The sequence below is a fragment of the Corvus moneduloides genome, chromosome 5 (genome assembly GCF_009650955.1).
Source record: "Corvus moneduloides isolate bCorMon1 chromosome 5, bCorMon1.pri, whole genome shotgun sequence".
NCBI classification, from domain to species: domain Eukaryota; kingdom Metazoa; phylum Chordata; class Aves; order Passeriformes; family Corvidae; genus Corvus; species Corvus moneduloides.
In genome coordinates, this window is record NC_045480.1 from 31,874,109 (window position 1) to 32,018,287 (window position 144,179).

The following is a 144,179-nucleotide window of genomic DNA, read 5'->3' on the forward strand; positions in this document are numbered from 1 at the left end:
AAAGGAGACAGGACCAAAACCGAGACTACAACATCAGTTCAAGATCAGCCAGGAAACTTGGCTGGAGACAGAATGGGCAACAGGCACACCCAAAACATAACTCAAGCAAAAACAAATAAGGACTCTTTTGTGACAGATCAGACAAGTTCTGTGTTTCTGCATGTAATAAAAGCTCTGCCAACTTTGTTCATTACAGTCAACCCTGATTTAAATTATTATAATATGGGGTGACTGGGACAAGTGATGTTCTTGTGCCTTGATCTTATCTTACGCTGCTTTAATGTAAAGCATCGTTTAACACTCAGTTGTACTTTAAAAATGCATATGTAGAAAAAGTGTAGAAAATGTGAGGGGAGAGAGACCAGCCTCAGAGGATGTAACAAACAGTACCAAACAGCCTCTAAGACTGTCTGACTGACTGAATGTTGATCAGTGTGAAGTAACTGATGTTGTTAGATCTGCTCCTCTGCAGTTTTCACAGCTTGCTTGTTTTGGGTGGCATCTAAGAGTCTAACTCTCCAGAATGTGAGTAAACACATGCAAAACCTTAAAGAGCAGCATTTTCTAGTATGAGGTGTCTCTGTCAAGGTGAGAGGGAGGAAAGAGAAGGTTGTCCCACTCCCTGGTAGGGAATGGGAAGGTGGTTCTTGCTGGAGCCTGACCCACATCCTGATGCTCATCTCTCACTCTGCATGAAACAAAGCCAACACATGGAGCAGCAGCACAAGGGCTTCTCAATGTATCATGGTGCTTGCTGCTGCTTGGGTCACCCTTAGCTCTCATGTAGGGTTTTCTAGTAGGACATCTACAGTCCCCTTTTCAGGAAGAGTTCCCTTCCCTAAGCATTGCTCTCACCAGCACAAGCAGCCTTGGTCCAAGATACACTCTTGTCATTAGACTAAAATGGGATGGATTGAATGATATCTCCATTCCCCTGTGGGTCTAAATTGTAAATATGTCACTGAACATCCCAGGAATGAGGCAATTAACAGCAGTTCCTGCACGGACCAGATTCCCTTTCTTTGAAACAAAATCATGGGCTGATCCTCATCATCAATCTACCTTCTGGTTAAAAATACCTGACCTTGTGAAACTTCACAGCTCTCTCTGGGCAGCCAGCCCCTCCCTGTCCAGTGAAACACCCGTGGAGGTCTACTGAGGACCAGGCAGTTCTGCCTGTATCCACGTGTGCCTGTCCTTGATCTAGTATCCCCCTGACACTGGCTCCTCCTATATTTAATCTTCTCCCACAGCTTGCTAACCTACTTGTTATGCACCTACACGGACACATGCACTGAGCTAGCTGCAAGGGGGGATGGAGAGCGGGGGCTGGTGGTGGGTGGATGTGGATGTCAGGGCGTGCTCACCACCACCCTCTGCCCAGGAGCTGCGGCGCCGCTCTGAGGGGTTCCTCCGGCAACCTCCTCTGTAGTGCGGGCTGCTGCTCTCCATCTCCAGTGATGGATGGGCTTTGCTCTCCTGGGAAGCAGTTGGAAGGAATGCTCTGTAGCGCCGACACTTCTCCCCGGGTCTGCCGTTTATCGGGACGGCGGGGAAACACGCTGCCGGAATATTGAGCGTTTAATAAGTCAGTAGGTGATCAAATAAATCAGCGCTTCCCCCACGAAACAAAAGCGGTCTCATTCACCAGCGGGAGGCTGAGCGGCGGTGCTCATCGCTCCGCTGCCCGCGGTGGTGAAAGAAAACCGTGGGTGAATGGGAAGCTCGGGGTTTCCCCGGCACTCAGTCGTGCAGGCTGGGACTGCGGCGCCTGCCGGGGCGGGGGTGCCGCTGCTGCCGCCGCCGCCCTGCCTGTCCGCGCCCCTCCGCGGCTGCGGGCTGGCCGCTCCCGCGTTCTCCTGTCACACCCGCCGCGTTAGGCAGCAGCTGGTCACAGCGGTGGCTTTGGTTATCCCTCACCTTGGGCTGCCACCGTGAGCCCGGGCGGCTGAGCGCAGGCTGCGGCCGCATGAGCCCCTCCCGCCCCGCGTAGAGCCGCGCAGAGACACCGCCTGCGCTCCGCAGCGCCCGGCGGAGGCTGCGCCGCCCAGGAGCAGCCCCGCGCTCCCTCTGCGGACTCCCCGCTTGCTCCCAGTCGCAGCACCCCCATGAGCGCTCCGGCCGGGATGGCCGTGGGTGCGCGGGGCCGTCCCTGGCCGCCAGCACCGCGCCCAGTCCTGAGCACAGCGGAGAGCAGCGCGCACTGCCATCCGCGCTGGCAGCCCGTTACCCTGAATGGGAGACTGATCCCCCAAGCCCAGTTTGCTCAGAGATTTTCAACAGCTCTATATCATGCAAGCGAGAAGACTCAGTCAGAAGAAAGTGCCTTTTTTTGTTTTTTCTTTTTAAAATTTATTTAGCAGAGCGCCCACCGCACGAGGGGGTGAGGGGATAGCCTGTTTAGTCAGCTGGGTCCTCCTTACGGCTGGGCTATGGCTCCCTGTTCCTTCCTTTCTTTGAAGCAAGTGCTGCTTTTGGGGAAGAGGGGAGCCAGACTTCACCGGGCTCATAGGGGTGGCACAGGGCATCCCCGCTACTTTTCTCTCTGTCTTCCCTGTGCAGATCGTCCCCGCTGCCGAGGGTGCGGGGGAGGAAGAAGGGCTGCAGGGGAGGAAGGGGGGGGTGCCGAGGTGGTGCGTGTCCCCCCCGCCGCCCCCTCGCTGCGGCGGCACGTGGTGCTCCCGGGACGCGGGTCCTCAGACGCCCCCCGCCGTCCCCCCCGCCCAGACAGCCAGCCTCCTTCGCGAGGAGCTTTTTATAGCAGCCCCGACCCGCTCCCCAATGGGAGGTTTCTCGCCGCGCTCACGTTACCGTGCGGGTGCGATGTTAAATAAAGGAGGGGGAGGAGGGGAAGGGAGTTCGGCGCGCTCCTAATTAAGAGCCGGCGTTAACCAGGAGAACTAAAAATAGCGCCGAGCGCTGCAAACCACCCAACCGCAGACAGCAACCCCCGTCGATCCCTGCCGCGCCTCCGCCGGTGAATGGAGCGGCCGGCGCTGAATGAGCGGCCGGGAGCATGAATGGGGAAGCGGAGCGCGGCGTGAATGGGGCGGCGGGGGCCCGCGGGGGGGCGCTGTGGCGCCGCGCGGCAGCAGCTGGAGCCCGGGCCGCGCACGTGCCGGCGCGGGGGCGGTCGGTGTCACCTGGCGGCAGCGGTGGCGGCGGGCGGGGCGGCGGCGCGGGCGGGCTATAAAAGTGTCCCGCTCGGCACATGCACGCTTCGGGGAAACTTCCTGCCTGCAGTGGCGGCGGCGGCCGCCATGGGAGGTGCGCCCGCTCCCGCCAGCCCCGCTCCGCCCTAGGGCGGGCAGCCCACCGGCACAGGGCGGCCGCGACCCGCGTCCCGACCTGCCCTGCCCTGCCCCCGCGGGAGGCAGCGCTGGCGGGCGCACCCCCTCCGCCGGTACCCGGTTGTGCCCTGGGAGGCGGCGGCAGGATGAGAGTGAACGAGAGCGAGCTGAACAGCTCCGTCCTCCCGCGGGACCCGCCGGCCGAGGGCGCCCCTCGCCGCCAGCCCTGGGTGACCTCCGCTTTGGCCGCCATCCTCATCTTCACCATCGTGGTGGACCTGCTGGGCAACCTCCTGGTCATCCTCTCCGTCTACCGCAACAAGAAGCTGCGAAACGCGGGTAAGGGGCGGCGGGGAGGCCCGGGGGCGCCGCCCGGGCTGGGGTGGGTGGGGGTCCCGTGGCCCCGGGATGCAGCCCCGTGGCCTCCTCGTCTGCCCGTAAAACTTTCCCCGGGCGCGCAACTCCGGGGTTGGGCTCTTTGCCTCCATCCCCAGCTGGCGGTTATAGACTGTGACAGATGCCAAGAGCTCCGTCTTTCCTGCCGAGTCGGTAATCGAGCGGGAAAGGGTATTTTTAGCTCCCGCCACCAAATCCTGGTGTTATTTTTAGCGCTCGGCAGTTCCCACCTAGCAAAAGAGAATGGCAAGTAAGTCGTATTTAAGAATGAAATTTAGACACGGTACCGGGAATGCTGCCTTGGCATACAGTGTGTGTCTGTGCATGCTGGATGCTCTTCTTCTGATTGATTTTCTTTAAGTTACAGAAATGTCTCCAGTAACATATTCTATGGTTGGAGCTTCAAATCAAGCGAATACGAAGTTATAAACATTGCAGGATTCAGACAATTCCCTCCCCCCCACCTTTGTTCACCTCCTACTTGCTGTCTAGGTGTTTGGGGAATGGAAAATATCTAACAGAAAACGGCTTTAGGCACTTTTAAAAAAAAAAAAAATCTCTAATTTTGACAGGATGGAATCTGTGCTGGTCTATTGAGTAAATCCCTCTTAGTTCATGGATTATTGGTCAGACAGGCAGGAACTTCTTCAGATTCATTCTGCTTTATCATGTCAGACCAGCTGCTGTGCACGTGTACCAAATCTGTGCACTCCAAACCCTATGCATCTTTCATTGAAAAAAATACAAGAGCATGTGAAGAGAGCTGCACTGGTAATGAAAGCAGAATTTCACTCCCATGACAACTGAGAAGCTTGTTTTTTTCACAATGGAGCTGTCGGGGTTCTCATTGTTACTGCACTAAGTTCATTAGTTAGTGGTTTAAAATTCATCTGAGGGGGAACTTGAGCCTGGGCTTTGCTCTGAGCTAGACTAAGAAAGGTATCTAGTATTGGACTCTGGCAAACAGTGGCATGCTTATCTTTCTAAGGTTAATTCAGGTAATTCAAGTTTCAGGTTTTTTTCAGCCATAGTGGAATGCCTCACACAAGATCAAAATGAAGAGTAACAGATTTTAATTTTTTCCTCCCTATGATTGCCACTCATGTAAATTCTAAAGGCAGTATTATCTTCCTGCTTTCATTGGCAGAAACTTCATTCACTGGAGCTGGCATTGTAACACGTGCAGTAGCATATAATTGAGAGGAGATTCCAACTCCAGAAGTCCACGTCAGGACTTGACTACCCTTCTTCCCCGGAAGATTTTTAGATGGAGGGAGAAAGGGTTAAGACAAGCATATTACTGGAGTTACTCTAGGGAAATGGGTGATATTCTCCTCCTCCTTAATTAGTAATTCTGTACTTTAGCACTTCTGTGGGGAATTTGCAATATAGACAAGTCTGGTGAAGTCCGAAATAAACGTGGTATCTGTTTTCTGGAGATGTAACTGAATCCTTGGGCTCCGTGTGTGTGCATACTCTCTGCTGTAGATATCGTGTAATCCCTCCTGAATCTCAACACGTGCTCACTTGCTCACTCTTACTGCATTTCTTGTTCTTGCCTTTTCTGTCATAGTGACTGTTAAGAACTGCAATACGCTGGCAACAGCTAGGAGAATAGAGCATTCTTCTGAACATAAAGTCTTTGAGACTGGAACATGAACTAGATACTGATTGACCCTCTGAAATTAAGGATTAATTAAAACAAGTAGATACTTGGTACAAGATCGTAAATAGTTTATAGTCTCAATTTAGGGAAAAAATAGGAGCAAGCTTTTAAAGTTCTTAAGTTTGGGGTTTTTTTCTTTAAAATATAGGGGCGTTTGGTACATGGATTAAAGGAATCTTTGGAAATAACACAAGTTTTAAAAAGGTCTTCTAAGTGTTCTTGACCAATCCTGCAAAAACCTAAGCCTGGGCATAACTTTACTTATGTGAGCACTACTGTTAAATTGGGCCTTCAATTAGGAAGGGGTTACCCAGGCAAATAAATTTATAACAGAGCATACATATTTAGAAGAACCTGGCCTAATACATGTAAGTTTGAAGACTGAAGTCTCCCAAGTCTTGTTTATCCTAATTTGGATTATTCAGGAAGAGATCACATTGAAAACAATATGATTTATACATACAACTAATTTGTAACATGGTAATGCCAAAGGCAGTTATGACTTTTTACAGAAATGTAATAAGAAAGAAACTTCTGCTTTTGCAACAACTTACGTTAATTAAGTCTTGCTGGCACATTTATTGAGGAAAAAGGACACAGGATGAAAATTCCACTGGAAAAAGGTCAGGGAGGAACAGAAGATGCCTCCTGAAGAAAATGTATCTCACTGAAGATTTTCTTCCCTCTTGGCAAGAGAGGACTAACAGAAATAAGGAGTATATAACCCTTTCACAAAAAGGTGGATTTGGTGGGGGAAAACATCTTGCATCTCTGTCCTACTCTCTATTATATACATATTTATTGGAAGATACTACAAATTGAACCTGTGGACTTATGATTTAAAAAGTGCATTGGGGAATAGTAGGAAGGCCTAGAAAAACCTTCTCAACAAGTGGTGTAACCTTCCTGACAGTCAGAAGGTTAGTAAAAGACACTGATCAAAGCAGAGGAGTCAGTAACTCGAAGTTTGTCTCAGCAAGCGAGGAGTGTCTGATACTACAGACTCCTTCATAGGCACAAGCATGGCTTCAATAGATGCTCTTCTAGACACAGAAGCTGATGATGCAACTGGTAGGATCCTCTTTTATTTAATGTACTTGACTTGTAATAAGTTTCATAGTTCTGGTCTGTTATTTCTTTTATGGTGGCTTTGTAATCCAAGAGGTGCCTGACACCAATTCAGTCCTGATGGGAGCAGCTGCAATTGAAAGCTGACCTACACAAAGACTGAATTTGGTTTATGATATCTGTAATCTTTTGACTTTGAAACAAAATTCAAGGGAAACATTCAAGGCATAAGGATTTTAATGACCATATCTTGATAGCATATTCATGCAGCTTGAACTTAAACTGATGTGCCGCCTTTAATAACTGATTTTTAAAAGGAATGAGAATAGAACACTTTAAAAAGAAGTTTTGTGTAAATCCTTGTCTCATTTACAATTACTGATATTCATAGATCAGAAATAAGGTCATTCAACAGGTCCACCCTGGGAAGATGCAGTAACTAGCCTTAGGGAATGTGTATTTAAAAACTGTTGGTACTTTTAGCAACAAGTGGAATTTTTACTTGAAACTGTCAACATCAAATCAGAACATCTCAGAAAACCGAGGAGATCATTCAAGTGATTTACGTAATACTGCACACAAATTTGGTGATTGGTGGTATCCTTATGCCTTTGATGTTACCCACACCAAGAAAAACAATGCATCAAGAACAAGGTGAGGAAGCAGTTCTAAGTCTTTGACTATGGAGAGTAGTTTTCTGGTAGTGACATCAAAATGTCAGCTTACACCTGTTCTTTTGGTGAAGGTGGATTTGGGTACTCAGTAATTGCAGGACTGGACCATTCTTAAGGTCAATGAAGAAAGTTTTCTTGAATGGTAGTACACCTCTTGCTCTTCTTTCTCTTCCTTTTGAAACTGTTCCCTTGGCCTGGTGGGTTGCTTTTTTTCTGGGTGCTTTGTGTGCTGAGGTCAAAGGTTCCCTGACTCCCCCTCCAACAGAGTCCTGTGTGGGAAGGGAAGCCTCCAGCAGGCAAGAAGGGAGGCTCAGCAGTCTCACCCTAACTCCTGTGTGCCTGTCCTGTCTGCTAACACCTGATATGGGTTGGGATAATCCAGGGAGTGGTGCCAAGCTGGTAACTAGCACCTACAAAATCAGGGCAGAAAGCTGCATTAACCCTTTTCTCACCAATCTCTGTTCTGTGTTAGGTGTATTTGGGTTTTTGTACTTTTTTTCTAGTTTTCCATGTCCTTGGCCCAAATGTTTTGTTGCTAAAACTTTGTTTTGTTACTGGTGAAGAAGGCAGAGAGGAAGTTTGACATAGCTGAGGCCCCAGGGCCCTGAGCAGCAAGATCCAGTTAACTTCACTAGGACTGCACACATGCTTAAACTTACCTATGTGTGGTAACTACTTTTCAGAATGGGATGGCAATGAAAAAGGGAAAAAACCCCAATGTTTGTATGCTCAATCTGCCTCACATGTTTTAGATCCCCAGAGTTCTGTGAAGACAGCACTGTGAGTGCTCAAAAGAATAAAATGAACTTGAGGGTAAACGCTTTAAAATCTCTAAGATCAGTGAAGTTGCTTTTGAAAGAACTAAGGAACACAGCTACTTCATGTTCCTCAGCCATGTGTTGCAATAGGGATGTTGCAACACTTCAGATTTTTTTTTTTTCTTTGCTAAATAGTACAGCCATTGCAGAATTAGGGATGGGAATCTATCAGTAAGAATTTAACTTTGGAGGCTTTTCAAGCTGGCCCTGGGTTTTGATTTGAGCGGTGTAAGAATCTAGTTCAAGAGTGCTCCTCTCTTAATGCATTCTCTAGAATAAAAATTTTAAAAATAAGGATGGAGCTATCTTTTGATAATCAGATTGGAGATATCATCAGCCTTTTCAGAAAAATATTGTTCTTGATGATGTTTTGTTTTTTAGTTTTAAAATTATGATGTTAAATGCTCTAGTAAAGATTGTTTTATCTAATAAATGAAACTCTTGTTGTGAATTGAGACTAATGAAATCATTCTTTTTGTCACAGGTGATCCTTGGACTTCGTTTTGTGCCCTGAGAGACATGGTAGCCCAAGAAATACTTGACTCAAGGAAGAGAATTTAGAAGATCAAGTTATAGCACAAATTCAGGGTTCTGATAAAAACTGAGATGTTGATGGCAATGAACATTATTTCAGAAATTAATAACTTCCAGTATTAAAAATGGTAAGCTGTTTGGGAGAAGGGAAAATGTCTAGAGGAGATGCTGAACTTTGCAAATTGTTGAGCAGAACTGAGCATAAAAAAATACAGTTTCAATAAAGTTGTTCCTCAGACTGGTTTTGATTGAATATTTTACTGAATCAGAGGTTTGCTTCAAAGACTTGTTTAAATAGGGCTGTGCTGCTAGTGACCAAAAGTAGAGGTGAGTATTTCAAATAATTAATAACTTATTCTTACTAATGAATTTGTCAAGCTCGGGTATTTATTCTTTTTGCAAGATTCTGCATTTTGAAGTTTTTAGAGACATTGCTTTTTCTAGTTAGCTGCCAGTGGGCAATGGTACTTATATGCTCTACTATTTGCTGTCTCATTTAGGTTATTTTTGAGGGGTTTTCTCTTTATGCAAAAAGTTTCTTTGCATCTTTAATTTTCTCATTAACAATTTCTGATTTGCTTCTATTCTTATCTCTTTCCTATTTCTTTTTATGCTATCTACTTTTCTTTCATAACATAGATAATTGATGTCTTTCCAGCATTCAGACATCATCAGCAAGTTTAGGTTAGTGACAGAAAATGCTACCAAGAGTAGGCATCCACTGCTGATGTGACAGTGTCTGTTCTGTTTCTCTGGTGAGGCTTGCTTTCCTAGGGCAGTAAAAACTTTGCAGTGTCAATTCAATGCTATACATCAGTTTAGTTTTGCAACATCAATAAGAACTTGTCCCCCTTGCTGTTAGCAGTTTTTCTTCTAGTCACATCTGTGTGCTGCCTTAAATACCATATTTCCACTCCTGAGAAAAAAATTACAGACCTCTGTTTCAGGAGGACAGGTCTTACTTAGAATTCCACAGGATAACAGAACACAAATTGTTAACAAAGTAAAACGTGTTTGCTTATTGAATGAACAAATAAACATGTATTTAATGTGTGTAGTTAAGTAATGCTTGTAGTTAAGTAATGCTTGGGACTATAATACAAATTCTACTACTAAACAAGTGTTCTTTCCAATCTAGCCCTCCTGAAGTCACCGGTGGGATAATCAAGGTTTCTACTTTAAATGACAGAATAAAGGTCTGATTAACTTCTTACTTATTTTTTAGGAATGGATAAAATATGCAATTGAATTTTACCAGTGCCCTTTAATTCAGATGAGAAGCATGCTGCAAGCTTCTTGATAATTTTTTTTGTTTCAACTAGAGTGGCAACTGAAAGTAATCAGCAAAGCTATTTATAGTGTTTAGATAGAAGCTGCAGAAGTCACTAAGTAGCTTTGTGGTGATAACTGACCAGTATGTGTAAAAAGTTTCATGTTCTATAGTTTTTTTTAATGAGGAGGCAACTTTTTACCCCTTCCTTGACGAAACACCTAACACCAGAAGTAAAAGATTTTGAGCTCATTCTTTTCATTTCATAAATTTCCTAATAGACTACCAGGTCATATAGTTATATGTTTTTATATATATTCTTCAAAAATATCAGTTTTTGACGAATAGGTATTAGACTACTGGTCTTTGTAAAAACTCAGTTCTTGATTACATCAGAGAATCCATGCTTGAGTTGGGGACTTAAATTTGGTTGTTTTAGTTTTGGGCAGGGTGGTGGGTTGGGTTTTCTTGATGGTGGAGAACTCATCTTTTCCATTGATAGAATTTCAAAATAGTCCTTCAGTGTTTCATTTGGACTCTCTACCCTATCATAAGAACCCCTGTTCTCTAAAATGAGAGAAAATAGAAGCAGCTGATTTTAAACACGTGTGACCAAGCACTGAAAATAAAATTTGTCTCTAGACAAATACATACTAATCAGCTGGAAGGGTTTATGGTTAGTTTCAGATTAATTATATTTTTCAGTTTACACCTTTAAACTGACTGTTCAGCTACCTTTATTGTGTAAGTTGGACTGGGTATGTACTTTTTTCATTTAGGCCTACAGAAACCCCATTCAGAATGATGTGTACATGATATTCTACATGTGGTGCTGAAATATAAGGTCTATTGATATCATATCACCTTGGGGTCGTTGGTTTGTTTGTGGGGTTTTTTTGGCTGCAGATGCAAGGTTAGCAAAACTAATTTGTCTTCAGGGAGAGGTTACCAAGCAGAGGTGGTTTGCCCCTGTGCTGACAGAGGTCAGCTCCATGCTTGGTATTGAGGTCAATCAGTAATGTGACTTCTTTTTTAGTCAAGTATAAGCCTATTGTGGTTATGGTGCAGCTGCCAGAACTTTGTTGTTTAGCCAAAGTGCCCAGCTCTGTAGAGATGAACCAAAGTGGTGAATGGGCATGGGTGCAGGGATCAGCTTTGAAAATTGGTATCCAGTCACACCATGCAGAGGTTTCTCCACATCTTCACATTCTGCAAAAAATCATGAGTTTTTTTTTTCTCAGTAGTGACTACAGGTTTCATTTTATGTTTCTGTTTTCCAGAATGACTGATGAAGAGTTTTCTACTCTTTAGTCTAACTTGACTTTTAAGGACACATTCATCTCCCTGTGTGTATTTGGGAGAAGAAAGTGTTTTCATTTTCACAGGTAAAAGAGCCCAATAAAGTTAGGGTGTGACATTTTTGTTAGGAATACTTTTAAAATATGAGACTTGCATATTATGAAGAACCAAAGTTTGCATAAATGCAAATGAATCATTTACCTCAGTTGCATTTTGGTTCATTTTGGATGAAGAATTAATGGTCTCTAAATAAGTTTGTGTATTTTCATTAATATGCTCTGTCTTAGTTATAGTAATTATTTACATTAAAGATGTCTCCAGATTATCTCTGACTGTGTAATGCTGAGATCTGCCTTCTGTAATTGGAGTACTGCAACGGGCTGCAACTATCATGCAGGTTCACATAATTTTAATCTACTTTTTAAAACCAGGTTCTTCCCCACATTCCCATTATTCTGTATTGCAACTCTGAACCTTCCCTGAATCTGTTACCGAATTAGTTCTTACTTAGAGCACAGGATTGAATGGGACATTTTTCAATCATCAAATACAGCTTTCAGGTGTTGTAGGTGTTCATAGAAGTCCTTTTGGAATCACCTATTTCCTTACTCCAACTGAAGAAGATTGTTGAGACACTGGAAGGTGGCTCAGTGAGGTCGTGGATGTCACATTCCTTGTTCAAGTGTTCAAGGCCAAGTTGGATGATGGTTTGAGCAATCTGGTGTAGTGGAGGCTGTTCCTGCCCATAGCAGGGGATTGGAACTAGATGGTCTTTAAGGTCCCTTCCAACCCAACCCATTCTATGATTCTCACTGCCTAAAAATATTTCCTGTCAGTTTATATGCTTTTGCTGTTGTGCTAATATTACATAGCATTACTTAGCACCTCTCTATTCCTGTAATGAGAATAAAAGTATCACCTCTTGGCTGTTGTTTTGTTAGTCAAAGACAGGTTGGTATCAAATTCTGTTAGTCTTTCTACAAAATAACCTTTGCCCTTTGCAAGAGAGCACCACCTCTAGGAGTATGCCTGATCTCTGGAAATAACTTCCCTAAAAGTGGTTTTACTGAAATCAATAGCAAATCTCTTATCAAGGTCAGTGCCTGTCTTGCTTCCATTTTTATGTCTGCAATACTTGCCAGGGAGTAAGAAGGCTGCTGCTCACAGCCTTAAACCCAAAGTGTGGTAAGCAGAGAAATCTTCTGTAACTGGACTGAGAATAGGATTTTTGTTGGTTTGTGGATAGTCTTGTAAGAAAGCTGAGTACAGGTAAGGTCATAAGTGCCTGACCTATATATCCTGGGGTGGGTGCACTGTAGGAAGCCACTTACAATTTCATGTGGAGTATGTATGCAAGCTATTAAGTCTGAAAATTGATGCTTCAAGAACACACTTGGGAATAAAGAAAACACAAGAGACCACCAAGGATTGCTACTGCAGTGCTGTCCTTTGTAGGGTTACAAATGGGAATTGTTACTTGGGTCAAGGACAGTTAGCTTGTACTAGAGTTTTCTGCTCCAATCACATATGTTCTTGATTTATTTGTCTTCTTCTACTTTCTAGGAACTCATTATTCTTTATTATGTTCATTAATCAGAGTAAATTGGGGTTTTGCTGCCTCACTCTACAGATGGGTGGTTCTGTTGTGAATTATATTGTCTTATATGTGTATGATGTTCCTTTGGAAATTTCTCAGTCTGACTGTCTGTGACCACTAATTTTTCAGTTCTCCTTTGTTGGGTTTTTTTTTTTTCCTTGTCTGAAGAACTGTACTGTTGAGAATCTCTGCAGAGCTTATAAACCCATCTTACTCTCTGTTCCTGATGAGGTAACACATTCCAACACCTGTCACTAAGGATTTTCATAGCATTGGCTGTGTCTTTTCTTGGGTGTGTACAGAACCACATTTATATTAAAGCGTATGTAAATCTTACTGGTTTTTACCATGTTGCAGAAGTCATTCAAACCAAAGGTTGCTTAGTTTTGTGTAGTTTGGGTTCTTGAATTTACAGATATAGATACATCCAGAAACATTTGCTCTGATTTGGTGGTTTTTGCAGAAAGGACCTTTTCATTTAACCTTTTTTTTTTTTTTCTGTAATGCAGCATCTGCTGCCACATCGTAACTCATATTTTTGTGTATTGTTTTTGAACTTCAGAAATTACAATCTCTCATACACAGGAGAAGAATATTCAGCATTCCTGGTGGAAGGGAGGACAGTGATCTTTCCTTACTTTCCTCCACCTAGACACAGGTGCTGGCTTTAGTTCTTAGGATAAATTAGAAGAATTTCGCTGTTCTTGTAATTTGTGCTTATTGAGACAGCTTCCACAGGAATTTTTGTATTGGTGAGTGTTGAGTACACATAACCTTCATTGGCCAAGCTCATTCTAACTATTCTGGATGCAAACTTTCAGGGCTACAGAGTTAACAACGTAGTCCTCATCAAGCTCAGTAAAAGTGCTTTTCATCTCCTCTTTATACTAGTAAGTATGGAGAAGACAGCAATTTGTGTCTTAGCATATATTAAATATCTAATGTAGAGCTCAAAATGCAGTCAGATTTTCTTGCTCTTGCAGCAAAGGTTTTTGAACAATTTTTTTGGCAAATAATTGGCGTTTCTTTTGTGTCCTCACTTACAAATTTGTGTACATACTACCATTTTTTTGCAGCTCTTCTGATTCCTTTTTCTCTTGCCCATCCAGTGCATCCCACTACTGCAGTGCCTTATGATATTCTCAACTACGAACATTTTGTTGGTTGGTGGGAAATTGCCTTGATTTTCATAATTTTTGTGGCACAATACTTGTCTTGCTTGTAGGCAATCCCCAAAAATATTTTGTATTTACCTAATATGCCCACTTTTCTTCATTTACTTCTGCACGTTCCTATGAATTTGTGCTTCTGCTCATCATACATTTGTACTTTTTCTTTGGATGATCCATACCCATTGGGTATTATGCTGAGGATGGCATATCTCCTGTATTGAAGAAAAATTTTGCACTTTTCTTTCTAAATTATTTGCTGCTGAATTTTTTGTTTTGTTTTTCTTTGGCTTGTTTTTTCCCTATGTTTTGAGTGTGGATGTCGGGTTTTTTCTGAAAGGCTCTTGTTTTAGAGTTATTGACTTGGGTCTCTCTCATGGGATCCTTTACACATATTCTGTCAAAACTGGTATGTATACACTCTGTAAAAACAGAATTCTAAGATGCTGCCCTATTCTTAGGGGCATTATGAATACTAGTATTTTAAACAAAGCGCTGCTTTTGTTATTATTCCTGGTAAGAATTTCTTATGCATAATTTGTGACAATCTAGGGAAGATTATACAGTTGTGCAAAGCTCGCACTTGTGCCTTGTTAATACCTCTTGCAGCTATTGTTACCTGCAACGTGACCTAAAGATGTGGCTGAATCTGACAAACATGGGCGTGCAGAAGTATGAATGGAAAAAAAAATGAAGTGTACACGCTAAGTTTAAGTAACCTAGTGGGTGTAGAATTTGCAATCTGCTTGTTATTGGTGCTTGTTTTGTACTGGGATATCCCATCTGTCACAAGAGTGATACATCTCATTGCAAGCTTTTCTAGTGGGTGTTTTCTTTTACTTTTCTCAAGCTATTACTTTGCTGCCAGAATGCTTCCTGGGGTAAAGCTGCCTGAGCACGTCTTTCTAGTGCAGCCATAACTATCACCAAAGCAGTGAATTGTTTTCAAAGTCTTTTTGCTTATATTTAGATATTCATATTATTTCCTGTCCCCATATTTAGTCAGAAAAATTTCTTGATCATATTCAAATTTCACAGAGATTTCACCTCTTTCTGTGTTTTGGATTGCTGATTGTTCTCTGTGATGACTGGACAGAATGTTTGCTTACTTTACTCAAAAACAAGAAATTGCTTGTCTTGCAAATAAATCTCCAAAACATGGATTTGCTTGTGTTGTTCTTTGGTCTGCTTTCTTATACAGGTATTTCAATGAAGTTAATGAAATTTTCAGTAGTAACACTGTGAAGCAGCTCCAGTATGTTTCATGTAAGCTAATACCCATTCTGAAGAAATATTTACCAGCATTATTTTAAGAATTTATTTTGTTGGAACAATTCTGCATATTCATTTGATAAGTGCAAATCCAGTATGTGATCAAATACTTTCTATAAAAACACAGAATGTTGACTCTTTAGTACACTGGAAATAAAGCGACTGTCTAATGATCATGTGTAAAGTAAAATTCTTTTGTGTCTTCTATATTCAGAAGTGCTGAGCCTATACTGAGGTAAGAAAAGAGTCATGTAATCTGGCAAATTAGGAATGCAGTGTAACTGGAAAAATTAGATTACTATGTCAGCTATAGTAGGGCACTTATTACTCTGTAATCCTAAACCTTCTTCTCACAGGCGTAATTATGGAGTTGGTTACTAGAAGTAAGGTACTACCCTCTGCCTGTGCACCTGTATGACTTCTTGGGGCTGGAGTCTCTCTGTCTTAACAGAGAGCTCTCAGGATTAGAAGCCCCACCCCACACCCAGTGATTACCGTAATGCAGTAATTGCCGTGCTCATGATGAACAGAAGGGGACTCACTGCAAACTGATTCATTCGAGGTGATTTCAGTCCACAGGGTGTCATTCAGCTAGCAGCCTCAAAATGGTGCTGTTCTTTCTTGCTTTCTTTAATTCCTCTTGCTTCTGGAAAAGAAATCAGCGTACAGAATATTTCAGGACAAGTTTTTTGCTGCTAGTGTCACTTGATAAGTATAGCTGACAAGTATTGATATAGTTAAGTACCCTGACTTATTTGCCCTGAACTTAATTAATCAACTTAGTTTTTAGCTCCAACTTGAAATTATTCTCAGCCACCATGCAGAACAGTACATCTGCTCAAGGATACCTCTGCATCATCTGTGAAATGGGTGCGCATGGAACTAGATGCCAATCATAAACCTTGTTACAAAGAGGCTTTCCAGAAGGGATTTCTCTCTTGTTCACAACATCTTGCTTCCACCAGGTTTCTGATCATCTTAGATTGCACTATTAAGGGAACCCATTTGATTCAATTCTTGTACCTGATAATTGTCTGACGGGGATATGAAACATTTTGTTGCTCATAACTAAAACAAAACAGTACGTTATCCAGCGTGCCCTAAAGTTCTATATAATATGTACGAGTTGACATAGTTAATTTTGTCATTTTCTCTTCCCCTTTATTTGTCTAGTGTTAAGCAGCTTTAAGTTGTTTTTCCAGCTCTTCAACAACAAATGGCAGCAGTCTCTCCAATGCTGTTATTTTTATTCCTTTGGAAGAGCAGACTTAAAACACCTTCTATTGAAATTCTAATAAAAGGGCATCAGTTGCCCTTTTCCCTACTGTCCTCCAGAACCATCTTCCCAGTCCTCTGTAGACTTCATTGACTCCATATCCATACTCAAAGTTCAGATGTGACCTTTATCTTTCAATCTCTGTCCATATGTTGAATGCTAAATTTCTGAGCACTTGCATATGTGTGACCCCTCTCTTGTTCTCCCTCAGATTTTTGCTTTTAGGACTGTCCTTCCTTTTGTACTTCTATCTGTCATGAATGTTTTTCCATATTTGTTCCCAGCCAAAGCTTATAATTAATTACATTTCATTTGATCCTCTCATAGATCTTGCTTTTTGGAGTCTCTAGACAATTTTTTTCCTACATGTGTTTTCTATATCAAACCCTGTTTCATTTTAAACTGTGATTACATTTAGGAAACGATGACTTTAAAAATTACACTTTATCACCTCATATATTCTGCATCTACATCAAATCAGTTTACAAATCATTGTGAAACACCAGAAATGTTCAGCTGTGAAGTCTTTTCTACATGTACAGATAGGCTTGATAGCATTCCAGTTAATGACTACTACTGGTAGTATCTGGAAGAAAATACAGCAGCAATGCAACTTCAGTCAAAACAATTTTGAAAGATTGGAATTTTACGGTAAGTAGGGGGGAAAAAATTGAACAATCTGAAATGTAGCATTTAGCTTTTACTGACAAGTGTTGATTCTTGCTGTTCAGCTTTTCATTTGGATTATGGCCACTGGACAATACAGTCTGCTTGGAGTTAAGCTGTTTAAACTAGTACCTACTGCTTTGTTAATTGTCCAGACAGATGGCTTATTTTAGTGAATCAGCATTGCCTTCAAAATTTCATGGTGTACTCTCACTCTTCAGAGAGGAGGGGCTGTGGAGAAAGGAATTAACAGGAATTTTGAAATTAATCTCAGTGAAGTGAAGCAAATGGTAGAATAATTCTGAACCTGAAATTCCCATTTGCTAGTTTTGGGAATCCAGAAAAAAAATTCACTGCATGTTCTTTTCTGTCACTAGTGACTTTTACTGATGCAGTTAATTATTGTGTGGGTCTAAACTGATTTCCCTGATACACCGTAAAGTCCTTCAAGCAGTAGCAGTGTATGCATTGTGCAAACTACTGACACCAAAAAAAAGGTGACAGAAGTATGTAATGAAATAATAGGAGTAAGGCCTTTCTAAGTGTGGAACAAAATATTCCAACCATATGATTTTTTTTCAGAATTCTTGTATTAGAAAATCTGGACTCAGCAGTAGTTAAAAGTAGTGACTCTCATTTAAGGTCCTGTGTATTCCCTAGAGTCTATTCTGTCCAAGCCTAATTGGACTTTATGCCTTTGGCTCTAGAACTGAAGATGCCACCAATGCCAAAGGATCTTACGCTTGCTTAGTTTTCAGAGCCTCTAAAGTTCTGTACGAGTCTGTTATACTTTTTCAATGCGACTTGAACAGTGTAAAATATTAGTCCAGAAAATGAAAGATATTAGATTACATGCTGATTTAAGATAAACAGGCAGTTATGTATAGGAAAGTCGTAGGCAGAGTTAGTCGTGTATTTGAAGAAGAAAAAGGACTAGAATGACCTCCTAATTTCCTTCTATACAAACTGAAATAAGAATATGACTTTATGAGCAATTTTTGGCTGAAGTAATGCTCAACATAGCTTGGGAAGCATTTTCCAGGAAAATTAAATACCACCTGGAATTGACATAAGTCTGTTTTATTTGGACCCATATTGTTTATATGTTTGTTGACTTTGTTTTTGAGGCATATGAAATGCTAAGTAATTTCTCATCAGCTGAAAATCAGTTTCATTCTTATTTTACAACTGTCTGTCTCCTGTTACATCTACTGTTGTAATATTGTAAAATCCCAGTTTCTAAGCCATTTTTGGTCTTCATTGTTTGGGTGATACTGGCTTGTATGTAGCATTATAGTTCTGCTACTGAATTCTACTTGTTCCAGTACTTTATGTTCTCATGAACATTTCCCAGCTGCATTCTGGGACAGTCTTTTGTCTCAGTATGACAACCAAAGATACTTTCTGCAGTTATTTAAGATAAAGAATCATTGACAGCACCTCTGTGCCATAAAGAAGCCTTGTATTAGACTATAACGGCAGCTTTTCTTCCAACTTGGTTTTTCATAGAAAGAACATCTAGGTAGTGCTTTTAATTTCTTTTATTAAATCCCCAATGTTATCTGATCCATCTTTCTACTTTCTGTCATTTGCTTTCTTCAGTGTCTCCTCATATTCTCTCTGAATTTGTGTCATGTCTTTAGCTATTGCATGGATGCCTGTAATGTCCCTGAATTAGTCTCTTTAGTTCTTTTGTCAGTGTGTTGCACTAATTCACTGTTTATTTTATCCCCAAAAAGAATAAGAAAAAAATTTTAATTCTGTCTAGCATGCACTGTTTAGCAGTGTCTTTTTTTTGTAAATATCCTTTTTTCAGAACAGTTAATTTGTTTTCATCACGTTTGATTATCTGATCTTAAATGTTGCTTAAGTTATGTGTATAGACTCTTCTTATTTCTTAATAGTTGTGTTAGGATTTTCAGGATCAATACGAGTTGTAGTTGGAAGGGTTCCTTAGGGCTGTCCTATTAACCTTTGTCATGTCAAATTCACACTAATTATGGTTCTTCCATTTCTAGGTGTATTTGTGAATTTATTGGCCAAAATCCATTTTCCTAAAACTTCTATGTTATTCATATGCTCCTTTAAAATATAATTATACGATACTCAGGAATGCCCACAGCCCCTCAAAGAATTTCAGGTTCTGCATAATGAGCTTTATTTGAGTGATGGATGCATATTCTGACCATGCCTAGTTTAGCATATTTAGGTATAGCAAAGATTTTCAACTTTAGTGGCACTGTAAAACTTTTTGAGAGAAACTATTAAGATGTATCCTTAATCTGGACTGTTGCTTCCACCGAGGTCATCTCACCTCAAGCTTTCTGGATCCTTTCACATCTTAAAGCACAGTGTCAGACTATCTTACCTGTGTGAGACCTATTATCTCTGTGAGTATCCATAATAATGCAGTGTGTTAACTTCAGTCACTTTAAAAAGCTTGAGAGAATCTCTAAGTACTGTGAAGGATACTAAGTGTCTCTGAATTCCAAGGTTTCTGTGTTATTATTCTGTAGTACTTTAGAGCTGAGGTAGAGATTTCTGAATTTGTGTTTGGGGTAAGTCACCTGTTCTGAATATGACAAACTGTGATTTTATTTCCTACATTTGTGACCCTTTACTTCAAAACCTGAGGCTTTACATAGAGTTGTGCAGACTGTTGTCCTGTGCGGGGCCAGGAGTTGGACTCAATGATCATTGTGGGTCCCTTCCAGCTCAGTATATTCTGTGATGTATCATTGCACATATTAATTTCTGATTTTCAAGTTTTGTACTCTCCCTGCTCTTTCGTTAGTGTTTTATGAGTCTGTCAGTATGCAAATTGGTCTTTATTGTCCCATATGTTTTTAAACAATTTTTGTGCAGCTTGTGAGATTCTGTAAATGCACCTTGTACGATGTATGAATAACTTTGAAACACTTGAGTTTTTCCTCAAATATCCTTTTTTATAAAAACAGAAGTGTTTTACTCAATGAATATGTCTAATACACCTTCAAAAAATGGAGTTATCTATGTAATTAAATGTTTTTTCATGATCATGTACTGACACAGTTTCCTACTTAAGTTGCACAGCTCTTTCTGGGTGAGGTGATAGAATGAAGATAAACATTTGGGGGTGTTTGCTTAATTTTTTTTCTGGGATTATTCCAAAATGTATCATTTTGAGAAGCATCAATTAGATGGCAACAATAGGGGACTTCACGAGACTGTGATTCAGCTGATCCTTGGTTCAACTACAGCACAGTCTTTTCAGTAAAACTGTAGCTAAATATTTGTTACTGGGTTACAGGTATTGGATATTCTGACCTTCCTTTAAAATGTCTTAATTTCCAGCATTTTCATATATTACCATTTAAAACTCTTATGTCCATTTGTCTCTCTTGATCTAGGTACATCATGAAGATCATTCACTAGTGATACAAGTTCCAAAGGTCATGCAAATTCTTTTAGCTTTTTGTCAGCCCCTTTAGCCATGCTGCTTAATTGACTTTTCTGACTCAGATTTCCTATCTTTAATGAAAATAGAGCTTTTAGACATTTTTACTCAAATGACAATTCAAGTAATGTCTAAGATGTCCCAGGATGTATTTCCTGTCACTTTTTGCATCAGTACCTAAAGCTTGTGATATTCTTCACAGAGCTGGTCCTGAAGTCTTAATTTTACTAGGTGGAGTAAATTTCCTCTCTTCCACCACACTTCCATAGCTTTCCATACTGTTGAAGTCAGAAACTTCACAAGAGATACTGTACTCTGCCACAAGCAGGAGATGGGCTTGAGGTGCAAATCACTCCTTGCTACATTGCTCCCATCAATGAAGTTAGCATCGTTTTAAATTGTCCAAAAAAACCAGTCTTCTGTACTTGCTGGGAAAGCTACAATGCTGCTTATTTACAGGCAGTTTTGTCTTTTTTCTCTTAAGACCAGCATGTCCAATGATCGTGTTCAGAAGACTGCAGGATATCGGTGAATAGATTTACAGTAAATTTTACAGGTCTCCTTTAGCTTGTGAATTTTTAAACTTCTAATAAAATTGTTTATGTCCTTGTCAACAAGGTGAAATACCAGTCAATGGTGACTATGCATGTGTGAAAATTCTACTGACAGCCATAAAGTAGTCATAGAATATAGGCTTGGCATAGCTTTAAAATCACTACAAGAAAAGCTAATACTGTTTGCTACTATAGCTATGGTCTTTGCCACTTAAATTGCAGATATCAGAACTTTCTAGAAAGTTTCTGTTCTGCTGACACTGATGTTTATCACGTTGATGTTAAGGGCTAATGAGTGACTTTGACTTAGAAGTATTATCATCAGAGAATTAACAAGATTTTTACATTAAAACATTAGTCTGGTACTAGCAGCCAAATGTTCTCTCTCATAAAAGCTAAGTTAATCAGAGAAGACTCCTGAAAAATCTTGTCCCTGAAGAAAATAAGTAGGAAAACTGAGGTCACTGAGTAAACCACAAATCAAGCCACCAGCATGACTCAAAGATTTTTTTAGTACAGCTGTAAACTGTAAACAGAAATTTTCTAAAAAGCATTGCAATGGTCCCTCTGTTTATAATGAGCAATTAAGAATTGAAACCATTGTGACCATTTTAAGGGGAAAATACAAATATGAAAACAGTCTTTTTTTCATTTCCACAAGCCTTATCTACCACTTTGAGAAGTATTTTCCTAACCATAGGAAAAAGATGAAAGACTTATGTTTACGACAACAGAAATTAAATTACACAGCGGTAGGAATAATATTACCAATTTCATGCTTTTATGTATACTGCTCATCATGGATTGAGCTTCTACTTAGTAAACATTGCAAAAGCACCAAAAAAAGAGTTCCCTCTTAAAATGGTTACAATTAAGCCATTATGAACTTGGTTTGTGCAATTGTTTATTATTTGAAGTCTGATCAAAGCAGTATTCCAGAATTCTCTTCTGAGCATTCATTCCAGATGTGTGTCAGAGCTATAACTTTTATTATGGTTGGGCAAGACATGTGACAGTGAAAGACTGTTTAGTGTTTATATACTGTGTATACCATATACTAAGGGAGATACATCCCTGTTACGTGATATCTTCTGTATTGCCCAGAGCAGCACCCCTTACAATAATAATTTAGTTTTTAATTAACTTCTGCATAGCTTTGGCTGCAGATTTTCTGCCCTCTCTGTATGTAAGAATACACCTACTGATGTATTTATCTTCCAGCCTAATTTCAGATGGACTGAGTATTTCAAACTGTTCTTTTCAGTTTATATTTCATCTACTGAATGAAAATCCAGAGCCATCTGCTCCCTTGAATTCAGCTACTTTGGGTTTTTTACCTTGAGCTGAGATTCTCACAGTAGATTTTAATAGCAGTGGTATTGCCCACATTTTGTTGTGTGAAAGTAGGGTGTCTGTGCCACTAGGGAGTTTGGTAGTTTCCTCCTTAATCTGCTTTAAATGAAAAAACCACATCCTTAACTCCTGTTAGTGTCCTCAGCTTTAGGTACTGGAAGGCTGCTCTAAGGTTTCCCCAGACCCTTCTCTTCTCCAGGCTGAACAGCTCCAGCTCTTTCAGCCTGACTGCATAGGAGAGGTGCTCCAGTCCTCTGATCAGCTTTGTGGCCCTCCTTTGGACCTGCTCCAACAGGTCCATATTGTTCTTATGTTGGGTATCCCAGAGCTGGGTGCAGCACTGCAGGTAGGGTCTCACCAGAGCAGAGTGACAGAATCCCTGCCCTTGCCCTGCTGGCCACGCTGCTTTGGATGCAGCCCAGGACACGACTGGCTTTTTGGGTTGCAGGTGCTCATTTCTGGGTCATGTTGAGCTTTGTGCCAACCAACACCCTCAAGTAATTCTCCCCAGTTCAAAGTTATTGACACACCAAGACTGAAGTTCAGAAAAACTGAGAGGTGGAAAGCAAGTACCAGCTTCTCTACCCCAACTTTGGAGTAGAGAAAACAACAGGAAAGTTGGACTCAGAGAAGCATTCTTGAGATAAAACTTTCCAGCTGAAGAGTGTACAGTGTACAACCCTCCTGTACTGTTATGGGCAAGCATAGAGTTGTGAAGATCTGTAACGATTATCGATTTTCTTTTTCTCTCCTTGAGATAAAAGATTTGTGTTTTGGGAGCTACTGACTGGGAAACAGTTCATTCTGTCCTCTTCAGAAAAACCTGGATAGGTAGGCAAGGCTTTGCAGTTTACAGTCCTTACAGCTGTAAGGACCTTTTTAGAAATTCAGTTCCTGCTGTCTTTCGAATATAGTCACCTCACAGAGGACTCACATGAAGTTTCTGGGTTTTGTTTTCTTTTTACACATTTTTTGTACAAGTGAAGAAGGAGGAAGGTGGTCACTGACGCATCATTGTGGTTTGGGGTTTTTTTCAAACAGCATTATTTTTCAGGGCGGTTCCATTTAAACCCATAAGCATCTTAAGGATATGAATGCCCCAGTCAAACAATGCTTATCCCTGAAGCTAACATATGTTGAAATACTTTTGCAGCACTTAGCTATGTATGTCACTACTGAAGTGTCTGGAACTGAAAGGCATTATGAAGATTTGGGGTTTTTTTTTCTTTTTTTCTTTCTTGTCTAAACTGAACTTAAGATTCAAATGTAAACAAACACAGTGCTGACACTAAATTTGCAACAAGTCCCAAGAATATTTCAGTTACTTCAGATAGTTCTGTCTTCATCTTATTGCAGCACCTATACAAAAGGAGATCATGATTGATGTATTAAACATCTAGGGAGAAAAAATAGCTTCAGTGCCAGTTATACTTGAGAAGAAGAGGCAGAAGTATTTTGTTTTCCATCCAGATACTCAAGGCACTTTCTGCTCAAATGACTCGACTCTTCTTCTGGTAAACAAAGTATTCAAAATGAAGTTCCTAAGACATGTTTTCTAGCAATAGTAACTGAAAGATTTCTTATGTCACTGTATCTACATGCCTCCTCTGCCCATGCTCCAGTCACTCAAATCCATGGATTTATCTAAAATCAAAATTTATTCCAACACACTGCATTCCCCTTTGGCTTATCCTTAGCTGCTTGAATTGTCACAAAAGTCATATTAATAAAGGCAGCTGCTTTTCATCAAAATAAAGTTTGTGATGCTGTTTCTTGAATACTGAAAGGCCAAAGCTGTGCACATCAATTGCAGTCCAAAGTTCAGAAAGAAATTTCAGCTGAATTTTCTGGTATATGTTTTTGTTGTTTTTAAGCTATTTCTTAGGTGATTTTACATTTTACCTTATCTTTCAAATATTTTTCATATGAAAAAGTTCTTATGAATGTGATGAAGCAGCCAGGGTTTTTCTGGTTTCTAAAGGCAAATGGATGGTTCACAAATGACGTATTTGACCATTTCCAGCAAGAAAATAAGTTGACCGTTTTGTGTCAGTGATTCCTTTCCCTAATCATATCTTTTAAGCTAAATGACACATTCTGCAGAATTTTTTTCTCCCAAAATTTCAAAGAGCTTGACTGGCATAAGGGAACATCATTTCTCTTTAGAAACAAGATGAGGTTGCTACCTCAAGGACTGTCAAGCCAATCTGCCTGATGTATATGCTTTGTGAATAATATCATTAACAACTGCATGAAGCAGAAAGTCTCTTTAGACTCCATCTGCATTTTGGTTATCCAGAATGGAAAAATGTCTCACAGCAGTATTTTCAACAGTTTAGGAATTATATAGCCACAGTGATTGCTGTCTGATTTCTGCCTGGCAGATAGCAGTGGCTGAGAAATGATCTATGACATTACAATGGCTTTTGAATACTGAATGCAATGTATAAACATGACCTTAAAAAGATATTTTAAGACATTTGGGTACCTAAAATACATATGTATTAACAATTTTCTTTTGTAGTTTGAAATTTTGATTCGTTCCACTCTGTCTCTCTTCAACTGTTTAGTCTTTGGGGAATGTAGAAAGTAGCATTAGTAGCTGCCAAAATACTGGATATGTCAAATTCTGTAGGGATGAGAGAAAACAGCTGTTGTAAAAATTTCAAGGAGTCAGTCTGCCTCTTATCCTACCTAACACAGGATCAGCTCTACTAACATGACCCTGAAAAAGCATCTCCTCAGTCAATTCATTACTGGATTTTAGAATCTTCCTGCTTAATTCTGTGCTGCAAAGTTATGGAGTAAAAACGGAGTTTACATCTATGCATACAGGAACTACTTTCTAATTCTCTTCAGAGTCGTTTCTCTTCCTGCTTCTAATGACATATGAAATTGATGAAGAGAACTCAAAAGTATCACCATCAATCTCTATCTTTTTCACATGTCTGTGAGGCATACAGAGATTAAAAATACATAATCATTTTTCCAATAACATGAGAAATATTCACTTGCCCTTTATCCTTCACCCAAGGCTTTATGAAGAAAATTCTCGAAAGATTTTGACCAATTAGGAATCTTGGACTTTGGGTCCTGTGAATCATCTTATTGAGGTTTATGACAAAAAAATGCTGTACATGTTGAAGTGTTTAAAGTTTTTGAAGGCAAAGTCTTTAATTTCAAATTATATTATGTTTTTGTGCTTCAATATAGATTATAATTTCATGATTATAAAAAAGAAAAAATACTTTTAATATTATTACTTTTTTTTTAAATTAAAATAATAAGGGTTTTTTTCTATAGCTTGAAAGCAGGAACATATGGTTTAACAATGAAGTTTCCATACTTATGTGTTGAAAACAATCTTTATCTTCTTGCTGAAGTTTAGTTTGGTTTTTTTTCCCCTGAAAGTTGTTTCCAGCACCCTACCGATGTTAATGATCCGTTACTCCTTCAGTTTTCTCAGAGCCTAATTATGAAGGCTTAGTAAGCTTGATATGTTGCCAAATTCACTTTCAGATTCTGTTTCCTTTTTCCTGGTTTAGGTTTGTAGAATTTATTTAGTCTTTGTAATAACGTCCAAGAAAAGCACCTTGGTCTGTTGTTACTTGAGAAAGATAAGAGGATCCAACCTTGGATGATTACACAAGTCACTGTCTAGAACAGTTCAGTGTGCTTTTTGCAGGCAACATCTAAAAAAATTACAGAAGAGGAGAAAAAAACCCATATTTTTGATTGCTTTTCATTCTGCTGAGGATAGAAAGGGCTGTTTCTTCTGTTGCTGATTTCTGAGAGATTAGTTAATGTTTTTGGCATAAGGTAAGCAAATTAATATCTGTAGAATCAGAACTTTTTTTTAACCTAACAAGTACTACATATTTTTTTACTGATTATAGGCTTGAAAAAAGTCTTCCAACCTTTTCACATATATCTTGCCCCCTTTCTTACATAAAGTACTCATTTTTTCAGCCATGATTTTAATGACAGTTCTTCTGGAAGAAAAACTGTGTAACAATTCCTTGGTAGATATTTCTAACATTATTTAATTTTGTTTCATCTTCTGAAATATAATTTCAGGTATTCTCTTTTGAAAAACTCTCCCATTAAATTATGAAATAATAACTCTCTATATCTAATTGAATCTGAATTTATTTCAAGGGCAGTATTAAGATGATGAAGTAAGTGCTGGTTGACCCTTCATATTTGGAAAGGAAGAGTGAATGGCAATATTAAAACAATCATGAATTACGCAGCAAGTCAGGACACCGGTGTAAAACTTCAGATGCTTGAATTTGACTAACACATCAATCATTAATAGACAAAATTAACCCCTGCAGCTCAGCCCCTAACTCAAATTGTTGCTTTTGATCCATTTTTTGGGGGGTATTTTCCTGAAGTCTTAACCTTAATCAGCTTCTGCTTTACAGTCAGTAGACAGCTCAGCCCATTATCTTTGCACCATTCAGCCTGTCAGAATTCATTAGCATGCCATCTACAGAGAACTCCCTCTGCAACCAACCGTTTGTTAATTCATCTACAGTAAACTCTGAGGAATTTTGTTAAAGAGCCATTTTAGGCAAAATATTTGATTTATACTTCCTTTGGCACCATTTAGCCAAAGGTTCAACAAATGTCAGATTTTTACAGCTCACCCACACTTGGTAAGAATTTTTTCTTCTCAAGATTTTGGAAGTAAAGTACTTTGTTAGCAGTGATTCTGGCAGTGGGTAGATACTACAATAAAAATCACGCAATATTATTCCATCAAGCTGTTTAGAACTCTCTTTCCCCTGTAGGGAATTTATCATCAATTAAGTACGCTAAAAATAATAAGTTACAGTATCTTTCAATTTGGAAGTCCCGTAAGAGACATTAATTACTTCATGTACCAATTGCATATTTTTCTGAGATTGCTACAGGGCGTTGAAACTTTCTTCTTTTGGAATGCAATTTTTTCATTTTTGTTAAGCCTGACTTACTTTTGTAAGAATGTCTCCATGAGGATGACCAGCATCTTCTTTAACTGAAATGAGCTATTTGATTTCATTCTTATGTTGGAATGCTAAATACTTTAAACAATAATGGACTTCAGTATTGTATTTAAGTTTATAAATAAAATTCCTATAAAAATTTTTCACCTTTTCTTGTAGACTTCATAGGAGTGTCAGAATAAAATGATCTGTCATATGCAGGAGCTCTTTCTCCTCCATGAATATTTCCTAGGCAAAAAATGCTTAGTTTCCTGAACAGGGGATATATTCCCTGTGTTGCATCAAAGAACTAGACACCAAAATGTCTACAGATTAAAGTACCAACCAAATTTGCTGTAAAGAATCAATCAAAGTACCTCAGTTACGAGAACAGTATCAGAGACATCTATAAAATCAATGGAAATGCCTCAAGAAAGCTGGTCAGCTGAGACAGAATGTCCCATCAAGTTTTTTCACAAAGTCTCAACTCTTCATAAGAGTGCCATACAGAAGGTTGATAATAATGAGCACTATTATGAATTTTCTGAGAGCCGTAATTTTCTCATTAATCAAACATCTGGTTGCTGTTTGCTCCCTTCCCCTAGTAACTATTTCTGGGTTTCAGTTTGGTTACTGGGATAACTACTCATTCTTATAAACATACAGTGTATGTGAATCACTGAGAGGAAGAGGGAGGCCTATTAATTATAACGGAGAAGGAACAACGTGAGAGGTTTCATTGAAAGGTATGAAGTTCCATTTTTCTCAGTTAATACACAGCAATATGGAACATCATTATGAAGACACCAGAAGCCAAAACAATGAATACATGTCTATGCAAGTTGGAGCAGAGGTACAGAGGGACAAAGACAAGAAAGACACAACTTCTTACTTCTCTTTGCCTCTTTTTTTTTTTTCAACTTGATTAGAAAACAAAATAATTGAAGCTGTCCTTCTTATTTTTCACCTCTGGAATCTGGGTATGCGGGAGTTAGCTGTCTCTCTTTGACAGTCAGCAGATCTTTAGGAAAAAAAATAATAAACCAACACAGAAATAAACAAAGGAACAAAAATCTCAAAACCCAACTCCAAAAACCCAGTAAGAGAAACAATGTTCAAAATCTGCCATTAACACCCATTTGAAAAAGTTACAGAAATTTAGTTATCTGAGTTAAATTTTGTCCAGAGGGATAAATTTCACTAAAATAATGCCTGTAGAAAACAGACAGACTTCCAAATGTAGACTCCTCTAATGAGAGCTGAGAAAAAGCAGCAAAGTCCATATAAGTCCCATGTACACACAAAGGCTTTTATCTTAATTGTACAATAGTTTGTAAACCCTGTAGGAATGTACACTCAGTGCAGAAAATTAGAAACATTCCATTGCTTAGTCTGAATTAATAATATTTGCCACTTGCTGGGTGCATTCAGAGAATGGACTCTCAGGCCTGTGAGAAAGTCTGGTCACTACAGTGACACTGCAAGTAGCAGTTAATGTTTTTCTCTGCTCCCCAAAGCACACGACACAGACAGGAAAAGGCCACATGTAAAACATCTGCTTTAAGTCCCTAGACCATGTGCCTGTTTTTCTCTGTTGACTCTATAGGGCTCCCAGGTGATGGGTACAGATGGCAGTCACCTTGAATTGCTCTTCTCAATTTCTTGAATTTGGCTGCTCTAGTAAGTGCCAGGATAAATCTACGACTTCACTGTGTTAAATATATAAAACCTATAGAGGCAAACTTGGATGGGGCAGATCAGGCTCTGACTGAAAGTTAAAAGATGCTAGCTATTCCCAGAAACTATTACTTTGTAGTGAAGATTATGATGATACATCTGAAGATTTAGAGCTTTTCCAAAAGTTAAAGATCCACATTATCAATATAAGTTCCAATGAACATCTGTTGAATTGCTTTTAACTCAGTACTATGGTGTGACTTTAATCTGAAGTTTCTGAAGATATATCTTTTCCCCACTTTCTTATTTTAATACGGAATTAAAAGCCCTTTGACATCAAAAATAAAACTTTCTTTAGTAAAAAATTCAGTATGAGTTGGGTCTGATATTAATTCTTCATTAGAAAATAATTTCAAAATAATGCATTAGCTTAGACTTTAACATGGTCATATTTAAAAAAGAAAAAGGTATAAGTTAAAAAATATACCTTTTTTTAAATTAAAAAATGCATTCAACCCGTTGTCATTTCCACTACCAGACACTAGAGGGGAAAAATGTTTCATGTTTTAAGACCATTAAGATGGAAACTAAACTGTAATGTATTCCATTTTATGCATCACTTCTCAGAATAAGAATGCAGTCTAATACATTTCTTATAGATTTCCTAGCTGTATCAGGAAATGATTAATTATACTGTATTCATATTGTTATTGATTCACTGAATTAGCATTCAGACATGAAATTCATAACAGTATTCTTTACTAAATAGTCAGCTGGTATCAAGATGTGATTCCATGTGATTATTTAATCCTTACAGAGTATGAAAATCCATAAATATACAATGTATTTTAATTACGACGTAACAACTTTGTCCAGGTGATGGTAGCTGGTTCATTTAATTCCTATCTACTCATAAGTTCTTGTGAACATGTTCATTCGCAGAAACTGCATTTTTTTTTCTTTTCTATGAAATATATCCTAATTTTCACGAGTTTGTTTGTGATTGTGTTTCTTAAAGCAAGTATGACAGGTTTTTTTTCTTGAACTCCACACTATGTTCTGCTTTACTACAAAAAAAAAAAAAAAAAGGAAATTTGGAATACTTAGACCTTTGCAAAATCCAAATACTTTGAATATTTATATCCAAATATATATAAAAACACATTTCAATGGAAATAATCAGGAGATTTTAGAAAATTCAGTGGTGTTTTCCCCCAGACAGGCACAGGAAAGCAGAAATATTAAACAAGTGATGGGTAACAGGGAGAACAACAGATGTGTGCAAGTGTGCTCCACAAACTAAGCCAAAAAGTATTCTAACCTAGATGCTGGAATATCTTTAGTACTACAGGGCATATGGCATTATAGGACAGTATTAAAACCAGTGGGTTGTTACCTGCTTTCTTTCTCTATGGTTGTTTCTGTTACAACTCCTTAATACAGCCTGCTGTTTGTACTGCTGACGAATGCAATTGAGATTCTCAAAGAAGCCCAGAGATAGTAGATTTCTGGTTCCCCCTGAACCTGAGTGAGGTCTGGGCATCCAAGTCCCTGAGGTCCATTTTAGAAGCTCAGACCAGGAGCTTTTATGGAACTATGAAGACATCTCTTACCTTACTTCCCTTGCTGACTACAAGCAGGTTAGTTTCAGCAGAAGGTCTAGGGCAGAGATGCCCACATAGGGCACAGATGCATGTTGTTCTGTTTCATATGACAGATGCAAGAAACAGAGTAAAAGGGAGGAAGGATAAATAGAATAGTCAGCCAGGAGAATTACTCAATGTAATTGGTTACCCCTTGTCTGAGTGCTACAGTACAGTGAGAAATGATGCTGTGCTTGTTCTACTAGGTGACAAAAGATGAATTGACAAGTAAAGAATGATATGAACTTCTGTTTGATACTCATTTGCCAGGTGAGAAAACAAGGCTGCAAGTACCTTTGGGGGTCACGAAGGTAGAAAAAGGTGATCATAACAAGCAAAAGACTGACACCTTTCTCCAAAATTATTCGGGTTGTTTGTTGTTTATCAGGAGTCCCCAAATTTGTGATGAGATTATATTCTAAAGTCTAAATACATCTGAACATGAAGGAAAAGAGCTCCTAAAACCAGGCTTGTGGTTTAGTCATCTGGAAGCAGATAATTTTATAGAGAGACAGCCAAATACAGAGTTTAGAGAGGATACCATATAGCTAATTTAAATAACTGGGAAGATTTAATACTTTTATTCTTTTACAAATGTAAATTTAGAGAGATTTTTCTGAAAATTCTGTTAGCAATTTTTCAAAATTCCAGTGCCTCTCTCAAATTAAGTGTTTTATTTTTAATCAAAATGTGCAATTAATTAGATAAACCAAAGCAACACATACAGAAAAGTAAAACATCCCTAATGGAATGATATATAAAAGGGAGCACTTCACATGTTTTGAACAGCTTCATTCACAATGTATAGCAAATGTGACTACTTAACAAGGCTGAAACAATTTCCAGATGCAAGTGTGATTTCCAAAATGAGTAATTAGATTATCTGAACACATATCCATTGCTGATGTAGTTATTGAATGTCATCTTCAGTTTTAAACAAGCTTAAATCACTCCTGCTAGTATCAATGAGACTGATGTATGTTCAACAAGGAGAAAATATATCCCTAAAGAATGAGAGTTGTCACTGAGATTTCTGATTATGTCAAATAGCTTAATTTTCTACTATCCTATCGCATTGTTTTCTACCATTATTAGTCAACAACTTCGGCTATACTATGAGTCTTGATCAAGAAAATGCACCTAAAAAAATCAACTTGGTTTGTAACAGAGTCAGGCTTCTGCCATAAACTAACTTGATATAAACTTAAACTTCTCTGATACTCCTAGAGGCATCTATCACAGCTACCTCCATTTTATTTCTTGTTCTATATTTATACCAGTGACAATTTGGCATCATGTACCTGTCTATAATACAATATATGTGTATATAAGCATGATTTTTACATGTATATAAAGACAAGATTTTTCTCCTATAGTTGCAAAACTATACATAGAAGTTTTTAAATTATCCTAGAAGGGAATAAAGAGAGCTCCCTATTGAAAAGACTGTATATATTCAGTAAAAATTTCATTTTGTTCTGCGACACCTAATTTTTTGTCTCCGCCTATTTTGTAGAGACTCTGTCAATTGCAAATGCAGTGTTTTTCCAGTATTGAAATCATAACCAATAAAGCTTTTGGTACTGGGCTCTAAGCTATGCCAGTTCTTAATCACTAGAAACATTTATGTGTAATCTAGAAGAAACAGGACAATATATTTTGTTAATCTACTATCAAAGATTATGTGCAATCTAAAATGGATTAGCCTGCTGTACTCAGTGTCAGTCCTCCTGTTTCGTAGTGCTACAGGTAATCCTTAGTGGCACAAAATGTTACTGAGAGAATTAGCAGCACAGTAGCTGAGAATTAGTACAAAAAGCCAAAATGAAAGATCTGGCATAGTCGTAGTTTCTTCATGTTGCCTCAACAGTGTTCTTTTCTTTCCTGTTGCAGCAGTGTGAAATATATACATAGTCCTCAAATATCAGCCAGCTCTCCTGGACCATTCTGCTGCCCAGGGCCATATCCTCTGAAAAGGTTGAAATGTAGGGCTGTGATCCTGCTTTTGTTTTGCTAACTTTTTCTCTTAGCATCCTGAACTCCATCATTTCATGTTCACTGCAGCCAAGGCTGTCTCTGACTTTCAAGTTCCTCGCAAGTTCTTCCTTGTTCATAAGTACCAGGTCCAGTGTAGCACCTTACTTGTTGGCTCCTCAATTACCTGTGCCAGGATGTTGTCTTCAGTGCTCTCCATAAACCAAGGTTGCTTAAATCCTTCTGTATTATCCTTCTGGCAGGTAACAGGGTGGCTGAAGACGTGCTTGAGAACTAGGGCCTTGTAGAAACTTTGCATAAATGTCTTAGAGACCCTCTTTCAAATTTGATTGAAAAGTTTCAAACATGAGAAAAGGGAACGTCCAGACAGGAATGACTTTAAAGCTTTTTTTTTTTTGAGGTTTTATAATATTTAAAGATTTTACCTAAAAAAGGATTTCCTAATATTTAGAATACAAGATTGATCTTTCTGCTAGGAAATGTATTTGTCAATGAATTTTTCCTCCTCCTGTTTTTTCATCATAATGAAAGATTTTCAGTAGGTATAAAATATGAAAAAAAATCCAGAAATGTTCTATTTTTCTGTCTTCATGTAGATGGAAAATATTTTCTCCTCTATTTTCTCTTGTATTGTCATTTTAGTTCTAACCCAACAGCTCCAGGATTGTGCCTAGTTTAACAACTAAGACATTTTAGCACAAGCTGCTGATAGAGTAGAATAGTAATTGGTGGGTAATATTTGTAAAGCCACCTCAAGCTGCTAGATGGCCAATTCCAGTTAAAATTGGTAAAAAATGTGCATCTAAAGATTAAATGCAGCTTTCAAAATCTGAACTAAAGTTATTAAAAAAGGCTATGATTGAATCTGCTGCAGCTTCTTATCCCTGTTGTCTCTACTGTCAAATCATTACTAAACCCACTCTTCAAATGGTATGTGTTGGCTGTGTAACCAGCCTACACAAACAGTTCTGTATGAACAAAATTAAAGTCTACATTATGCATATTCCTAGTGCAGCTGCATGGTCCTTTCTGAGGTCTGTGTTGTATATTAGGGCCATTTCAGATGCAGCTAAACTGACTGCAGACTCTGTTCTAGCCTGTTCCCCACAGAGTAGTAAGAATCAAACTCATATCTGCATCTTGACTAGCAAGTAGGTTGGAAAGTACTTCTTTTATATGTGTAGAGCTATCTTTCCACTGCAGCTCACAGTGCAGAAAGCATATTTGTTTGCTCCTTAGAATAGACCACTGTCAAATATTACAGACAGCTTTCATAATATCCTAGTTTAAAAAGTGGCAGTAGAGATGCAGTACTGCCATGTGTTGGGTTGCTAGCCTGTATACTTATTTGATCAGTTTTGGAATATTACTAAAGAGCTTTCCATAGTAATTTTTTTTTCTTAAAAAAAGCAGTTTGTACATAAGTTAAATTTTTGTTTTGAAAGGGAAGACTGCTTGATCAGCTGATTACTTATCCAGTAATCATTTCTCTTATAAAAAAATCAGAAACGTCCAGTTACTTACTTCTGCATATTCTCCTAACTGAGATATTTTCATAGAATCATAGAATAGTAGGTTGGAAAGGACCTCAAGGGGGATTAAACTTTATTGGCAAGAGCATGGTAAAAACACAGTCTCAGCAAGATGTCTCAGCACCATATGCAGCTGAATCTTAAAAATGTCCAGTGTTGGGGAATCCCACACTTCCCTGGGGAGATTATTCCAAGGCAGATCGTTCTTATTGTGAAAACTCTTGGAATCTTCCCAGGAGTAACTTGTACCCATCACCCCTCATATTTTCCATGTGACTCCTTGTAAAAAGGGAGTTATCTTTAGCCTTTAAATACAGGGACATAGTGATAAGGTCTTTCCAAGCCTTCTTCTCTGAAGGCTGAACAAACCCAATCCCCTCAGGCTTTCCTCACAGCCTTCCAGTCATTTGGTCATCTTTGTGGCCCTTCTGTGGACTCTCTCCAGCCTGTACACACCTTTTTTGTAAAGTGGGGACCAAACTGAACAGATTTTGTCAGGTGTGGCCTGACAAGCACTGAGCAGAGTGGCATAATGACTTCTCTCTCCCTGCTGATGATAGTCTCATTGGTGCTACCCAGCATCCTTTTGGCTTTCTCTGGTGCAGCAGCAAACTGTTCACTCATGCTGAGCTTGCTGTCCACCAGACTTCAAATCAACAGAAGTGAAGCAGCCATTGTAGTCATCAATCCAGTACTGATTAACTTTTGAAGATGGACTGCATTTAGATTACAGATGCAAGCATTATGAGAGAGCTGCCCTGTGTTCAAGTCATTAAGTTACTACTTTACTAAAATATTTTTGTGGACTAATTCACGGATGCAGTTGTGAAATGCTAAATTTAGATTATTGGCTCAGAAAAGATTCTTGACTTCAACTTGGACACCCATCTCTTTTTCCAAAAAAAAATTTTTAAAGATGTCATTACTAATTTATACTTGACTTTTCTTTGAGTATTGAATTTTGAGAGCAGACTGGTTTTTAATCTCATTTGAAATGAGTGGAGCTTGACAGGCATGTAAATACCATGTGTAGTTTATTGCATGAAAAAAGTACCTAGGATATGATTCTCCCATTATATTTTAATCCACACTTGAAAGCTATCTAAAATATTTTTTAAAACATATTTCAAATGTAAATTTAAACTTCATGAAGCAACAGAAATCTTCTCTATGGAAACATTATTCACTGGATTAATGGCATCCTTTAATTAAACAAACATATTCCGAGCGATGGCTTTGGCTGGGTCTTTGCAGAGTTTTTCACATAGTCGTATGATCATAGCTCTCAAAAAGTCAGTGGGTGGAATTATGGTGCCCAATATGCAAATTCAGATTGATTTGATAATTTTGTCTCAGAAAAACTGAGGATCTTGAGAAGCTAGTCTGCTTGGATGTGACTGATTCCAGAGTCTTCTGTTGCATACAGATATCATCTGGACCTGAGCCAAAGCTTTTATCTGTATACTTTCTAGCTTAATGGAGAAGGAAAGTGTTTAGAAGCTTAGGTAAATTTCCTCCAAGTCTGATCCCTGTCTGTATCAAATATTTAGGCATATTGGTTCATAGACATGCATTCAGGGCTCTGAAGAACTTACCTTTTCCTTCTATGCAGATCTTCTTACACTGAGTGATTCTGATTTAGCTGACTATAAGGGCTGTTTGTTATTTTCAGTGTATAACTCTGTTCAAGTTCACAGTCATCTACCAAGAAAAATATTAAGGATTAGCAATAATAGCTAAGAAAATAAAGATTTTTCCCAAAATTATAAACTATTGCTTTTGCAAAATTATTTTAATTTAAATGTACAGAGTGAGATCTGAACCAAAATAAAATGTTGCTAATGAACAGAATTCCAATGGGTGACAATTGCAATATCCCCTGAAATACTATAGTATTTTTATACGTGTAGGGAATTATTAAAAATTATTATTTCCCAAACCTGTAGCTCAAACAACTGCCCAGAAATTTCATATATGCTGAGCTGCTATGTCTCCCACTAGCATGGGATTTGTGAATATCATAAATAAATACACCTCTAAAAGCCCAATGTTTCATAAAATGTATATCTGTTCAGGTTATAGAACAGAAAGTTGTTCCTGTGGTAAACATTGTAACTTCTGAGGTTATACTTATTACAGTAGATAGCATATGTCATTATGAATTTAGAATTACACATACTTCATTTTTTAGTCCTTTTTTCGTTTGTGCATGTTGTTCCTAAATGACCAAAAAGCCAGAAATGTGGATATCCTGCATCATGATGGATGAGGTGATTTAAAGAACATTCTCACCCTGTCTGCACATACAAAGAGCAGTACAGATGAGAAACAGGCCATAGAACCAGTGGATTATTTATATTCTCTCAGCTTTCTGAAAAGGTGACATGCACAGATCTAAAAATGCTCCTGCTATTTGATGTTAAAACTGAGGTTTTTTATTAAACAAAAGTTAGAAACAAAACTTGTTAAGGATATGAACATCACTTTTAGTAAGAGTTTCTATTTTTACCAAGGCATTATGCTGAAATAATTGGATAGATTTTAATATAATAAAATTGGGGTTTTTTTGAAATCCTATATGAGAATAGTAATGATTGATTTTAGGCCTGATAAGGACACATTGTCAAAGGTATATGATTTTAAATTTGAGAAACCACTAAATAGATTTATTCTAAGTGCCTGTAACCCTGCACGGTTTCCTCAAAGTTGCTGTGATTATGTCAATTAACTTGAGCAAACATATTCAGACCTGAAATACAATACAATCACAAGAAAATACAGAGAAATGGTGCGTAACAGTCACTGCACTTTGTCTTCCATTTACCAGAAGGTGAACACATACCCAGTTGCAGTACTTTTCTTACAATGATCATTGCAGTTACCCTTTTTAGAGATGGTAGGATGAATGCATATTAGCACAAACACTGGCTCTTTCACTTTTTATGTTCTTTTATAGCTGGCCTTTGCCAAAGGAATACAGGGTTATAACTGGAAGATTCATTCAGGCTACTAAATCTAATGTGTAACTTGCATTCATTCTTAAACACAACACAACTGAGAGCAAATAAGAAAATTCTATTCCCAGAACAGTTAACTTTGCAAGAGAAAATGCCAGACTTGACAGATTTGTTAACTTCAGTGACTGCACCAACATTTAATGACAAAAAAAGTATTTGCCAGGTAGAATAAAAAATTACCTGAAAGATTGAAAGTAAGCTTAGTGGTAAAGTTTTGATAAAGGACATTAGCATTTTTTTTTCATTCTTTCAAATATTTAATGGTTCTGATATTTTTTAAGAGACATTCTAGTACAACCTCCATGAGACATTGCCATGTGTTTGTAATGTCAAGATCACCAGGCTAGGGTACTTAAATTATAATTTCTGAAGTTTTCCAGCAGCTATATAAGAAAAAAATTCAAATTCACTTCAGTTTACACTTGCCTCTGGCAAAGGCACCAATTTTTTATTCACTTAGTGACATAAAAATTCTGGACAAAAAGCTGTCCATCACTAAGTGTGATATTCTTTCATATATCTCCTAGACTAGGGAATATGAAACATTTTTCTTCAGAGGCTGTCTTTCCCCATATGCCATCCAACATCGATATATCTTTATGAGAAAGAAAAGAAGCAAAAGGGTTGGTCCTAATTTGATTAAATTATCTCCAAATGCCTCATTCCTTTTGTTTTTGGAGCATCCATGCACTGAAAGCAGTGCTTGTCATTTAGAGTTAGCATAACCTCCACTATTTGTGCTTCAAACTGTGGGAAAAAGAAGGGGACAAAAAAACCAAAGAACAGAGATGTAAGCAGAATAATAATAATAATAATAATAATAATAAAAGCCAGTATAATTTTGGAAGTGATCCATCAATTTACTGTCAGTAGAAGTGACATATGTTCAATATCTTCTGCTGGCTCAGGTCAGGCTGGACATGACCACACTGTAGCTCTCTTAAGATTACTGGAAGCCCAGAATTAGTTACAGCCCTGTCCTAATGAATGCAGCCATTCTTTTGAAAATAGAAATTTTGCTTTTCTGACCTTTTAGCAAAATCTATAACACACAAAGTTGTCTGTACTAAGTGCTAGGGTTTTTAAAATTAAACTCTTGATCCAGCCTCATAAACATGAGATTTTTAAAAAATAATCCCTTTGCGCGGAAAACGAAGGTAAGGCTATACAGCAAACACTGATCCTATAGTAAAGCAAGGCAAAGCATCACCCATCAGCCTAAAAGACACTTAAAATAAGAACATAATTAACAATTTTTCTCTGAAAAATCTTGCAGACTGAGGGACATGTCTCCATAATTCATTTCTCTGGTATTCTGTATGAGTGTTTTTCACACAAAATTTTAATTTATTTCTGCATACAAAGTTCAGCCCAGATAGTGAAATATTTCTGCTTTCTATAAAAAGCATTATTTTCTTTTCTATAATCTTTGTCATGAAAATCAAAGCATTGAGATATCTGGTTTTTTACCCTTGAATTTACTTCAAAAGATTATTCAGAGCCTTATATGAATGAATCTATTGGGGCACTTTTATTCATTCTCAAACACACTTGAGTGCAAAGAAATGAATTCAATCTTCAGAATAGTTAACTTTACAAGGAAATAGGTTATGCCTGTTTTTCTTATTTTGGAAACTGAATCATAATGAATTAGTACATAGAAACACAAAAGGTACTATGTTAAAATAAAAACCCAGTCTACTAAGCCCCCATTAAACATTTTATATTGATGCTACTTTTTATGGATTTGATTTAAAAAAAAAATTATTTTTATTGCTTCTCAGGACTTTCTTCTAGGAAATAATTGCTTTGATATCACTACACTCTAGTTATTTTTTTTTTGGGGGGGGGGGAATGAAAAGACTAAAATAATAACATGCAGTAATAGCTGCTAATGGAAATTTCCACGTGTGTTCCTTGAAGGGCTTGACTGTGTGCAATAACAGTAAGCATGAGTAGTATACAATACAGGACGTATTCATGGTGGTTTGATAATTCTGCTAGATTTCTGTCATTGGTTCTTTTTGGGATTCGGATTTCTTCTCATTTCCATGAAATTCAATAATCTCAGTGAGCAAGGTTCTGTAGGGAGCCCTAAAAGATCACTATATAATAATGTGTGCTCAGTAAATCATTTTATGCATGAACAATATGCTTATAAATTATAAAATACTAATGCACTCATTTAATACTTTAAACCCAATACTCTATATTTGTACAATTAACTGAAATGGATGTGAGGGTGATTTGTAGTTTGAAGCCATGTATCACATATTTTTAAACCTTAAATCTTGAATGGACTGTAGTCAAATTTACATCAACATCTAAATTTTTATTATGAACTAGAGGCAACAGTGATTTCAAATAATCTTCCCTATTTATAGAGACACAAATGCATTGCAGTCCCTACTTTTTTCCCACCATATAGTTAAGATTGTTTCTAGCCTTGTATAGCCTGTATTTGTTTTACTTATATCTTTTGGGGGACTTCAACTTGCCAGATGGAAATGCAGCTGGAAATGCAGCACAGCAGAGAGGAGGCAATCTAGAAGGCTCCTGGAGAGTGTAGAACTGCCTGACACAGCTGGTAAGTGACCCTACCAGTGGAGGTGCCCCATTAGTGGGTGCTGAATATGAGCCAGCTGAACATGAGCTAGCTGTGTGTCCAGGTGGCCATGGCCAATGGTATCCTGGCCTCTATCAGCAACAGTGTGGCCAGCAGGACTAGGAAAGGGATTGTCCCCCTGTACTCAGCACTGGTGAGGCTGCACCTTGAATCTTGCATTTCGTTTTGGGCCACACACTGCAAGAAACACATGGAGGTGCTGGAGCCAGTCCAGAGAAGGGCAACAGAGCTGTGGAAGGGCTGAGGTACAAGTCTTATAGGAGAGGCTGAAGGAACTGGGATTGTTTAGTCTGGAGAAAAGAAGGCTCAGGAACAACTTCACTGCTCTCTACAACTACTGAAAAGAGTGAAGTGGGGGTTGATCAGTTCTGATTTGTCTCAAGTGAAAGGATGAGAGGAATTGGCATTAAGCCATGCAGGGTAGGTTCAGATTACATATTAGAAAAAAAACCAAACCACTGATAGAGAGGTTGGGTATTGGAGTAAATTACCCAGGGAGGTGGTGGAGTCACCATCTCTGGAAGTATTCAAAAGACATCTGGATGTGGCACTTGGGGATACAGTTTAGGGGTGCTGGGTTGATGATTGGAGTAGTTGATTTTGAAGGTCTCTTCCAGCCTTGATGATTCTGTGATTCTGTGATCTGAGTGAGAAAAAATAGGCTAAAATGCACAGGATATTAATTACTCAAAAATAATAAAATTTTGTAATTATTAAAGGACATAGAAATTATATTTCTGCAGTTTATGGTAAAAATCACAATTGCAATACTAACTAATTGCAGGAACACTTGTTTAACAACCATTTTACTGTTGAGATATGCTAGAATCCAAGCATGAGAGGCTGCATTTCACAGTCAACCTGGCTGCTCTTGTACTTCAGCTGTGGAGGGACTTTCCAAAATGCAGTTCCCTGGAGCAGAAGGGAAGTGGAGCAAGTCTCTCCCCATCATCCTATCAAAAATACATCCATTTCTCTGCCCATCTCTCCAAGCTGTCAAGGTCCTTCTGAAGGGCTGCACAGCACTCTGGGTTATCAGCCACTCCTCCCAGCTTTGTGTTCACTGAACTTGCTGAGGAGGCATCTGCCCCTTCATTCAAAGCATTGATGGATAAGCTAAACAATACTTGGTTTGCTCCTTTCATACTGGTCCTGCTTTTCCCATCTTCTCACTTTTATACCTCTACCGAAAATCTTGTGTAACTAAGTACTTTTCTCATGCTGGAAGAATGGATGTGTTGGATGTGTTTGTTCATTTGTTTGATTTAGTAGTTTGGCATAGATTTTTAATTCCTTGCAGCCTTGCAGGAGACATTTTCAGGGACTGTCTTTAGAATGAAAAGTTTAACTACTGTTCTTCTCTCCCTTAAGTCTGAATAAGGTCATTTGTTACCTTTTTCCTCACTCTGCTTGCAACATTTTGTTCGTAAAGGCTTATGTGAGTGAGGTTTATCTCCCAGAAGAAAGGGGAAGTGACTCCTCCTCAGAAGCAGCTGAGCAGGGTCAATAAAAGCAAACACCAGCCAACAGGAGGATCAGGCACAGGAAGGCATCAAGAAGAGAGCTTCCAGCTACAGCAGGAACTGAGACGGCTGAGAAGAACGGAAAACACATCAGGCCTAAGAAATGAGAAGAGGACCACAGGAGACCATTAAAGTACAGAACTGATGGAAATCAATCCTGGAAGAAAGGAGGTGCTTAGAAATGCAAAAAAAAATGCAGGGAGAAACTGGTTTGTTTTTACTGTTCTTGGACTTACATGGTTTTCTTCCTTGAGTTCACTGTAAGAAGGTTGATTGATCTGTTTTAAAGCTCTGATGAGATCAACACCCTTCCACACAAACTTACAGGAAGCAAGCTTGTTAATAAAATATATCTAAAAATACTGTAAAGAACTGACACAGTCCTATTCCAGATACTGGAATTTATAAACAAAAAATCCACTTTGACTTTCCTAAAATATGAATTCAAGTCTATCAGGAAGTGACTATAATGCCAATAAATTCTATTATTGCCCAACAGTGGTTTCAACTGACACACACGATTTCAATAAAGTATTTAGAAGGAGATTTTTTGCCTGTTACCAAAATAATTAACTTCTGATTTATGAACTGACCAGTTTTACACAACACGAATGAATGCTGTTCGTCTTGAGTGAAGACTTTTCAGAACTTTAGGGGAAGCCCTTCTGCTATTAGTTTAAAAAATACATTAATGTGCTAAAGCAGACATTTTTTGTGCTCGTACATGGAAACAGCTAAAGTGGTTCTCTGAGGAGCTCGAGCTGTCTTTCAAAAATTTTGAACAAATCTTCACCTACAAAGCTAAATACCAATCTTTCTGAAACTAAAGAAAATCTAGGAGGTTTTAGACGAGATGTGAAAGACGCTTTCCCCTCTCCACCATTTTTTTTAGCATGCGGTCACCTGTAGAACGTTTTACAAAGATATTATTTAAAAAATGAGATGATTATTCCCTAATAGAACAAAGAAAAGAAATGCATGAAATAAAGAACTACTGTTCAGTGCTGTCTGAAGCTAAGGCTTCCTTACCATTCTTCTTCACAATAAACTTCAGGTCAGGTTTTGTAACACAAGAAAAGTAGATGGCATCTTTGACATACACTTATTATACAGAACCTCTACTTTTTGGCATCCTTTCAACATAGAAATACTTTTTATTAATATTCATTGAGATAGTTATCCTACATTTCTTTAAGTTTCTTATTTTTAGTTTCATAAGTAGTAGTGTTGACTTCTGGTTTGCTAAATTTTGTTAAATAATGAAGTATGTTGGCACATAAAAAGCTTGTGCCTAAAAAAAGATGAAGAACTGAACAGTAAGGTTCAGAGGGAGAACTGGAAACGTTTTTACTGAATATTTAAAAGGATACTATCTTTAGCTGTCTATATATAGCTTTTCAGCTTGCTTAAAAGCTTTTTTTTTATTTAAGATTCTTGCTAACATTTAAACAAAGATAGAAAGGAGTATAAGACAAAAAAAGAGGCATTAAAAAAGGAAAGGAGCTCCACAGCCAAGATATTATATACATAAAATTATGAGATTAACATTATAATGGTGGTATAGTTTTCTAGATTTATTTTATTTTCACACAGTGAAAGGATTCACATTTTTACACTGGAGGCATTGAACTTAATTTTACAAATTGTGTTTTGTTTCTCAAAGTGCAGTTAGGATATTTCTGAGTCATAACAAAAATCAATAGGTACACATAGCTCAGATGAGCTATCATAACACAGCTTTTAAATGCACCCACACTGAAATTACTATAATTCAAAATCCAATACTTTTGACTGCAAGTGTAGGTTTCAGCAGTTTTGTGTCATTGGACTGGACCGTCTTGTGCAACACGTTAAGTCAGAACACTGAGTGATAAGTTCTGAAGACATATGTAGGTTCTGAAAGTCAACGCCATTTATATATTTCTTTCGTATTAGCTAGTGCCATCGACTCATAGTTTTTTGACTACATTCACTGATAAACAAGCAGTTTAATCTTAAGCAATTTAAAAAAATGCTTTCTGAGAAATTCTACACCACTCTTCATGAAAGTAAACCCCAGAGAACAGGCAAATAACTAAAACAACATGGAGAGGAATAACAATTCAATTATATAATTATGAGAAATATTCAATACAATGACCCACTTGCCTGCTCACTTACACTACTTCAACTTGTCAGTGGAGTTAGCTGAATCATTATTTTAGCCATTTTTTTCCTTTTCAAAAGCCTTCTTCTAAGGATTCAGTGGTTTGGCAAATTCATCTGTATGCTGAATTATGTGTCTCCATGTAAGGGACCTCTCAATAAAGAACTTCATTCAATACTCTTAAGATAAAAGGCAGAAATCCAAACCCCATTTCATTTCTAATAAGCATTAAATGTAAAAGTAATGTATTTTCTAATTAAATAATCAAAAGGATATTGAAAAATTTGGGACTTCTATGCCAGTAGTTGCTAAAGAGAAGAAAAATCCTTCAAGTTCACCTCACTTATGTAAGGTACAGGTTGGAAACACATGAAATCCTCTGTGATGTCAAAGGGCAATCATACCTCACTATTTCTCTAACTAGTTTTCTCTGAAATAATTACTGCTTGAATAGAAAATTTTATTCTGTGCTGTATGAGAAAACCCATCATGCAGGGAAAAAATAACCAAAACCAAAGAAAAAAGCAATAGATGAGGTCTCCTTATTATGACTTCTAGAGACCTGGTCAACACAGTGCCAACTTCCATGGAAGTTTTATCATTCAGACCAATAGCAAAAAATAGATCATTCAGTTAAAATTTAAGTGGAGATATATTAATTGCCTGCAAGTATAATAGTGCATCCAGTTGCAAAATAACTAGGTGATGTACATGAGCATCAGTACTTTTTGCATCATTGTATACTGTAAAGGCATTGGCATGAATTTAGGATAGCTTCGTCTTTTTGCCTGCAGTGAAGTCACAGTGTCTAACTTAGGCTGTCTAGAAGAAATACTGAAAAAACGTTCACATCTTTATTTGTTTGAAGAATTACAGGAGAAATTACTTAAGATTATTTTTTAAAGTTCTTTAAAATCTATGGTCAGCTTGTCCCTGCTGTTTAGTCTGTTCTGACAGTTGCTTTTGTAATGAAGAAACTAAATTGTACAAAGATAAGAATCCCAGGGAGCCTTAGAATAAATGAAAATATTTTCATGTTCGTTCAAATGTCGTAAGTGTTAAACTTTATCTTAAATTCTTTATAGACTGTTGCTACTAGCAATGAAGATGACATTAGAATACTGAGAATTTTATTTTTTCATATCTATTTTAGTTGCATTAGTGGACTAGAAGTTAGATCTTTAGGTAAAAAAAAAAACAAAAAACAAAAACAAGGGGGTTTAGGTGCAGATAAAGTGTATGTTTCCTGCAACTTTTTTGATATAAATTTTACTTAAGGTAGTGTTTCATTCTTTCTCCTCTAATACAAAGTTTCTACTGTAGGTTTAACGAGCAACATATTTTAAAGTACACATATAAGCAAACGAACATTTTTTCTGAGTCAATTATACTGTACAGGAGCTAAAAAATTATGATTAATGAATCAGGGCAATAATGAATAACCTTCCTTAATTTCTTATAAATCTATCCTATATCTAAATCCATTTTATTTTGAATAATACAAGGGACAAAAATATACTCCTCTAAGCTTTTGACAGATTTGAATTGCCAGGGCTATAATTTTATTTGCTTGCTGCAACAATCCAGAATATCTGCTCTAAGAAAGTTGTCTGAAACCTAAATTGTTGTTTTGTCATATTTTGAATTTGCCTGACACTCAGTGTGACCAGTTTATATTTAAGTTGTATTTCTTACCTTATTTTTATCCCATTGTGGATGGTGCAGAACCCTGCAGTTGGTGTGGGTACCCATCAAATAACAAAAGAATATGTTAAGTAAAGGATTCTCCTGGCAGGCTGTGGACATATACAAACAATAGAAAAAGGAGGAAAATGTAGGTGTCTAGCATTGGGCTGGAAGAGTTTATTTTGGTCCAATAGCTGGAGCAAATGTCACAAGGTTTTTAAATCTTTTTACAGAAGGAAGGAACTACACATCTTGGGGTCTTCACTCTATTTCAATCTAGAGTTTTTTCCCATACCCTGTTTCCTTGATTCAATTGTCCATCATAAAGAGAAAAAGACAAACAGTAGAGGAGATGGGTATTAAGATCCTTCACCTTGCTGCCATGCATATGGAAGTTCCACTTGTTTGCCCATCCTTCAGTTTCCAGTGGTAATGCATTTCTGATCATGTAGAAGAGTAAGAATTCCTGATACCATCGGTTACTTTCATAAACAAACCCCACTAATATTGCAATTAAAATAGCATTTATTCTGGTGAATTCCCCATGATACTTGATACCATTTCACTTGCCTCACCCTTATGGGGGTCCATTCAACTTGACTTTTGCTGTAGCACAATAGAGAAAATGAAGAACTGAAAGAAAGGGAGGATGAATTGAAGTCATCTGGGTCTGTAATAATGACACAGTGGAAATACACTCTAAAAATCATCAAACTGATAAGGTGGGAATGAATATGATAATCATCTGTGTCTTCTCACCTTTTCTAAGGAACTTGGGGCAACGAAAAAGAAGGGAAAAGAGGGGAAAACATGGAGGAAAAAGGCTTCTGTCAGAAACAAAATATTTTGGGTTGTAAGTCAGTGAGCAGAGAAAAAACATGGTGATGGAATAAATATGAAAAGGGAAAAAAGGAAGAATAGAGAAATAGAGAATGGATAGAGGAGGGGAGAGTAAACACATGTGTGTAACTACATATAATTGATTTTTTCTATAATGCTATTTTCCGCTTTCTTGGCAGGTGTCTTACCACAGCTGATTTTAAGCAAAAGAACTGGGAAGACTATTTTACGAACTCATTTAACTAGCTTTGCTGTCTACTGAGAACTCTAGTTAACTATGGGATTGGCTGAATGACCAGCTACACAGTTATTAGTCATAACAGAAAGAAAATGAAATCTTTTGTCCTCTTGAGAGTTTTTTAACTTCTTTTTCATCCCATGAATAATTCTGGACAAATTCAGCCACAAAATCCTGTTACATAAAAGTGTGACTTTCAAAGAGATTCAGGAAAGTGATTTTGTGTTTGCAATGTTTTATCCAGTATAGAAGCCTTTCCTGTCAGGCTCTCCTGTCAGTTATGTGGTTGCAATTTCACTCTCCTGTTTTCTCCTACTTGTTTTCTCAAAATACACATTAGAATTTGTAAGGGAATTGACTGCATCTTCACATTTTCTAGCATCAGTCCTGACAGATCTGTGAGATTTTGTACAGACACAAAACATAATTATATCTCATAAGCATCCATCTCTGCCTTTTCCAACTTTCAAACTGTATTACTAGTTTTATTTATCTGAGCTCTGATATTACTGTAAACAGTATAGGTTTTGCCTTTCCATATATTTCCAGTCTATAGTGCAAATACAGTTGAAGGAGAGAGAGAATACTTACACTGATTTTACTGTGATGCAGTTCAGTAGCATGATCCTCTGACATCAGCAGTATTGTTATTCTAATCGGTTTCATACAGCTTGCTGAACCTCAGTGTTCTGTAACATCTAGGCAATACCTTGTTGGAGAACAGGCTGTCCACAGGATTTTTTTCCTCCCAAATGAATCATAGAAATTAGAGATAGAAAAGATCAAGTCAGAAGTGGTAATATAATTCCCTTCTGTAAAAGTGGATAAGTTATTCAGGCAAATCTATTTGATCCCTGAAATATTGTCATCATGATCGAAGAAGCTGATATTCAAAGGGGATAGATGTTCTGACCTTGAAAACACACCCACCCAGTGAACTGTAGAAAGAACAGGCCAGGCAGATACCAGAGCCAAAACCAGGGTCACAGAACTTAAGACATCCACCATCTGCCTGCCTTGCTCTCTAACTTTCACCTGCAAGACAACAGGATTTGTTGATTCACTTCAATGTCTGTACAAGCCTTCTTGATATTTTATGTTATGTCTTAGTTCACTCTTGGCTGGGCAACAAGAGTCACTTTTATCTTTTATTTCTATATTTTAAAACTATAAAGCCTCGTGACAGTGCCAGTTTAATACAATCTTGTTACCAAAGTAAATATGTATTAGCTGCAATAAAATTTTAGACATTTCTGTAAAAGAACAGAAGTCTTGTTCATTTTGCTGCTGCTTCTAAAGCAAAATATCCTGGACATGAACCTACTATGTAAAATCTCAAAGCAAAATATTTCATGCCACTGCATAATGTAACAGAAAGATGAGAGTATCCTGAGGTGCACTGTAGCTCTGAGAGCTATTTAAAGTACTTTTTAAAATGGCACTTCCTAAAAGTTGTTAAAAAAGACCCAAACCCTGACCACTTTTAGATTTTTTTAAGTTCAGTTTCACAAAAGATCTTCAGTCAATGTCAACTCCTGTCTAGTCCTGTTAGGTGCCTAAATGAGCAATGGTTGTCTAGGCCTTTTCCTTAGTGCTGCTTTCCTCGGGTGCTTTATATTTCATGTCAGGTAAATTCATCCAGTAGATAGTGCTACTCTTCTTGGCATACCCAGACATACCTCAGTCTTTTCAGTACTGAGATACTCAATATCCCATGCACCTCCTAAATCTGCTGCATAGTACAAACTAAGTATGCCTCTCATGTGAGAGGTCCAATATAAGAGATATTTTCAAAGCAGCCCTGGCATGTCATACAAAACTGCCAGAGGCAAGGAACATCCCCAAGTCTGTAGCACTTATCCAGCATATGGATTCAATTCCCTTCTGTGCTTGACAGTAAACTCCACTTTCCTCTCAGGACTGAATAGCCAAAAATAGCACCAACAAATATTTTTAGACTGTAAGAAGGAGAGCAGTAGCTTTCTCACTCACATAGGAATGCAGAAAAAGATGGTAGGTGATAAAACCACAGAAAATGGTATGTTGTTTGGGATATCTGAAAACTACTCAATCTTATCTTCATACTCTTTGGCAACAGTCAACTTGGACCTGATACCCAACCATTCCTTTGTTCTGAATACTACATAATTTGCCACTGCCATTTTCTGCCAATTACTCTTTCATGCATCTGATTTTCTTGGCCAGAAGATGGCATAGGCATTTCAAATTTATTTGTTGCTGCAGCTTCACTGGGAGATTCTCTGTGATGATTAATCTAAATACAGTATAGCATTTTCTTTTCTGAATGCACCAGTAATCTTTCATTTATGCTGTGCTGATTATGTAAATTTTTCTTCAACTTTCAGCACAGTGAAACAAAACATTACAATATGCATTATTCTGATAGCTCTTTAACAAATCTATTCTTCAATATCTCTCTAATATACTGTGATGTAGTTCTCCAGCTGTCCAGACCTGTAAGATTCAGGACCCTGAATTTCCATTAACTGGAGTTAAATGTTGAGGTTACATAGGTCATTTTGGTATCTGAAGTTACCTGACACTAAGTATTTCTATTTTAGTAAGATTGTAAATGATTTTAAACCTCAAATATTTAATACTCTCCTCAGTGTTAACAAGCTACCTGCCTATCATCATTAATTCTATAGGCAGTGGCAATGTCTTTAATTGCCCTGTTGGTTTCATTAGTGTCCCAACTAGATGATAGAAGGTCTGAAAGTCCCTTTTATGATGTGACAGAAGTGTACATTTGAATGAGGTTTTATGAAAATGACGAAGTAATACAAGGTCTTTTCTCAGCTTAAAAGGAAAGAGAAAGGTTTTCTTACGTATGCTTAAAGCTAAAAGGTTGACTATGGGCTTTAAACCATTCACATTTCCCTGCATCACCACCGGCAACATCAGGGTTAACTTGCTAGTGAGAGCCAAAACCCAGAGCCCCATCATGGTATTCAAATTTAATGTGCACGTGGACTTCTTGAGTCAGGACAGGTTTATAAATAGTGCCTTTAGTTTAAAAATAGACTTTTCAGATCTAGAGGAGTTGATACTATGATCTGTAAAGTGAATGAAGCTCCCAGGAGTAACTAGAGCTTATGTAATATTTATTCCTACATTTTTGCTCAGCTGTTTTGGGCCATTTTGATGCTGAGCTGCAAGGACTGTTAGTTTCTTAGACATTTCAAATCTTTCTTCAGTGAAGCTGGGGCTGCCTGCATGCTAGGTAACCTTACTTGACTTTGGGATTTTGCCTAAGAAGCCATGGTTATTGTCCCCAGTTACAACTATTTTAATTTAGCAATTTTTGTTGTGCATGACCTCCAGGGAAACCCAAACTGCGCTGCTACGTACAGCAACTTTCCAATATTAATTTAATGCTAGAAAAATTATGAAATTATCTTTTTCTTGAAACATTGTTAATCTCCCAGGTAGAAGAAACACTGAGTAGAGCTAAGATCTGTCTCTGGATACACGTACAAGAAAATTTTATTAAATTTGTATTAGGTACTCACAAAAACAGCTTTCACTCCTTGATTTTGTAGTTGTTTATGATGTTTTACAAGTGAAATATTGGTGCTAATGGAGCAACATTCAGAGCAAAAATGTTCATGGAATATGAAACAAATCTAGCTTTAGTATTTGTCATTGGGACACCATTTTATGCATAGAAACATCATTAAATAAGCAGAGGCCTGACAAAATGCCTTTCTAAGGAAGAAGTTCATCTCTCTGATGCTGTACCCAGTTATGAGGTATCACATTTAAAGTTTCTGATGCTGAAGGCATTCACTGGTGAGCACCTGTCATACTCTTGTTTTCAGCTAGGAGCATAAACTCTCAAATTAACATCCTTATCAAGGGCTAGATTAATCAGAAAGATTTCATAATGCCAAAAAATTCTGTAAGCTATCCTTGAGGAAAATCAGTAGAAAAATTAGAATGATCAGAAACCAGTGCTTAAAAGAGTAAATAAATTTTTTTGTTCCATTAGATGTATAAAATCTGTGTACATAACAAACTTGGCAGTATGATATTTAAATACCGCTTGATGTCTACAAAACATGATTCATTTATAGGAAAGCATCCTGTTAATTAAGGCTAGCTATGAGACAATTGGAAATGACTGTTAACATATCTGGCAGTATCTTACAAGTAGTGAAAAGACAGTAGATAAGAATGAATGCATCTGATCATTAGAAACTAGGTTTGTTCTTGTAAAAATTAGCAACGTTGGACCAATTACACAATCCTCTTCCTTTAAAGATATACTCAGCAAGTTGCCATTAGAGGTCTGAGTCAATGGCCACTGAAACAAAATCCTTGTATGTGACTTCAATGACTGCTGCACATACTGTTTAGTCTTATCTATAAAAGATAAAGCAACTCCATTTAGCATAAAGACTAAACCTCCCTTACCTAAAATTGTTCCAGTCTGAAGCACTAATGGAAATGTGATGGTATGTGTTTCAAAATATAGCTGTGTGATGAAAACACGATGGCTTGTGGAAAGCATTTGTTGTAAGAAGCCAAAGCATTATTTATGCAGGAAAAGCTTTGAAATAGGTGAACAAAATAGTGACTTGGCAGCCAATATTAAAGGTATAGAGTATCTTGGGAAAAAGAGGAGGAGAAAAAGTAGCCTTACTGATCCTGCCAGCAATATGAGATCTCTAAAATTCACTCAGATTTTCTGAGTACCAAATATTCTAGCTGGAATTCCCCTAATGCTTTAAAACACTGGTTTTTTGTTCCATACATAAGCTGCTTCCCTCTTTTACAGTAGGTTATTTTACCCAGACTAAACATTTCAGGAGAGTAAAAGTACTTCACAGTCTTAACACTCAAGAAAAGAATGCTGTAGACCACATTTCCCTCAGTTCTCCAAAAATTTTCAGAAGAATTAGTCATTTTTGACCTGCTGGCAAAGTGTTCAGCCCTCCATTCTAAGTCTATGGCAGGCATTCAGCACCACCTAGTCTATGTAACTTTAATCTTTTTCCATTAATATTCTGCACATATTTAAGTTGCTAGAAATTTCTGGAAACTTTCTAATTATCATTCAAGACATACTTAGCACTAAATCTAGGGAATAACAACCCACACAGTAATTTGTACATGCTCTGCAAATACAGGTTGCTACTGATACAACTACATCATGTAGTTCTTATTGAGGCTCTTGTATTCATTTTGATATCTGGGCAATCTCATAAGCATTTATTTTAATTATCTGTCAGGGTCACAATTTTTACACTCAGTTAATGTTGTATTGTGCTCTTGGAAAAGTCATATTGTCTGGGAAAACACTTTTTCATTTTCTGTTGCTTTAATGCAGCTTTATATTCAGCAGGTAGATTTGATATTGTTATGTCTTTACTGAGCAGAAAGGCTTCTTTTCCAGTAAGGGTGGTGAAAATATTTAGTGGAACATTGCTTTAGACAGCATCTAAAAACATAACCTGCTCAAGCTGGTTACCAGTAGATTATCTTTCTTCCACATACATCCATTGCACAACATTTGCTTAAATTTATTAAAGCTTATTTGGCTTATGTCAAAGTCAAGAAATTCAACCTCTGCCTTCTCAGTTCAGCCAGCTGGTGTTAATGCATAATAATGTATTCTTTAGGTACAAAAATCACATTTTTTCACAGTAACGTGATCTTACTCGCTAAGGAGGATGAATACTTTTTCTTCAAGGAAGATTATTCAAGATTTTGATTTTGTGGCCTTTTTAAAGTTTCAGTATAGAGCTTCAGGCTTCATTTATAGCATTCTGTTCAAACCTAACTTTGAAGATAAAAAATTAACCCCTTCCTATATATATTTTTATGGTACTCACCTCTAAAATAGAAAGTGTTCTACAAACATAAGTGTTTAATTTCACCATATGCCATTAAAATATAGGAATTTCTTAAATTAGCAATATTTGCCAGTGATTGTGGTACCTAAAGCTAGGATCGTTTTTTAAAATTGTTTATTATATAACATATGAAAGCTCAACTTCATTTCAGATCCAGCTTCAGGGTCTGAAACAACAAACCTCAAAATATACAACAAACATACTAATGCCAAAAATTTTTTTACTTGAATTTTCTATTCTGTCTTAGCAAGAAAATTTCCGTCCTTATAAGCAAAATGTATCTGAACTCAAGTTTTAAGATAACCCTTCCTGAAAGGCAAATTAAGAGTCCTCTCTGCAAACAGGTATCTGGTTTCCGAGCAGCTTCCAGCCCCAACGCTTTATTCATTCAGCTGACATGCTAACCATGAGCTGGCAGCTTGGGACTTGATTTCCAAACTCATGCTTTCTTCTTTTTTTTTTTTTTAAGACAGGCTGCTAGGATATCCTGCTAGCCTCCTGCTAGCCTCCAATTTTCACATGAAACAGCTTGTGTTTCCAAGACTTTCAGTTTGTCACTCTACAGCAGCCAGTTGAAAAAAGCTGGAGCAACCATGATGCATGAGTTTATGGAAGCCTGAAATTTGATTGATTCAGAGACAGAGTGCCTACTCTTCCTAGACTCATTTTTTTCCAAAGCTAAAATGATTCAGATAAATATATGCCATCTGTCACCTTTCAATACGACACCTTTTAAAAGAGAAAAAACCCTTTTAATTTTTTTCCTTATTATTTGGCTAAAGTGGGTAAATAATGACAATATTAGCAATAATAATGATGAGCAGCAGCAGAAGTTTTAGTGGATAGCAGAGAAAGAAATTTAGGATGGACAGTCTCCAGCTAAGCAGTAAGTTAATAAGCCAATATAAATAGAATTCTTCCAAGTATTACATTTTAATAAGTGTCTGGAGTTTGTATGTTACCATTTCATCAATCCTGCAATATTCTGGACTGGGGAAAAAACCTGCCAACAGCACCTTTTCATTTACTTTCCTCTTCTTGATTCATCACATAAACAAAGAGCTCTAAGTTCCATACAGTCTCTTGTTCTTGTATCAGTTGCCACTACATCAAGGATAGAATCTGAAAGCAGTGCTTTTTTTCTGTGTCATCTTCTGCTTAAAGGAGCTCTGATGTTTGTGCTGAAATGATCTGGAGTTCTGCCAAAGGCTTCAGGATAAGCATATTTCAGTCTGGCAGTGAATCCCCAGTACAAGACGAAACCACTACAGACACTATCACAAGAAAGTTATTTATAAATCCATATACAAAACCTATGATAACTAGTGCAGCAGTCTTTTAATTAAGGCCATTTGTTCCAGCTGCCATTAGTATAAACATCAAATGTGGTACTTTGTGCATGTATCAAAATTTAAACACAACAGTGTAGGTAGCATCCGGAGAAAGATAATGTCTATGTTTTCCTCTGTCAGTATTTGCAGATTGAACATTTCTAACTGGACATTTAAAGCCTAAGATTGGTAAGAGACTATACATTTTAAGATATTTGAAATAATATATTAAAAAAATAATTTTGAAAATTTTAGCAGCTAAAATACCCTGTTGGTCCACAGATACTTTTGCCTTTCCTACTAACCTGTTATTATGTGTTTGTACTTCGTATGCTCAAAATAAATGCATAAAACAATTCACCAAGTGTGCCTTGGATTAATAATGAAATTGTACACCATCTAAAGATAATAATATATTTTATTACAGGTTGCAATAGAAGCTTGCATTTCACCTTCCATGAATAATCTCAGAATTCCAAAGCAGAATCTCAAACACACAAATGCCTATGTATCTATGCATTTGTACACCTACAAACGTGTGTAGATAACATTTACAGCTTTCTGTACTTATGGACATGAATAACTAGAGCTTGACATGTAATAGTTATTTTAAAGATATGAATAAAAGTGACATCAATGTTTCTTGTGAGCTTCTTAGAAATTAGAAGGGTTGGGAGGCATTCAGATGCCTCATTTAAGGTTATCATTTAAGCAACCAAAAAAAGAAAATATAATCTCTTCTCAAAAAATGAATTATAAACATGATGGATTCCATTGTCTTTTAAGAATATCATCTCCCTTTGTTAAAAAAGGAAGCAGCAGAATGTTTCATTGCTTAATTTTCCAGTTTGGAGGCAGAGAAAAATGGGGCATCAGTACTGTCTGGGAACTGTCTAGGTAATTGCTTGCCCAGCATCTTTTCTTTTACTGAAGAGCCTGTCTTCAGGAAAGACAACTAAGTCTCTGTTCAACTAGACTTTTAGAAGTACTTGCTAGCAGATTCAAGGAGAGTAAAGTAAAAGTCATATTAAAGTCATGGGAGCTTGAAATATAAATGGGAGAAAAGAGATTTTAATTTCAGGACTGGAAAAGTTAACGGCTAATGTAATGAAAGAAATTTAAAGAAGATAAATGTGAATTTGGAAATCTAGTAGAAATATTATTTCTGCTGATTTTTCAAGAGAGACTATTTAAAACCAAAGCAAGCCTTACAGTTCTGAATATTTTAATTTTATATGAATTCTAAGTCTACGTGATTGAAACAATCCAAATAAATGACATGATAAAAACAATAGGTCACGGTAATTAAGCTTAAAGACAGTTTATCTTCAAAAGGTGCATCTTTAAGTTAAGCTACCTTTTTAAACTAAAAACGAGTGTCTTATTTCTGATATATGACAATGAATTTTGAGCTAGAAAGTAGAAACTAATTACATTTAAATTGTTCCACTGAGGCTGCTCATTAATATATCGAGAGCAGAAATGAGAGAAAAAAGCAAAAGAAAAACTAATACTTGCCTTTTTATATTTATTTTACAGGAAATGTGTTTGTTGTAAGCCTGGCAGTTGCAGACTTGATAGTAGCTATCTACCCTTATCCACTGGTCCTCACATCTGTGTTTCACAACGGATGGAAACTGGGATACCTACACTGCCAGATTAGTGGCTTCTTGATGGGCCTAAGTGTCATTGGATCAATCTTCAATATTACAGGCATCGCTATCAATCGGTACTGCTATATCTGCCACAGTCTCAAATACGACAAGCTGTACAGCGACAAGAATTCATTGTGCTATATTGTTCTTATATGGGTCCTAACATTTGTTGCTATCGTGCCCAACCTGTTTGTGGGATCGCTACAGTATGACCCCAGGATTTACTCATGTACATTTGCACAGTCTGTGAGCTCAGCATATACTATAGCAGTTGTGTTTTTCCACTTCCTGCTTCCCATAGCCATAGTTACTTTCTGTTACTTGCGAATATGGATCCTCGTTATTCAGGTAAGGCGAAGGGTTAAACCAGATAACAACCCTAGGCTGAAACCACACGACTTCAGAAACTTTGTAACCATGTTTGTGGTATTTGTACTGTTTGCAGTCTGCTGGGCTCCTTTGAACTTTATAGGCCTTGCTGTGGCTGTCAACCCAAAAACTGTAATCCCTAGGATTCCAGAGTGGTTGTTTGTATCTAGTTATTACATGGCATATTTCAACAGCTGCCTTAATGCTATAGTATATGGACTCCTGAACCAGAACTTCAGAAGAGAATACAAGAGAATTATTGTCACTTTCTGTACAGCAAAAGTTTTTTTCCAGGATAGTTCTAATGATGCAGGAGACAGAATGAGAAGTAAACCTTCTCCATTGATTACAAACAACAATCAAGTGAAGGTGGACTCTGTCTGAAAATGGGACTCCTACTATTACCACTCAACAGCATCCAAATAAAGCGTCCGTTTTATTAGATCTCCTGTTAAATATCATAGTAAAATATAACTTCTACACTGAAAGCACTTTGATCAAATTCCTTGCATGGTATTTGGGACCTTGTTACAGAGCCTTGACATACAGATCCTATAATACAATGGTATATCCCTTGTATAATGACATAATGATATCCTTGAGGGAATAAAAAGTTATAAATGACTAGTTTATTTTTTTAGGTGGAGATAAATACCTAGAAAGAGATTGAATCAGAAGTATCCATATTGCCTGGTGCAGTAAAACAAATCATAAAACTATTCCTGCCACTTTCCACATACTTTTTCTGGGCCAGGTTATGGTCCTGATTCTAAAACATCTGAAAACTTCTTTTAAAAGATGAAATCAGACCTTTATGTAATATATTAGGAGATGTGAAGTGAAAAATCAAGGTAATTGAAAGTTCATTAGGATTTTTGATAAGTACTTCTATCTATATTTCTTTGCTACTAACATGGACACGAATATAATTTTTTTGGATATTAAACCTCACCAGCCCTCCTAGGAATGACATTCTCAATTGACTTCTCAATTTTAAAATAGCTTTTAGGAGAAGAAACATGCCTGAATGATTATCTTCAAAGCTCCAAGGGCAGGAGGATAAACAGCAAGGAAGGAAAAGAACCATGATTCATCAGCTCAAGCCATTTTAGCATGAAAAAGAGGTGTAGGAGGGTTGGGAAGAGAAATTTAAACGACCATTATTTTGGAAGAGATGGTAACTCCTGAAATCAGGAAGTGCCCCAAAGGAGTTTCTGGGGAAATACCTTCTAGAAACATAAGTGAGGAAGAACTGTTATATATCACTTGTTTACAAGACAGAATTCTTAATCTCTGTGAGAAGATTAATGCATTTAATAGGAGTAATAGTTGAGTATGACAGTTTTGTCTGGTTAGTGGAATCTTAAGGCCATGAAACCCTGGGAAATGAGACATATATACAGGATGAGTACTTAACATCTTTCTGAAACCAATCTCCTGAGAATAACCTGAGACTAGTGGTTATTTTTTAATCTGCCACAGATAGACTTTTCAAATTAATAATTAGGGTTTACCACAACTATGAACACAGTGTAATAACCTAGAACAATTGGACCCCTTTAAATAAAGAAAAGAGAAGATACTACTTGTAACAGTGGTACAAAGAGGAACACGTGATTCTCAGGACTTTGCACAGACAGCAGGGACCTCTTCAGTGAGGGGAAGTACACTGTGAAGTGAGGAAGAATAGCTAGACAGGCTGTCTCCTGCAACAATGAATCTATCTAATGAAGTCCTCTGGCGGAGAAAAGCAATTCACAACAACAGAAGTCACCTCCAAATTGACCTTAAAAGGAAAGAGCATTTAGTTCTGGAAAGAACTCTCATACCTTTTAATGCTCAATTGTTTATACCTACAGTGACGTTCAAATACACTTGGGCTTTTCCAAGCCAATTGCAACAATGTCAGTGGGACTAGGAGCTTCTGAATAACTGTCAAACTTTTGTTAGTCTATGTTAAAATGTGAATTTTACTTAAACAGTTATTTGAAAATATTATTTACTGTACTGGAGATTTTCTTGAGCTTATATGTCTTAGAAAACAACAGTCATTCTGTCATAGAACTTCTTACAGTGCACATAAATCTAACAGCATTTCATCTTTCTTGGCTCATAGATTATTGTACTCTTGGTTTACTAATGAACTAAAATGGAATGGATTCATATTTACTTGAAAGCCTCACTGACACTTCATCATCTGACCAGTTTCTTACCTTAAAAACAGGTGCCTCATGTCAAGATAACAACAGAACTAAATGAACAACATTGTAAAACCTTGGATATGAACTAGCAAGTCAATGCATTGCTGAGGTGCTTGACTCATCTTTGTTTACATTTTCCAGTCAGAACCACTGTGTAAATAACCAGCTCTCTTCTATTGTGGTATCATCATATGATATGATACAACATGACTTACAGCATAAAGTATATCACAGATTTCTTCACTGTGATTTCATCCTTGGAGGATGCTTAGCTCTGTAATTTTATTGCTTTGTGTGTAGTGATTTTAGAATAGCAAGGGAGGCATGACCACCTTACAAGTAAATGCATTTTTCATGCAAGAAAAAATACGATTTAAATTCTCACAAAAATTGCCTTATTTTAAGCATATTTTCAATGAAAATAATGTCTTATTATATATCTATGAAAGTAGCATAAAGACAGTTAAAGTAGCTTAACCATTAGTAAGTTTAGAATTCTCAAAGATCTTTCACTTTCCATTTCTAACAGAAAATGTACATCTGTATCACATCTACATATTTATGAGCCGGTTCAAGATACTGTATCCACTATATGGGTTATCTGAGGAATTCAAGTCCCCTGTAATTCTCAAGTGCGAAAATATATTTTTGATGACAATGAAAATGGTTTGCTATATACAACAGAACATATTATACCAAAGGTATATATTTTATTGAATAGCCCTGTAATAAAAATGGAGAGCATTTTTCAGATCTGTATTTTGAAATATTTGTATTAAATCTAAATCACAGAAATGTGCATGTTGGTGATGTTATGAGCTGCTAAATACAGCAATAATTTTAAGAAATGTATCTCTTGTTCTTCTTTGGGGGGAGAGTTGATAATTTCGTTTAAATTACTATGGATGAAAAATCTGGGCAATATCTGCTGCCCTCTTGAGATTACTTTTGCATTTACTGCCATTCTGAAGTATGTTTTAGGTAAGGATTGCAAAAGTGGAAGAATAATGATTCTTAACTCTGCAGTAATGGTTACTTTTAATTCAAATCTATTGCTTCAAAAGAGTCAAAGTGATTCATGCAAGACAATCAGCAGCCTTGTCAGCTGCTCACTGACAATAAGAATGACAATGTAAGTCAGCACCTCACAAGATCTGACTCTTCATGGTTAACATAAAGATGATTGGTGAAAATAATAACGATTTCTATCCATTCTAAGGAGATGGAGTTTGAAACATCTGAAATTAGCTGCTTCTGTGAAAGTGGATGAGCCATGGCATGTTTTCTTTTATTCCAAGTCATTAAATTTCACCCTGTTTGAAAGGTTAGCATAGCACAACTGCATTATAAGAGTTCTATCTGGGTGGTGTAGCTAGTGTACTTGTCCTATAGCAGTCATCAGGCCTGGATAGATTTATTCCTAAAATGCAAGTGTTGGGAGTCTGCCGCGTCTGCAGAGGCCCATCCCTTTCCTACTTCCTATCCATTTCTGCTCTGAGCCCCAGTGAAGCCAAAGGACCTCTGTGAAGGAGCAGTGAAACACCTTGGTCCCCCTCCCTGTATGCAACACACTGAAGACTTACAGCCTTATGGACCTCTACCTTATCCTACAAGAATTTCTTTCCTGTATCACAGTCTTGATTATGTTGAGAATCTAAATAGGATCTCATCAACACACCTTGAACGCTTACAGATAGATAGTTTTATTGGTGGTCATCTAAACTGCAAACCTCACGCTTACAAAGAAGCTTGGCATTATTACATATTTACCAGCAAAGAGAATCTTAATGAATATATTAATATCAAACAGGGTAATTATTGTATTTAAACTGTAACTGTATGCAACAATGTAGTTTCATTTGGAGTAGCTTTGCACATTTTCTCTTTGCACATTTTCTTCTACCACTGAGCTAGTACAAGTGCATAGATATGAAACAAGCATATGTTATTTCAACAGACATAATATGTAGCAATGATTTTACTTCGTTTTCTTCTAATTTGTTTTAGAAGGCAGACATATAGATCATCCATAATAAACAGACTATCATGAACAATCTGTATCAGTGTATAGTGCATCCTTCTATGATCATCATATCTTTTTCTTCTTCTTGATCACTTTTGAAATGTTATCACATTAGATCTGATTAATTATGATACACTGAAGGAACTTTTATTTTCATTACATGACACTGAAAAAAAAAAATAAAAAAAGATCCTTAAAATGTAACATGCAAGTACATATATGTGGTCATCCAATTTAAAATATAATTTCAAAAATACCTTCTATTTTAATAACTTGTTTGCAAACTGTAGTAATATAGATGGTTATTCTTTAATTATTTTCTAATAACTGCACTTTCTAAGTATCATTAATATGGTTTATGAATAATTAAGAACTGAAAATGTCTGCGATTCTGTCACTGAGGCTTGGGAAATCACACATGCTAAAGCCAACTTTCTTAGCAGAAAAAATATTCAAGTAGTGGCCTGGTTTATAGCCCATGTACTGTATCTCAAATTTTTGCCTGTAATAAGAATTCCATTACATGGTTTTATGAATTTACTTATTAAAAATATTATTCCTACCTCAAATATGTGTCTGAGAGATTGCAATGTGAATAGGGTGGAAAAGACTCACACTATAAGTCAATAGCCTTTACAATTTTTAATAGAAACAAAAGTAAATTCAGCAAAGAAATACATCTATTAATAATGGTCATAGAAAATATTTTCCCAATTGAATAAAATACTCATCACTCAAACCATCCAAACTACCAAACACTGACCAAAGTATGCACATTTGGGAACCATGTTATTCATAAAAGTATATACAGATTATTACAAAAGTTATACCCAAACAGCCTTTGAGACACGGTGTCTGAGTTTCATCTCACATAAACCAGTATAGCTTCACTGATTCATGTCAGCTGAGGATTTTGGTACATTGGAGTTCATAAATCTAAAAATTAGCTATTTTACACTATTACACAAGCAATATATATTTTATATATTTGAAATTCCTCAACTGTCAGATGTACAGGTTGTGGTAGAATGTGAATTTGCCTGCTAATGATCTGCAAAATTACCCTCATCCAGTGGAACTCTCTCTCTGATTTGTCATTTTTATAAGTAAAGATAAAAAATCAGCAGTCTTTTATGTGGCTTCATTCTTAATTGTAGAAGTAGCAACTATTTAGCAGAAAATTATACCAAACTTAAGAGATTTAGAGACAGGAAGTCTACTTGCCATTTTTCTTTCTGCTTATATTGCATGTGTGCACATGGATTTCATTTAATCACAAGAATTTTACTTTGCACGTTTGTTTCCAGATTCTAAAACCTTTTAGACTTAAATACATACTCCATACTCTTCTTCAGTATGTAAAAATATTCAGCTAATTTATAAAAGTCAGAGAAATACAATGATATTATCAGGTGTATGTCTGAGACCAAAGTATTATTCCACACAACTGAGGCTGTGAAATGTTCTGCCACAGAGCACAGAGCATTGCCTACACAAACCCCAAAGAGGTACAAAAAACACAATTGCACTGATTAACAGAAAGAAGATTCTGCTCACTTTTTAATGGTACAATATCAGATGCTTAAAAATTAACATGGAAAAAATTCACTAAGCCCTTCGCGATAATTTAAAAAGTTACATAAAAATATTTTTTAGATCTATGGATTATATATGCACACTTTAGAAATCTCAAGTCATGTAAAAAGATATGTCCTCCAAATATTACATTCAAATAGTTGTTTACATCCAGCGTAAAGAAACATAGCTCCTACAGGCACATTAAACCAGCTATAAAGCCCTCATATCCCCAAACTTCTGTTGCAGACTGTCTGAAAAGCTAATATGTCAATAATTTGCTCACTCTGTTCTAGTCTTTCCTGGTAGTTTATTAACATGCAACATCTCTCTCACCGTAAACTTTGCCTAGCTTGAAAGCAGAAATACTAACTGTTTCATTAATATTTATGTTTATACCAGTCATCTCTCCCACCCAATTTTGATGTAAATGCAATTTTTCAGGACAACTCCTAGAAATACATCTCCTTCCAAAAATAATCCTTTCTCCTCTCAATCCCAGATAACATGTTTTCCTTCCTCGGTTCTGACCATGCTATCAGCTTGGCTGTCCCTTTTCCAGCTGTTCATACCAGTGAACATATGCCATAGCGCTCTTGACTCTGAAATGTCCCTGTCCTATTGTGATCTATTATGACCACTCATGTTTTTTAACAGTAGCAGGATATCAATTAAATACTGTCTTACAGACAAATTAAATACAATAGTTTCAGTTCTAGTCACTCTGAAAAATCTCTGGTTTAATACAAGCATAAAAATTTATAGCGTGAATAACCCCAAGGGGTTCTAATCTTTAAATACAAACTTTGATTTATAACCTTTTAACCTTTATATTTTTCTTTTAGGTGCTCATTAATCCCATTTCTCCCCTATCTTTTTCTCCACATGTCAAGAACCCAGCTTCTGTGCAGAGGCAGGAATTAAACAGTCGCTAGAATAAGGGTTGCACCTGAAGTCTCCTATGGGCTGTGTAAGGAAGGGAAATCAAATTCAGTATTGAAGCATTTGACAAAAACTAAGTGTCTGTTAACCAAGATTTTAAAGAAAGAAAATAGACCTTCTTTCAAGAAGAGCTCAGCAATAAGGAACAGTTAGTAAGAAATCACCCCTGATGTTACCATCAAAAGACTGTTAGGGGAAAAAGGGAGCCTGTCATATATGAACCAAGATTTTACTGCTAGTCTAACTAATGTTTTATTGGTCTACTTAAAAAGTGCAAGTTATTTCTAGTTCAGTTACAATTAAATAAACACTTGAAGTACAAACCATCTAAATATTAAAGAAAATATTTATTACAAGATTCAGGTCATGTATATATACTTCACTTCATGTGAAGTATAGTTTTATACATAGCGTCTAACATCTAGCCCTTCCTCCTCTTTTAACACTCACCCTTTCTCAGCACTTCTGGAGTATTGTTATGCTCCTATTTGTTGAGATAAGGAAGCCATAAAGGAACTGTAAAGCTATAAAGCCACAGAAACTTCCAAGCCTGAATGAAAGGACCGGCATGGGTGCAGCTTCTGTTTGTGTAAATTTGTTTATAATATTCTTATGATTCTCTTGTGATTCTTAACAGCATATCTGACAGGAGTAGTGAAACTGTCACTCCCTCATCCTATGGGAAACAGCATGTGAAACAAAATGTTCATTGGGATATTTTTTTGCCATGGAAGGTCCATGAAACATGAAGACAGAGGGTAGGGGTTTTGTCATCCTAAACAGACTTCAAGGCCTGTTACACAGATGTCTGCAGTTAACGGGACTGGGCAGTCAGGCGGGTCCTAAACAGGACTCTCCTACTTCTTTCTTAAATTGTTTCCGGTTTACTCCTTCTATGGAGACCTTGCATTTGATTCACATACTCCTAGAAAGCTGATGTCCAGGAAAGCAGTAATCAAAAGACAGAATCCATCGTATGTAACATTTCTATTGAAATTTGAAGTAAACTATGATCGAATCTTCAGTATAAATTTCAAAAAATAATTTTTCATTATTTCATTTCATTCAACTCTTCTTTTTTAGGATATTGCTGGCATATAAAAACCAATACCCTGATAAAAAACCAAACCAAACCAAACCAAATCAAACAACCAAACAAAAAACCCCAAAACAAATTCACTGTTTTTCATAGATGAGTATGTCTATTCAGGAAAAAGAGCCAAGAGAGTGTTGAACATTCTCATAAATAACTGCAGTGCAGGGTCACATCTAAAGATGAATATTAGGTAGTGCCAACTCACCATCTAATCATAGTTAAGGGCAGGATGATGCCAGTGTGGGCAGATGGAATGAAAAACATTCCTTTCATTGCAAAAGTACACAAATAAGGAAATTCAGAGTAGTGTCTGTAGCCACATGATAGCATTCTTAAAAATGGGGTTCAGTTTCAGCCTCATCAGTTACTTTTTTTTTTAGTTTTATTCTTCAACATCCCAACTTTTGTGCAGTGTTCCATGATACTGAGAACAGCTTTTTACCATCTGTCTATGACATTCTTGGTTTCAGTTCTTCCGTTTCAGAAAAAAAAAAAGTGTTCAAGGAGAACACTGGTAATACGTTCCAAATATGTTTGGATACAGCTGCACATACAGAATTGTAGGCAGCTATGAAAATTAAGTTTGCCTTCAGTAAGGAATGTAACAGTCATAGGGAATGACTAAAGCCTTTGAAAATCATATGTATTACATTTGTTTTGTCAACACCAAATGTCAACAAACTGAGTTATAGTGAACCATTGGATTACATTTCCCTTGTTATCCTACTTTTCATTTAATTTCATTTAACCATCATGTTTTCTAGGTGGTGGAGATGCCAACAGAGAATTCTGGAGTTCACTCTGCACGTGTCTCTGTGTGTGTGAATGAATGGCTATTCTGTTCTAAATCACCCTGCAGTGGGTCTTCCTTCACTCTTAGCCTGATTTTCTATATGTTTGTCTCTGCCAGCTCAGGAACACACAAAGTGACCACCACAGTGGCTACTCTGCAGGCAGAGCAAACTTCCCACTCTGGGTCATACCTCCTGATGTGATGCTTTGCTGTGCTGGGCTTGGTCCTGGCAGAAGCACCACACACAAGTACTGCAAGAGGGAAACCTCTCTGAAAGGTTTTGCCGGTATTTATGAAGCTCTGGTGGCCATAGACCATGCTAGTAAAAGCCATTACTGCTTCATTTTACTGCCCACGAGTCCTTATTTTTCCCTCCCTAGGCAACAGAGAGCACAAGTACTAATACCAGGGATCAAGGTATTAATGGATTTCAACTGAGTCGTGCCGCTAGATTCTGTGAAGTTTTTTCTTATTTTCAAAGCTTGCAGCAACAGAAAATGAATCTAATTGGCAGTAATTTTTCTTTAGTTTTCAGATATTGAAATCTAGAATTTTCTGAGTTTTCTGCTTCTGAAAAAGCAAGTATTTTAACTGGTGATAAACTGAAATAGAATGTAAGTAATTTATACTAAAACACCTCCATTCCTTTTGTTCAATTTTTCTCTCTCACATTTATGTCAGCATATCTTGCAGGTAGAGACAGTGTGAATTGGTTGGTCTTTGAACAGGACATCTGAACTTTTCAAGTGTTACCAGTGAATTTTATGCAGTCATGAGAGTCAATACTAGTTCAATTTTATTATGGAAAATTGGAGGACACTGTGATCTCATTTAGATGAAATGTATCAACAGGAAACCACTATTTGTCTTTTTTTAAAGGACACACTGTGAAAGAAAGGTAAGTTTTGTGCAAATTCAAGACTGAGTTATATTCTTTCTGCTCAAAGGTCCCTTCTCTGTTTTAGAGCTAGCCCAGTATATTTTTTGTTTCATACTCTAAAATTTGTCTAACACTGATATGCATTGCTACTCCATGGCAACAGGAATTATACTCCCAGCATGGCTATACTTCTGTAATAAATGACAGAGGCAGCACAAATCGTTCCTTTAACCAGCCATCAAACACATATATGCTTTTACTTGCAAATAAAGTAGGATAAATTCTCCCCACTCAAGTCCACACCATGAATTTGATTTTCTTTCTGGAATAGGAGTTAGACTTATTCAGAATTAAAAGAAATAGACTGGAGTTGTTTCCCTAAACCACTTTGAAAGTTGGAATTGCCAGCCCTAATCCTTCACAAACCATGAATCAAGCACACAAAAACCTGGGAATAGCACCAAACAAAAATGTGATTTCAAATAATAATAAAGTACTTTAATTTGCCTTCCATTTTCATGTCTTAAAAATGCAACCATATTTATATCTTCAATCCTTCTTTAAAAGACAGAATTTTTCAGATGAGTGATAGTCTCCTGTAACTGTAAATGAAAAACACCAAATGTCATAATCATTAGGAAATTAGAAGGTGAATAGTATGATACATATTTGAAAACTGGCAAAATCAGTCTCCATGTACATCTCCCATGCTCAACAGCACAAGAATATTCAATAAGCTTCAGTATTCCTTATCACTTGAATGCAAAAAAAGCTTGTGAATAGTTGGGTGGATAAACCACCCAACTATTACTTAACACCTCCACTCTGCCAGTCTTTTCCTCTATTATTTGCAAATAATCCTAGGTAGGATCAGGCAGTGTGAAGAAAGCACAGTAAATGAACTGCATGTATAATATCTGTACTGATATTTTTATTGCTGTTCAGTACTGACGAAAATTTATATATTAAAATACACAAAAAAAAAATTAGTACTACTACTGAAATGGTGACCTAAGGATCAGGTACACGACACATATTCCAAAAACATTTTGTCATAAAAAATTAACACAGATGCTAATTATTCCAAGTATTCAGGGCTTTTTTTCCATTAGATAATTTTCTAATCCTTTTTTTCCCCCACCCTAAATGCTTTTAATGCTTAAAATAGAGACAATTGTACAACAAAATTCACTCATTTTGATTATTGATCCCATAGATCCTATAAGGCCTTCAGGGCATCATGAGTGCATGCCAATTGGAAGACCTGGAGGAAAGGCTTCAGTTCAGCTAGCTTATACATCACTTCCAGCACATGTGCATATCTGGATGAGCAAATACTGATGAAACGCTCCTTTTGCACGTCTGTACAACCTTTTTTACAAATCTAGAGCAGCAGCTAGGGACAGCTGGTTAAATTCCCTTTTAGGAAGTATTTATTGCAAGTCAAACCCAGAGGTCTGACTGTGGGAGCATGAGGGTACTTCAGGCAAGAGTCCTTAGTGGTAGCCAGCAGAGAAGATATATGTGCCAGTAGAATAAGTGAGTCTTGTGGATTTGGTTTAATAGCATCATTCAGGATTTTACAGCAGCATACAACTCTTGACAAATTCCATCTGTACTTACATAACCATTTTAGGATTAGGAATTATTTCTAAAATTTTCAGTATTTTGATTGCCTTTAAATTGTCCCCAAATTATTGTTTTGAAAATTAAAACCAAACTAGCCTAATAATGCACAGTCATTTCAATTATGCATAAAAATCACTGGATAAACTTTTGCAATCCTAAAAAAAAAGACATTTAAAAGAAATAGCTTTAAAAATAGAGGAACTGAAGCAAGAATTCAAAAAAAAATAAACCAAAGTCAAGATGCCTTCGTGAATAAAAAAATTATCATTTTGCTCAGTCTGGTTTTGACAAAGCTTAATTCTGCTATAGGGGCAGTGTAACCTGCCTAAGATATACAATTTTTGGTTAATTCTTGAGAACTAAGATCCAGGTACCTGTACTCATGAGGTAGTATAATTTTTTCCTAGCCTTAAGCAAACTCTCAGATAATTTTCTTAGCCTTCTTTTTTCCTTCATGGGAAGCACTACACACTGCTTTTATCCACTCAAATTCCCATGGATAATTGTGTCCTGTGCCTCTTGCAGATGAGAAGCCTCCAAGCTCTTGCGTAGGACCTATCCAGAAATAACAGGGGAGTAAGCCATGTGCTGAGTAAATTGTTCTGGCATATGGCCCTCAAGTGCAGCCTCTCCAGAATGGAACTGCACATGAAATTATTATATGACTCATGTGCACTCATTCTTGTACCTGGTAAATGTGTATCTACTCACACAATGCTGTAAGCACTAAACTCAGTAAGATTCTTGCACTGTAAATCAACTTAATCAAGGCTGGAGACATCCAAGGTACAAGGAGTAACTAATCCGGTGCCCATTTGGAAGTTAAACTTTTCTAAAACAACCCTACAAATAGAATGCTTCTTAGACCTATTGGTATGGAACTAAAACCTTTTTCTTGTTTGTTTTTTCTTTCTGCTAACATACCAATGAATTCCACAGCATACTCAAACAAAGGTGCTTACATACCATTCTATGACTTTTTTTTACTAAAGCATCAACCTGGAAATATCCATTTGACTGTATTATCCAAAAGATGTTAATATATCATAAAAAATGTTAATATGTCACAAAACATGTCATATAAGCTATCGAACATTCACTCAAAACTTTATAAAATAAATGAAAACTAAAAATTTCAACATTATTAGCCTAAAATTGTAATTTTTGCAATCTTATCCTTGCACATAACTAACCATCTCTCTTCCTGTCACACTGTAACAGGTCACAAGATCAGCTATGATTTTTTTATTTATTTTCTGAGTCGTTAGAATAATATGCAGGATTCTAAGCTGATTTATGTGAAAACTGAGATATAGATTTGTCAAGTGTTTGAGTAGTGAAAAATTTTGGCTTACTGGAACACCACTGTGGTTACATGAAAACACATGATTTTTTAAAACCTTCTTTGATTTTATAGAGCCTGTATAACTTGAGTATTTCTAAGGTAGAAAAGGGCAGAGACATGTCTCCAAGAGAAATTTTACATACTGGAGCTGATAAAATTTCTGTAAATTTACATTTGAGACTCAATTATAATAAACTTGTCATGTAAGTTGCATTCTGTTCCCTATTTCAATTCAAGTGATTTTTGTTAATTTTATTTCAATGTATTTGGCCAGTGTGCAATTCTAGCACTTTATATTTCCAGCACAGTATGACATACAGACTAGAATGCAGAGGACAATACAATGTGTATGCAGTTTGGATTGGTATTTAATTCTACTTTTTAATGTAACACAAGAAATGTTGTCATATAAGATTATTTGAGTTATAGTAAAAAATCTTTGTGATAAATTACTTGGTAATTTTAAACACAAGGTTTGAAATTTTCTGATTTAAATTCCGTAAGAAAATTAGCTAAATTCAAATAATAAACATATGTATTACTTTGTTTTTTCTTAAAGATACATTGAACAAAAAGTAAAATTCTTTAAAAAGTGTAAATAGTTCAGTTTTTGTTTTCTACGAGACACTTTAAAAATGAAATGTGCTCCTCAGAATTAATAATAAAACTCTCTCTATTTGAGTCAAGGGATGAGTTATTTTGATTTCAGAATGCACTTTTATCTAATGGATAGCAAATAAATTTTATAATATTTTCTTAATTCCAGGGAGCTAATTTCAAAAGAGCACTGGAAAGATCTCAGCTATCTAAACTGCTAGAGCTCTTTTCAGAGGCCACAGAAAATGTTGCCACCATCAGTCTGCCTGTAACTGCATACATTTGGTTCCAGATTTGAGATACTTATAACAATAGTAAGGTTTGATGAGCTTGCCCCTCTCAAGGAACCAAACTTGGATAAGATCTCACAGAAACCTATTTATAGCTGTACTTTCAGTCATAAGGTGAAACACACATAGAAACTGCTGGAAGCACTGTAATAAAACACAGTAGGAAGGAATGCTCTGCAACTGTTTTGTCTTGAAACATCCCCTGCTTTTATACCAAAGCAATGCTGAGGTAGCAGATGAGGCCAAATTCAGTCACCGTGTAGGTGGTTAACAGCAGTTTCTACCCAGCAGAATATAAATTTTTGCCATTATCTAAGTAAACATTATCTAAGTTGGTACCTTGGCTGTGTGGCTACAACTCCCTCCACAACTCCCTCCACAAGCCAAAAGCCAGGTGAAATGTCCCACCCACCAGGATCCCCTGCCACTGTGGTAACTAGAACAGCAAGACGTCTTCCCTCAGAGGGCTTGGGGCCAGGGCTTCCTTGGCATCCAGCTGCTGGGTAGCTGTCCTCGAACATCATCACCTCACCCCATTTCCAGGTGCCTGGTTCCACAATCCACCCAAATACCTGGGCTTCAGCTAGCAATGCCATGATTCTGCACCAGACCTTTGCCTTTTTCCGTCATCAAGATGGCTGAAAAATGCTCCTGTGTGGTGTCTTGTACAGCCACTGCTTGCATGCAGCAGGAGTCTATCAGGATATTAAAAATAACCTGGCCAAGGTTGTTTTGCAGACTGCTAAAGCAGGTGCACTCTACCCAAAAGGAAAAGTATCGTGTGCATCCACAAGCACTTGCTGAAGAGAAGCAGCAAGTGAAGAACATGGCCAAAGGGGAAGTGGGTTTCAGTTTGATCAAAGCCACAGGCTAGGCAATATCTTAATTATAGATATTTTCTGTGGAGTGCTGGGTGTGTGGGGGTGCTTAAGAAGAATGTGGATCACAGAAAAATGGGTAAGTTATGTCTGTTACAGGGAGGCAATTTTCAATTAAAGTTCAGCATATTCTTCCAGGCAAAACATGGCAGACCAAGCGGAGCACCTGCTGCTGCAGCCCAGAAGCACTCTGATGAGCCAGCTGTGATCAACATCACCTTGGCTAAAGCAGGATCTGAGGCTAGATTAGAAACAGAAACGTCACAGCTGGGAGCCAGGCACAGATCTCTCAGCACTGGGAAGTGACACCACAGAGCATGTCCCTGGTGTGTGTCTGCTAACATCAGCACCAAGCTGAGGGTGTCAGTATCTTGTGTGGTGAGGAGCACTTCCTTGCCAGATCAGAAGCTCGGCTTCCAGACTAACAGCTGAAATGTAGCCAGAGAGTGATGACATGCAAAGGTAACTGGATATGGACTGGAGAAATGTACTGGCAAGGTCCTAGACCTGTATGAGACAGATCAATTGGACAGCAAGGGACCTTTTAGCCTTTAGAATTGTTCACTTCAGTTTAGCTATTCGCTAGTGTGGAGTTAAAATGCGTGAGTTTATAGGAACTGCAGTGTGTGAAATAGTTGCTCAAACATAAAGCAGATGGTTAGTTTACCTGTGGCTAATCTGCTTTGTTTCTGGAAAGAAAAAAGAAAACATGCACTCAGCATACCTGTATTATTAGCCTTATACCAACATTTAAAAATCTGGGGTGAAAAAATTTTAATGAAAACAAAACCCAAATTTATAAACACTAATTTATAAATAATACAAATATAATTTGTAAAGTAGGAAGAGAGATTGAGATCTTATCTAACACTTTAGAGAAAGTACCATGTCACAGAATTTGTACAAATGTTTTACAGTGGGAATGGCTCTGATAGAACATAATTGGTTGCTTCCGCAAATTTTGGTCCTTGCTTCCTTGTGTAGATTATCACCATTACTACTTGCAAAAAGCTGTTGCTGCATTTTTTGCAACCCCAGAACCATCATTATAATAAAATGGACCATCTATAGAAGACACATAAGGATGCATCTCTGGACTTTAGATGATAATTTGGAGGTTCATGTTCACAGGCATTTGTGAAAACTCATTCATTCTATTTTCCTCTTAAAAAAAGTAATTCCTGTTATATCAGGAAAGACTGTTGCTATTAAAAATGTATAGCCCTAAATGCATTGCTCTAACAAGGGTATTTAAAATGTACTGTGTAATGCAATATGTCTGGGGGAAAAACTCTTCAAAACAAATATCACATTTAATTCAAAGCAAACAGGCTTATTCTTCAACAGGTACCTGCAGATTGGATGCTGCATGAAACTAAAATGTATTTTTAGATTTTTTGGTTTTTCTATCTGGCACACTCATCAAAGGGACATCTGGAAATAAGTATCACATGGAAATAAGTGTCACGCTGCAATTACTGATATTGTAACCTACAAAAATACATTTTGGAGGCCATAGAGCCCCTTACTGCATTTGATAAAATAACATGGTCATGCATTCTGATTTTAAATGAGTTGAATGAGAGGATGACTTCAATGCCTCACAGATATATCTGTAATTTCTGTAATGCTTTCCATATCATGTTGTTCTTGGTATTTATTTTAGCTGGATTTCTGAAACAGCATGAGGATTACTACAATGAAATGACAGCTACATTTAATTAAGGCATGACTGATGTATCTGCAAATAATCTTAACTGAGAATTTAATTTTTCATTTGGAACTTTTGCAGACAGAACATGATTGATTTCCTTTGGCTTTTTTTTTTTTTGTTGTTGTTTAATATTCTACTGATTTTTTTACTGCTTAAGGAAAAATAGTGTTGCATCTCAAATTGAATAGTTAAGATATCAAGTGATATCAAATAGTTACTTATGGTTGACACATGAAATTTATCTGATTAGTCACATCTTGGTATTGCTCATCCTGGAATGTGAATGCAGGCAATCCTAACAAAAATATTCCCTGTGTACATTTAAAAAAATGCTATTTTCAGGAGCTTCAGCCATGCATTTTTGTATGAGCTTCTTGTAAACATTCCCACTAATAGAGACAGGCCAGAGGGCACTTGAAGAAAATAAACAAAAATAGAGTATAGCCACAGCTGAACAGAATTCACTTAAATATTCAGGAAACTATTGATAAAAAATGCTGGTAGAATCTGTTCAGCTCTAACATCTGGATGGCTTGGGTAAAAAATATAAAATTAAATCCTACTTTGAAATAAATTTATTAAAGTTACCACAGTATTCTGGGAGCTCGTGTCAGTTATTCCAGAAATCCAATTTGTTGCAGATATATTGGAGGTTCAGGGAAGAGGAAAACAGTTGCTGCGGTGAAAAATTCTATGGGAGTAAGTAGGTAGAGAGTGGGAAAGTTATTTGTTCACATTATTTGCTCTAGGACATTAATTTCATGTCCAAATTAAAACTGAGCAATGGTATTTGCATTAGCTATGCTTTAGTGCAAAAACAAATCGCTTTGTTATTATGAGTTAGCAGTTTTTCTTCTTAGAGGAAATAATGAAAAGCCCTGCTTCTTGGACATATAAGCAGATGAGCCATCACCATAGCAACCAAAGGACGTATCCATCGCGTCATTCTGTCAAACAGCCCCTGCATGTGACTCCAAGCTCACATTCCTTACTTCTATCTGAAAGTAGGTTTTAGTCCTGCCATCCAATAAAATCAATACTCAGTAGGATGTTTTCTGTCTGTCATAGTTTAGAAATAAAAAGCTACTTATAGAGCCTTTCTTGTCTTAAAGGAAAAGGTTGTTTATCTATCATATACTAGGAGTTAATGAAAAATAGATATAATAGAAAACAGATCATTTGTTTCCAGGAATGCTGAGTTTTCTCATGCTCTTTAATATGTTTAGTGATTCAGTCATGTCTTTGTTACAGAGTTTTATGACAGGTTCTTTGCACAGCTTCCAGCAGTGAGCCTGGCTTAAGAGAAACACCATGTTTCTCTCTTAGAGTTATGAAAGAGGCTTTGATTTCTCCATCAAAAGGAGGAGAATCACACTGCAAACATGATTTACGAATCAGGCAGCAGAATCCAAATACAAATTGCATAGTGTTAATTGATCGTCCATTTCCCTTGCAACTCTAAAGCAGGATTTTATTTTCATGTTCTTGCCTTCTTTAAAAGTGTTTTGAGCTTCCCTCTCAGACTCTAGAAGGTTGTTTTCACCTTGCCTCCTCTTTCTTCTTCATCACCATTAGATTTTAACCTTCTCTACACCTGCAGTGTAATAAGAACCAACACATTTGGCTTCTGATTTCCTGGTCTAATTCCCAGAAGCCTTCCCAGATATTAAAAAAATAATGGCAACTTGCACTTGTGTGGGTTCTGCATTTTACCTCAATGAAGTCAGCTCAGATTCAGTTTCCATATGTCAAATGACTACTGCAACAACAGTCTCTGGGAGAAAATAAATAACATTTGCCTCATTAGGTAGATCTTGAGGCAAACTTGTTACTTATGTTTTGAGCTCTTTGTCTGCTGAATAGTTTGTGATGAATACCAGTTGTGCCTAAGTGTAACACATAAAACTTCACTGGAATTAAAATCTCAGTTTAACTACAGAGTGATCATACTTTAGGATCCATACACCAGCATGACAGAAATGGAAGATATGGAATGTAAGAGATGGAAAAAATTAAGATGCCGGGAAAGCACCATTTCCATGTATCACTACATTAAAGTAATGAATGGTATAACCTGACAAGAATGTATGGCTCCAGAACCTGAACTCTTTTTTCCTCAATAACGCTTCCTTCAGTCTTATCTAAGTAAGACTGAAGGAGTTATATAAGAACTGCTTTCTCTGTCTATCACTCTCTCTCTCTCTGAAACACACAGTACATTTTAGATGATAAAAATGTAAAATGTATGAAAATATAAGATGAGGCAAGATTCTATACTCAAGTGAATTAACAGATATATGGAAAAGTGATTTGCAAAATGTCAGTTTTCCTTATCAAATTAATGGTCTTGAAATGCTATCTAAACCACTTCTGTCAGTGTCAGTTAAGCCAGACGGACTGATAGTTTCCAAAACAGATTGCCAGAATCACACCAGTGAAACTGTTTCCTACAGAAGTAGGAAATGAGTTTGGCAATCGCCTTCTGGTGGTTTTGTCTGGTATTAAGTTAATTTTCTCCATAGTAGCTAGCATGAGCAATGTTTTGGATTTATGCTGGAAAATGTGTAGATAACACATGGATGTTTCTGTTCTCACTAAGCAGTGCTTACACAAAGTCAAGGCCTTTTCTGCTCCTCACCTCACCCCTCCAGTGAGGAGGCTGGGCGTGCACTGTGAGTCTTAAGGGCACACAGCCAGGACATCTGACCCCAACCGACCATATGGCATCATGCCCAGCATACAAAACTGGGGGAAGAAGGAGGAAAGGCGGGAACATTCAGAGTGATGGAGTTTGACTTCCCAAGTCACCATTCCATGTGATGGGGCCCTGCTCTCCTGGGAATGGGTGAACACCTGCCTGCCCATGGGAGCCAGTGAATTGTTCTGCTTTGCTTGCATGTGTGGCTTTTGCTTTACCTTTACCTGTGTTCATCTTAACCCATGAGTGTTCTTAATTTTAGCCTTTGGGTTCTTTCCTCAATCCCAGAGCGGGGGAGTGAGTGGATGACTGTGTGGTGCTCAGTTGCCTGTTTGGTTTAAACCACAACACTCATGTCAAAAGAAATCAAGCAAACCGCATTGTACACGCTTTTGTTATTAGGCATCATTAGCAAAACCAAGAATCATTTCAAGTATTATGTCTAGCAGTTCCATTTTTTTTTTTTTTCCCCAAATGAAACAAAATTTGAGTTTTAATCCTGAGACAGGAACTCTCAGGCGCTTGGAACTTCAACTCTAAATCCAAAGTTCAAATGTTTTCTTCTTACTTTCAATCTAGTTAATAATTAGTTCCTGGAAAGATGAACACCACATTGAGGAGTCGGACATAACTGTTCTCAGAAATTAGCAAGGTTTAAAAAAATCCATGGCAAGTCTGTACAGTTTGTGCTGGCTCACTTACTTCACATATAGTGTTCACTCACATAGGACTCCTTTATGAATTTAATTAGACTTATTCTGCCACCAAGGTTGATTCTCCTTAGCTGCCATCAGAAAAGGGTCATCAGAAAACTTGTGTCAACAAATATGCAGTATTTCTTTCCAGTCTTGAAAAGTTTTCACCTGACATTAGGGGGACACTAGTCCTCCATCAGAGATACCAGCCTTATCAGTTCTCCAATTTTACAAACACTGTCTAATCTGTTGCAGTGCTAGGTTTGGTTTAGCAAGCTGCAGCTTTCCCGGAGAGCACAGCTGGGCTGCTTAGGGCAGGGCAGCCATTCTGTCCTCCCGTAGTCCTTTTTGGACAGCCCTGAGCTTCTGCTCTGGCTAGCTGGGCTCTACAACACAGTGATGGCAAAGGAGGCAAGAAGGGTCTCTCCATCGGGAACCTTTATTGTTTCATGTTGGTTCACTGGTTCCCAGAGGCAGAGTGCCCGAGAGAGACCAGGTGGTCAGGGAGCACGAGGGTTTTGTCAGGGGCTCAGGGGCGGTACATGGGCGGAGTTGGGGTACAGGAACCAATAGGGAGACCCCGAGGGAGTGGCCAGGGCTAGGGGCAAGGGGAAGGGGGGAACAATTTGGAATAAGAAAAGCGATGGGTAAATAGACCACCACAATTATCCACTGGCCTAAAGTTTGTTCCACCTGATTTCTCTGATGACAAATCTGTTTCAACAGAACCATTTTGCCTCATTTTATGAGGTCCTGGTTTGTTTGCATTAGATCTCTCAATGTCCAATCCCGAGTGGGAGCCTAGGCTATCACTAGGTCCTGATTGTGCCAGATCAAATGACTTGGCCCTTCTCAGTTTAAGTTTAGGTACACAAAGAGATTACCAGTTTTCCAAGGCTCCTATTAATCATCTTATCTATAATTTCAAAACAGTTACCTTAGCTAAAATAGAAAAAAAATTATCTATAACCACCATGCCTTGAAGAAAGGACTGCTAAGTCATCTTTTCAATCCAAATACTTTATGCTTAGGAAAAAAACCAACAAAGATAAGTAGAAAAAAATTATTATCATTTTGAAGGCCACACAGTATTTTTTCTGAAATGTTTTCTGTAAGATGTGTTTTATTAACTTTAAATGTATGTGTAGAGTCTTTATCTGATGTAATACTAAGAAAATAGATGTGTTTGTTTAAAAAAAAAAAAATCAATATTGTCATTTGATTCAGATATGCCATTGTTTCCCTTTATTTCATAGATCTGTGGATATTAAATCATGTCAGTTTCCATTTGTGAGAAGCTTGCTGATATGTATACTTAGTCTGTAATTTATTACTGTTTTATATTTAAAATTTGGTAGCTTCCAATGCCCCTGGTTAAAGCAGTAGCTTCGCAGTAGCAAGTGCAAAATCTCCAAAGGTAAATGCAGCCCATGTGCCAGTGATTCCCAAAGGATATACTCTGGTGTATAGTGTACCATAGAAATTTGGCAGCACCCTGTTTGTTCTGCCATTTGTTTTTAGTACCTAATTTAAAGAGCCTGCTTGCAGGTTTCTCCTGTGACCCAGGAATAAAGGACCAGATAGACTGATGTCAGGTTTTTGCGTGCTAGCTCAAAGAGAGCCCGGAGGTGTAGCCGCAACCCGACTGCAGTAGGGCAGGCACAGACACACACAAAGCACAGGCAGACGGGAGTGCGCTCCTCACCCGAGGGGGCCGTCCCTAAACAGGGGGTGAAGGCACGCAGGCAAAGGCAAAGAAGGGAGAGAGAGGGGACTCTCTGTGTAATTTCTACACAGAAGGTTTATTCACGCCAAACAACGTGAGGAGGAGATGGAGAGCCGAGGATCTGACAAGGGTCCAGGGATTTTATAGTGGGGATAGGAAAGGCAGGGATAAGGGATACAGCAAATGCGATACTTGACAGGAGGCAGTGTTGAGTGCAAGGGAACCAATGGAAATAACACAAAAGAGGGATTTAGGGAAGGAACCAATGGGCCATCGAGGAACAAAGACCTTTCTAGAACTAATACATATTAAAGAAGGAAAATGAATATACATAACTTCATACATAACACAGGAAGACAAAGTATTACCCAATCAGGGGAAAACATGCAAAAGGCAGAAGAAGGGAATCAGGGGTTGTCAAAGTTGCATGCTAAACTTGGGTTGCTAACCACCGCAGCTGGTTGTCTGAGTTCTCCTCAGGACAAAGAGTAACTGGAGCCACCTACCACTGCCTTATACTGAGTTAAGATTTTTATCCATCTCAAGCAATTCAAAAGCTTATCGTTTTAGTGGCTGAGGATCTCAGAACTATCAATACAATTCCCTTGTTGTGTAAGCTTTGACTCTGCTGACACTGACAGTGGGACTGGATGTGTGTATCCATCTTCTGATGGAGAATTACCAGGTACACTGTCTTGTTCTGAAACAGATGTGCTGGAATCATGATACTTAGAGTGACTTACTGCCACCAAATATTCTCCCGCCACATCATCCCAAGACTCAGTTCCAGCCCTAAAAGTCCAGGGTCCTCTACTACCAGTAAGAGCAGCAGCCTGAAGATTGTAATGATTTAATTTTCTTTGTCAACTTTCATCTTTGCCTGTCATTATTCATACTGGGTGATGGAAATTCCTGCAATGTAGTGCAGAGGGAAACAACTTAAGTGCAGTGAATACACCCTATAGAAATACTTTCTATTTTGCTTTAAAAATGTGTAATACAGCTCAAATGAATGAGCACTGGTTAGTCATACTGACAATTTTTAGAAAGCAGGTACTCCACAAAGCTGCCACTAATAGCAAAATTTTGTATATTACCAAAAATTTCATCGAGAACTGTTCATCATAACAAATATTCAGATGCATGACCAGACATGGAATGTAGGTAAACTAATTCCTCACATTTAATTCCTCCATCTAAATTACTCTTGCTCAGTATAGTTCCTTCATAAATTTAGAGGAAGAGGAAAATGAATAGCTCCATAGGAAACCAGAAAAGCCAAGTAGATCTGGAACATTTAGCATTACGTCTTTAATCATTATTTTAAAATATTTTTTCAGCATTTGAAAGAAAACAAGAACTTGCACACAAGATCTAAGGAACAAAAACTAGGCATATTGCCAGTACTACATAAAGAGCACCTGGTCTCATTAGGATGGTATTTTATTTTCGTCACAGTATACCACTTTAATGGATCCAGCAGGGAAATAGCAACAAAAACTAAGCAACTAGAATGACAGTGTCATCTCTGTGGAAACATCAGCACTTATTCATCATCATCTTCCGTGCTATAAGATGTCACCTAGAGAATTCCTTCTGAGATTTTTCTTTTTCTAACAAGGGTTTAGCCTAATTTATATTCCCTACATGTAAAATGCAGCTTTATTGTTTTAGATTACATGACTTCTGTATCTCTCTGCATAAAAGCCCTTTTTAAGAAAAACAAAGTATTCTGTTGCCTTGATCACAGGTCTTTGGCCTAAAAGAAAAAACAGAAGATCTCTTTATAGTTTCTCCAACTTGTCTTGCATGTCAGAAAATAATGACATTATTAGTGCTTTTCTCTCCTTCCCCTGGGTTCCTGTAGTTCTTCTTTTTACATGAGAAACTTCAATATTTCATTTAAACATATTTAGCATTAAATCCTCTATAAACTCATAGAGCACATTAGCGTTTCCAGTGCCTTTTTGTGATAGATATCATGTAGTTTTCACCTGTCTTTGAGCTTTGTTTTTTAACTGATCTGATAATATTTTTCAGTTTTTTTATACAGTCTGGTTAAGGCAAGAAATCATTGCCTAATAACAGTAGGCCTAGAGAACAATGCTGGCTCAAAGACCACCAGCTAGAAAACACAGGATTTCAGGAGTTTTGGCAGTGACTACTAAGACTAAATTGCTCTTATACTGGCTCATAAAAAAGCAAGGTTTTGCTGTGGTGCAAGGACAGTTTTAACCATCTGTTTCTTTATAATTAGCTCTAACATGATATTAATGAAGTACTAAGCATGTCATGCTTGTGCGTAGACAGGGCCTAATAGGGTATCAATTATCCTTTTAGTTTCTCCCTTACCTATAAGATCACAAGTTTTGAAATACTGTCAACTGCACTACAGACAGACTCAAAAAACCAGTGATAAATATTATGGGATGGGACACTGAATAGAAAACTCTTCTGTTTTGAACTCTGTATGTGTGTTTACCACTGCTTTAAAGCACTAAATATTAGGTATGCATGCAAGCAAAAATTTACCCAATAGAGTATCATAAATAGTTTTAGAAAAGCTTATCATCTTCATACAGCTATATGCTGTGGTGTGGTCATTCTCTTGGGCTTCTGTAGCTGTGGCAGCAGTTGCCAGTAAAACGAACTTAACAGCAATGTGTGGGATACAAAATTCATATGATCATTAGAAATGTGGTATATTAGGTGGTAATGGAGAAATGAGTGAAATAATTTATTTTTATTTCATGTTTTTTAAGTTGAATAGGGAGCCTTTTTTTTTAATTCAGGTTTTGTCATTCTTTCATTTAAACACATTAAGTGATTGATTGATTGATTGATTGAAAGAAATGGGCATTTACCAGACAGGGAACTCAATGGCTTTTCAAGTTCAATTGGGCTCCTGAGATCTTGGTACTCTTGATTGTCTCCACTCTGATGTTATGTCACCTGCTTTCCACCCCCTGCTCCAAACCACATCCAATTGCATCATACATACTTTAGAAGTGTACAATATACTATAAAAAAAATAGTTAGAAACATAATGGAAGAGCCAATTGAAGCACAAGCTTAAAAAAGAATTCATTTCCTCTTCCAGTCCGTATATATATAAAGTAAGGCATGGAGGTTGCAACACCTTTACTATGACTCGAGGTACTTTGCTATATTTAATCATTTTTGTATATGATACAAGGAGCTGCGTGGCTATGATAACTTCTGTGCAGCTGAGCAGTAGAAAAACTGCAGGGTGTTTCCAGAGCCAGGGAAGCCCGAACAAGAGCTGAGAGACCCACCAGGAACCTGCCAGGAAACCACCAGGAACTGGCAGCCCTTGTGAGAAGGACTGACCTGGCAATAGGGGTTGCTGCAGCAGATTTCAATGAGCTAAAACTGAAATCCTGGGCAAAGCCTGCTTTCCAGCACTGCCTAGGGTTAGGGTTAGGGTAAGGGTAAGGCCTAGGATTAGTGTTCAGGAAACCACAAAGCCCAGAGCTCCAGGGGCACTGACCATGCAGAAGGCATGCCAAGGGGAGTGCAACACTGCCCCAACCTTGTTCCATCCTCTTCTTTCTATTGGCCCTTGCCTCAGCCCAATACCCAATTTCAGGCTCCACCTAGGCTTAGGGTTAGGGATAGGGTAAGGGTTACGCCTATGGTCAGGGTGTAGAAAACTGCAAAGCCCAAAGCTCCAGGGAGACTGACAATGCAAAAGGCATGCCAAGGGGCACGCAGCACTGCCCCAATCTTCCTCGCTCCTCTTCTTTCTTCTTCGCACTTGCCTTAAATCAATGCCAGATTTCTGGCTCTGCTTAGGGTGAGGATTAAGGTTAGGGTTATGCCTGGGGTTGGGGTTCAGATAACCGAAATGCCAACAGCTCCAGGAACACTGACCAAGCGAAAGGCATGCCATGGGGATAGTGAAACTGCTCATACCTTGCTCCCTCCTCTTCATTCTGCTTGGAACTCGCCTCAGCACTATTCCCGATTGCCGGATATGCCTAGCGTTAGGGTTAGGGTTAGGGTTAGAGTTACGCTTAGGGTTAGGGTTCAGACAACCACAAAGTCCAGAGCTGCAGGGACACAGATAATGCGAAAGTCATGCCAAACGGAGTGTGGCACTGCCCACACCCTGCTCCAACCTCTTTTTCTGGTTGACATTTCCCTCAGCACAATGGCTGATTTCCAGGCCCACCTGGGGTTACGGTTAGGGTTACGCCTGGGGTTAGAGTGCAGAAAACCCAGTCCCCAGACTACCAGGGACACTGACCATGTGAAAGGCATGCCAAGGTAAGCTCAACACTGACCCAACCTTGCTCCGACCTCTCCTTTCTGCTTGGAACTCACCACAGCCCAATGCCAGATTTCAGGCTCCACCTAGGGTTATGGTTATGGTAAGGGTTAGGATTTCGCCTAGGGTTAGGGTTCAGAAAACCACAAATCCCAGAACTCCATGGACACTGACCTTGCAAAAGGCATGGCAAGGGGAGTGCGACACTGCCCCTGTCTAGCTCCCTCCTCTTCTTTCTGCTTGGAACTCAGGACAACGCAGTGTCTGATTTCTGGCTCTACCTTGGGTTAGGGTTAGGGTTACACCTAAGGTTAGGGTTCAGAAAACCCCAAAGCCTAGAGCTCCATGGACACTGGCCATGCGAAAGGCATGCCAAGGGGCCTGCAATGCTGCCCAATGTTTGCTCCCTCCTTTCTGCTTGGAACTCAGGCCAGCCCAGTGCTTGATCTCTGGATCATCTAGGGTTAGGGTTAGGGTTACACCTAGGGTTAGGGTTCGGGTTACGCCTAGGGTTAGGGTTCAGAAAATCGCAAAGCCCAGAGCTCCAAGGAGATTGACTCTGCAAAAGGTATGCCAAGGGGAGTGCAGCAGTGCCCCAACCTTTTCCATTCCTATTCTTTCTGCTTGGAACTCAGCATGGCCCAATGCCCGATTTCCAGCTCCACCTAGGGTTAGGGTTAGGGTTACGCCTAGGGTTAGGGTTCAGAAATCCAAAAAGGCACGAGCTCTAGGGACACTGACCATGCAAAAGGCATGCAAAGGGAAGTGCGACACTACCCCTACCTTGTTGCCTTATTTTCTTCCTGATTGGCACTCGCCTTAGCCCAACGTTATTTCTTAGGCTCCACCTAGGGTTAAGGTTAGAGTTAACATTAGGGTTGCGCCTAGGTTTAGGGTTCAGAAAACCGCATATCCCAGAGCTCCAGGGACACTGACCATGCAAAAGGCATACCAAGGGGCCTGTGATACTGCCCAAAGCTTGGTCCCTCCTTTCTGCTTGGAACTCAGCGCAGCCCAATGCCCGATTTCCAGCTCCACCTTGGGCTTGGGTTAGGGTTCGGGTTACACCCGGGCTTAGGGTTCAGAACACCACAAAACCCAGAGTTCCATGGACACTGGCCATGCAAAGTGCATGCCATGGGCAGCGTAACACTGCCCCAACCTTGTGGCCTTCTTGTCTTCCTGATTAACGCTCGCCTTAGCCCAAAGCTCTTTCTTAGGCACCCCATAGGGCTAGGCTTCGGGTTAAGGATACTCCCCCGGTTAGGGTTCAGGAAACCACAAAGCCCAGAGCTGCAGGGACACTGACCATGTGAAAGGCATGCCAGTGCAAGCTCGACTCTGACCCAACCTTGCTCCCTCCTCGCCTTTCTGCTTGGAACTCCCCACAGCCCAGTGCCAGATTTCCGACTCCACCTAGGGCTAGGGTTACGCTTAGGGTTACGCCTAGGGTTAGGGTTCACAAAACCACAAAGCCCAGAGTTCCAGGGACACTGACCGTGCGAAAGGAATGCCAAGGGGAGCGCGACACTGCCCCAACCTTGATCCCTCCTCGCCTTTCTGCTTGGAACTCAGAACAGCCCATTGCTTGATTTCCGGCTCTACCTTAGGTTAGGGTTAGGGTTACGCCTAGGGTTAGGGTTCACAAAACCACAAAGCCCAGAGCTGCAGGGACACTGACCGTGTGAAAGGCCTGCCAAGGCGAGCACGACACTGCCTAAACCTTGCTTCCTCCTCTTTCTGCCGTCCCCTCGCCTCAGCCCAATGCCCGATTTCCGGCTCCTCCTAGGGTTAGGTTTCGGGTTACGGTTACGCTTAGGTTTAGAGTTCAGGAAACCACAATGCCCAGAGCTGCAGGGACACTGACCCTATGAAAGGCATGCTAAGGGGAGTGCGGCTGTGCCCCAACGTTTTCCATTCCTCTTCTTTCTTCTTGGATCTCAGCATAGCCCAATCCCCGATTTCCGGCTCTACCTAGGGTTAGGGTTAGGGTTACGCCTAGGGTTAGGGTTCACAAATCCATAAAGCCAAGAGCTCTAGGGACACGACCATGCGAAAGGCATGCCAATGCAAGCTCGACTCTGAACCAACCCTGCTTCCTCCTCTCCTTTCTGCTTGGAACTCACCACAGCCCAGTGCCAGATTTCCGGCTCCTCCCAGGGTAAGGGTTTGGCTTAGGGTTACGCCTAGTTCTAGGGTTCAGAGAACTACAAAGCCCAGATCACCAGGGACACTGACAATGTTAAAGGCATGGCAAGTGGAGTGCCACACAGCCCCAAACATTCTCCCTCCTCTTCTTTCTGCTTGGAACTCAGGACAGCCCAGTGCCTTATTTCCGACTCTACCTAGGGTTAGGGTTAGGGTTAGGGTTAGGGTTACGCCTAGGGTTTGGGTTCACAAAACCATAAAGCCCAGAGCTCCATGGACACTGACCATGCAGACGGCATGCCATGGGGTGCGCAGCACTTCCCCAACTTTGTTGCCTTCTTGTCTTCCTCATTGGCGCTCACCTTAGCTCAGTGTTGTTTCTTAGGCTCCACCTGGGGTCAGGTTTAGGGTTAGGGTTACACCTAGCATTAGGGTTCACAAAACCACAAAGCCCAGAGCTGCAGGGACACTGACCCTGCAAAAGGCATGCAACGGCATACATGACACTTCCCCAACCTTGCTCCGTCCTCTCCTTTCTGCTTGGAACTCAGGGCAGCCAAGTGCCAGATTTTCGGCTCCTCCTAGGGTTAGGGTTAGGTTTAGGCTTAGGGATACACCTAGGATAAGGGTTCACAAAACCAAAAAACTCAGAGCTATCAGGTCACTGATTATATGAAATGCTTGCCACGGGAAATGCGACACTTTCCCAACCTTGCACCCGCCTCTTCTTTCTGCTTGGCTCTTGCATCAGCCCAAATCCCGATTTTCAGCTCTTTATAGGGTTAATTTTGTTTGGCTGAAAGCTTCATTCTGCTAGTGGCTATAACTTTGGCTACAGTTAAATCTTTTGGGTTGACCACTCGAGCGAATTTGGCAATTTGTGTGACAGTTTAAGGAAGGATGCACAGGGGGTACAGGAAGGGCTTTCCTCCTTAGGAGTGCCAACAGAATAGCAGAGCCAGAGAGCTGCAGATAGCATCAGAAATTAATGCTGAGGGAGGGAAAAGAGCAGACGTCTTCTCTCCAGTCTTAGACTGAGCTTCCATTGTTATTGTTATTATGCGCTGTGGAGTTCATTTCCAGCGGTGTTGAAGTTGCTGCACCAACAGTGTCTCTTCGCCCAAACAGACCTTCTGACTGTAGTTGTAGGTCTGCAGACCTCTGGTTGTAAAGAGTGCCTGATGCCTGTCCAGGAAGCTGGGGTTGATATTGTGCAGAAAGTGTGTCCCTGTCAAGGAGCTGCGTCACCAGGTCAAGCAGTTACACAAGGAAGTAAGTAGTGTTGAGCAGCATTCATGAGTATGGGAAAGGAATAGATATTCAAAGAGATATTATTGACACAGGAGTCTCAACCCCCCTCTACAGCAGAGATGCAAGTGGCCTCCACACCTCATCTCACAAGAAGTCAGATGTCAATAAAAGAGGAAAACTAGAAACTGCTCACTTTCCATACAAGGAGTAAGACTTGACATTAGCTAACAAGTTTAGTGCCCTCCAAACCAAGGATGAGGTGGCTAAGGCTTCAAGTAAGGCAATTGAGTCATCAGGCCTGAGCCACGCAGGATCACCTGGAAGAAGAAGCAGGAGATTGTCATGGATGACGCCTAGTGCAGGGGACAGAGATACCCATCTGCTGACCTCACCAGTTGTCCAAAGAAGTGTGTTGCCTGCCAGGTGCTTGAATCAGAGATATCATGGAAATACTGCCGAGGCTGGTCAGCATCTGACTATTACACCCTGCTGGTCTTTCACATGAGCACTAATGATACCAAAGGTAAATTGAAAACAATCAAACTGATTTCAGATCTCTAGGGACCTCAGTAAAGGGTCTGGGTGCCCAGGTAATTTTCTCCTTAATATTGCCAGTTAGGGTAAATGACAAGAGAATTAAATGGACTTACTGAGTACATGACTGGGTATGTCATTGGTGTTGTCAGCAGTGTTTGGTTTTTGTAACCTTGGGACTCTGTTTGCTAAGATTGACAGCTGTCTGGTATAGCAGGTGGGAGAGGTGGGATCCAGCTCACTGAGTGGAGGACGTGTTTTTGCTAATAAAATGGCCAATCTGGTAAAGTGAGCTTTATTCTAGGAAAGGTGGGGGAAGGGGAGAGCTTAGTGACTGCCCAAGTAGCATCAGGAGGCTTAAGAGGAGATACCTCCAGCACATGCAAGCAGCCAAAAATATAACTACAAGGCAGGAGTATGGGGTATCCTTTGCACCCTTCCTGGGATATTGACAGAGACAAATACTTCTATAAAGTGCCTATATACCAATGCATGCACTACAGGAAACAAACAGGAGGAACTGTAGATCTGTGTGAAATCACACGGCTTTGACCTCATTGCAATTACAGAAACTTGGTGAGATAGCTCACATGAGTGGAATGCTGTCATGAAAGACCACACACTGTTTAGGGAAGACTGACCAGGAAGGCACAGTGGTGGAGTTGCCCTCTACATGAGGCAACACTTGGAAAGTATTGAGCTCTGTCTTGAAGTGAATTATGAGCCTGTCGAGAGCTTATGCTTTAGGATAAAAGAGCAGACTAGTGAGGGTGACACTGTTGTGGGTGTTTGCTACAGGTTACCTGATTGAAATGAGGAAGTGGATGAGAACTTCTACAAGCAGCTTGAAGCAGCCTCACAGCCACAAACCCTGGTTCTCATGGGGAATTTTAACTGTCCTGACATCTGTTGGAGAAGCAGCACAGCCAACCACAAACAGTCCAGGAGGTTCCTGGAAAGTGTTGGTAACTTCCTGACACAGATGGTGGAGGGTCCCACAAGGAACGCTGTGCTGCTCAACCTCATTATAACAAACAGGGAAGAAGGCCTTGTTGGATACACAAAGGATGAGGGGAGACTTGGGTGTAGTCACCACAAGATTATGGAGTTCAGTATCAGATGAGGAGGAAGCAGGGCAGCAAGTAAGATTGCAACCATGGACTTCAGGAGACCTAAGTTTAGCCTCCTCAGGGATCTTCTTGGAAGAATCCCATGGGAATGGGCCCTGCAGATAAGAGGGATCAGAGAGAGCTGGTTGGTATGGTATTTTCCCAGGGTCTAGAACAATGCATCCTAATAAGCAAGTAATCAGGCAAAGAGGGCAAGAGATCTGCATGGATGAGCAAGGAACTCCTGTCATTGCTCAAGTGTAAGCAGGAATACACAGGAGGTGGAAGCAGGGTCAGGGTCAGTGTAGGTACAAAAATGCTGTTAGTGAGGATCTTCTTGTTATTTTTCTAAGTCCGTGAGAGACTTTTCTCTCTCACAGAAGAGGTAGCAGGGAATGTAAACAACCAAGCCACCTGCAACCTTGGAAAGTCTTGTTTATGGTATAGTAGAAAATATTTTGATAATGGATGTTTTAGGATTTTGGCCAATCACCCCCAAGGGGTGGCTGGTCCTTTGTCCAATTAGACTATGAAGAAAAAAGTCTATAAAAGAGTTTGTAAAATAATTAAATAAATCAATCTTGCTGCACAATTCCTGCCTGCTGGATCTTCTCCTCCTCCTCCTCCCTATGGCTGCGAGACACGGTGATATACCGTAGGAACCAGGCCTGTGGTAATAGGTCAGGACACTTGGAAAGAATATAGAGAGGTTGTCAGAGTAAGTAGAAGTGAGACAAGGAAGGCCAAAGCCCATCTGGAAATAAATCTGGCCAAGGATGTTAGGGACAACAAGAAGGGCTTATTTGAATACATCAATCAAAAAGGAAAACTAAGGATAAAGTGGGCCTATTACTAAATGGAGAGGGGACCCTATTAACAGAGGATGTAGAGTTACTGAATATCTTCTTAGCATCATCCATCTTGTCTCAGAAATTTTAATGTTTATTTGTCATTACTTAAGCTTCATGTGAAATTTCAGATTCCTTCTTTTGTAAAAGAATAAGAGACTTTGGAATGCACCTACACATCTGCTAAACTTTAGGACTGTCTCATACGACTGAGTATGCAACTTCACAAGTACTTTAACTTCAAATATATTTTTTCATTATGTATGTTTTTCATATTGCAGCTGTAAAGGTTTTATGTCATTTGCTTTGTACGGGTAACAAATTTTTGTTTGATTTTTATCAGTATTTTCAGCATCAGTGCATATGGAATTTACTAATCATATTTTGAGCCTTTTAGTGAACAGCATTTCAGACATGGTTTCCTCATGCTTACAGCATAATATAATGAACATAATACAAAGTTCCTTCCTTACTCTGTTTTGTTTTTCTTGTCACAACTTGAAAATGTATTTTGAGTTTCCTTTCCAGTTTCTAAAGAGCTCTGGAGATGTAAAATAGATGGAAGTGTCAAATCACATTTGACAACTACAAAAATTAAAAATGTCATTCTTCTAGAGGACTTTGGAATGAGGCCTTCTAGTGCAAATACCTCTGCCTTGGAGTTCAAAGCAGTAGGCACTTAAATGCATGTATACTTCCATACATACCCTCTAGAATGAGCTTGTCCTGCAGCAAGGCATGGTATCTGTATAGAAATATACAATGCCCAGAGTTTCTCAAAGGGCTTTGTCTGTTTATCGTGCAACCCCATTTTCATAGCTCCACATTTGCTGGGAAAGAATTAATTTTATTTACAACACAAACCAGCCCTTTTCTGCTAACAGTAGTACCAGCTTCAAGAGCTTTTCTGTTTCCAGGCATCACGCTCCACTGATATTTCAGAACACATCTACATTACAAGGCAAATTCTAGCACAGCCAGGCTGGCGTAGCTCTTGCAAGAGATGCAGCATAGGCTGACAGGAGAACCTGTTCAGCTGTCATAGCAACACTACCTACCCTGCATAACATAACCTAAAATGGCAAAAGCACTTTTGTATCAGCATGGCTGTGACAGACACCAGGGGGATGTTAATACACTGTGTTTGCTGAATACCCTGATATAATGCACAATATCCTATTTTTCTGTATGGTGGTACTTTAACATCATCATTCAGAATATTCTTAATCAGTGCTGCAAAATATAGTCCTTATCAGAGAACCACAGAATGGTTGAGATTGAAAGGGAATTCTGGAGGTTATTTGGTCACCTATATCACTCATTAGCCTCAGTCAGAAAAGAACAGATTCCTGTCTGGATCTACGTGGCCTGAAAGTAGACCTTTGAAGCTTAGAGAATGAATAGTATTAAGATGGAAATGTCGACTAAAGCAATGAACTAAACAGATTTTGTCCATATATAAGATTCCCTGTACAGAAAGAAGATACAAAGAGATGTTCTTTACACACAGAGCTGGCTTTCAGGAGGGCAGGTTTGGTGCCATGAGAAAAGCACAGGCTGCAGTCTGCCCTGAATATTCCTGCTACCAGAAAGAAAACAGGACAGGCTGGGATTTTGCACAGACTTGAGAGGTGGAAAAAATTCCACATTGCTTTTGCAATCACAAGGATATGGTTTGCTCTCTGAGACTTTCAGAAGGTTGCAAACAACTAGAAAACAAGCTAAAAGTAGTGTGTCGAGTCTCAGAGTGTGATGTCTAGAGAAATATGTGCAAACATCTTGTAAAAGGTTTCAGCTTTCCTATCCACGATGTGTTGACTTGGTAGATATGGAGTTATTCTCCATTTATAATATTCAGTCTGGAGAAGAGAAGACTGAGGAGAGACTTCATTGCGGTCATTGTTTCAACATCCTCATGAGGGGAAGCAGAGGTACAGGTACTGATCTCTTCACCCTTATGACAAGTGACTCCGGGAAAATGCGCAAAGCTGGGTTAGGGGAGGTTTAGGAAAAGGAAGGTTCAGGGAAAGGTTTTTCACCCAAAGGGTGGCTGGGCACTGGAACTGGCTCCCCAGGGAAGTGGTCACAGCACCAAGCCTGACAGAGTTCAAGAAGCATTTGCAGTATGAATCTCAGGCAGATGGTGTGACTCTCGGGGCTGTCCTGTGCAGGGCTGTGAGTTGGACTTGAAGATCCTGGTGGCTCCCTTTCAACTCAGCATAATCTATGACATTATGATGCCCTTATAATTATGTAAATTGGGGCCAAATTTGCCTCAGCTGTATGTGTAAAAGTCTAAATAGGTGAGAGTATTGAGGGAAAAGTAATTCAAACAATGTCAGACTCAGCTGGATAAATTTTTTGAACCTGTCACTAAGCCCCTTGTTAAATAAAATTGTTTTCACAGTTCTGAAATTAGAACTGAAGCAGAAAGTTTTGCTGTAAAGTATTTAATTTCCAAAATGTAGAAATATTTTGCAACTGCAGTATCTGGTGTGTTGCTTACATTACAAAGACATGTTTAATCACAGCCTTCACGAGTATGTCTTGTTACTAGATTTGGGATTGTGTAATCCTGAAAATTTCTGAATGTACAAGAACTTGCTTATGGAGACGATTTGAACTTTCTTTCATAAAAAGAGACTAATAAAGCTGTCTTTCTACCAATGGAGGAAGCTATTAACCATTCACAGAGAACCTTCAACTAGGCAGAAGACTGTGAAGAAAAGGAGTGTAAAGACTATTACCCTGAAGAGTTAAAAACGTCAGAACCAATCAGGACAGAGTTAATTAAATGGTGCAGCTATCAAAAAAAAAAAAAAAAAATGAAAGAAGGTAACAGTACTAACAAAATGTTGGTATGGACCTTAAATTACACAGCTTAGGTAGATGTTTGTTATATTTGTGATGCGTAGACAAAGTGTTGTTGGACGGGTTAAAAGGAATTATATGTTTGTTTGGATATTTGAAGTGTTTGTTTGGTTTTTTGATTGCTTTACGTATTAGTCTGCTCAGTAATGCCTATGCTACCAGCTGGTATTTGAAGAGAACAAAAAGGTTCTTTTTCAGAGAAGTAAAAGAGGCATTTAAAGTGTGGCTTCTGACCACTGTAGTTCTGAAGAGTGTGTCAGGCCTAAACCAGGCAAACCAGAAGTAAAGAGAAGCCTGTCCATAAAGGTCATTTTTTCTCAGTCATTGCAGAAGTCAGTTCACTTAATTTTTTTATTGATGGGAATTGCACATATAACACAGATTTATACTGTGTGTGCATGTGCTTTGTTTTGGATTGTAAAAGAAGATTGAACAGATCTTGCTAACAAGGGCGCCAATGGTTCTAGGAAATTATCCAACCTCCTAACGAATATTTTGGCAGCAATCTTAATCGTTCCTGTGGTCTCAGCACTGTCATTGTATAACTGTTTTAGCAGTTATTTCTTCTTTTCTTTTTCTTTTTTTTCTCTGACACATTTGATGCTCTGTCAGTTAGAGTCCACATTGAGGTCAGCCAGAAACTTGCTGTACCAGGAATCGTTTGATGTAGCCTTTATTACATATTAGATGCTGAACAAGGGAGGGCTTTGCCAGAGTGAGATGTTGCTTTCTGAAACTTCAGTCTCTATTTTGTCTTCCAGTTGGATGCAACATCCAAGGCAATTTAGTTCTACTTTTTAATTTAAATTTGCCTCTGGATTTTGGAGAAGAGTTAGTGGCATATGGTACTTTTGCATTGTAGAAGCATTCTTACTGATTTAAGTTGCATTAAATTTTAAGGATTATTATTTTACAGAAAAAATACATAGCATTTTTCTCTGTTGTCCCTCTTTCTGTTGTATATGATTCAGGGATTAAATCTGCACAACATGTGTTTTTGGTGTCTCCTCTGCTATGTAAGAAAGAAAACAGCACAGCACAGTAGTAAAATATAATATCTACTGCCTCCTCCAAATCTCATGCATTTATTTCATACTCCATATTTTATCAATTGATTTTCTAGACTTATGAGGACATGTAAAGTTTATTCAACTCTCAAGACCATAATGTTTCACCAAGCTGTCTTGTTCTCATAGCTGGTAGGACACTGAACACCTTTGTAAGTAAGAATTTTAAGAGAAAAAGGAAAGGAAAGACAAACTGGAAGAGAAAGGCTACTTTTAAAATGTCATAACTTATAAATAAGTACGGTAGCATTCATTCGCTCTTTTGCATCATGGAATAACTTTGATTCTTTCGGGATTGCATTTCAGGAAAATGTATTCTCTATTTAAAAAACAGTGAAGTAATCCTACCTCAAAAGCACATATAAAGGTAGAATCTTTAGTAAGCTCAGTGTAAGATTACAGATGATGAAAATGCAAGTGTCCTATTTTATACACTCATGATTTCTAGGACTTTTCTAGGACTTTTGAACTAACCCAGTCTTCCAGGATTTGTGTTGAGTCATGCTTATATGTTTATATAGATCTCATAGTGCTTACCGTCACTTTTTTAACAACTTAATCAAGTTACTTATATGTAATTGCAGGGCCCCAGACTGAGGATGCTGCAGTCATGTCAATTGCAACATAGTTAACATTTCTTCTGTTCTCTTGATCACTGTGTGACAGTGGTACATCCCAGTTTAGCATGGAGTCTGACTTCCCAGCAGAGAAAAGTCTGGGTAATCAGCTACAAAATGCTGATATACACACTGAGTCTGACTCATGGACTATTGAGCAAACCTACATCTATATGCCCACAAGAAGCTGGTGTTGTCATCTCACATAATTACATAAGTAAGGCAGTGTGATTTGGTATGGGTTAGAAAATCACAGCCAGATTGTTTGACAGTGCCAGTATGTCTGATGAGAGTAGGGCTACTCATGCTAAGCCACCTTCTGTGCTTAAAGCCTGGCCAAGTCCTTTCCTGTCACATCTCCTCTCCAGTGATTCCCAGAGAATATGACTGACACACAGGCACTGAGGTTGCCAGTGGGGGCTGCCTCTGAACATGTCTATCCATTGCAGGCAATGTATAAAAGGGCAGAAACTTTAATGATCAAAATCTTGGTCAGTCTTTCTTTGAGATGCAATTGTGGTCAAAGCAACTTTCTCTGACTTTCTTTGCTCATTTTTCATCATTGGTGTCTAGATATTTAGTCACCTATTTCTATGTAGTTACTATATTATTTATAGATGTCCAATACAGATACTGTTAAGACTGGTGCCAAGTAGAAAACCTTACCTAACAAACACATTGGTACAAATATTCTAAAATTGCTCTCCAGAAGGGAAACCAAATGCTCTTGCCAGAAAAAAAACAAGCCAAGGTAATTTTAATTAATGAGAAACAGTGGATATTTATGATGAATTTTTATCGAACAACTCCTCACCCAAAGATTAATTAAGAAAAATTACTCTGAATAAGAAACAAATGTGTGAAAATGGCAATCTGTTCCTAGACAAATCTAAGGCAGAAAGGAGCAAGCAAGTTAGTTAATTAAGTCGCTTGTTATAAATAATTCATTGAGCCTTTTTTCTAATTTTATTTTTTTGTAGTAGTATATATGAGGATGCCTAAGGGTGTTTTAAGTAATAGGATTACTAACAATAACTCTTTGGTGGACCCCTCAATCCAGTTTACAACAGGGGCTAACTAGTGTTAGTAGGCAGAAATTATTTTGTTTCCCTGTCTTGGATGGATTCACATTTACATGTCTTTATAGGATAAAAAGATCCTAGGACAGTTTTCAGTTTGTGCTGACGTGGGAATAGATATTGTCCCTAGAATATATATCCTTTCCCTCACGTTCTGAGAATGGACTTTTTTTTTTGCACTAAAAAAGAGGCTTTATTATCTAGTAGGGGAAGACAAGAGATTGAGGTTTTCAGATCTGTCAGACTGTGAAGTTGTAGTTAAATGGAAAAATGTTTTTGCCTTTAATTATGCACTTTACTTGTACCAAAATACTGGAAAGAATTCAAAAAGTTATAAAACGTATAAAAAATAATAAACCCCTAAAATAATAGTAGTTTTTCTCTTCCTTAACACTTTTTATGAGTGAGGAAGAAGGGAAGGAAGACAGCAGAAGAGGAACTGTGAGGATTTGAATGATATGAAACTTATTAGGGTCATAAAATTAAGTTTTTGAAAACAGTAAGTTATTTCATTTCTTTATGGAAAAGAAATACAAGATATATTTTAGTTCAAACTTCTGAAATGTAAGTAAATAGACATGTCATGGCTTAATGTGCAAAGCAAATGCATGCGCAGTACATTCTAGTCTCTTACTGCAAAATTTATCTGAAGTTAACATGTCCAGTAAGCAGATAAAAATTTGTTGTGGAAGGTTGGGAAAGGTTTCAGAAGGAGGAGGGAGTATGGACAGGAAGCAACAAGAAATCTAGAGGTTTAACAAATGGGGCAGCTTAACTATTTTAGTAAATTACATTGATTGCTAGCAATAAAAGAGAAACTCTTTGTATTTTTCTTTTTACTCTTAATGAGTGGTAGCATTTTCTAGCAGGAGGATTGATTTTTATTACAGATATATTTTTATGAATGTTCCTTCTTGTATCTCATTACTGAAGGTTTTGCAACCTCTCTGAGATAAATGCAGCTGAAAACCAAAACCTAGATCACTGCAATATATGAACATGTGTCTGACTGTTGCTATTTTGCATGGTTTTTTCTTCCTTGTGGTTTGTATTTAAATTCAGGTGCAGCCATTACTCAAATATGTCATGAAGTGCTAGTATTCAGTTTGTCCTTACAGCCTTTTCCAGAGAGATTTATGCTCACCGCTTGTGTGCTGAAAATGACCAAACCCTGTAGGTCTGGCCTCAGTAAGATTACTGGTATATAGCACAATATCCTCAGAAAGGTTGTGTTGGCATTCAGCCGCCTTGGATAGCAAATTAGAACCTCAAACTTTCCCCAGGGATTTTGATAGTGTTTGTTTGCTGGCCAGATTCAGATGTTTGATTGCTCTTGAAGCTCAACATTAATTGTTCAAAAATAGTTTATATTGCACATGGAGGCCACAACTTATGTGGAGGTTAAATGACTTTCAAAGATCTTATCATAAGATATGATCTTTCGACAACTATAAAAGCTTATACTTATAAACCCTTATACTTGTAAAATCCCTGGAAAGAGAGTAGCTAAGTTATAATGTCTGAAATTACAGAGATGCAGAAATCATGTAAAAAGTGTCTTACTAGGCCTTTTCAATTACAGTGTGATTGTGGTATGCTTGAGTGCAGAGATCAGAGATGAATCAGCTCTAGAGCTGAAGTGAGGGTCTTTGTGAGATACGTTTGGCCTTGCTGATGCTCCTTTTTAGCTTTTTTGTGACAATGTAAACGAGTATGTCCAAATGCAGATAATAAAGAGGCAGTACAGAGGAAGAGAAAAAGACCCATCTTCATATTTTCCCTGTATTTCCCATGAGAGAAAACATAGACATTTTACAAGTGGGTTTATCAACTTGTGAAGATTGTTTTTGCCTCTCTCCTGATATGTGCATTTCTGCAGTGACATTTTATTCTGATGGTAGAAGCTAATATAATCAAAAATAGTACTAGGAAGTGAAAAATCATTCTTCTGGTTCCTTTTCCACTCTACTCCATAATGGTGTACACGAGAGAATTCATTAGTTTGCGAATTTCCTTACCAAAGAGGTACAAAGCTCATGTGTGCCAAAAACTTTTGAAAGCAGAATTGAAAATCATGTAGTGATGCTGATGACCAATAAAAATAACATGAATCTCCTTAAACTCTTGTGGTTATTTTAGCTAACAAGGTAAGGAGATATTACTACAAAAAGACTGAAGAAGTGATATTTTTAATTTTTCCCCCTAGAGTTTACTTATCTCCTAAATTTTCATTAAGATCTTGAAAAGCAGACTGATAGCCAATTGATCCTGGAAAATAATTAAGTCTTTGACATAACTCTGACACAATATTCATCTGAGGGATACATATTATTTCTTTACAGAAGCAGTTATTGCAGCTATTAAGGAGCCATATGCCACAGACTAAAGTTTAACTTCCTCAACAATTCATTACAGAGTTTTCTGTTAAACAAAATGTATATTCAGAAAATGTATATTGAATATATAGAATTATCTACTAATATATTAAAAATTTTCCTTAATGATCTGAGTCCTTTCCCTAAAAATTTAACAGGAAGATTTGTCCTTGATTTATTAAAGACAGATTCATCAAATTCACAACAATGAATGTAATTTTCCTATGCTTTTATAACAGTCCTTAATTATGAATATAACAATTTAATTCATGCATTTTTCTGATCAGTATAGATAGAATAAAAACAAAAGTATCAAAAAAGCGGGGAGCTCATGTGTTTTGATGTGACAGAACTTGCTTATTACAAGAAGTGTCATGAATGTCTGTTTTAAACTCTTTTCTAATTTGATCACAACCTGTATATAAGGGTTTTACTATTTCCTGTGAAGAGCCATTCCTGGGCTACCTAGATGTCTGCCTTCTTTCACGTGCTGTTTTTGTGAATTTAGTTTTCTTTCATGAACATGTAATAATACAAATTTCAATGGTATTTATTTTGTACCTTTTTGTGGAAGTATGAACTGTCTTCAGTACAAGATATTAAAGTTCCCATAGACTACTGCAGAATGTCTTTAATACAAACCCCAAAGTTTTTAACTGGCTGAACATCTGTACAGATTTTATCTGCTGTTGTTGGGGCATGACTACAAATGGAATTTAAACTTATTTCTTCCTCTTCAAGTATAAGTAAAGGACCTACGTGTTTGTAACAAGCTCTGTATGACTACGCAACTGATTGTGTTCAAGACTACTCATTCAAATATGTGCTCCAAGCTGTGATGTGGTATGAAACAAAATTCTCAGGAACCAGAAAATCAGAAAGATTTTAATAATAAAATAATTTTCATTGCTATTACTTAAAAGCAATTTTTTGCTTTGAGGTGCAGAAAGGCAGATTTTTGAGTGTATGCTTACAAGTACTTAAAATTTTACTGCCTAAAGTTAGAAATTAGACACAGTTAACAGCCTGAAAAGTAAATCAAATTTATGAGAGTAAATCAAATTTATACGTTGCATATAAATTCTTCTAAAAGAGTGGAAGGGCAGAAGAAATTGTTTAATGAAATATAAAGCCCTTCAGTTCAGTATCTGAAAATTATATTAATCTCCTTTTAAATATTTATAAATCTACTTTAAGGTCCACTTTTTATTTGATAAAAATATCAGGCCCCCTCATTTTCGTTTTTTTCTAAGAGCCTTTTACACAAATCTCAATTCAAAGTTTACATAAAACTCTACTGAACATTCAAAATGTATTTGAAGGAATTTGTCTCTGCAAAATCTATTTTTTTCTTGAGTATTCTCAATTTATTGAGGTGCCATTTTGTTATTTTACTTGTTACTTTGTGTATTTTTTCTGGTTTCTGTTATTCTTGATCACTATTTTGGGGAAAAATATTCGCCAAAAGTATGTTGTCTTACTAGAAATTCTAGTTGAAAATCATCAATTTGTACAGGAGGTGTTTATAACTGTACTTCAAATTTCTTAATGTATTACAGTTGCACTTAATACATCAAATCCTTATAGTTTTCCAGAATTTAAAGTAATTTATTTCTTCACCTTTTTCTTGAAGTTCAAGTGCAAGTAAAGGACCTACTCTGAAAGAAGCACAGTTCTTGGACACAGTATGTGTCTGCCTATCCATCTATCCATCTATCTATCTATCTATCTATCTATCTCTCTAGATATAAATGATATTGATGTAGATAGATAAAGATAGATGGATATGGATAAATAGATATAGATATAGGTATAGGCATAGAATATGTAGATAGAGAAATTTCACAGTGAACACAGACCAATATGAACATATTTCTCTCCTGAAGAGCTTACAATCTGAACAGAGACGACAGGGTGGGAGAATAAAAGAACACTTATTAACTCATATTTGTAGTTATCAAAGTAATGCAGAGAAAAATTTGCTACAAGAAATTGCCAGTAGGAATCCTGGCAGAGGGCTTGATCTCCTGGATACCGTTGTGCTTACTGCCTTCCTTTCAACTGGTACATTAATTCAGTTGGTGAGACAATGCAGACATAGAACTGTTTCAAAATATGCAGTAATACCTGCTGATCTGTATGGCTATGCAAATTCATCACTATTACCAGTTTATTCTGCTTGAAAGGCAGTGCCCAGTTAGGAATGATTTCTTACAAATGAAGGCATCACTTATGGATTTTTGTTGTTTTAAATGAACAAACAAAAAATACCATTTTTATTGCTGCATAGTACCCACAAAGTCTACATTTGTTGGACAAGTTAGGGCTTCTCCACAGCAGTTAATAAGTCTTCTAACAGGATCATGAGAATGATAAGCTTATGTACCATGAAGTTGATCACATATATGTGTGGAAAACATCCAATAAATTCACAAATGAGTCTCACATGATCTGTGTATTCATTATCATGCACTACAGTACTGTGCTTGTATTGATGGATTAGAAATGAACACTTTTCCCTAATAAATTTCATCAAATCAAAGATTTGATGAGCTTGTTTTGAAAGACAGTATTTTTGGCATTGGGAGGAAAAAAATAAAATAGGTCACAGCTCATTTAAATTCCAAAATGCAGTTAACTACTATTTCAAAGCCTGTAGCAATAACTTTAGAGACGAAACATTAAAAAGACAGCAAGCTTAACATTATGTAAGTGTAAGAAGACAGCCACAAACAATTAGATTGAAAATGTATTTAATGCGGGTACTAGTTAAAAATTATTCTCTCAATTAAGTTTCACTTTTCCTTTAAAATTTCCTGCAGACAAATGTGAAAATAAAGAAAGTCTAGAGCACAACTGGAAAAGAGAAAAATTCAATTTTTGTCCAGTTTGAAATGAGAAATACTAACTTAAAGTTCTGTCAGATCCACTACTGCAGAGTTAGGTGAAGATGTTTCTCTGCCCTTCTTCCAGAGATCACCACCACCTCAGCAGCTACAGCAGAACAGATTGCTTGTCAGCTGCTGCACTTTGACATATTATTAAATAGTTCCTTTTATTAGGAGCTGGAGTCTCACAGCCAGACTGTGAACCAAAGCAACTGTAAGAACATGCAGTTTGTTCTGTGCTGTCTCTACAGGGCAACCTTTGGCAGAGAGATAAGTCTAGACAGGTTAGGTCATTACTGTATTAAAGCACTTTCAGAAGATAAACCTGTCAGAGATTGTCAGTTTATCAATTTTCCTTCCTCTCTTATGAATTCAGCTGCAGTTTTCTTAGATTCAAATTTATCTGAATTGCTATTCAATCCTTTCCTATACCAAAAATATATATGATATGTTCTATCAAAAAATCAACTAATCTTTCTAAATCTTATGATGTGGTTCAGTAACATGTCTTCATTTGATCACAGTATATTTTTTTCCCCCATTATACTTTGCAGAAAATGTAACCAACAGAATTCAATTGGAGTTATAGACATGAGCCTTTGATTATGCTGCTACAACTTTTGATTCCCTCTGCACACTCAGCTTCCTAAATGTTCTTCATATGATGAGGACTGCTCTTAGTGCAAATTTCAGCAGTGCTTCATGACATTTGGAGTAAAGATTTGGGGGGGCACATCTGAAGTTTATATAAATTCATTAAATATATAAGAAAATTTGCAACTGCCTTTCACATCCTTGCCATTCTCAAGTCCACTGCTGCAAATCTCGGTGATGCCTCTGCATTTCACATTGGTAGCCTATCCCCTTTTCTACCTTCCATATAGGATATTTTTATTTTTTAGTTCAGTCAGCAATTCCTTATTTAACCAGTTTGGCCACCTGCCATGCCTATTCAGCTTCTTGCACACTGGAATAGACCATGAAAGAATGCTTTGTGAAGGTTGTCCTAGAAAATCAACCAGCTGTTTCTGGACCCTCTTCTCCTACCTGCCAGCATGCCATTGCCTCCTGCCTATCAGTGAGCTGGCAAGGCCAAAGTCTTCTGTGCTTAAGTCTCTTGTCTCACTTCCCCAGATATTAAATCTCTACTGTCTCAGTCCCTTAAGCAAAAGCTTTCATTGACTATTATGTATCTGGCAAGTTCATCTTTGATTTTGAGGAGCAAAGAACCTTCCAGACTGTTGTGTCCAGCCTGCATAAAAATTGTCCCTAGCAATTTGCTGGATATGTAATAGTCATTAGGTAACATAAAAAAAAGGTATTAGAGCTCATAAACTCAGCAGGCAGTTGTGAGTTGTAAGTTGACTTAAGCCACATGCAATTATACTGTATAGGACAAATGGGATAACTGATAAGTGGATAGATTTTAATAAATAGTGTAATCAGTGGTAACATAAAATAATTGTTAATAAAGCATTCAGTATTTACCACCATCAAACTTGTGCTGCCTGGCTCCTGACTGCAGTTGTTTACCCTCCACAATTTCATTTCATCTTGTCCCATGATCCCCACCTACTGTAGCTTTATTGATGGTTGTTCTAAAAACAGAATTCCCTGAAATTTACATAAAACCTATCTACTTTATCTTTGATCCAATAATAGAGAAGTGTTAATCTGAGAATTGAGACAAAAGAATTATTACTGTCAATAATCCAAGGAGTTATCTTTTATGACTAAACAATTTTAATAATCTCTTCTTAATCTACTGAGTAATATTTTCACCTACAGGCAACAACATGTTGATAGTCTCAGCTTCTGTTACTCTCTTTGGATGTACAATTCACTGCCTTGATTCATTTTTTTTTAAAAAGCTACTTGAATCCATCAGGCATGAGTCTCACTTTGAAAGAAGAATGTCAGGGTCTATAAGAAGAATTTCTTTAATTCATTACTGGTTTTTAGTCTACTGGGACAAAAAAATCTCTCTTTTTTCCCAGAGTTCCTAAGTGTAAGTCTTTCTCTGCAAATATTTTTAAAACATTCAGGTTTCATTTTTTGAAAGCTGTCCACTCAGATTTTACTAGAAATATCCAGGCTTTTTTATATAGATTTTTAAAGTGATATACAGACAAAATCATTATGATCAACACTGTTTATGTTACAGGTAGGGAATATGAGGCACAGAAAGGGGTTCTGCTTTTCAGTATAGAAGATTTTGCTATATTAGCTTCTCAAAGCATAGTTCTTAATCTTATTTCGAAATTTTTCTAGGCATGACAACTTTTTTAGAAGCCAATTCTGAAACATTTTGTTCTCTGTAAGGTAGTTCAGGATACTCTACAGGGCTGCAGAGGCTGTAGTTTAAGTTCCAACCTAATAACTCTTTTCTGCTCACCAGGACAGTATACCTGCTACAGAATTTTCTATCCTCTCTTAGTCTTCTAAATCATCATGAACAAGGCTGTTTTCATGTTCTTGAATTTTCATCACTTCTTTATTCCCATTGTTTATTATAATTCAATGTATTTTTAGATTTCTTCTCAATTCTAATTAAGTAGTTTACAAATCTCTGAGGTTACACTTTGTTTATTACATGGGGACTGTTGATTAGACTAGTTTGGAAGCTGCTTTTCAATTCTTCTTTTCAACATACAAATGAAATGATGAAGAGTGAAAACTGTAGTGATCTTTGAGACATTTGTTCATTTTATCTTAAGCATGTTCATAATTTAAATTTCTTTTTGTATAAAAAAATCACTAACTGGAGAACACAAGCAAAATATTCTGTGGTCAGTCTTCTAACAGGTCTGTTTAAATCTTGTTATTTTGATGAGCCTATATCTAGAATATTTTAAATATGTTTAACTGACTTTGCAGTATCTAAAGGCTAAAAATTTTGTGATCTTCAGTTATTCATACTTCAGCAGTGAACAATGACAACTGAAGTCATTATTTACTTTATTAGCTTCAGCAAAACCATGAAAACAAAGCAAATTTTCTCTTTTGAGAATGCAAGTAATCTCTGACTTGTACAGTTGCAGGTTGTTATAGTTTAATGGTGGTAAATACTGAATGCTATATTAGCAATTATTCTGTGTTACCATTGATTATACTATCCATTAAAATTTACCAATCCACTGTCTTATCCCATTTGTCCTATATAGTATAGTTGCATGTGGCTTAAGTCAGCTGAAAATTAAATAGTGTTAGTGATTTAAGGAAAGTAACTAGCAGAGATAGCATAGGCTTATCTCAGGGAGAGTGTCTAGCAAGAATTTCAGGGATTTGGTTTATGGTAAAAAGATCTAAGACATCTATTATAATATATCTAGTTGTGATCTTTAAAATCAGATGATAAGGGATTACTCGTAGGATAATTTCCAGGAGTAAGGACCTGCAAAGGTTCTGTGAATCAAAAAGACCCTGAATGTTCCATTGCCCTTATTCATGGAATGTAAACATTTCATGGTTTTGGTTTTTTAAGCTCTGAGACTAGGGGCTTTCTATGTGGTATAAACTGAAGACTAAAGGACAGTTTAAATGTCTCTGCTTTGGCAAAATAAATTGATTTTTATTTGTTTTTACTGCTTTTACACTTGAAAAAATATTTTTTAGGATATTCTGCTGGAAAATCACGAGATATTTGAATTTTTATTTCTAAATATTATAATATGCAGAAGAACATGGAGAGAGGCTGGAGACTACAGCGTGCATTGGATAAAAAAACCCCAGCAATGTCAAGAACAAATTAGAAGTCCACAGAGACTTTACTATATCCGCTTTTTTAAAGGAAATTTCATTACAGATGTTCTGGAAAAAAAAATAACACCAGTGACTTAGACTTGTTCATACATCAATTAGTTGCCTTCACCTTAATCCATTAATGAAGGAGAGAGTACCAGGATTTTTTTGATAGCTGACTTTGATAATGTGATTATTTCATTATCTTGAAGCACTGGTACATTATGAACTACCTGAATGAGAAGTGATACTTTGTGTTCATTGTTTAATTGCTGAAAAATTACTAGATAATGTGTAGCTTACCAAGCTTACATATGTCTCACTGATCCATGCATAATGCAATTATGTGGAGAATCAGAAAAATCATTAAATTGCTACTTGGTTGTTTTGTTTAAATGTGCAGAATAATTCTACTCTAGTCTTTAAAGTTTGTTCTGTTCTTTCACATCTCTAAGCAAGTGGTTTTGAATAAAAGGTGTAAAAGACTGAATTAGAGGTAAATCAAAAATTGGTATACTCCCTTTCAATAAAGCGGCTGTGAACAGAGCCATGAGCTGTATGAATTTGCTCTTCTATTCTTGTCATAGAATTTCCTTTAAATCACCTTAATTACTGACATATATAACATATATAATGTCTCCTCACTTGGAGAATGTGCCAGGCTTTACACTGTGCAATGCAGAATCTAAGCACTTGCCTTTGGCATTAGTATTTACATTCATTTGTGTCTATTCTCTATGCTCATTTGCTAATGCTTTATCAAGTACTTATCTCTGAATTCTGAATATTTCTAAAAATGAAAATATAATATTTAAAATCTAGAAATAAAAACTGAGGAGATTTAGGGAGTTTTAACAAATTAAAGTTGGTCTTACTTGGAAATGTACTGCAGTTTCTATAGCTTTGTAGTGGGTTCGGTTTGTAACCAGGCAGAAACACCAATTTAGTGTAGTGGTTTGGTCTAAAATACTCATTACTGTTTATCTTCTGTGAGATAAGAATTAGGAGAAATGCAAAGCAGGCACCAAACTTGAAAGAATATAAAGAAGTTTATTAACAGACCTAAAAGAAGAAGAAAAAAAAAATCATACCACACCTTCAGAACACTTTTAGATTTAGCATTTAGATTAGGAAGATAATTATGTTCATTGGTTGTGTCTAGATTATTTTTGAATCTACAATGAGCAATTGCTCAGATGGAGTATAGATTCAGACTCTTTCACATGAAGTTTTATATGACTTTAGTCTCAAACCATATAAATCATCCTACATTACAGTGTTTAAGGTTATGATGTATGTGTATGTCTTACTTTGTTTGCAGTGTAATGACATATGTTTGGTGATATTAGTACATCATCATGATGTAGGAATGCCTGAGAATTTCAGTTGGAAAAAGTGCTTCATCCTGTTACTGAAACCATATCCTAGTACTGGATCATATATTGTGTTTCAATTGCTTGCCTAAAATTTTGGGCAAATACCTATCTACCATGAGAGAGAAATAATTTTAGGAAGTGTAGTCTCACATTATCAGAACTTTTGCTACAATTTCTTGGATAAAATGACTGAACAATGAGACGTTTTGATGTAGTCATTTATTCAAAGTAGTTGACTGGAAAGATTGATGCAAACGTTGTCTGAGAGTCAGTAGAAGAGGAAGACTCTTCTGAAAAACAATCCAAATTCTGCCATAGGATTTCATTGTTGAAAAATGGAGATACAAAATTCTTTGGTCTCCTCTATTGGGGCATATGCTGTTCAAACATATGCAATCCCTACCTCAGTGAAGAAAACATACATCTCTATCCTTATCATCATATAGTATCCCTTTCGAATTAGATCTATACCTTGTAATTTAATAATGAGATAGACTGTCTGGCCACCAATTAACTGGCCACCTATGAACTGAACAAGTTACTCAGCAATAGATGTCAGTTTTTGCAAATGTTCTTACAAAACAGTCTTTGTGCTACTGTCCTGCGATTCGTCCTGTTCCTTGTGTCTTTTGATACAAATCCACAAATAAAAAATAATACCAAATAGTACTTTGGAATATTTAACTGTTTTTTCTTGACTTTCCTCAGTTTTCATGTCTTACCTTGGTTGAACAATTGCTTGAGAAAGAATACATCTTTTTTATAGTACTGTATAATTTTTTCAAATACCCAGAAAACCACCATAGCTCTCAGTACCACTGTGCCACATAACATATTCACTAACTTAGTTCTGTATTTTGTTTTAACTTTGAAAGACAAATCTGAGATTTTCTTCTATTTTAATTTCATGGATTCAACCAAATTTTGATTTCTCATACTCTTTATTTTATTCTAATTCCATTTGCTTCAACACGGTTTCTTCTAAATTACTGTCCATGTGGAAAGATACAACTTATGTTCTACCAAGAGTATTTTTTACTTATCACTGTGTTTAGAACTCTAGAGGTTATTTTTCCACTTAATTTTATCATTTTGTCATTTTAACACTTTAGCATTTTAGCATTTTAGCATTTCAGATACTATAACTGAAAACGGATGGAGATATTCTACATGAAGACATAGCTTTAATAAATAATTCCTTGGAATAACATTAAGTTCTTATACAGAACAATTAATTTTTAAGGTACATTAAAAAAGAAATAATTCAGAAAAAGAAGTAAGCATTATTGTTTGCTAATAATCTGTAGCACTGTGTAGGTTGTTCTCAGCATGCCTAAAGCTTTGTAGTTTCCAGCACTGACGTGATTGGAAAGAAGGTTAAACTGTGTTTGAAGTGCACCCTGCTCCTGGATACTGAGTTTGAAACTTTCCTTTATGAGAAGAGGATCTATATAGGGACATAGATATTCTTTAAACTTCCACATGTGTGCACCGTTTCCAAGTTCCTTTTGAGAAATCTCTGGAAGCTGTTGGTCTGAATGTCAAGGGGACTTTAGAGATTTCTTTGGTAATGTTGTTGCAGTTTACCAGTTCTTCTAGTGTAAGTTTGCACAGTATAATCATGCAACATCTTCTATCAACAGATTAATGTAACTGGTTTCTGTTGTGCTTGTTCCTATTCAAAACATCAGATTATAGAAATTTGCCAAATATATTCATATTACGAACTAATGATTTAAAGCTGTTCTCACACTTGTCAGCAGCTGTTTCCAAAAGTTTCTTAATCGTAACTAATCAGGATTCATTAATAGAGATTTTACAAATTATGATAAGGTGACCTTAGATATAAAAATATATAGAAATGCATACTAAAAAATGTGTAAGTAAAAAATTAATCTTTTAGGGAGAAATAAAACTAGTCATTAATAAGCTTTGTCTAAATTTTTTAATATGTGCACTATAAATTATCATTCTAGATATTTTATATTCCTGCTATATATTATAGTTTTGTATATATAAATTTAAACTATATTTGACTAAGCTATACAGTTTCAAATTTCATTAGAAACATTAGGGCTACTATTGTGAGAAGTGACACCTTTTTAATCAGTAGGAATTTTCCTTCTGGGGGAATTTCTGAACTCTATCTCTGAGCAAGTGAATTCTGTGATAGATTCTCTGAGTTTGAGGGGAAGTATCAGTCTCTGGCTATTAATAAGAAAAAAACACCACAGTAATTGTTATCATGTGCCAGTGACATAACCCCTGCAACGAGCTGTACTTACCCATACTGAATAACTAGTAAGAAAACTGTACAGACATCTGCAGTTTGTTTTTTCTTCTTTTTTTTTCTTCTCCTCCTAGGATGTTGTCATGCCATCCCTATCTAGTTTACAGGGTAGGAAAAAAAAGGTATGCAGACTTCTCTCTCTTGTTCTGCCAAGCTTGTGAACCATTGAATGAAATAAATTGACCACTTTCTGCTAGAGTTTTTAATGAATTATAACAACTGCTTCATTTTGGAGACTTTTTTCTACGCACGGACTAGATCTACCTTTTTGATATTCTGCCAAAAATCAATGGACTTGTATGTTTGTTTTGAAATCAGTTTAAATTAGTAAGCAATTTGCTCTCATAGGATAAAAGTTTGGCCCACAATATGAATTTTCTTTCTGAAAAGATAAATATTCTGAGCATGTATTTGATACGTTCTTTTCTTAATTTTTGTACATTGAGGCAGCTCTTCTATAGAAAGAACTAAGGATTCTGAGTAGCAATTAAAAAAAATTGCTGGGAGCAGTCCAGTTAAAGCAAAGCCTATTTAGTGAGTGGGAAAAGGTACTACGTTCTTGTAAAAATTTTACACCCACATTTTCCAGCAGCAGTTCAGATGAAAAATAGTCCAACTTTTCAAGTGCATAGCTATGACAGGGAAAATGCTGAGTGTGTCTTAATTAATTTTTCCATACTCTTACATCACTAGGTGTAAAAAGGTACTATCACAAATTGTTAAAGTTATTATTAATACTATCACAAGAATAAAAAAGACACTAAGTTATTTAGATACTAAAGGGGACTAAACATCTCAACTAGATGAAGCATAAAAGCTTCCTGTACGATTATTCCAATAACAAGAGTGTGTTTCCACTACTGTATCATTTTCTCCAAAAAAATTCATTCTGTTATAAGTGAAGCGTCAGAAACCAGTTTTCCTCAGGACCTCATCAATGATGAGGGCATTATGTTCCTGTGGTAGTGAATGTTAAAAATATCACTGTGTGGGTGGTACATTGGCATGTTACTTTTTACAATTCTTACAAGCCCTTCTGATTAAAAAAAATCAACAAAACTTAGAGTAAAAGTAAATAAGTAATTTTCTGTTTACAAGTTCAGATTTCACTTTTAAAAAATCATATATTTCAAATCAATATAAACTGTATTAGTCTTCTCTCATATAATTTTGTTTATATACTTTGCTTGATGATTAATCTACAATTGATTTAAAGATTGAGCAGAACAAAGGATATGAAATGCTGCAGCAAAATGATTCAATTCTCATTTTATATCTTTGAGTGTGTAGACTACAAGTATTGCCTAGGGCAAAGTTTCTAACAGGTTGTAGAATGATTATATGGTTCTTGGAAAGCATGTTTTAGGTATTTATATTTATATCTCTCTGTGTGCCTGTGTCTGTTTAAGTATAAATATATTTCAAGCACAGTGTTGCTCTACATCACTCTCCCCTGTAAATGGAATGATCTGTTGCTATGAGCACTGCTGAGATGAGTCAACATCTATTTAAATCGAGTAAGTTAGCAACATGCAGCCAATCACTGGATTTCATTGGCTGGCTATTCCCAAGGGCTTTCCAATTGATAGAGTATTCCTCTCCATATAATTTTTTCAACCACATAATACTAGTTTACAGCATACTGCCTCTATTTTGTTCTTTCTTAAAAAGAATAATTTACTCCTCTAATATCAGAGATGTTGTTAAATAAAGAGCACATATGAATATTTGAGTTGGTTAAATATAGGTACAAAATTATATTTTTAAGACAAACACACTAACAAACCAAGTGCATATCAGCTATGAAATCTTTATCCCATGCTCACAGAAATGAGCTTGAAAGAGACATGATGCAGTTAAATCAACCAAACTCACTTTTAAGTAGCTCCATCAACTATCTTTTAAGGACACTTGAGATTATTTAACTGACTCTCCAGCAATATACCAGAGGAAATTTAGTATTATTTTCATTATATTTCATTATTTTCATTATTCATTAAATATAGTGGTGCAGTAGTATAGACAAGGAAGCAGTGTTCTTATGAAGGCCAAAAGGTTTTTTCCTCTCAGTCACCATGGATCTCTTATTAACTTGTTGCACACCTAAGTTCTCACCAATGTCTGCCAACATTTTATCAGACTCAACTGGGAGAGACAAAGTCCCCGGAAAATTTCTTCTGAATTCAAATGTGGAATGAGGCACCATCAAACAGATGGAATTGCAGAGTGGTGAAGTGGCTTCTTTTAGGACAGATGAACTATATTTAGAGTACACAATCCATGAGCACATCTTAGTCCCTAGACTAAGGATCCAGGCATATTTTAATCCCATATCAGAATGGGATCAGATGCACAAAAGTTCCCATCCATATATTCCTTTCCCTGTCAAAAAAAGCACTTTGTGTGAACTCTAAGAGAACCACAACATGCTGCAGGTAAATCTTAAAGACCGAGACCTGCCTAGTATGATGCATCTTTTGCATGGCCAGAGAATCTTCAGAAGCTTCCTAACTCCTTTGTCCTAACTTTCAGCATGGGAGCCTTAATTTACAAAAGCAATAATAGGTTTTACATTGATCAATTATGTCCAGCATAGTTATGTCCAGCATTGAAAACGCAGTAATCTACTTCCCAGAAAATCAAATCCATTTAATGTGTCTTAAACTGCAATGGAGTTGCACTAAAATGAGAATATAGTCTCATTTAGAAATGTAGATCACAGCCCTTGCCTGTCTGTTTTTTAATCATCCTTGAATTTTTCTTATTATCATTAGGGAGCTAGCTGACCTTTAAGGCCCTTTCCAACCCAAACTGTTCTATGATCCTGTGATCATCTTCATGACACTCTTCCAGATGTGCTCCAACAGGTCCATGCCTTTCTTGTCCTGAGGAGCGCAGAGCTGGATGAAGCACTCCAGGTGGGGTTCCACCTCTCTTGACTGGCTGGTCATGTTTATGTTGATGCAGCCCAGGATATGATTGTCTTTCTGGGCTGTGAGCATACATTGCTGGCTAATGTCCAACCAAATAAAACTGGCCAGGTTCACAGGGGAATCACACACCTGATAACTGAAATCAGATATACATGTTTTGGATTTTAAAACTGATAAAAATCAAAATTTATGTAGTCATGAATAAGAAGAACTTGACTCCAGCTGGTGACAATATTCAACCAAATTATTCACAAAAGTTCTCTGTACACAGAAGTACTTTTTACTTCTCCTAAGACACTGGCTGTCCTGGACAAAAAATGAAGACTTCAAGGGAATGACAAAGTATTCCATCTTCCATCTGAGTACAAGGCAGCGTTTGGAGTTAGAGAAAATAAGTGAGAAAGCACTTCAGTGGAAGTGTGAATCCCCCAGGTCCAGCAAAGTGACAGTCATTTAAATGTGGCTGCTTCATTGAGGTTGGAAAAGAGCAGAGTAAACTGCCCAAATACTGTATCTTACAGTAGTAATATTTAAGCTTATATCTTTTTCTGTCTGTACATGAAGCTGACTGATGTGTCAGTATTTTTTTTTTACCTACTTAATTGCTCAGGTGCACTGATATATCAAATCTCCATATTCCTTCTTTTTCTGTTTTCCCTCTGCATTTCTTTTGAATTCCACACTTGGGTGCATGGTTCTTCTGTTCTAAGGTTTGACAATTATTTAACTGCTTTGATAGTATGTTCTAACATCTTGGTTGAAGAAAAACTTTAGTCTTCTAGCACTGTGAGGCATTATAGAACATAAACATTTTTGTTAATAACAACAGTTACATCAACTTACATTTTTTGAAAACATTTAAAAGAATTACATATTATTCTCTTTCTTTAGCAAGTAGACTTTGAGAATATAAACTAGAAAATCAGTAAACTTTATCATGAGTTGAATTTTCAAAGGATTTATAGACTTATTTATTTGTTTTATTTGTCTTATGGACTGGATTGTGCAAGACATGATTTAAAACAAGTTAACTCTTTTAGCCAAGACAGATATAAAATTGAAGGCTTTTCCAAGTGCTGTTTATATTCAAGGATTTGTGAGCCCTCAAATAACATAGTATGCAGCTACAAATCAGAAACTTCTTCTCAGGTCTGCTTATTTCTTCTGTAGATGAGATAGCCATAGGCTAACTCTTTGCACATAAAAAATTGGGATAGATGGCTATTGGATTAGTAATTTACAGCTGACTACAAACTAGACCCTAGGCTATCACACCTACTTAATTACTATAACAAAAACGGAATTAACATTAAAGGAGCCAAAAAATCCCAACTCTCCAAATTCCAAAAGAGGTAACAAACACAGGACAAGATATTTTCTACTGAAGCAAGCAGTTAGAAAACACTGGTTTAATTCTCAACTCTGCTATAAGCTAAGCAAGCCATTTACCCACATAGTGCCCCAGTTTCTCTGACTGTAAAAATCTGGATAATCTTATTTATACACTCCAGTAATTTCAGATCCCAAACTTGAAAGAAATGTCAGAGAAGTAAGAAGAATATTCTTTAGGAGAAAACAATAATTGTCCAAACAGACAGAATCTGAATTTCCAGTCCAATATGATGCCTCCTAAGTGCTACAGTCACCCCATCCTTTGTTAATACCTATACTACTATGCTTTTTCTAAAAAGTAACTAGTACTGGGTGCTTAAAAAATTGTAGATTTACAAAATGCCAGGTATTACCAAGAGGAAAGAAAGTCTATGAGTAAAGTTTCTTGCTAACTCCCAGCCTATTCTCTCTTTTTTAGAGATTCTTTTTTTTTTCTGAAAAAGGGGTTCTGGGTTCTGTGCTATTTAAGTTAGTTTATGTAATCTCATGTTCATTTTCATGTGTGTTAACGCATGTGCATTTCACAGAAAAGAAATGAAAACAAAATATTTAATCTATGTCTTTGTCTGTTTCTCTTCTTCAAGGTTTTGAATGACTTCTCACCATTTTGTGAAGCTCCACCTTTTAAAAGCATTGGTCACCAATAGCTCTCTATAAAACATAAAGGTTTCCCATGGTGCAATAATCTGCAGATTGCATTTGCAAATCCTAGTTGCAAAACATTCCCTTCTAGTCTTCTTAGCGCTATATCCACATAATTACCAATGACAGAACTGGACACTCTCTTACCCCAAACATGATTCTGTATTGAGTTATTCAATCATATTTGGTGATCATAGTCTTTTGTCAAGGCTTGATAATGGCAAAGGGGGTAAAAGAATGTAGAACATCTTTCTTTTACAGCTGTTTTTAAATACAGTTTGAAGATTTAATGGAAAATACTTGCAGTTGAATAAGCATAACTTGAAATGAAAAATTAATTAAACTTTCACTTAGGTTTTCAGGGATAATACTTTTTCTTTTGTATTTTTCATTTGAAAACAAACGTGTTTGAAATTCTTAGAGTTGATACATTGTATCTCATAGTTCTTTAGTATTTATACGTCAAAGCACTCAGAAATCATGAAATAACTTTTCAAAATTAAGGAAATTTACTGCAATTTCATGAACTATTGATGAAATAATGAATTGTGAGTTTATTTCTTTCACTTTTTGATTTTGGAGCACTTAGAATAATTCAGAAAAATGTTTCACACCTATTTTTCCCAATAACTGATTCATTTTCCACCTTTTTCTGTCTTATGAGTCCAGAAGTATTTTTTAATATGAAAATATTTTCCCATATTTAACAGTTCTAGAAACAAAACAAAAAACAGTACAAACCCACAAAGCACAGTAAGGTCTTCACCACACATTATGTTTCCAGAATTCCAATACTCTGTGATATGAAAGGAGAAGAGCATAGATTCTTCTATGACAATAAGAGAGAGCCAGTAAGAAATCTTTATGTAAGTCATCACAACTTAGGAGTCTAGTTGGAGTCCTCAAGGTCACGCAGAGTTGTTACTCTTTCAATGACTACGATGTCCTCACAGAGGATTTTCCAAAGAATAATCATGGAGGGTGTTAGTGGCTTCTAGGATCTATATCTTCATTTTACCTTAAGATGACAGCCATCTGAAAAAGTGTTGTTGGCACATACCCCGCTGTCAGTGATTAGTATAAACATTCAGATATGTGTGGGAAGAGTGTGGGAGATACGCTTTCCTATCCTCAGGCAAATGAGGGGTTGATTTATGTATGAAGTATTTTATCTAATCTTAAACTAGGATAATGTTAAATCCTAAAGATTTCAAATTTGCAGTTGTCTTTCTATTGGAAATATCAAAGTATTGTAAATATTAATTTTAGTTGTAAAAATCTTGCCTTCCAGAACATATTTCCCATAAACCTGTGTATGAGAATTACTTTAAAAAAAAAGCAAACTCAAAACAAAACCCACCCCCCCAAACAAACTAAAGAAAAACTGATTCTCTCTGCCTCTTCAGAACATGATATATTGTAATGCTATTTATTAGAAATTGCTACATGAAGCTATCTAATTTCCTGATTAATTTTCCTGGATTATAAAATATTTAGAATAAATTCCCGGATGACCAGTCTTTCTTTATGGCAGCAGGATTTTCAGTTATATGTAGAAATATCTAAAACCTGCAGCTGGAATTTGAGAAATTCCAAACTGATCACTAAGGCATCTAATTTACACTTTTCTTTGTACATTCCTCTTTATAAAAAAATGAATCAAGTAATGTCTTAGACTAGAATATTCTCTACATAATAAAAGATCAAAGGGCTCTAGTCTGAAGAAAAGGTATGTGTACCACAATGCAGAGACTTTAAATATGTAATTTTGAAGTTCCTGCTCATTCAAGTAGAATCCAGACTAGCATGTTAAGGATAAAATCCCTCAGCATGATGCCTGAAGAAAATCAAATACTGGACAATCTAGGTATTGAGTATCTAGAGACTGAAAAGCTGAAATAATCTTATACAACTTTTCTCTTTAGAATTAGGGTGCATTAATTCACCAAGGTGAATACTTCCTTTTAAGACTGTCTGAAGAAACTTCTTTGTAAGACTAGGGTCTATGACTTTTCTTTGAAAAATGAAATGTGCTGTTCTTTGTTTTCAGGACATGGTTGAGAGAAAGAAAAGAGCCATAGAAAAACTTATAACTCATGCTAAAGCTAGTGTGGTTTGAGCTCCCTTCTTTGGTTCATGCCACAGTCCGGGGGATTGCCATAGGTATTAAAAAACACATAACAGTTCTCCTTGCTGAACTGGCTTTTCTTCGGAATTAAATGGCTTCAGCAGGAGTTTACTTTCTTATCAGAGATGCAGGTGATTTGAAGTCACATCTGCAGGGAAAGGGGAAAACTGAACCTTGGTTTTGTGGTCCTGAGTGACAGCTGTAGTCACTGAGATGCCAGCAGATGAAAATAAATCCTTTAAATCCCATGGGAACTACATTCCGTCCTACAGCTACTACAACTACTAGTTCTACTCTCCTTTGGTAGATAGGCATTGTCCCATTCGGTTTGTAGCTGTGGAATAGATTTTGGTACCACCTAGGAGATGAGCTGCCCCAAAGATTCAGGTCTGAAATATTAGGGTCAGTTACACTAATGGAGCACAGACGCCAAGAGAAACTGAGGTATTATTTGAGTTTCTGGACCTCAAGAATTAGTCAGGAATTAAGCAGAGAATTAAGAATCGCAGTTCAGACTTTAGACATCTGCCTAAATCCAAGGCTGTTTTTGATGATCTACCAGACTTTTTATTTTCACTACCTGTGCTAAAATTTGAGAGAGGAAAAGACATTCAGGCAGAACATATGTCACTGGTCAAATATCCAGTTTACTCACTTCTGGTCTGTGTGGTGATCTCTGCTAGCAGTTTGTGTGTGCTATTGGAAACATGTTTAGCCTTGCCACTGGCTGGACCTGGAGCCATAGCAGCCTTGCATGGGGCTGGAACTGGAGGAGATCGCCTGGCACCTGAAGTCCACCAGATGATATCCTCTGACCATCTAAATCACAGAAAAACAAACTGAAAAATATAAATATAAAAAGCTGATAACCATAGGGTGTCCTTTTCTCAGAAAGAGAAACTCAATGAAGTGCACACACAGTTGCAGAGGACTACCCACATTTCTCAGTGTTTCAGGGAAAAAAAAGTGTTGCACAGATTACAGACTGCAGATGTTTCAGCTGAAGTCTGAAGACTCGGCATGTCCTGGACAGATTTTCTATGTTTTCCAAGGGTAAAAGCCCTGTGAAGCTGCCTTAGATATTTAGTGGAGATTTCATTGTGTCCATGTGTTGCACCCGGGAAAAATGCATAAATCACTCTGAAATGAGCATTAAGCATAACAAAACTTGGCAGGATAGATTACCAGAATCTGTTTTCATGATATTCAATAGCTATAGCCAGGAAAAGAGAATTGTTTCCTTGAAGTCTCTTCCATTAAAGAAAATGTCTGCCTGCAGAAATAACAGCTCATATGCATATCAATATCCTCCCTGAGGAAACAATTAGTGGGATTTCTAGAAGAAGCCATTCTTTACCTGTAGATGCATCAGGGAACTAGATTTACTTGTGAATAGAGTTTTACTTGACTTAGGATACTCAGATTGTGCCCAAGGCATGGACCCAACATATTTAATTTTATTTGTTTCCTCCTTGGTATTAATTCCTAGCTTGTTGCTATTACTTTTGGGCTCCTTTCCTTTTAGTGACTCAAGCACCAAATAATCTAGAGGCAGTAATGCTGTATTACCGAAAGCTTCTCTAAAATTATCAGACTAATATGACTGCACAAAGATACAGATTAATATAGATTTTTTGCAAAAAATGGGTTATGAATGGGAATATTTCAGAGAGAAAAGAAGCGATTTGTAAAAGGTTTATAAAGGCTGTGTTAGAGGCTAGAGTAGCTCAGAGACCCTTCCTAAAAGAGGGCAAAGCAAGATAGCCAGTGCACACACACATGATATAATGCTAATGGCAGAAGAGCATTAAGACAAGCCAAAGTACCTAGCATACAACTGATATCCCCCAGAGCAGTCTGGGAATGTTTCTTTAAATGATTCTCTAATAGGAAATTTTTTTTTTTGTGTAGAAAAAAATTTGTATACATTTTTGGTAAGCCACTTCTTTCTGTCTGGAAACAGATGGATGTCAAGTATTACCATTTATTGAACGGATTATAAATTTTCAGTTTTAAAACATTTAGTAATAAAAAGTGCTACTCTCTTTAATGTCAAAAAATCTCTTGAAAATTGTGACTTACACCAGTTTTCTCATGAGCTTCTTAGGGTGACCTTTTTTAATAAATTACAGCAATTTTTTTTTTTTTTTTAATAAAGAATCATAGTGAGTCTTGAAAAGTATGGTTCAGTAAAGGACTGAAGACTCTAGAGAACAGAAAACCCATTCCCTAAATGATGATTCTCAGGGCATTATAGAAAATTATAGTTTAATCTTGAATTGAGTCCAAGTGAAAGATTTTGGCTTTTTTCTTTTTCTTATATTCATTTAGTGTCATTTATTGATTTCTGAGTTTTTCAGTACCTTTCAGTAATGTAAATATTTCCACATTTGTTTTTGATTTCATTTAGCCCAACAACAAATGCTAGTAAAATGGCTACCAACGGGATGGAAATTTCAGTATTTGTTAAATTCATCAGTAACTTTTGTAGGCTTAAAATTGGGTTAAAAAATAACATGGTTTAATTATGATCTTGGAGGTACAAGCATCACTGCAATTGAAAAAAACAGTTTTAAGATGAAGGACCAGCAATTAGTGGTGCCACTACCATCTAGTGGGGATTTTTTTTGCTGCACTGTGGCCACAGTGGTGCTCCAGATTTGCAAAGGCAGGTAGGTGCCTGCTGATAGATACCTGAATGAGTTCAAGGCTATTTGGTTGTAGAGAAGCAAAGACATAAACGTTCAAAGTTTCTTTTTTAGAATGTTTTGTAAGCACTTTCTTTTATTATATTAGATAATTTATAATCCCAATGACCAAAACATTTTTAATACATTAGTGAATGTCTCCCTCTCTGTAATTTCCTTATTTCTCCTCTATATTAATTCTGACTCAACATATTGAAGTCAATACATAGTTTATTTTGGTTTTTTCATTAGAAGAATGTGATTTTGCACACTTTTTCTGAACAGGAGAAAAAGAAAAAACTATAAAATTTATGACCTATGATCATAACATCCTAAATCCTATTTGATTACCTCTATCAATAGCCTAAACTATGTCTTTTATAAATAACTCCAAAATTTTCTTGACATACAGAATAAAAGATATGCCAAAAGTACTTCAATAATCCTTTTGGACAGAGTGTATAACTTTCCTGACAGTTTTTCAATTGGACTTCGGTGTTGCATAGAAAAGCAACCTTTGCCTATCTACTGTCACAAAGTATGAATAGAAATATGTGTATCTTCTAGCTCCACTACTGGACAAGCTGGATTTGTTTGTTCCTGTCATAAAAAATCCATCAAAAATAGCTTCAGATGAGAATCAGACTCAGCATAGAAATAGCATGACCTCATGAGGTTCACTTACTGTACAGCACAGTCGATTCTCACCTTTATAAATGTAATGCACCCACAGATTGCAACAGATCTTTTAAATCAGTTCAGATCAGTTACTGTTTACCAATACCCTATATTGTTCTTCTGAATTTATACTACCAATAGCTGACTGCTAAACTCTGTTTATAATTGAACAACTCTGGGCTTCAATAAAATACAATAAATTAAAACAAAATAAGGAAAAAAGTAAATTCTTTCATCCTAATTTGCTGTTCAGGAAAATACATCTATATAAAAAATCTTCAAGGACAAAAAGCAATCCTTCTAAACATAGAATATTTGAGATATAGTCTGGACAGCATTTAGAAAGATTAAAAATGTTTGAACATACTTCAGCAGTTTTCCTTTTGAAAGGGAAACATTTGCCATAATTTACCATAAATTGCACTTCCAACTTTTAGTGGCATTTGTTACTGCCTTCTAAATATATTCTTTTCTGGTTTTCTTTCTTAAAGCAAAAATGGGATAGCAAATCATTAACTTAACAGAGCATATCCAAATTTTAGAGTGAAGTTACAGTCTTGTTTAAAATGTTAATAATTCCTGGCGTAAGAATTTAATTCATCTTTTTAAAAAGTCTTATATCTCTTGCATTATACATGTACTTTTTAGAATGTATTTTTTAGTTGTAAACCTTTCCAGTTATCAACATATGAGTAAGTGCAGCTTACAATAAAATTCAGGACCCTATTCTATAGGTTGACAAATTCCCCATTTTTTAAAATGTTGTGATTAAGAGTTCCATTCAAGTCTTTGTCTTGGTAATGTCCTTGATTCCTGCAGTGGACTTCTAGCAGTGACAGTAAGTCAGTTAACAGTGATGTGACTGCCATCTCTAGTGGCTGTCAGATAGGATGATGAACATCCACGAATAAATGTATAAACCTTGCACTTGAAATAAAGTACTTCTCTTCAGAGACTTGGGAGACGAGAAAGGGAAAATAGTTAAGGCAAAGAAGAAACACACAAAGGGCTTCTGAAGACCTCTAAAACCAGAGGTTAATTCAAGGAAGGAACAAAGGATTTTTTCCTGGCAGAGAGGAAATCTTTAGTTGCCACATCAGCTGAAGCTGAGAGGAACTTGCTGTACAGGTCAGAGAGGAGACTGTATTATCTGCAAGAGGTACCTAAATAAGGAAATTAAATCAGGTTCAGGAGAGAAGACTGTAAAAGGATGGTGTTCTGTTTCTAGAATACCCAAGAGCACTGAGGACACCAAGGTAAATAGTTGCCTCACCAGATTTTCAGAAATTCAGTAGTGTCCTCTGGTATGGGTGTCTCAGTTAAGAGCATGGACTTAAGTCATTAGAATCCACATCTGGTGGACTTCAGGACCCAACTAGGTGTCTCAGGTCTCAGCCTCATAGATGTGAGGCTGATGTGGTGCCATGAACCCAGGTCCAGCCAGTGTCAAGCATTCCTGATAGCACAGCCACACTACTAGCACAGCTTGCCATGCAGATCAACGCAGAGAGAAAACAGTGCCTTGGAGGGCACCCATGCCACCAGACACCACACTCACATAGACTTGAACAGCAAGAACTTGATCCAGTTTCTCTGAATGCTCAGTAATGAAGGCTGCTAGTGGATGAATCAAAGAGAAAACCTTAATACTGTGAGAGGACTGTTCAGTAGTAGCCAAAACTACTGTGTGTTCTCAGTGCTCTTACAGTCACGAATCCAAACCACAGCACTGTATGGGCCGCTATAGAGGAAGCTGACTACAGTCCAGCCATCCCAAGTACAGCATCCCATAATAAATCTGGCTTATTCCCATAGCCCCTGTAAGCCATATCAGAAGCTGTACTGTCCCAAAATACTCTCCCTCCTGCATCGACAGGCAATCAGCCCTGATAGCGTGGATATCCTTATGAAGAGAGAGAGTTTAGCTGACTAATCCTGGTGGAGCTTCCACTGGGGTCAGTGGTCTAGTGAGTCTTCTCTGATGGTCTTTGGAGAAGCTGGTTCTACAGCATCATATTACTCATCAGGTCATCCGTGCCTGTCTGCCTGTGCTTTTCCCACAATCCTGGCAGGACAGCTGTGCTCCCTTTGATTAGGTTTTTTTCACATAACCTAGCACATTTAAAATTAAATATTCTAAATACATTTAAAACAATTTTTTCAATTAATAATCAAAATAATTGCTGGTTTGATTAGTTATAATTATCTTCATTTTGTTTTAACTAACGTTTTTACGAGTTAATGATACATAATACGGTATAGCATAATTATTTGAAAATAAAACAATGAAATTTTATGGACTTAAACATTTCAACACCTCTGAATTTGTGTTTATATACTTTACTGGAAATTGTGAAAATTTATTTTTATTTTTCCAATTCAAAATATCAGAATGGTTTTTGTGGCCTTCAGAGGGCTCTTTCATTTAAGTTTTTCAAAGCTTACAAGATATTATCAGTTAGATATTCAGATTCATTGTCGACTATGTACTGCTATTTATAGAACAATAAAATTGCAACTCCCACATTTCACCTTTTTTAGAAAATTTTAAAAGGTAATTTCATTGCAAATTATGAGCATCAGGAATTTTGCAAAACTGATTCAGAAAAAACATGAAAATGAAATCTGATAAGGAAGTATATTGTATTTTGTGACATTATTGCACAGCAACCCTGATTAATTTCTTTGCTAAAGCTTTAAAGTCAGAAAATGATAAAAATATTTGCATATATTCACTAGCATTTCTTTACTTTCATACACAAATCTCTTCAAAATTATAGTTCATGTTTTTCTACATGACTTGTGTCATTGCCTTATCCTTCTACAACATCACACTGCTTACAGATGAGTTTGAGTATTTGAAAATGAATATGGCACAAAGTCAAATTTTATTAAAGCTTTAGATCTGGCTCTCCTACCAACAGAAGCCTTAAAAGCATTTCTGAACTGATGATGCAGCTTGTCTGTTTCTCCTTGGACTTTTGCATCTACATCATACTACAATGTACAATGTACACTGACAATTTTAGCAACTTGCTAAACTCTGTTTTTACTTCCTACTTTCAGATCAACTGGATAAGGTTAAGGCTGTAATAGGATTACATTAACATAAATGCTGTTCCTACAAGACTAGGGACACATTCGATTGTAATGACATAGTACTTCATCTCTAAATTTATTTGTTTGGTTTTTCAGTCATCAAAAAGGTCGGTGAAATGAAGGCATGCATAGGATCTGACACTGAGTATTTAAAACAGGACTTCCAATACCTTCTGGTTACCAGTCTCTTCTCTCAGGTAACAAGTGGCAGGATGAGAGGAAATGGCCTCAAATTGCACTGCAGGAGGTTTAGATTACATATTAAGAAAAAATTCTTCACTGAAAGAGTTAAACATTGTAACAGACTGCCCAGGGAAGTGATGGAATCACCATTCCTGGAAGGGGATGTGGCACTAGGCGATCTGGTTTAGCAGTGAACATGGTGATGCTAGGTTAATCATTGGACTTGATATCTAAGAGGTCTTTTCCCACCTTGACAATACTATGATCCAATTTCTATCTTAACTCCTTACAATTTCTTTCAAAGCTGTTATTAGGGTTTTTAATCTTTTCAGGAGTTTTATCTGTATGTGGTTGTTTCTCTATAAGCTGTTTTACTTCCTCTACTCTATCTATATTCAGTAGTTTTTCTTTACCAGTTTTGTTTTCCAGTCTCTCCCCTCCCTGTACTTTGACACTTCAGGCTAAGCATAACCACTATTCTGTCTGATGTATATTTTTAGAGCTTGTCTAATAATTTCCACTGTCCACTCTTTCTTTGTTATGCAAGTGTTCATTCATTGCTCTTTTAGTGTCTTTGTAGGTTTGCCTGTTTCACAGGGCATCATCCATGTCTCTTCAATTATATTATTATTTTCTTCCACAGCCATGGACAGACAGACATATAGATCCATTTAAAGGTACTGGTTATATCAGGAAAATTCATTAGCTTAGGTATCTACATTAAGTAGTGCCTGAAATCTGAGTTTCTATATGTAAAAAAACCCCATGATTTGTGTGTGTTTGCATGGCATTGAACAAATTAAATTTAATGTGATTAAAACATCACATATTAATTTACTAGAACTTTGCCAGTAGTTATGCCTACAGGTAGCTTATTAGTCAAACAGCTGATTTTTAACTATGGATAGGTTTATAGTACTTTAGGGAGTTAGACATTTATCTTTGATTAAAGCTTTTATACATGACCATAACAGAGATAATAGAAGCTGGCATACTGCTGACTTAGTAATAGGAGAATATTTTCCAGATCACATTTATGCTTAACATTATACAGATTTGTAAAAAATTATTGAAATAACTTCTTCTGTTCTTTATTCCCTAGGCAGTTATATGCATTGATGCTGAAAGTACTGTTTCACTGGTGTTACTAGTAACAGGAAACATTTAAAAAGCGTTTAAAGTTATATTAAATTTTACCTTTTTTTCTGTTTCTTTCAGGCAGAATTTGTCTTTCAAGTTTCCCGGAATGTCACAGAAATACTGTCTAGTTTGGTACACATTCTTGGTGTTACTTTTCATGCTGAAATCCATATCACTTTTTGAATTTTCTAGGCTTGTTTCAAAATACCAACTTAGTGACATAATGTGGGTGAACTCTGCAGCTTTTCCATGGAAAATCTAGTCTGTGATACAGACACTACATATTCAAATGACGTGCTTTTTAACTGTCCCCTACAGAGCTCCATCTACCCTGTGTAGTGGAACAGAGATGTATAATTCCTTCCATTGCTATTTTTATTTATGTGTGCTTTCTCACAGATCATGGCAGTGCTACCTTCAATGATAGGTAGGTTGCACTGCCATGAAACTTAGGTATCCAAATATTCACAGGTCATATCTTACCAACAGATTTTAGGGGACATACAGAAGACTATCAGCTATAGTTCTCAACATTTCTAACTTTATTTTGAGATGGCTTACTTTAATGAAAACTTTCACTTTGCTTTAATTTGGAGAAGTGGAAGAGAGGCGCAAACCGGTGGCATTCAAAGCCCGAGAAATAGTAATGGCATTTGGTGGAAGAAGGAGGTGTGTCACTAAGAACAAAGGATGATCATGAAAGAGGCCTGAGTTTACTTCAAAATGGGGATGAAGAATTTTATTACTACAGCAGGGAATGAAGAAATAATGATGATGAAAGAGTAAAAGACAAAAAGAATGAGGTCATAATAGATTCCCAGCAAAATGTTATAGGATGACACAGCTTGGGAAGCTTAGCATCATTCAAGGAAACAAAATTAAGACAAAGAAATGTAGGAGAGAGAGAACTGTCATTCTCAAGAAAACCGAGTTGGTATCCACCAACGGACTCAGAAGGGGTAGTTACTAATAGCTGTAGTATTAAAACGAATCCAGTTTTGTCTCTAGGAACATGATCATTTTGGCATGTAGTCAAGGTGACTGTGTCTTTCCCTTTCCCTTATCACTTTTTCTTACATATTATACAAAACAGTAGGCACCCTCCTCACATGTAATAAAGTGAATAAGTTGCTTTGGATACAGATCCTAGCTCAGTTACTCATTCAGGTAAGCCGTAATTCTGAAACTCCCTCACTGTCTAAGGAAGGATTCTTGGGATAGTGCACTCCTAATTTGGAAATCTAAGTGGAAATTGGAAATATTCACGCTAGTCCATAGGCTTTCCTTAGGGTTTTTCATGTGAAAGTTATGACAAAGTAATTGAACTGATGCTGTGACTTACTCTTGGACAAAAAGCAAGTAATTCATGTTTTTATTGTTTTCTCCTGTATTGTAAATATTGATTTACTTCATTTACTGTGATATTTATTTTAAACACAAATGGCTATATTTTGAGGAGAAATGTAGGATTCAGTAGCTGATATCGATTTGCTCTATTCAATTTTTTATTTTAGTACACACAGTATTAGACTTAGTGTCTTATCTGCTATTGCTTTACTAGTTTTACATTACATGAAAAAGTTATAGTGACTTTCTGGAGTTACACTTGTTTGAGGAAGAAGGTTAAGACCATCTTTAATTAGGGTAAGAAATAAATTCTTGTGTCCCTATTACTAGTTATATAGTGTATATATAAGTATTATACTTATATATACATTATAGATATACATATATGCATATATGTATATCTATAATGTATATATAATACATAAGTATAATAATGCATATATAAGTATAATATATATATATAATTATTATAAGTATATAATTGAGATATTGTGGGGGTGGGAATTGCATAACTGTAAGGAAAACATATTTTATATGCTAATCTAGTAAGAAGTTGTCAGTTTTCAAAAGGTTGCCATTCTACAAGACTGTAAATGTGATCCCCCTTTGTAGTACTGCAGTAAAAAACAAATGACAGATTGTGATAAAAAGACCTTCACCCTGTCATTTATTTTTGCAAGAAATAATTTTATAAATTATATGTAAAGCATGATATAATTTGTTGGTCTTATTCAAAACCAAATTGTATCTACCGAAACAGTAGGATGTAAGATATGTTTAAAATTAGGATTTCAATATTCACATAGTGACCATATTGGTAGACTTTGAAATAAAAAGAACTATTTTTATGTAATATAATTGTGTAATTATTTATTATCTAAATGTTATATTATCTATCTTATCATAAGTAACTTAGTCTCATTTATCATTTATCTCCATCTTCTTGTTTTTGTTTATTTTTTTGAGAAGATTCACTCTAAATGTTTTCTCCTTAGCCTAACAATCAGAAACTACTACACATTACATCTTAGAATCCTCTCAAAAAACATTGGAACCACTCAATGGAAATGATATTGTTTTCTTTTGAAAGATCAGAAGTAAGGAATAGTCATTGGCAGTTCAAAAATGACTGTATGATAGAAGCTTAAAGTTTATATCTCTTACTAGCTTTATCTGCAAATCAGGACTGAATTACTTTCCCTGGTTAACATGCTGGCAAATTATTTTTATGATGCAAAGATGGTTGCACTCATAAAACAAGTTTATGCTTTATATATCCTCCCTGTATTTATATAACTGTCTCTATATGTAATATATAACTAATAAAATATTGGCATTTTGAAGGAATATGTCAAAATTTTGTAACCATTAAAGTTGTTGCTATGCAATCAGGAGAAGAAAAAAAACCAAAAGGGATTAAAAAATGTCTAGAAAAACTGTTTTATAGGTGAGTGTTTTGAAAATAAGTATTTCCATTTCCAGTATTATCTAGAGGTATGTTTGATTTTAAATAGTCCCAATTGCTAATTTCCTGAAAGAACATGAATCTTGTGTGCATGTCTTTGTGACAGGTTATGATCCATTTATCAATTATGCAATATAAATAAATCTCTGATGAGTGCAAAAACAAACATCATTAGAAAGACTTCTCCTAATGTAAATATCATGAGAAGATTCTAAATTGCAGAAATTGATCTGAAATAAAACATATTTTTAAAGAATGAAATATTTTGCCTCTGAGAAAGCAACTAAGCAACTCTGTAGAAACCATTTTTCTTAGTATCATTTCTCTCTCTTTTGGGACACATCTGTTAAAGTATTATTAGTTTTGGCATTTTCCAGCCTCCTAGTGGTTGGTTTTGTCATCTTGATTCTGTTACACAATGCGTATGAAATGTTAACTACTTTCAGCACATACACTTTCATTTATCCCTTTTTTGAGGTAAACAAATCAAATAGTTTCAGTCTCTCTTCACAGGAAATTGCTCTGTGCCCTTGTTTTTTCTCACTAGCCCTCTCTGAATCTCTAATCCAAAGTCAAGTTCTCCTTTGACGGAGAGAGAGCAGACCTGCATCGTCTCCAGTATTCTAAAGGCATAATAATATTCTACATCCTGCATTCATGTAACCTGATTATTTGTTTGACTGAAACTGCTCACTGAGCCTCCTTCAATGATACCCAGGCCCTTTACTGAATAAATATCAAAAGATTATAACGTTATAAAATGAAAGAATAAATCCATGTACTCACTCTTCAGAATGTGTTTCTCAACATATTCCGTCTTTATCCCTATTCACCTTCTTCGAGTGGTCTCTTTAATGTTTTTCAGTAGCTTTTCTGCACTTGGCTAATCAAAATGGCTCAAACATTCTACTGTGTTGTTTTCATCTCTGAGCACCATAGAGTTTATAAGTTTAATCACTTAAAGCATTTTAAGATTCTCATTAAGAATGTAAGCATCAGCACAATGATATTATTACTTTCCTATTAAATTTTGACTGGCTTCCATAAAAAATGGCACGACCTTTTTCTCTGCAAGTTTTTGGCGACAGATATGATGTAATTCTTTAGTTGATAATGGTGGAATGAGTCTCAATGAGTCTAATTCAGTGATGACCAATTTCAGTAGGTTACTACCTACTGTTGAAGGACTTGTTTACAAAATCTGTCAACCTCACTACTCTTTTTCATGTTTGAACAGTACTCAAGCAATTTTTGACCATGGGAAAAGTATTAAAATTTAGAAGAACATTATTCTGAATTGGGATGAAAAGTCAAAGTTTCAAAATTTTCAAAAGCTAATCTTCCTTTTTTCCAGTAAAAAAGTATATTTTGACATTAAAAAAATATGCTTCAACAAGTTCGAAACAATTTTTACTGTTTGAACTTTTCCATTTGTATAAGAGTTAGTCCAGTTAACATTTTGAAAAGTCAAAATAGATATTCAGTATTAGTATTCAGCCAGATCTTCCACTCTTTTTTTCCCTGGTGAGAAATTTTCCAAAACAAGACTTTGCCTACGAGAAAAGTGTTTTTTAAAAAATTTTTGTCATCTGTTTGCTGTCCATTGTCTGGTAGCAAAATGTGTTTTAGAGTTGTAACCCTGGATATATCAGTGTCAGAGCAGCTGCAGTGTGGAAGCACCAGTGCTAATTCTTTCTTATAAAGAATGAGTTGAAGTTCAGTGACCGTCTCATTTAGCTTTGGAGCCTGGAAAGCTATGACAAACTCTCTTTGACACAGCATTAATTCCTGTTGCTGTTATGACATGGCATCATATTCCCTAGCAAAACACAAAAGTCACATGGTTTCAGACTCTATTCTCTACAGTATTCAAATTAAATATGTATTAATTTCCACGTGTCCTGATCAGGATGTTCAAATTCCATTTCCACCATAAGGTTTTCTATTAGTTATAATGTACTTAATAAATTTCCATCCCCTCCTCTCTTTTGGCAGCACAATTTCTTTTGTCCAATTCTCCTGACACTGTTAGCCCCTTCTTGTGTAGACAGTGCACCTACTGGCAACAGCTCCTGTACCACAGAGACTTGGTTGACTTAAAACTTTGTGATGGCTATCAACCCTAGCCTCCAGCTACACCTGCCTTCACTCCTAAAAGATTGGACACTTTCAATTTGGGTGTAACAGTTAAAAGCCAAAGTTTGTAAATTAATCTCAATCCTATTGTAAATGAAATTTAACCCTTAGGGATAAACAATTTCTTTGAGGAAGTCATGAATAAGCTTGCATTTGCCTACTTCTCACACATCTTTTATGCAACAAGTTGTCTAAGCAGGAAGATACTTTAAATATAAGACAGTCTTCAGAGGGTCCAAAGGAGAGCTACAAGGATGATCAAAGGACTGGAGCACCTGTGCTGTGAGGAAAGACTGAAGAATTTAGGTCTTTTCACCCTAGAGAAGAGAATGCTCAGGGGCAGGGGCCTCATCTAGATTTTCAGTACTTAAAAGGGCGACTGAAAAGGAAAGAACGGCCCTCTTTTCACAAGGAGCCATAGGGAGAAGACAAGGGACGTCAGATGCAACTCGCATTGTGCTATATAAAAATAAATTTTTCACAGTGAGAAGAATTGACCACTGGAAAAACCTGCCCACGGACATGGTGGAATCCTCCTCACTGAAGGGTTCCCAGACATGACTGGACAAAATGCTAAAGAAACTCATCAAGGCTCCCTTTTCCATTAAGATTTGACCAGATGATCTTTTGAGGTCCCTTAGAACCTGAGCTGTTCTCTGGTATCAAAGGTAACTGAGTGCCTCTCTTCGTTTTTTGGTCTTTCATTTCCTTATAATACTGATTAATACTCAATTCAGATAAAGAAGACGGTTTTTACTGAGCTAGTGACTCCATGAGTGGCTTCTTAGTGTGCATTTCTGAAGGACATGGTATGCAACCAGAAATCCAAATTATCATCATTATATCTGAGCATATTATTTCAATGATTAGCAGGAGTTCTGTAATCTTCTGATCTTTGATCTCAGTTATCTGGACTGTACACAAAGCTTAACCTTTCACAAAGGTTTTGAAATTGCATCCTATTTGAGTGAGATTATATTCTGCAAAAGATGCTTTGTGTCATAGGACACATGTAACTTTCTGAAGCTTGTTTTGCATAAAACAAGAGAATACATAAATCCTCCTGTTTTCCTATTTCTGCTTCTAGGAGGGATAACTTGAGCTGCAGCTTTCTGGAAATCCCTAAGGGGATTTTAACTTTTCTTGCCTTTCCCTTTTCCCGTTATTAATCCTCTTTCCTGCATACCCACCACCAGTGAAAAATCAGGTGATCTCAGTGTTTGCAGAGCACTATGGCATTTGGCTTCTTCAAAGCTATGTTATAATGTCTGATTACTCTGTCCCTATATTTTGTGTTCTTGAAGCCATCCCAAAAATATGAGTCCACTTAGGAAATCAAATCATCTTATATGATGGGAAGTGAGTGTGGCACCTAACTCATGAAAGAGCAACTACTTCCTGCATTCGTGGGGAAAACCCATTCCTATTCCTAGAGAAGCTCTGTAGATGTAAGACAGTTGAGTATTAGGATAGTTGCAGAAAAATTAAAAATTGAAAGAGTCAAGGTTCCAAACACCGAAATTTTTACAGCAACCAACTCTTTCAATAAGTATTTTGTATTTTCCTTTGGAACTAACTTCAGGTGGAAAACTTCTTTAGTATTTACAATGAAGTATCAGTGGAGCACTTTGTACTTTGCTCAGATAACAAATCCAGTCTAATGATAGTATTGACTATCTACTTCAAGCTCCAATTATTATATCTCTTAAAGCAGAACTGAAAAACTATGACTCAGGCTACCAATCAGAACAGATTTAAATTGTAGAGGTATAGTTTTGGTGATCTATGTCTTAACTTGCCTCAGCACCAAACTGTGTAAAGGTCTGCTTTGATTTGAAAAACTTTTGTATCTGTTCTTGTGCAATCTACTTCTGCCTCTACTAAAAGTTGTCTTAAAATATTGAAAGTTGTCCTAAAATAGCATTGATGAACATCAATTAATAATTTTTTATGGCAAGTTTGTGTACAGCCTTTCTAAAGCCAGCAAAAACAATGACACAATGTTGTGTCTGCTCCAAATGTACATCAGGAACTTTTGTCCAGTATGTTCTCTCTTCTCAGTCTAAAATGAAGAAATAGAGGATAGTTCTCCAATTTTTATAATTTTTTGAATTTCTACTTGTCTGTATCTTTTACTGCATAACTTGTCAGTCAATTTCAGATTAGTGATTTAGTGGGGTTTTTTTGTTTGATTTCAAATATTAATGAACAATAGACACTCCTTCCCTGCATTTGCTTTTTTTTTCCCTGTCTTTTTTTTATGTTTCAGCAGTTGAAAATTAAGATCCTAATTTTAATCCTCTGCATGATAGTGTGGTGCAGTTGCACAGCCAGATTGACCTATATGGCAGCAGGATTTTCTCTATGAAACCAAGTAACAGGATGCTTGATACCCATTTTCCCCACCACTTTTCAAGTTCCCAAACAGCAGAGAAAGCAGTTAATTGCTTTGTGCAATTCCTAGAGCAACAGCCGTAAACTGTTCAAACATGGTAAAAATAATTAAACCTGCTTCAGTGGTGAATAAAGATTGAGCATAGAGAAGCTTTAATGGAAATCAAGTTCCTACTGAGGTGTGCTGATTACTACACATTCTTGCTTTATTTGAGGCATACTTCAGGCTTAACTGAAGATGTTTTATTAGACCTTCAATCTTAGGTCATGCCATTACTATTTCATGTAGTTCAATTTGCCTAGAGCAAACTAAGGAAGTGTTGTTTTTTATTAATGAAGTAGAAAAACTTGATTGAAACACTTCAAAGAGAGAAGGAAATAAAAGCAGACTGAACTGCTACAGTCAGTCTTTTGTAATGATCTCAGCTGTTAAGAACAGGACTGTACCACTAATGATTTGGTGGTATTGAATTGTAAATATAACCCATTTTCAGCCAAATACTTTAAATCAAAATAATGATAAAAATCTAGGCTGACGTCAAGAGAAAAAAACAAATTTGAAGATTATAAACCAAGGATCAAGTCTCGTATTATCTTGTCCATCAAAACTATTCCCTTTTTGTTGTTTTGGGAGCACATTTGAAACAGAACTGTAGGATTTGACTGAAGGCAGCGTTTTTGTAAGTGACAATTGACTGATACACAGAGACATGAAATTAGATGCTCCACCAGGGAATAGCTTGCAAAACTAATAGAAGCACAAGGAAAAGCCTAGGAGGAAAATTTAACAGATGCTTACTCCAAATTGCAATTTTTATTTTCCCCAATCTGTAGCTTTGTATCAATAGGCTTTCCCTCCCAGGGGAAACCTGCCTTCTGCAGAGCCCAGACTACAAGTTAGATGTGGTTTTGTTTGCTCATGCTCACACCCCGATATTCTATCTCAGAGACCATGCTTTTTCTGCTTCTGCTCACTCTTTATTACCTTTGTTCGGCTTTTCTTTGCTTCTCTGTTCTTCAGAAGCACCTGAATAAGCCAGTAAAGGAGTCAATTTGTAGTGAAAGCACATGAACAACTAGAATGTCTGTTGCCCAAGCCTTAGCTCTCAATATAATGTTTTGTTTACAGTAAAAAATGCATCTTCATTCTACTGAAACTAGTATCAAAATTCATAGTTGGCCTTGTACTTAGTGGAAAAAAGCCACAAACTCCTGTTTAGCATTTTTGTAGTGGTTTGGGAAACACTGAATGAAGCAGACCTGTTTAAACCCAACTGAGGATCTAGTATTATGCCAGTAAATTTCTAGAAGTCCTCTACATGGGAGAGGACATGTACATTACAATACATTTTAGTATTCTAAAAGCAATCATACTACAAATAAGGGCGAGAGTACACACAAAAGGGTCACTTAACTGTCATTCAGGAAGGTGCTGCAGTTTTGAAACCCCCCAGAAGCACTTTTAATACCTTCTCTGAAAACAAGATGTAAATAAACACCAAATAGAAACCGCATGTTCATCCTATAGAGTATAGGTGGACTTAAATACATATGCAAGTGCTTTGCAAAATTTAGCGCCTGATATGTAATCTTCATTATAAATTGCATTTGTTTATTAATTTAGGCTTACCTGCTCTTGTTTGTGCTGTTCGTCTCCACTAAGTTTACCTACCAAGCTAGCCTGTGGGGGGAGAAAACCCTGAAAAGTAATTGAGAAATATTATTTCATAATCAGAGAACCCATTTTATTTCATCTAGAGAATGCAATAACTGTTAGCTGGAATATATTAGCAGACTTGTTTGAAGTCATGATTTTAGGGATGCTCAACATTATGCCACAAAAAAAATTCCCTCCCCCATCAAAATGTCATGCATTTAATGTTCTGGTTTACCACACAGATATTAATATTTTTCCTTCAAAAGCAGCTATTATGATTTATTATACCTAAAACTATGGAGCACTACAAACTTAAATGCTCTGAACTTTTGTGTATTAAAAAGCCACATGGCAATTTTGTCAGCTATGATTATTGTCCATGAATTCATGATATTCACTTTCCTAAATTATGTCAACCAATTTAGTTCTTACATAAATTACTCATGAAGCTCCATTGGAGATTTGGACTACCTATCTACTGCCATTACACGTACCGTCTATGTCACATTTTGGTGGAGTTACTGCCATACAGTAATATTGCTATGAAATGTTATAAGCTGTATGTAGCAAATAGAGTATAGCCTGTTCTTTGTTTATATTTACGTTATTGGTGTCACCCAAGAACCAAAAAAATCGTATGATAGTTTTAGAACTTCAAATTTTTGTCCCCTGAGCAAAGCCCCTGTCAGGCCACTGAGAAGCTAAAGACCTGTGCAACACCTTTCGTTCAAAGAAGATCAAAGACATTCTAGGTCTTAAAAATATGGAAACAAAGAAAAGAAAAATAAAATAAGGACTGAATTTTTGCACTTGACCATTTTCACAATCCCTTTCAAGCTTTTAAATAATTCTATTTTTAAAGAAGCTTTCTTGTTTCTTTGAGAAAACTGTTCTGCAAATTTCAGATGAAAACAGAACTCGTCAATATTAATAGTACCTGAGAAGACTTTAAAAATAAAAATCATCTCTTAGTGCCTATAATGACTAATGTAGGCTTACAAGAACTGTTGATTACCCAGTTGCTGCAAAGTGAAAAATAGAAGCTGTAAAATTCCAACATGCATTTAACAACTGATTAGATACTATTCTATGTTAACAGAAAACAGAGAAAATAGTCAAAGAGTGTGGTGAATATGCAAGGTAATTTATTATTAATATGAAATGACAAAACAAAACATTTTGGAAATTTCAGTCTAGCTCAGAAAGGAGAATCAAAGGCAGGGAATTGAATACAACAGAAGTAAATTAAAACTGCAAGAAAAAAATGATTACACAATAAATGAAAGAATTTTATAGATCTGAATTTCAGTCCAAGGGGGCATCTACTGAGGTAACTGAGGAAGCTTAAATTGCAGTAAGCCAACCCACGTGGAATAAAATAAAAGTGAATTTAATGGTACAGGAGCTCAGGAACAGTCTTAGTTGGATTATAAAAATGATCTAGTTGTAATATTTATTTACTTAATTCCACTAAACCTTTCATTCTTTTCAGTGAGATTACTTTCTTTTTCCAGAGTCCTAGCCTACCATGTTGTAGTGATGGATTAAAAATATAAAGGAATCAAGAGAGAAATAAAATCAGGAAGACTGGGGTTATTTTCCATTTGAACAGCTGGTACACCCCCACAAACTGAATAGCTGGAGATCTTGTGTGATGGGGAAAGATTTTCAGGAACAGAATCATTCACATCGTTAATAGAATACCTGCTTCATGGACATAAAATTACACAGGAAGATAAATTATTTACAATGAAAGTTTAAATAGTCTGTGCAGTCTTGAGGCAAAGAGTTGGATTAATTCAGTCCCTGTGCAACAGTCAGCACTGTTGAGTAACTGATATAAATGGTAGGCCCACAACAAAGGAATTTCAGTTCTTGCTAAGCTTTGAAACACAAATTAAATCAGTTTAACTACCACTGAAGTCTGTGTTTATACAGTTACTTGCTGTCTGACACAGTATATTGAGAGGAACAGAGACAGTCAATAGGAAATAAAAAGGCACACTGAGTTACAAAGGCATGTTGCCTAAACTTAGTCTGCAGTGCTAGGTACTGCCTTTGCCAGAGTACAATCAAGTGGGGCAGCTCACATTTTATTTAGCTGGACCTTTTAAATTTAAAAATGACCGTGATTAGTTAATTTAAGAGTTGTCTTATCAGGTATGGTACAACATGCAATGTTTCAACTGAGAAATTGTATTTCATTTTGTTTGTCTTGGGACACAATAAAATATCCATCTTCACTTACTGATGCAACAAACATTATGCCTCAATATTTTTAGTAAATACTGACTTAATAGAAGAGACCTAGAAAATTAGCTCATTTTGATTACATTAGTTCAAATATATTATGTCATACAACAGCAAATTTAATGTAATACTATAGATATTAATCTAAATATCCAAAGCTCTTAATATTTCCTATCAAATAATTTATTAAACATAGTAGATTTGGCAACAGAAATGAAATATTTACTTCAGAGATTTTTTTTAGTCACAGATTTCACTGTGTTCCTGATAGGACTGAAACAAAAAAAAATTGATTCATCTCCTCATTCAGGGTGAATAAGTGCACAGCTTACAGCTTATGCAGCTGTTATGACACCTGTGATGTACCTGCTGCATGTAGCATAGAGTAACAGCATCTTCACCAGCAAGACAAGAATCGATATGGGATCTACCCCAGATTTCTTTATCTTTTTTTTTTCACTAAAGTCAGCAGAACAAATTGCATGAAGGGTTGCAAAATTGGCCCTGTTAACTTAAAACTCTGAGGTAACGTAATTCTTACAGCTTAAAGGTTTGTGTTCACCAAGTTGGATTTTTGTAGAAGTGCATGAGAAGTTGTCACACCTTCTATTTGCATTGCCTGAGAGCTGATGAAAAAAAGTAATGGTATGAAATGTCATGTAATGCAATTACATGTCATTAAATATTATGTGATCACAGTCTGCTTTTCAGGGTGTGTGACTGACTCTCCTTCCTAAACACTTAACCAGCACCATTAAAGAATTGAATCATGTGAGAAGAGAGCATTTTGCAACTAGCAAATGCTATTTGAAGGTAATGGTATTTAAAAGGTTTTCCTCCCTTGCAAAAGCCATGATGAAATTCTCTGAGAACTATTACTATCCAACTGCTAGTTGGAAAATCTTAACATAGTAATTTTGAGGTTATGTGGTAAAAAAAATGCAGATAACTTTAAAATAAAAAGATAGAATTTTTTTCTATCCATTCAGGGTGATTACTGGTAGGGAGTTTGTCATGGATATGTGTGCTGAAGGGTAAATTAATTCAGGGCACCGTCAAAAGAAAAGATGGAGAAATACCTTGCAGAAATAAAACAGTAAATTTCCATGGGGAGCCTTTCAAATGCTTTATAAAAATGACCCATTGAGAAACTACTGTGCTACTTCACCATCATCTATGGGACAAGAAAATTATGTTTCCATCAAACACTTGCAGTAGAATAAAGTAATTTTAATAAAGAATTACAACAGAATCAATGCCTCCAGCTTCAAAAGTAATTACTGGATTTTCTTTATATCTTATCCTGAAATTTCTTATTTTGTGACCATTCTTTTTTACTTTCATATTACTTCTGAAATATTGCAGTTTATAATGCAGCATAATTAACTACACAGTGCAAATTTAAAATACTGTCCTAACTTTCTAGCCAACTCAGTGATGATTGTGAAACAGCTGTGGTGCAGTGTATTAAAACTTTGTAGCCATGTTTTCATACTCAAAATATTAGTTATATCCCTGCTTTGTCATAGGTAGAGTCACTCTCTTTAACTTCAAACTGCACAAAAACCTGAAAGGTATAAATGATGGTTCCAGGTAGTCCAAGCTCTGATACTTTTGAGAAATACATGAAAATTAGTCTTACAGAAGAGCTGCTATGTTTTTGTGCCACCAAAAGTTATGTGAATAACTGATTTTAAAAATAAAAGAGGGCACTAAAGTTCAAATAAAAACGTCAGACATTTTCTTTTGAAATTCTGTCAACAACAGCATATTTTTATGCTATTTTCCTAAATGGAATCCTTTCTATTCCTTGGAGTTACTTCACAAATAATTTGAACAAGCTTAAAACTGCATGCTTCAGTAACTGTTTTTCTGGAGGACCAGTTTTTCACCAGTCAAAGCAGACTTTATAGCTTAGTCTTTCCTCTAGGACTAGTTTGAAACACTACTTTTTGTCTGTTTTTTCAGCACGTTTTTGAGTGCAGTCGCTGTTATTCTTTCACAATTCAATGTAGAACTTCCTACAAGCTTAGACATACTCTTCTTGGATCTTTACAATTCATCTCTTCCAGAATGCATATTTGAACTTAATAGATGTGCATTTGGTTTTGAACTCAGTGTGTTTCAGAATTAGGCATGTTTTTCTTTAGACGGCCTCAGAACAAAATGAAGTCAGACAGAACACAGGCCCACATACATATATACATGCATACATATTCTATATCAGCTTCCTTTGTGAGTAGTTTATTCCCCTAAGAAATTCCCACTTCATCTTCTTCCTTCTTCCGGGATGTAAGAAATATGGAGAAGCTACCTTTTGAGAGTCCTGCTTCTCTTGTTTCCTCTGTGAAATAACTGAATAACTCACAGCACTGCAAACACTTTTAGTTGCTCTCAGTTCTTTGCTAGGAAATCTACTTTCTAAAGATTTATTCCCTCATACAGACACAGATTTTTCTAGTTTCTGACCTTGCTGTTCAGACAGTATTCTGGTGTTGCAATTTTACCTCTACCAGCAACCTCAATATTGATGATTCATTTCAGCTATAACACTGGCTGTGTCTCTAGAGTGCTCTGTCTTCCCAATCAAAATTTTGAACAAATTAGGAATGAAGTAGTGACTCTACATAAAGACAAGATTGTAAGACTTATTAAAATAGATAGGAAAAGAGTAGCAGCCTCATTCCATAGCCCAAAAACAACAGTTGAGAAATAATTAGATCTAAGGAACAGCTTACAAGGTGTTTTCAAGAACAGCAACAGCTTTAACAGCAGTTGATTCAGAAACATTTTCCAATTGCCCCTACTCATGCTACAGGCAGTTACTGCCCTGTATTTACCATAGGTGTGCTCAGATCCATCTGCCAAACAACCTTTCTAACACAAGACTGAATGATCTGTGGGACTCTAAAAGAATCTCTGGAAATCTGTAGAACTTTGAAGTCCTACCCTATATTGAACTAGGTATGAGGGAACTATCTTTTTTAATTTTAATTTTATTTTGTAGATGGACTTAATGTACTTTATCCTTATTAGTGTTGTGATTGACAGTCTTCTAGGGAAGCACAGGGAAGTATGCAATGCAGATGCAGCTGTCACTGGCTAACTAGAAAGTAACTAGAAGAAAGATATCTCACCTACTGTAACTCAGGTATGCCTACCTCCATTTAGACAAAAGAATTATTATGCCACTATCCTTCTGTGGACTCTTGGCCATGTCCTTGAGGTACACTGTGTGGATAGTCAAATTTGGAATAGTGGCTTGCTCCTCCAGCTGTGAAATCTCAGTTCAGGAGCACTTTCTTTGATTCTGTAATCCTTGGAGATCACATACATATTATGGAGCAATATGTTCTAGAGGCAATAAAGAAATTAAAACAGACAGCAGTGAAAGACTTCAAGAGTGGAATCAGAGGAAAGACTGCAAAGATTGTATCTTCTAAGAATTGTCATATAATTGACAGTGTTTCTCTTATTTTGTAGAAAAAGGAAGATGTAGGACAGAGGTGCTGACAGCAGTTGTAGTAACAATCAATTTCTCATAGATAACATGAAGTGAAGAAATAACTTTGGATTACTAATAAATTCAACACACAGGGGTGACTTTAGCAGTATCTAAGGAATTACCCTTCTTTGCCCAGCAATAAGTCCATGTGCTGCTTATTTTCTGGCACCACATTAATTTTCTTTATAGTAGCTGCTATGGGGCTATGTTTTGGCCCGGTGCTGAAAACAGCATAGACAAAATAGGGAAGTTTCTGTTACTGCTGAGCAGCACTTGCACAGAGTTAAAGACTTTTCCTGCTCCTCAGCTGCCCCCACCAACGAGGAGGCTGGGGATGAACAAGAAGCTGAGAGGCGACAGAGCTGGGACAGCTAACGCTAACTGACCAAAGGGGTATTCCATAACATGTGACATCATGCTCAGCATGTAAAGCTGGGGGAGAAGAAGGAAGTGGGGAACAACTGGAGCGATGGCATTTGTCTTCCCAAGTCATTACACATGATGGAGCCCTGCTTTCCCAGAGATGGCTGAACACCAGCTCATGGGAAAGATGGAGCATGTAGACTAATTAGCATTAGAAGTGAGGGAACCATTTAACCAATAGAGTAAAGGAACTAGGTAGCCAATGTGCATTAATTACTGTGTTTGCTAAGATGTATAAACAGTGAAAAGTTTTGAACAACCCACCCAAGGAATGCCGCTGGATCCAAAGGTGGTGTTTGCTTGATCTATCAACCTCACCTTTATTGTTAAATAAAATTGAATAAAATTAAATAAAGTTATTGACTTCTGCATATGGTCTATTTTGTACCTTAATTTGAGCAGGGACACCTCTCACCAATTGGATCTTAACAAAAGGACACATCTAAAGGATGGCAAAAAGCGCAGCAGTCAGCACTTGTCTGGCCCTTTCTATAAAAACTTTCAAAATTATTCTGAAGACTTCAATATTATCTGGTTTTGTTTATAAACAGGAAATTTTTGCAGAGCAATTTTTGTGCAGATATTCTGCTCTTGCACCTTCTTACTCATCAGTCTTCTGATTCTTCTGATAATGGTGGTGAACTTATTTGGTGCTTAGAATTGGAATTCTAGCCTGGTTTTTTTTCCCCATCCTAATTAACCTACCTCGAAAGCTACAGTTCATAATGCAGAAAAAAAATTTTCAGAGATGTGATGAAGTGTTTATGCAGAGAAATGTGAAAAAGCTGATTTTCCTACTGCTTTACAAAATTATTTAAATAAAAGTCTAAAGTTTTTCAAATTTTAGGATGAGTAAAAGCTCTCATACTAAACTTGGCTCTAAAGCTTTAATTTCCTTGATCCTTTTCTTAAAAGAACTGTCCAAAGTCAAGCCCCTACACTACACTTGCACTCTGAAGTTCATTTTCAGTTCATTCTTGACTTGACCAGTAATGAAGAACACACTCCTCTTTAGTCTGTGCATTTCTTTTATCTAGGCCAGAATGTACATGTCACATTATAAATATTTTAGAAACTTTGTTTTCTGACCCTGATGGTCTACAGTTTTTCTTAGTCTTGAGGTGATCACTTGGATGTAGCAAATAGACTCTTATCTTTCACAAGGCTGTTATTATGCGATCTATATCACAAAAATAATTTGCCATATACATAAAACTTCAGTGAAACATCAAGCCAAATGTTAGAGGCAGGAAAGAAGACTGAAACATAAAACCCCTGGTAAGATATAATGAAATACAAATCTCAAAACAAAAAACTCCAACTACATGTTTAGAAAAGCTGTGGTGTTCAAAAGTAAACAGTGTATATACTGAAAAACTGGCAGTACTGCTTTATCCCAGTGAAGTAGTGTTATTTTGTTTAAAAAAGAAGAATAAAGATGAATCTGTGGAACAGTCATGAAATGATTCCTCATCTTTTGAAACCTTCCCTAGATCGTTAAACATGAAATCAGTCCTCGTTATATCATATCATATAATAGAATTCCATTAGATCCTTAAGAGTACCTCCTTTTCCAACAAGCTGGAACCACTGGCAGATAATTTCTCCACCAAGGCCATGAAAGTTGTACAGTCACCAAAATCAGAACACGCCCACACCAAAATATCGACTCCTCCCTCCTTGACATTACTTTTAAATTATAACTTGCCTCTTTTGCTTTCTTTCTGAAAGGGGGTATATGATCCAAGAATTGTCATCAGACTGTTGCTAACACTACCCTCTCACAAGCTCTTGTCATCAGTAGATATGACCAGTAACCACAGTTTATGGATGGCTAGAAACCCCTTATTGAGTGGGAAATGTGGTCTTTAGCCAGTATGATTTTGGTAAAAGCTGTAACTGACATTTTCACAATAGAAAATGGTCGTAGCTCAGTGTGATCCAAACTGTATTCTACACTGCAGTTTAGATAATTATTCCTGAAGATCAGACCAACACAAATCAGCGAGATCCCCAGTGTGCTACCTGCAAACTTAATTTTCACTGAAGCACAATAGATGGATGCAGTTTAACAGAAAGGGTGGCTTTTTTTCCTCTTCTCTGTCTCACAAAATTGTTGTGATAATATTTTTCCCACATCTTTTACTGATCAAGATTCACATAAACTCACAAGGAGCCCATGCAACTTACAGTGTAACAATATGTGCTAATAGTTTTCCAAATTATTATGTATCATATTCAAGATGATTCAAGAAATTTTTAAATCTCTTAGTGTAAATTCACTTAATTTTGAGAGTTCAGCAGAATAATACCTTTTGGATCTTGAAGAAAAAAAATTAAGCACTGCACAAATTTTCTGCTTCATTATCAGTAAATGAAACAATTTTAGGCTCCTGATCTCCCAACTAACATAGCAACCTCAAAGTGGCACACACCTAAGATGGTCATACCCATGTTTGTCTTTGTTTTTTAGTAAAATGACCATAGTAACTGTCTTTTGGGGAAATACACCTTAGGAATATTTTTAAAACTCAGAGATACAGGTCTATGGTCATAAATAGATGATTTTTTTTCATGGAGTTGTAGTAGACTGATTGATTTGTTGATTGGTTTTTGTTTTGGTTTGGTTTTTTTGTTGTTGTTGTTGTTGTTGTTGTTGTTGTTGTTGGTTTTGGTTGGTTTTTGTTTTTTGTTTTTTTTTTTTTTTGTTAGCTCTATCTAAATGGCCATAGAAAGTAGACTGCTCATATGTGTTTCCCTTCTCCAAAAAGATTTAAGCCAATCCAAATCTCCAAGGCAGAAGAATTCAGATTTCCTTATTCTTCGGAGACTTGGGCTCATTCTGGAGCTGCATGTTCAGGCAAAGGGTAAGAGATTCCATTAGCTTGTGATCCTTCTCTGAGGTAAACCTCAAATCTCCATGCAACAAGAGCTGTATAGTTAAGATTTAAGGGTTTCACTAGCATATGCCTTTATCAAATAGCAGAGACTATTTTATCTTGTCATTTCTGGATATGATTTATAATCAAAATGGTTACAAAACAGACTAGCAGTAACAAAAATAGAGTGGTAATTGACATAGGACTCTGAAATACATTCCCAGCACAGCATTGTAGACTAATTGCCATCAATATTTATTTCTTCTGCCCACATTTTTGTTGTGATTAGTGACCTTGTATAGAAAATGAATATTTACTATCATTGGTACTTAATTGTTGGGATAAAGTTTCCTATAACAGAACAGTGGTCTGAAACATCATGACAATATCTAAGTGACTTCTTATATTAGAGAATTACAGCAGATAAAATATCTGGACAACTATTTATCAGTGTGAATTTTAATTTAAGACCCTGTCTGCATTGTGTTTTATGACTTCTGTTGTGGTAGCATAGACAGTTCTGATTTTATGATTTTGAAATAAGTGTATTTCCTTTCAGTGGGATAAGCAGGTATGCAGACATACACTTTTACTTCTTACAGAAAGAAAATTCCAGCTTTCCTAATAGAAAGATCACAACAGACCCTTAACGGGAAAGTGCTATTTTTTTTCACTTTCTGCTGATTACATAGTATATAGAACAGATGTTCTTGAATCCAAGGCCATAATCATGGTTGGAGATAGTCAGTATGCAACTGAGGTTGTAAGTCCTATGTATTTTTCTGCCATAGTCAGTGTAATACATAGAGATAGTTAATACACACAGAAATCATAAATCATATACAACTGCTGTTGGTTCGGTGTTGGATTGAGTTCAGCAGAAACATTTCATATTATCCTCCACTTTGTCAATTTTCCTGCAGGCATAAAAAACTGAATTCAAAGAGAATTAATTATTGTGCTCTGATGTTATTGAATAATCATTAATGAATCTACTTTTCATTACATATTTCAGCTTATGAGCACATCTAGAAGACCAAATCAACAGGTGCTTAAATGTGGATGCTTTGCTAATGATAAAAGCAGATTAAAATTTCTCAGATCCTTAACTAAAGGCACAAAGCCTCAAGAAATACAACTCTTTGAAATTTTTGGCTGTGTTTCGTGCACTTAACACCCGGATGAATGAATTCACATCACTTGAATGTGAATTCATGTCCCTCAGCTGTCTAGACCAATGGCCATCTGTTAGCATGACAGGACATGCTCACCAGTTTGGGCCATTGCTTGGGGACAGATATGTCAAGAAGTGGCTGGTTTAGATGTGCAGCCTGTAAAATACTTTAAATATCTTCATTATGCACAAAGGCCTTAGAGTTGAATGCCATAATTCACTAAATCATATCCTTTAAACCTACACGCCACAGAAAGAAAATATATTCAGAAGCAGGTATAAGGAATGTGAAGGAGCAGCTGTGGCTATTAGTAACATCAACCAGCTTGAAGGTTAGAAAACCAAAAAGTCCCAAGTAGGTTATAAACACAGATTGGAAGGTCATCTCTACAGCAGCCTGCAGTGTCAGAGGGACTAAATGAATTAGAGAGAAATGTTTCTGTTTGAATGCGCTGGAAACAAATAGCATCGCTATTATAAGCAGGCGCCACTGAAATAGTTTTGGTTGCCTGAAGTGTCCATAGTTGAGCACCTTGCCCAGAGAAAGGTTAATCCAGGTGGACACAGCTGTACAGAAGGGTTACCATAAGCATGGGTAGAGGCATCTGGAATATGTTGTCTTGTGTACTATCCCACTTCTTACTTGTGCCTTTTCATTTTCTGTTTTCTCTGTGAAAACTTATAAGAGGTCTTTGAGGAGCTGAGGTTTGTACTTATTCAGAAAAAGTCTGTGCTCTTTACTTCTCCTAGGTTCTTAAGAACACCCTGTGTTAGATGCATCCTAATAGCCATGCAGACAAAACCAACATACAATCCTTGGATAACCTTGTATACAGGAGGACAAAGCAGCTTCAAGTTTTCTTGGCATTTCACCCTGCTTTAATTTGCACATAACTGCATCCATTTTTCAATAATTTGTCCCAACCTGCTTCATGCCATGTGTCTGCCTCTGGCTGGATTTTTTCCCTGTTCTGATGACTGAGCCAAAATTTTTAGCTACTTTCAAGAATAAGAGGAAGGAAAAAAAAAAAAAACAATACAATAGGTTAAGCAAAAGATCCGGATGTGCAAGGAATAAGGAGCATCAGAAGTGAAGAACAACTTAGCTCATTGCTGCTATGCTGCAATTTGTCATATTGGGCTCTAAGGTTTGAAATCACTAAGACTGACCAAGTGACAAATATTTCTCAAAAAAAGCAATTGTCTGGTGGGGAAAATGGTACCAGTTGCACCCCTTTTTACCTATACTGGATGACTACAGTACCTACTGAGATGTTGAATCAGATTCTGCATTACACCTTCCAAACATTGTATTACTGAGTTTTTTTGTGAAATGCACTTTCAAGTGGAGATGAGTCACACAGACCTGTTGCTGATGTGTAGCACACTGCTCCTACAAATAAGCATCATCTGCACTAAACACACTAGAGGGTCAAAGGCAAAAGGATATGTAATCATACATTTAGAAAGTATCATGGCCTAGTATGGCAAAGAAAAATTACGACTGATGAACCACTTTCATATACTTTCACAAAAGGTTTTGAAACTGAATAGCTGCCTAAATTGAAACACAAAGCACAATGACAGTAAAAATAACCTGTAATTACTGCAAGCTGCATGTTTAGGGAAAAAGGAAATCATGAGTATATTTTCTCATGCTTTCAATCTAACCTTTTTCACTGAAAAAAGAATAAGATCAATTGCTGATTACTCTGTAAAGTAATGCCATGTAGAGAGAAACTTTCCAGCAAAAAATGCCTTTTGCTTTAAATGTTGGATTTCCACACTTGCCAAAGTGTGGAAAGTTTTAGGACACTAGGACACTAGTTTTCAGACTAGTGTCCTAAAAAGTCTTCTAAACCTAAGAATTCCACTAAATATGCGTTTATCCACCATATATACAATATAAAATGTAATTTTCTCTCAAAAAAAGAGTGCTTTTTTTTTAGTGTTCTGCACATGAACAAGTGAATCAACTGACACCTGGCAACAGCATTATAAGAATGTCACTATGGCACTGGAGGTGGATTAGTAGGGAAGACATTGCCTGGCTATGAAGGCAAATGAACAGGAATGACACAAAAATATTGTTAAACGTTTAAAGAAGTTAACTTTTTACTACAGTGGCAGCCAGGCACCATTATTTTTCAGTAAACTCTGCTAAAATTTGAACTGTTAATTAACCTCAGGATTTTGAATTCCATGAAACTTGCATTTTTTTGCTGTTAAAGTTATTATTTTAGTTCTATACAGATTCTTCTATGAAGTGATGTCTCCTACAGAGTAAGACTGTTCATTTGATCCTTAGAAACTTTTGGTTTTTTACTAGATATATAATTTTTAAGCCTTTCCAAGCTGAAACATATAATATGTGAGACATAATTAAAATGTTTCTGTCAGGTACAGATAATGCACTTGCTTTAACATTTCTAGGCTGATCATCCCTTGAGTATTGCTTTTTATTATTTCCAGTGTTGTATCTTAGGCCTTGCCAGTCTGATGACTCAAAGTGCCAGATTGAATTTAGTGGTAGACTGTGTGGGATGTAAAGTTACTTTACAGGATTTGTGCCTTATTAACATAGTAATTTCATAAGCTGAAACCCACAGATCTCTTACTATGCATGGGATATAGAGCACTCTGCAAATACACAGAACGTAAATATGATATTAAATTATGTATAGGACCTCTCAAAATCTAAAGACAGTCATGTTAAAACATAATAAAAATTGGTGCTTAGAGAGATACTTTAAATTAAAACATTATGGTTTGGGTTTTTTAAGTCCAGATTTTTTATTTTGCCTGAATTTGGATCACTGAGTTTTATTTTTAAGTTATTGCTAAGTGTAAATCATGCTGTAAATAATTCCCTTGCCTCTTGTATATTGAATGTTTCAACTTCCTGTCTGAAAAATATATCAACTTTTCTGCATGAAATTCATCTTCAGTCAAGCCCTTCAGTTCCTTTTTTCAGGAACATTTTTATTTCATATTAAGGATTGATTTAATAAGCATATCTTTATTTTGCTACTTTTATTCCTATTTTGATCTGCTTTTAGTAACTTTTGAGCCTGGATTTGGCTTGGATTTCTAATTATGTCTATGGAAAATTAGTTTTGAAATAAAACATTTCTTTACTTTTCACAAAAAATGGGCAAGTGGACACACAACTCTCATCTATGGATACTGTTAGTTTTGATCAATCAGTATTTCAGAATAGGCCAGCAAAATACCTAGCTCGAGCCACTACACATTGCAGATCTTACAGTGACAGACATGTATTTGGTCAGGAGGGATACAAATAATAATCAGGATTTCCCACGTGACCATTAAACTACAGTAGGAAACTGTAGCCCAGTTCAGTTATCAGTTTCAAATCAGAGTTTTGCTCCTGTTCTGACACTGCAGGCTACAGGGCTGTGTGGAGCTACTTCAGCTAATCAGAGCATAGCACCTTCCTGCAATAATTCATCCTGTGGGTAAAGTAAGTCGCACTCTGCTCTGTGATACTGCAGTGAAAATTGTCAGACATAGTTCTGTCCTTTCAGATGCCTGGGGGTGTCACAATGTGACATGGAGACATCCATATTATTGTGTTTGCACTTCTAATAATTCTCAGCTGTCTTTTTTTCTTCCTAGCAGCTTTTTAGACTGAGGCAGTACTTGCAACCTTCTGCTTTTCTTTTTCATGCAAAATTATTCTACAGCTGTAAGTCATCAACATGCTCCTCCTTCCTGATCCTCTTTTTTTTTAAACCAATATTTTTTCTTTTAATTCTGTTTTGCAAAAAAATTGAGATTTTTAATGCAATGTATTGGTGAATCAGAGGTCTTACAGACATATTTTGAAAACAGTTTTGATACTTTTTCTTATATAAGTGCACAATAATACTTTGGCCCATGATCATGACCATATTTTGGTTTAGCTTGACCAGTTTTCACCTGCTCAAAACTGTAGCCATTTATCTATATTTATTCCCTTGCTTTGATGTAATTTTCAGGGAAGTTTAGACTGATAGACTGTAGGGGAACTGGTGAATCAAATCTAGAATTCCAGGTCAGCTGAAAATATTCATAAAGAAAAAATATTTTTCCTAATATTACTCTCTATGCAATTAAAATTCCCTTATTGGATATTTTCATGGAGAATGTCACTGAAAATCTGAGGCACAGGAGACAGACAACAGTGAGCAGAGAAATATTGAGACTATTGATAATGAATGCCTGAAGGGAAAAAACTTCAAATGGTTCGATCTCATATTTTTGTTGCTGTAGTTTTCTCTCGGAATAGCCAATCTCCTAGATAAGGTTAGACTCTTATTAGGTTGCTCTGCTTGTTTCCTAACATTGTATGTTTTGCATACTGATGTGCACCCTCATGCTCTGCTGTAATCAGTGAGGAGTAGCAATGCTTGATTATGCAGGATAATATATTGTTGCACAGAATCATGTTTCTGTATTGGCAGAATACGATCTGAGCTTACACACAGTACATACTGTTTACCCCAGTCTACCAAGCTAACTAAAGTCATTTTGGCCAACTCCCACAAGCCTTACAAGAGTGCCAGAAAGGATGAAGCTGGCCAGAAGAATTTCGTAATCAGATGGGGAAAGATCAATTACTGGAATAGCAGTAATCGAAATGCCTTTCCTCTACACCAAAAAGATTCTCCCATCTTTTCAGTCTCAGAAAAGGAATCACTGAAAGTCAGTAAAATTGAAAAGAAGCCTTTGTATTGATTGGTTTGTCTTTTATTGACCTCTCTGCTCTACAACGCCCCAGTTACATTTTCTCAACACCATATTTTGTCAGTTTAAGGATCATACAAATAAGAATTTTCATATTTTTACAGAAGGGGCCCCCATTTCTGGCATTAATTGGAGTCTTGTCCCTTTATTGTATTTTAAACAGCTGCTGTTTGTGCTAATTTCCACTTTGCTTGGCAAAGCTCTGAAGCTGATGAAATCTTCTAAAGATTTCAGTTTTCAGTCTCAGTCTGTTCTTCCCATATTTCTGTGCTAGAAATTCTACTAT

The 144,179-nt window shown here is 37.0% G+C and overlaps 1 protein-coding gene across 1 annotated transcript; it reads left to right on the top strand.

Moving 5' to 3' along the window:
• The first annotated feature begins 3,167 nt into the window (after positions 1–3,167).
• Positions 3,168–56,184, top strand: MTNR1A (melatonin receptor 1A). Its single transcript, XM_032109759.1, has 2 exons — positions 3,168–3,629; positions 54,981–56,184. The coding sequence occupies exons 1-2, from the start codon at positions 3,212–3,214 to the stop codon at positions 55,847–55,849; spliced, it is 1,287 nt and encodes a 428-aa protein (XP_031965650.1). The 5' UTR covers positions 3,168–3,211; the 3' UTR covers positions 55,850–56,184.
• The last annotated feature ends 87,995 nt before the right edge of the window (positions 56,185–144,179 follow it).

Excerpts from the sequence above, each read along its gene's own strand:
- MTNR1A (XM_032109759.1), top strand. The coding sequence starts at position 3,212 with ATGCACGCTTCGGGGAAACTTCCTGCCTGCAGTGGCGGCGGCGGCCGC. Across the intron at positions 3,630-54,980 it reads CAAGAAGCTGCGAAACGCGG|GAAATGTGTTTGTTGTAAGC; the intron begins GTAAGGGGCGGC and ends TTTATTTTACAG.